Raw genomic sequence first — 144,179 nt, 5'->3', positions numbered from 1 at the left:
CCACCACTTTGGGGATTCCTTGCAACAGGCTTTCCATAATGTGCTGGAAAATGGCGCAGGGCAACTAAATGGCAATCGAGTGCACTGATATAACTCTTTGTGGGTGTTAATGCTAACCAATTTTTGGAGTCTTCATCCAGCTCCAGCTATTGATATGCAAGACCCAAATCTAGCTTGGTGTACTGAAGTCCTGCTAATTTTACGGAATGGGGTATCGATCTTTCTGCACTCCTGAGTTCACAGTTAACTTGTAGTCTTCGCAGATTCTTACAACACAATCTGGCTTCAATATAAGGTGTATGCATGCAGCCCATACAGAAAACTGTACTGGTTTCAAGACACCCAAGTTTTCCAATCTTTTGAACTCCACTTTTGCTTCATGAAGTGCATAATGCATGAGCAGGCTCGAAACAATTTAGGTATAGCCTCTGGATTCAAGTAAATTTTGGCTTTAGCCTCTTTTATTCTGCCCAGTTCCTTCTGGAAAACCTCTGAGTATCTGCACAGGAGCTCCTGAAAACCCTCATCCCGAACAGTCGAATATCTCCAGCCAGTCCGATTTTATCTAATAAAACCAGTCTCGACCCATGAGACAAGGTCTGTGACCCTCAATCATCAGAATTGGTAACTGTACTGCCTGGTTCCTATAAGATACCGGTATTGCAGCTGTCCCTACTGTCTCCAGCATCACTTCCACATGGGTTCATAAAATGGCCTCGGATTGACTTAGCATCAAGTGTCGCAGCCTTTCTGGAGGTCTCTGAATGCTTGTTCATCTATGACTGCTGCGGCTCCAATGCAACCTCCATCTTCAGGGGTCTGCTGTTGACCAACAGGACTATCTCGATGGGTGGTATCCTTTTGAGTTGGACCTGGTTTAATGTATGTAATTTGGATCCCTTATTAGGCTCATCAGCCAATTGGTTTAACAGTGTTGCCTTAATTGTCATTTTCTATTGTGCGTTCTGTCCTGCCTGATTTGCTCTGCACCAAGCCTGCAAATAACCCTTTTTCTTGCAGCGAAAACACGTAAAATGTTTGCACTGGCACGTCTCCCGGGAGTGCTCTCTCCCCACACTGAAAACATGCTTCCATCCCTGGTGCTGTACTACCCCTTTCAGACTCTGCTATGCACTCACTTGGGCTGTTCCTCGCAACAGATGTTTCCTGCCACAAACGGTTCACTTCCTTGGGCACGCCTTGTAATTCAGTCATGCCCTACTCAGCGCACTCAGTCCCTTGGGTGATTTCTATAACAAAGAACAAAGAAAATTACAGCACAGGAACAGGCCCTTCGGCCCTCCAAGCCTGCATCGACTATGCTGCCCGACTGAACTAAAACCCCATACCCTTCCGGGGACCATATCCCTCTATTCCCATCCTATTCATGTACATGTCAAGACGCCCCTTAAAAGTCACTACCGTATCCGCTTCCACTACCTCCCCCAGCAACAAGTTCCAGGCACCCACTACTCTGTGTAAAAAATCTGCCTCGTACATCTCCTTTAAACCTTGCCCCTTACACCTATGTCCCCTAGTAATTGATTCTTCCTCCCTGGGAAAAAGCTTCTGACTATTCACTCTGTCCATGCCTCTCATAATCTTGTAGACTTCTATCAGGTCTCCCCTCAACCCCCGTCGCTCCAGTGAGAACAAACCAAGTTTTTCCAACCTCTCCTCATAGCTAGTGTCCTCCACACCAGGCAACATCCTGGTAAATCTTTTCTGTACGCTCTCCAAAGCTTCCACATCCTTCTGGTACTGTGACGACCAGAATTGAACACTATCTTTCAAGTGCGGCCTCACTAAGGTTCTATAAAGCTGCAACATGACTTGCCAATTTTTAAACTCAGTACCCCGACCAATGAAGGCAAGCATGCCGTATGCCTTCTTGACTACCTTCTCCACCTGCATTGCCACTTTCAGTGACTTGTGTACCTGTACATCCAGATCCCTTTGCCTATCAATACTCTTAAAGGTTCTGCCATTTACTGTATATTTCCTACCTGTATTAGACCTTCCAAAATGCATTACCTCACATTTGTCTGGATTAAACTCCATCTGCCATCTCTCCACCCAAATCTCCAACTGATCTATATCCTGCTGTATCCTCTGTTGGTCCTCATCGCAATCCGCAAATCCACCAACCTTTGTGTCATCAGCAAACTTACTAATCAATCCAGTTACATTTTCCTCCAAATCATTTATATATATATTACAAACAGCAAAAGTCCCAGCACTGATCCCTGAGGAACACCACTTGTCACAGCCCTCCATTCAGAAATGCACCCTTCCACTGCTACCCTCTGTCTTCCTTGACCAAGCCAGTTTTGTATCCACCTTGCCAGCTCACCTCTGATCCCATACGACTTCACCTTCTGCACCAGTCTGCCATGAGGGATCTTGTCAAAGGCCTTACTGAAGACCATGTAGACAACATCCACTGCCCTACGCTCATCAATCATCTTCGTCACTTCCTCGAAAAACGTGATCAAGTTCGTGAGACACGACCTCCCCTTCACAAAACTTTTTCCAAAGCGATTTTTTTGTATTGTCTCTCAACATCTCCTCCAAAGCTAGGCCAAATTCACGGTGGTCTGCTAAACATCGCAGTCTGGCGAAGACCATCTCCCCTGGTTCCCTCACACAAACTTATACCTCAAATTCATGATTGAAGGTTGAGGGTTAAAATGGTCTTTGACCAGCCCTATTATTTGATTGAAGGATTTCGTGTCCAGAGTTTTAGGTGATGTCAGGCTCCTCACCAGGCTGTAGGTTTGGGGGCCACAGCTTGTGAGTCGTATCACCGTTTGTTTTTCCTCTATAGAGATTTCATTAGCCACAAAGAAATAACACGACTTTTCAATATAGTTCCTCCAGCATTCAACTTCTGGGTCAAATAACTCTTATCATCTTGATTCAGGGTGTCTGTACCTTCCTCTTGGCTTCGACGATCACTCTCTCCCCCCCCCCCCCCCCTCCCCTAATTGCACACTGCAATCTCTTGATGACCAATGCAGTTTTTCCTGATCATCAGTGTAATAACTGGAGGCGACTCGATGTGGCTCCAACAAGAGGGTTTATTAAACTATGATAACTATTTACACTGATATAAGGTCTGACAGAAATATCACACAGATCTGCTTTCCTCTCCTCCCTGGCTCCAACAGAACTCCCAGTCACCAGGACAAACGCCCTGGCTCCCGATTGGCCTGGCTTCCCGTGCTTCCATTCCACAGAGTGTGGCTCGATCTCGTGGCCTGTGAAGGATCGCCCCTTAAAGCAGCCACTTTACCACAAGATCAGATGATCAACAGCTTGGTCAAAGGTTTTCTAAAGGAGGAAAGTGGGATGTAGGGAGGGCAACTAGGGCCTAGATAGCTGAAGACTTGTCCACCAGAAATGAAGCACTTAAAATCAAGGATGCTCAACTAGGATAGAATTAGAGGTGTGCATATATTTTGGAGGACTATGGGCTGGAGGAGGTTACAGAGATAGGGAGAGTGAGACTGTAAAGCAGTGGTTCCCAAAGGGTGCGGCGCGCCACACTGGTGCAGCGAGAGAGGATGGCAAGTGTGGCGGGAAGATTCAAGGACAATCAAAGAAACATTTAAACATGGTTTAAACAAGCATTGTTTTATACTTTCTGCATGTCCCATGATCATATTATAAAGTAGTTGTGTTCTATGTTATGAATCAAGCACTGCTAGGAGTTGTTTTTTTTAATGTATTTCTTATCAATAAAAAATTCAGTGTGGCGCGAGCAAATTTTTATTCCAAAAGTGCGGCCCAGTGAAAAAAGTTCGGGAACCACTGCTGTAAAGGGATTTAAAAACAAGATTGCAACTTTTAAAATCAAGACATTGCTTGATTGTGAGCCAACGTATGTCAGCGAGCATCGGAATGATAGGTGAACAGGACTTGGTGTGAATTCATATAAGTGCAACCGAATTTGGGATGGCCTCAAGCTTACATTGGGTTGAGTGTGGGACAGAGCCAGGAGTGTGTTGGAAGAGTCATGTGGCTGTAGCAAAGACATGACTGAGCTGAGACATGTGAGTCAGCCAATGTTACAATAGGTAGTCTGAGCAATGGCATGATTATGCAATTGGTAGCGATCATAACTCAATCTCCTTTATGCTTGCATTCGAAAAAGAGAGGATCAGGCAAGCTAGGAAAGCGTTTATATGGAGTAAGGGGAAATATGAAGACATAAGGCAGCAAATTAGAGGAGTAAATTGGAAGGAGGTATTCTCGGGGAAATGTACTGAAGAGAGGTGGCAGTTTTTCAAGGAATGTCTGTCTAGAGTTCTACAGGACAATGTTCCGAGCAGACAGGGAGGAGTTGGTAGGTTAAAGGAACCGTGGTGCTCGAAAGCTGTGCGGGACCTAGTCAAGAAGAAAAGGAAAGCATACAAATGGTTCAGAGAGCTTGGCGAAGATAGGGATCTAGATGAGTATACGGCTTGTAGGAAGGGACTAAAGAAGGAAATTAGGAGAGCCAGAAGGGGTCACGAGAAGGCCTTGGCAAGTAGAATTAAGGAAAACCCTAAGGCGTTCTATAAATATGTGAAGAGTAAAAGGATGAGACGTGAAGGAATAGGGCCTATAAAAGGTGAAGGCGGGAAAATCAGTAAGGAACCAGTAGAAATGGCAGAGGTGCTTAATGAGTATTTTGCCTCGGTTTTCATAGAGGAGAAGGACCTGGGTGGATGTACTGCGGGCTTGCGGTGGACTGAAAAGATTGAGTATGTGGACTTTAACAAAGAGGTTGTGCTGGAATCTTTGAATGGCATCAAGATAGATAAGTCGCCGGGTCCGGATGGGATGTACCCCAGGTTACTGTGGGAGGCGAGGGAAGCGATTGCAGAGCCTCTGGCAATGATCTTTGCGTTGTCGATGGAGACGGGAGAGGTGCCGGAGGATTGGAGGATTGCGGATGTGGTTCCTATTTTCAAGAAGGGGAATAGGGATAGCCCAGGAAATTACCGACCGGTGAGTCTAACCTCAGTGGTTGGTAAGCTGATGGAGAAGATCCTGAGGGACAAGATTTATGAGCATTTAGAGAGGTTTAGTATGCTCAAGAATACTCAGCATGGCTTTGTCAAAGGCAGATCGTGCCTTACGAGCCTGGTGGAGTTCTTTCAAAATGTGATTAAACACATTGACGAAGGGAAAGCGGTAGATGTGGTTTATATGGATTTTAGCAAGGCGTTCGATAAGGTCCCCCATGCAAGGCTTCTCGAAAAAGTGAGTGGGCATGGGATCCAAGGGGCTGCTGCCCTGTGGATCCAGAACTGGCTTGCCCAAAGGAGGCAGAGAGTGGGTATAGATGGGTCTTCTTCTAAATGGAGGTCGGTCACCAGTGGTGTGCCCCAGGAATCTCTAGGACCCTTGCTGTTTGTCATTTTCATAAATGACCTGGATGAGGAAGTGGAGGGATGGGTTGGTAAGTTTGCCGACAACACGAAGGTTGGTGGGGTTGTGGATAGTCTGGAGGGATGTCAGAAGTTTCAGAGGGACATAGATAGGATGCAAGACTGGGCGGAGAAGTGGCAGATGGACTTCAACCCAGATAAATGCGTCGTGGTCCATTTTGGCAGGTCAAATGGGATGAAGGAGTACAATATAAAGGGAAAGACTCTTAGTACGGTAGAGGATCAGAAGGACATTGGGGTCCGGGTCCATAGGACTCTAAAATCAGCCCCGCAGGTGGAGGAGGTGGTTAAGAAGGCGTATGGTGTGCTGGCCTTTATCAATCGAGGGATTGAGTTTAGGAGTCCGGGGATAATGATGCAGCTATATAAGACCCTGGTCAGACCACACTTGGAGTACTGTGCTCAGTTCTGGTCGCCTCATTACAGGAAGGATGTGGAAAAGATTGAAAGGGTGCAGAGAAGATTTACAAGGATGTTGCCTGGATTGAGTGGCATGCCTTATGAGGATAGGCTGAGGGAGCTCGGTCTTTTCTCCTTGGAGAGACATAGGATGAGAGGAGACCTAATAGAGGTATATAAGATGTTGAGAGGCATAGATCAGGTGGACTCGCAGAGGCTTTTTCCCAGGGTGGAGATGGCTGCTACGAGAGGACACAGGATTTAAGGTGCTGGGAGGCAGGTACAGGGGAAATGTTAGGGGTAAGTTTTTCACACACACGGTGGAGGGCGAGTGGAATCGGCTGCCGTCAGTGGTGGTGGAGGCGAACTCAATAGGGTCTTTTAAGAGACTCCTGGATGAGTACATGGGACTTAATAGGATGGAGGGTTATAGGTAGGCCTAAAAGGTAGGGATATGTTCAGCACAACTTGTGGGGCCGAAGGGCCTGTTTTGTGCTGTAGTTTTTCTATGTTTCTACTGGAGGAATCAAGAGAGGTAGTGGTGAGGTGGAGCTGGGTGTTGTCAGTGTGCACGAAACAACTAACGCTGTGCCTTCAGTTGATGTTGCAACCAACCAGCAAAAATAAACAGTTCCCATCTGTGCAATTACACAAATTAAAGTCAAGACGTACCAGAAATAGTTGCATAACAAAGAAAAAAGTGACATACAATAGTCCGACAATTCACATCAATTCTATCAGACTATTAGGAATCAGAATAACAAACACAGGTTTGAAATAAAACCCTTGAATGCAGCCTCAAATTGTGTCAGCTTTGGTATCTTCCGTGTTTGCAGTGTTTTGGTTACATTAATGCATTTCTACTCAACATGTTGTGCCAAAGAGTAATAGGCCTGTGCCTGTGACTTCCTTAAATTTGGGATTTCAATCATGTTGGTGTAGAGGTAGGCAGTTGTCAGCTGCAGACCTGAGTGCCGACAGGAATGGTGACCTATAAGTACCTTAATATGTCCCTTTCACTTACTGTTTGAATACTGATGTGGAAACCCTACCTCCTAATATTATCCACTTGGCATTTTCATTTTGCTGGGGATTAAGAAAGTGTAATAATTCCTGTTCACCAGTTAGGGGAGAAACAACAACATGCTTATTTGCAGGTAGAAGCTATACAGCGGCTTACAGCTTGTTGCCTATAGTCAACTCTTCAGAAAGTTCTGGAACAGAAACCCAAGCTCAGCAGGGTGACGCCCGCATTGCATCCCGCCTGGTTTCCTGTGTCATGTGACCCTTACTCTGCAGATGGATCCATAAAGGGACAATCACCACATCCCTCCCCATCTAAGTCCTTTTATAAAAAAGTCAATACTCAGTTTATACAGTCCAAGATAATTAAACATTTAGTACATGAATTTAAACAATTCTAAATTAAGTCTTCCAGGGGACTTCTGAATCCTTGTGGAGCGGCGTAACTGCTCTGTCTGGGTCCCTTCCACAGGATTGCTGTAAACTGAAACCACAATGACAGATGCCTCTTCAGGCACAGGCAGTTCAATTCTATCTGTTTCCATGGAGATGACCAGGTACCTCAGGATGAGCAATTTCCTCAGTGCTTGGATAGTCGGCAACATTTCCAGCTGGCAATATAGCTCCTGATGGCTGTACTGGCTGCTGTGGCAACTCTCACTCTCTGAAACCGTCTACATGTTTCTGATTGATCCTCTAATTTCCACTTGATAAGCCTGGTCCAGTTATTTCAATCTTTAGGATTGGATATTTATCCAACTTGGCAGCCATATTACTGTTAACTTGTAGCCCCCACAAATACGGACTGTCTTGGCTGGCTTTAACACGGGGACTATGGGTGCTGCCCGTTCTGCGAACTGAACTATCCTTCGCCTGACGCTATTATTACTAGGAACTGGGCAGACTTTTGCTCATAGCTTACTATTGTCGTGCCCATTATTTTTATGGCTTCTCCTGTTTAAGTTGTTAACTTTTCTGCAGTACTTTTTAAATACAGTGGCTGGGCTCCTTCTCTCAAGTACCAAAACGTATGTTGACCTATCACAGTACCAGATGCCCCGGTATCTATTTCTAGCTTAAGAGGATTTCCATTTACCAGGAGCTTAACAGTAATGCGGGTTAACTTGCCCGCTTTTACATTAAACAAGGAGTGAACATCTAAATTGGTGATGCTTGCTTCTTCCATGTTATATACTTAAGCCATTCTATTTTAATTGGATACTCAGTAGACTTGACTTGCTTTTGCACCGATCCCTTAAATAGCCTTTCCAGTGACAGAAAAAACATTCAGACTCTTTATATCCGCAGGATTCAGGGGCATGGTTACCCCCACAACATTCTGCTTCAATCTTTGAATTGTGGGGGGTAACCATTGATTGAATCTTCTGCTTCAATCTTTATCAATTGATTTCCTCTTCTAAATTTTTTTTTGTGGCTGAATTCACTTATGCACTTTGGAACTCTTGAGCACTGTTTTCAGCGTTCTCCATTGCCAGTACTATCTCCTATACTAGTAATTTCCATTGAATAGCCTCATTATTTACCCTGCAGATTAATCTGTCCCACAGCATTTCATTCAAAGTGACTCCAAAGTCACGCTGCTCAGAAATTTGCTGCAACCTGGTGATACAAGTTGCAATAGTTTCCCCTGACACTCTCCCTCTTAAATTAAACTTAAATCTCTGCAATATGACTGATGGTTTTGGATAGAAATGTCACTTTACCAATTCAACAATCTCATTGAATGACTAGGAGTTTGGTGCAGTTGGGGCTGTGAGACTGCAAATCAAATTATAAGTCTTGTGCCACTCACTGAAGAGGATTGCCTTTTCTTCCCCTCCATCTTTATTCCGTTTGCCTGAAAGTAAATAGCCCAAACGTTTTATTGTGTCCAAGGATTCATGGAGGACAATCTATCCATCCAATTAGGGGCATTTTTGTAATTACTCTTCCTGGTCTCAGCTTTACTGAACTTCAATGGAAACTGTCTACTCACAGTTCAAGGCTTGCTTTTATCCTCGTCACTGCTGTAATAATTATTGTTCACCAGCTAGAAGAGAAAGAACACATTTATTTACAGGTAGAGATTAAGCGGAGGCTTGCAGCCACATGGCTGCAACCAGCTTCTGAGAAAGTTCTGAAATAGAAACCTGAGCTACCAGGGTGATCCCCCCGCTCCCTGATTGGTTCCCTGGTCATGTGATCATTAAAGGGACTAGCACCAGAAAAAGGCAGCATTTAACCTAACAGCACCAGCTAAGTCTGGTCAGAACTGGAACACCAGAGGTACATGTTGCAGCCTAGGGGTATAGATAAATGAGAGGTAAGGCACTAATGATCCCAGGCTGTATTTTGAGTACCTCCGGACTAACTTTTAACATTAAATTTATTTTGATTTTCTTCCATTTAGGTTTCAATTTATACTGGGAAACCCAGCCATCGAAGGGTATGGATGAAAAGGGGGACCTGGGGTTTAAATGGATAATCCTTTGAAATTATGAATCTGTAAAGAAATGCTTTTGTCTTTTTATATTAGATTTCACTTCCCAAGCCCCTTCACAGATGCTAAAGTATTTTGAAACATGGTCACTATTGTAATGTAGCAACCACTTTGTGTGCAGTAAGGTTCCACAAACAGCAATGAACTCATGAGAAACAGTAATGGTTAGGACCAAGAACCAGGGGACACAGTCTCATAATAAGTGGTAGAACGTTTAAGACTTAGCTGAGGAGGAATTTCGTCACTCAGAGGGCAATGAATCTTTGTTATTCTCGACCCCAGAGGACTCAGTTATTGAGTATGTTTACGGCAGGGATTAATAGATTTCTGGATACGAATGACATCAAGGGATATGGGGATAGTGGGGGAAATGGCATAAGAGGTAGCAGATCAGCCATGATCTGTTTGAAAGGTGAAGCAGGCTCAATGGACTGAATAGTCTACCCCTGCTCCTATTATCTATGTTCCTATAAACAGGTTTTGGCCACCAGGAGAACACCCCGTTCTTATTCAGAGAATGCCATAGGATATCTTACTGAGAAGGACAATGTTGTAGTTAAAAATACCTCAGACTTGTCGTAGGTCAAAATACAGTGGTTTATTTGCACAATTGTGGGAGAGGTCTGATGCCTAACACGGCCTCAGACCTCTCACTGAATACAGGTCAAGATTAAACATTTATACATAATTTTCCGCCCCTGGTTGCGTCCTCATCTTCCTATGATTACTGCTTTCTCAGCTATTCCATCCTTCGCATAGTTCGCGTCACGGTGGCAGTGTCAAGGCTGTGTTTTGTCTTATGTGGACTCCTGTGGGTTGTTTAGATTATAAGTTTGCACAAACAGGTTAACTAAAACACAAGAGCCTATTATAGCAATTTACATCAGTTTAAACTAGTATAGATGAATTGCATATAATGAATATATATAAATCTATTGTTATACAAAGACAGAAGGCATACATGTCAGCTTCACCGTGTTAAACAAAGGTACATGAAAATGGAGTCTGTTTAGCTGATTCTGCTAGCTCAGTTAGCCACATTCCTGAGCACAATTGGCAGAGACAGCTATGTCTCTTATCTGGTACAGACATGAAAACACCGAACTCTGACGAAAACATGAACTCTGCAGTGTTTCTGACAAAAATCACAGAGTTCGGGTCTCAATGCTTAAGTGTTACAAAGTTCATTAACCCATTCCCGTCTTCACTCCCACCTGTTTGGTCAGGCCAGGTCCAAACATGGCCCCCATGACCAATTCAGAACCATATGTTATCGGCGAATGGGCCGAGCTCCTTTGTTGGGAGGTCTGCCCCCTCTGCCTGTACACTTGCACCCGGCATAATCCGCGCTGTTACTGTTTTGCAACAGACGTTCAATAATGTCATACAAACACAGCAAGTAATTACAATTAATACAATCAATCCATGCATCAGGTATGAACCCCACGACCCGAACCATTGCCCCAGCCAGCCCGGAGGGTTATAATTGTGATATTGGTTCCCCTCAGTGTAACTGGTGTAATCAGCAAGCTTGCGGATGACACGAAGATGGCTGGACTTGCGGATAGCGAAGAGCATTGTCGGGCAATACAGCAGGATATAGATAGGCTGGAAAATTGGGCGGAGAGGTGGCAGATGGAGTTTAATCTGGTTAAATGTGAAGTGATGCATTTTGGAAGAAATAATGCAGGGAGGAGTTATACAATAAATGTCAGAGTCATCAGGAGTATAGAAACACAGAGGGACCTAGGTGTGCAAGTCCACAAATCCTTGAAGGTGGCAACACAGGTGGAGAAGGTGGTGAAGAAGGCATATGGTATGCTTGCCTTTATAGGACGGGGTATAGAGTATAAAAGCTGGAGTCTGATGATGCAGCTGTATAGAACGCTGGTTAGGCCACATTTGGAGTACTGCGTCCAGTTCTGGTCGCCGCACTACCAGAAGGACGTGGAGGCGTTAGAGAGAGTGCAGAGAAGGTTTACCAGGATGTTGCCTGGTATGGAGGGTCTTAGCTATGAGGAGAGATTGGGTAAACTGGGGTTGTTCTCCCTGGAAAGACGGAGAATGAGGGGAGATCTAATAGAGGTGTACAAGATTATGAAGGGGATAGATAGGGTGAACGGTGGGAAGCTTTTTCCCAGATCAGAAGTGACGTTCACGAGGGGTCACGGGCTCAAGGTGAGAGGGGCGAAGTATAACTCCGATATTAGAGGGATGTTTTTTACACAGGGTGGTGGGGGCCTGGAATGCGCTGCCAAGTAGGGTGGTGGAGGCAGGCACGCTGACATCGTTTAAGACTTACCTGGATAGTCACATGAGCAGCCTGGGAATGGAGGGATACAAACGATTGGTCTAGTTGGACCAAGGAGCGGCACAGGCTTGGAGGGCTGAAGGGCCTGTTTCCTGTGCTGTATTGTTCTTTGTTCATCCTGTACTGTTTTCGCCACGTGTTTAATATGATCTGCTAAGCGAGTTATATTCTCCGAAACATCGGGAATATACGTACAGCATTCGGAGCCAACTATGGCACATGTTCCTCCTTGGGAGGCTAGCACATAATCGAGTGCCAATCGGTTCTGTAACACCACAGTCCGAATAGCTACGACCTCTGCTGATATTTCAGAGACGGCCGTGCTCACCTCCTCGAACCCATTTTTAGTCTCATTTGCAATTCTCTTTAGGGTTGAGGCCATCCGTATAAGTTCCTGTGTTGCCTTTGCCGTCCCAAAAAAATGGGTAGGCTATCATAAAGAACTGTTCTGTCTCACTAATGGCTCGCTTAGCCCTCAGCAGGTGTATCTCGGGCTGGTCCCGTAAGTCAATGTAATGGTGAATATAAGGCACCACATATGCCAAATAGCACGATCCTGTCCCATTCCAAGGAAGCCACGGATAGGCATTGTTTCCACAGACAAAATAGGTAACATTATATGCAGTCATCTCGCTTTTATAAGCGGAGGAGAGACTAACCGGGACGGTGGCTATGGGGCACTGGATTGTGACCTGTATCATGGCCCCAGCGACATTAGTGATATCAATCTGCTGTATACAGTAGTTACGGCCAACAGGTATGGTTCCATTTCTTATCAGGCAGATAGATCCCCTTTGTTGATTTTTCACAATGAAGTAGGGTGGGGAATCTGATCTGTCACAGTTGGGTTGGTAATGTTTCTTAAAGGTCGATAAAGTGCACCCTCCGCTCCCTAGCCTTGAAACAACATCACTGTTGCTGATACCCTGCATAGTGGTACCCGACGGGGTTTTAAATGTCAGTTTCTTTGTCCCTTCCTGGGTTCCATTCTGATTTAAAACCCATTCCATAATTTCCGGAGCTGATAAAGGGATAGGGAATAAAGGAATTCCTCCCTTTCCTCCGTGCATGGGAATGTGTGAACAGACCCAGCACTTGCTCAGATTCGATTGTGATGCATACAGATAAGACATATACACAAAGGTGTTCATACAATAGACAGAGTCATCGTTACAAAGATGATCACTGTGCTTCATCCCTAAATCCTCATAATTCCATCTATACTTTCCCGCTATGGCTAACAGGGCCAGTGTCGTGAATATCAGCATGAGAAGCATCTATTATCAGCATGAGAAGCACTTACTATTATCCTGCGCGACTGTCATACAATGGTCCAAAGGCTATATCGCCCGCGCACAACTTCCCGCGCACCCGTTCAGCTTGCTTGGAGGTCAGTCATTGTCTGTACACACCTGCAATTGGAGTATATCACATATGTTCCCAATTAGTTTCGGCATATTCTTTCAACTGAATTTCATGCTTAATATTTTCATATACTTTTCCCTCTTATGTCTATACAGGCACAGGTATCTTCACTAATTATAACTTCATATGGCCCATTCCATTTGAGGACAAACCCTGATTTGTCAGGTAATGTTTTCACTAGGACGTCCCGCTGTTGGGACGTCAGGGAGCATTTCAAGCTCTCTCTCTCCATCTGTTATTTCCTGATTGTCTTTTACCAATTTGCGCATCCCTTTTAGTTGGGTGCTTAGTTCCAAAATATATCTCCTGATTTTATCTTTTAGTGGACCTATATCGGTCCCACCTGTTATGATGCTTTCTGGTAATTGCATCATCCGTCCTGTCATTAGTTCATAAGGGGTTAATCCGGTTGTCTGGTTTGTGGTATCCCTTAATCTCATTAGTATGGTGGGCAATACCTTTGTCCACAGTTTTCCCGATGTCTGTATGGTTTTACACAGTAAGAAGTTTAACAACAGCAGGTTAAAGTCCAACAGGTTTATTTGGTAGCAAAAGCCACACAAGCTTTCGAGGCTCTGAGCCCCTTCTTCAGGACCTTCTTCAGGCTCTGAGCCCCTTCTTCAGGACCTTCTTCAGGTCCCACGCAACTGTGGGAGTTACAAAGTAACTCCCACAGTTGCGTGGACCTGCAGAGTTTCACTGGCTGTCTTGTCTGGAGACAATACACATCTTTTTAGCCTGTCTTGATGCTCTCTCCACTCCCATTGTTTTGTTTCTTAAAGACTGGATTAGTTGTAAGTATTCGCATTCCAACCATTATTCATGTAAATTGAGTCTGTGTCTTATAAGTTCTGTTTGTGAACAGAATTCCCACTCACCTGAAGAAGGGGCTCAGAGCCTCGAAAGCTTGTGTGGCTTTTGCTACCAAATAAACCTGTTGGACTTTAACCTGGTGTTGTTAAACTTCTTACTGTGTTTACCCCAGTCCAACGCCGGCATCTCCACATCATGTATGGTTTTAGCCAGTGCAAAGACTTCATTTAAAGTATTTTTGCCCAATGTAATTAATTGTGCTGTGCTTTAAGTTAACTTAAGCTAATTTGGCCACATCAGCTTGGAATTCTGAGTCCAGCCGAGAAACTTAGCTGCATTCTCTGAAAGTACAAAAACTTTCTCATGGCCACAGAAGCAAGTTGTTGATGCAGCTGGAGACTGCTTGTATGCAACTTGTGATAATATCTAATTTAGTTATACTGTAGAAACAGATCGATGTTTAGTTAGTTCGATTTGGTAGCAAAAGCCACACAAGCTTTCGAGGCTCTAAATATCTAATTTAGTTATACTGTAGAAACAGATCGATGTTTAGTTAGTTCGATTTGGTAGCAAAAGCCACACAAGCTTTCGAGGCTCTGAGCCCCTTCTTCAGGACCTTCTTCGAGGCTCTGAGCCCCTTCTTCAGGACCTTCTTCAGGTCCCACGCAACTGTGGGAGTTACAAAGTAACTCCCACAGTTGCGTGGACCTGCAGAGTTTCACTGGCTGTCTTGTCTGGAGACAATACACATCTTTTTAGCCTGTCTTGATGCTCTCTCCACTCCCATTGTTTTGTTTCTTAAAGACTGGATTAGTTGTAAGTATTCGCATTCCAACCATTATTCATGTAAATTGAGTCTGTGTCTTATAAGTTCTGTTTGTGAACAGAATTCCCACTCACCTGAAGAAGGGGCTCAGAGCCTCGAAAGCTTGTGTGGCTTTTGCTACCAAATAAACCTGTTGGACTTTAACCTGGTGTTGTTAAACTTCTTACTGTGTTTACCCCAGTCCAACGCCGGCATCTCCACATCATGTATGGTTTTAGCCAGTGCAAAGACTTCATTTAAAGTATTTTTGCCCAATGTAATTAATTGTGCTGTGCTTTAAGTTAACTTAAGCTAATTTGGCCACATCAGCTTGGAATTCTGAGTCCAGCCGAGAAACTTAGCTGCATTCTCTGAAAGTACAAAAACTTTCTCATGGCCACAGAAGCAAGTTGTTGATGCAGCTGGAGACTGCTTGTATGCAACTTGTGATAATATCTAATTTAGTTATACTGTAGAAACAGATCGATGTTTAGTTAGTTCGATCTCAGCGCTGGTTTTTGGCTGCTCTCTCTCCTCTCTCTAAAATAACTGTTATTTCGAAAACAATGTTTAAAGAAAGGCATATTTACTTCAGATCAGTCGAGTTTATTCTGAAGAAATAAACAGACCCTTCAGTTGGCTTAGTGCGAATCAAATAACACTTTGTACTGGCTGCTGCTGGACATTCTATCAAAAGGCATCGCTTTCCCCATTAAAATCACATGCCACACAGCTCCGATCTTTATATGATGTACTCTTACATTATATTTAATTTGATCATTTGTTTGACCACATTTGAAAGTGTTAACGAAACAACACAATACAAGCCTTGAATTTCCAAATGTTATTTAGAACTAACTGGCAACACAAGTTCCAACAATTCATGATGTTCAATGGTTGGCAACAAATGCAGATTAAAAATATTTAATGACAATTATCTGTACTAACAACTGAGGTTTTAACTGATTAATCTCCTGCTGGAACTTGGAGTAATCAGAACTACGATTCATTTCACTAATTTGATATACTTTAAACTGACGCATAAACAGTATATTCACCTCATTTGTTCCTGCTTTTCTATTTTCTCACAAAATTACTTATTTTGTAACTTCTCAACTACACTCGTATAATTTCACGGCACGGTAGCACAGTGGTTAGCACTGCTGCTTCACAGCTCCAGGGACATGGGTTCGATTCCCGGCTTGGGTCACTGTCTGTGTGGAGTTTGCACATTCTCCCTGTGTCTGCGTCGGTTTCCTCCGGGTGCTCCGGTTTCCTCCCACAGTCCAAAGATGTGCGGGTTAGGTTGATTGGCTATGCTAAAATTGCCCTTAGTGTTCTGGGATGCGTAGGTTAGAGTGATTAGTGGGTAAATATGTAGGGATATGGGGATAGGGCCTGGGTGGGATTGTGGTCTGTGCAGACTCGATGGGCCGAATGGCCTCTTTCTGTGCTGTAGGGATTCTAAGATTCAACTTCAAGACATGGAAAGAGCACATGGTTCCTTCCAAGGTTTAACTCCTTTCTTGACAAAATTTGAACATAGGTTTATTCAAAATTCAAATTGCTTATTTCAAACCTCAATTTATACTTGGATTTTGGAAATTTCAATTTACCTTCCAAACTCTGTATCACACCCACTGTTGTAAAATCACAACTAGTGGAAGAACATCAAAACAGTAAAGAAAGTAAAACATTTAAAAATAATACAGAAAGTTAATTAAGACAGTCGCTTTTATTCTTCTGTCTTCCAAACTGTAATTAAACTCAAAACAGAAGTAAATTCAAGAAATCTTATCACTTTAATCTCTAACAGTTTGTAACAAACACTTCCCCAGCATTTTCTTATCTCATTTATTCCACTGAATTATTTCCCTCATCTCTAATTATATTGATTTGTCAATTTGATATTATAGGCGGGCACTCCCTTTTAGCCCGTCTGGCATTTAATATGCTTCCGTTTCATGGTTGATTCACTCCTTTGCATATCCATGTAACACATTTGAATTAGAATGCATTATGGCAGTATAATACTTCCCATCATTAAACACGCACTCCCATTCTACCTCATGTAACTCCCTTCTCTGTTAAACTTTTGACTTTGTGTCTTAAAATTACTGCAAGTCTTATAACACGAAGATCCATCCTGTCTAAGACAGGATGGGTTAATTCTCTGCTTGTTTCAGCAGAGAGGCAGAGGAGTAAGTTCACTCAGATGAACATCATCACTACAAATACGCAGGAATAATTCTTTCCATTTACCTTTTCATTGTCAGTTCTATCAAGAATACATTTTCAAATTTAACAAAAAGCCTGAACCAAATAATCCAAAATAAGATTTATTTTTATCACTTTTAAATATCCCTCCTAAAGTAAGACTTACACTTTCTTACAGACTCTCCGGTTTAAGCTCAAAATGTGCATAATTAATTATTTCTACAGCTCTGCCTTTGTAACCAACACAGGCAGATACAAGATCGAATCTACTGTGTGCTTAAATGGTTAACTCTCCTTACGACTCTTCAGATATAATGTAATGCTATTTTTCCCACATTCCCCAAATCTCTATCCGATGCACTATCGTGAAATTTCAACTGGGGAAAGTAATGTATTAAACTCACACTCAGAGCAAACAATTCACTTTGATCTGCTATACCCTGTTCTACCACGAGGCTCTCAGTCGCACACTTTCACCTCTCTCTCTCTCTCTCTCGTTCTCTGTGCCAGACACAGCCTGCTCGTTTTTAACCCTTTACTCCCTTCTTTGGTCTATCACGCGTCAAAACTAACCAAGTTATCCTGATTTGAGTCCCTCCTGTCTTTGCAGCGGCACTGGCGCTGGTGTCTGTTATATTCATTGGGGCAATGACGGCTACCTTAGATTTCTGGTGATTATCTACACTAGGTCAATTCCACCAATCCTCCTGTTCATCCGTATCGGTATTTTGGAACAACATTGGCAAGCCAAATACTTCCAGTTTTTTATCTTTTCTTTGTTCGGCTTACTGTTTTAATCGTTTTTGTCCTTCTCATACTTCTCACATTCCCACTTCAACCTTACCCAAGTCTTAGGGTTTCCCTCATTATCACATATATTGATCCCTCTTCTACGTGCATTCTTCCCTCTCTTAACAGTTTTGTTGTGGTAATTCTGCTCCAGTAAGTGGGAACATTTCCTAATACCCTCTGGATCTCCCCTCTGAATCTCTGTTTTACACTGGGTGAAGGGTTTATAATTAGCTTTTGGCTGCGCATCAGTTCCCCTCCGGGTTACTGGCGCTAAGTTGTATTCGAGCGCTTCCCACTCCTCTGGAGGAGCGGTTGGTCCCTGTTGTGTGGACTCATTAGGAGGTAGAGGAACAGTTTCCCCTCTCTGGGGGATTGGAGGATAGCTAATGTGGTCCCGTTATTTAAGAAGGGTAGGAAGGATAACCCGGGTAATCATAGGCCGGTGAGCTTGACGTCCGTGGTGGGGAAGTTGTTGGAGAAGATTCTTAGAGATAGGATGTATGCACATTTAGAAAGGAATAAACTCATTAACGATAATCAGCATGGTTTTATGAGAGGGAGGTCATGCCTCACTAACCTGGTGGAGTTTTTTGAAGAAGTGACTAGAATGGTTGACGAGGGAAGGGCCGTGGATGTCGTCTATATGGACTTTAGTAAAGCGTTTGACAAAGTCCCTCATGGTAGGCTGGTGCAAAAGGTTGGATCTCATGGGATAAAGGGGGAGGTGGCTAGATGGGTGGAGAACTGGCTTGGTCACAGAAGACAGAGGGTGATAGTGGAAGGGTCTTTTTCCGGCTGGAGGCCTGTGACTAGTGGTGTTCCGCAGGGCTCTGTTCTGGGACCTCTGCTGTTTGTGATTTATATAAACGATCTGGAAGAATGTGTAACTGGGGTGATCAGTAAGTTTGCGGATGACACAAAATTGGCAGGACTTGCAGATAGTGAGGAGCATTGTCAGAGGCTACAGAAGGATATAGATAGGCTGGAAATTTGGGCAAAGAAATGACAGATGGAGTTCAATCCTGATAAATGCGAAGTGATGCATTTTGGTAGAAATAATGTAAGGAGGAGCTATACGATAAATGGCAGAACCATAAAGGGTGTAGATACGCAGAGGGACCTGGGTGTGCAAGTCCACAGATCCTTGAAGGAGACGTCACAGGTGGAGAAGGTGGTGAAGAAGGCATATGGCATGCTTGCCTTTATAGGACGGGGCATAGAGTATAAAAGTTGGGGTCTGATGTTGCAGATGTATAGAACGTTGGTTCGGCTGCGTTTGGAATACTGCGTCCAGTTCTGGTCGCCACACTACCAGAAGGACGTGGAGGCTTTGGAGAGAGTACAGAGGAGGTTTACCAGGATGTTGCCTGGTATGAAAGGGCTTAGTTATGAGGAGAGATTGGGTAAACTGGGGTTGTTCTCCCTGGAAAGACGGAGGATGAGGGGAGACTTAATAGAGGTGTATAAAATTATGAAAGGCATAGATAGGGTGAACGGTGGGAAGCTTTTCCCCAGGTCGGTGGTGAAGTTCACGAGGGGTCATAGGTTCAAGGTGAAGGGGGGGAGGTTTAACACAGATATCAGAAGGACATATTTTACACAGAGGGTGGTGGGGGCCTGGAATGCGCTGCCAGGCAAGGTGGTGGAGGCGGACACACTGGGAACATTTAAGACTTTTCTATATAGCCACATGAACGGAGTGGGAATGGAGGGATACAAAAGAATGGTCTAGTTTTGACCAGGGAGCGGCACGGGCTTGGAGAGCCGAAGGGCCTGTTCCTGTGCTGTATTGTTCTTTGTTCTTGTTCTCCATTGTTTTTCCTACAAGACTTGGTTTTGTTTCTCCAATTCTCTTATTCTGGATTGTAACTCTATTTTTTCTTTATCTTGCTCAATTAGTCCAGCTAACTGATGTATTAACACTACTCCTATCTTCTTTGTCTTGTTTCTCTTTTCTTTATCTATCCACTTTCTCTGCTGCTCTAAGGTCTGAGACGTATCCCAGCCATCATTTTGCATCCTCTTTATTCATTATTTTTTCTTTGACATGTACACTTTAATGAGAGAACCTGCAAATTCTCTCATTACTTCATTATCTGCCATTTCGCAGACTTCACTACCCCCCTTTGGAATCCTACAATCTCGGGCGAAGTGGCCTGGTTTATGGCAATTATAACAGGTACCTTTTGATTTAGTGGCCAATTGGTGAACTAAGAGAACTCCAATTTTCTTAGTTCTGTCTTTCTTTTCTTTTTCCAACCATTTTCGTTGTTGGTCTAGTGGGTGGTCTAAATCCCACCCCCCTTTGTTCATCTGTTTAATGAGTTTGTCCCTCTTAGTCATATATTCATTTATCAGGGACCCCGGGCCCCACTGTCCTTGTCCCACCATAACATCGATAAGGTTATACTCCCCACCCTGGAGTCTTCAATCTCCTTTCTCACTCTCCCCCTCCTCGATCGCTCTTATCAGAGTCCGGTGATACCTGTCAGCGGTGATCAGATCCCTCCGTACCACCGCTTATACTATATATTTGTTTAAGCCGGCTTTTCCTCAGAAGGCTTTGCCTTCTAACTCTTTCACATGAAGGCTTTTCCTTCAAATTCCGGCGATCACTCAGACAGTCTCTATCTCACTCACGTCTGAACATCACACTTCAGGCAACCTTTTTCTAGACCCTAACACCCATTTCAAGTTCCTAACATTAGCGTGGGGGATTTCCCCTCTTAACAGTCAGTTTAAGGCTGGGTGCCAGAGTCAATTGCTTCCTTGGCCGTATGTGCTCAGTTCAGACGTCTTTCATTAGTTCAGACACTCTCTCATCACAGATGATTACCCAATGTATTTTGACCCACTTCATCAAGTTCAGTAATCGGACCCGTAAACAGATTCCCGGGTTTCGGCACAAATTGTTGTAGGTAAAAATACCTCAGACTAGTCATAGGTCAAAATACAGTGGTTTATTTGAACAATTGTGGGAGAGGTCTGAGGCCATGTTAGGCATCGGACCTCTCCCACAATTGTGCAAATAAACCACTGTATTTTGACCTACAATTAGTCTGAAGTATTTTTACCTACAACAACAAGGGGCACCTTAGTTTGAAGTCTCATCAGGAAGTCGGCAATTCTGACAGTGCAGTGCTGAAGTGAGCTGAGGTTTTGTCAAATTACTCATGAGGGACTTAAACTGACAATCTCTGACTCTGAGGCAATAGTGCCACCATTCAGCCAAATTTGAGTACCTTTACTCAATAAAGACCAGCAGCATTTTGGGCTTTCTAAATAAAAGCAGGGAGTATGGCTGGATGCTTGTGACTAGTGGTGTTCCGCAGGGCTCTGTACTGGGACCTCTGCTGTTTGTGATTTATATAAACGATCTGGAAGAAGGTGTAACTGGGGTGATCAGTAAGTTTGCGGACGACACAAAAATGGCTGGACTTGCAGATAGTGAGGAACATTGTCAGAGGCTACAGAAGGATATAGATAGGCTGGAAATTTGGGCAAAGAAATGGCAGATGGAGTTCAAACCAGATAAATGCGAAGTGATGCATTTTGGTAGAACTAACATAGAGGGGAGCTATACGATAAATGGCAGAACCATAAAGGGTGTAGATACGCAGAGAGACCTGGGTGTGCAAGTCCACAGATCCTTGAAGGTGACGTCACAGGTGGAGAAGGTAGTGAATAAGACATATGGCATGCTTGCCTTTATAGGACGGGGCATAGAGTATAAAAGTTGGGGTCTGATGTTGCAGTTATATAGAACGTTGGTTCGGCCGCATTTGGAATACTGCGCCCAGTTCTGGTCGCTACACTACCAGAAGGACGTGGAGGCTTTAGAGAGAGTGCAGAGGAGGTTTACCAGGATGTTGCCTGGTATGGAAGGGCTTAGTTATGAGGAGAAATTGGGTAAACTGGGGTTGTTATCACTGGAAAGATGGAGGATGAGGGGTGACCTAATAGAGGTGTATAAAATTATGAAAGGCATAGATAGGATGAACGGTGGGAAGCTTTTTCCCAGATCGGTGGTGACGTTCACGAGGGGTCATAGGTTCAAGGTGAGGGGAGGGCGAGGTTTAACATGGATATCAAAAGAATGTATTTTACACAGAGGGTGGTGGGGGCCTGGGATGTGCTGCTGGGCAAGGTGGTGGAGGCGGACACACTGGGAATGTTTAAGACTTATCTAGATAGCCACATGAACAGGGTGGGAATGGAGGGATACAAAAGAATGGTCGAGTTTGGACCAGGGAGCGGCGCAGGCTTGGAGGGCCGAAGGACCTGTTCCTGTGATGTATTGTTCTTTGTTCTTTGTACATGACAATAGATATATTATTATTTGGTACATTTTTTTGTCACCACAAAGCATTTTGGGGGATTTGTCATGTTAAAAGCACCATATACATGAATGTTGTTATATGACTTTAAGATATAGGAGCTGAATTAGGCCATTCGGCCCATCAAGTCCGGCATTCAATCATGATGATATGATTCTCATCCCCATTCTCCTGCCTTCTCCCCGTAACCCTTGATCCCCTTGTTGATCAAGAACCTATCTATCTCTGTCTTGACACTCAATGACCCGCCCTCCATAGCTTTCTGTGGCAATGAGTTCCACAGATTCAGCACCTTCTGGCTGAAGAAATTCCTCATCTCGGTTTTAAAGGAGCGTCCCTTCACTTTGAGGTTGTACCTTCATGTTCTAGTCTCTCCCACTCGTGGAAACATCCTCTCCATGTCCACCCTATACAGGCCTCTCAGTACTCTTTAAGTTTCAATTAGGTCCCCCCCTCATCCTTTTAAACTCCATCAAGACCCTCAACCGCTCCTCATATGGCAAACCCTCCATTCCTGGGATCACTCCTGTGAAAATCCTCTGGACTCCCGCCAAGGTCAGCACATCCTTAGGTATTGGGCACAAAACTGCTCACAATATTCCAAATGGGATCTGACAGCCTTAGCAGTACATCCCTGCTCTTGTATTCTAGCCCTCTAGAAATGAATGCTAATATGGAATTTGCCTTCCTTACTGCCAACTAATCTGCATGTTAACCTTAAGAGAGTCCTGAACTAGGACTACATAGTTGAATTCTTAGTTGATCTCAATCAGAGTTTCAATCAGAAGTGTGTACCATCTACAAGATGCACTGCAGGAACTCACTAAGACTCCTTAGATGGCACCTTCCAAACTCAGGACCACTACCACCTAGAAGGACAAGGACAGCAGATGCATGGGAACACCATCAGCTGGAAGTTCTGCTGCCAAGCCACTCACCACCCTGACTTGGAAATATATTGCTGTGCTTTCAGTCACTGGGCCAAAATCCTGGAACTCCCTCCCTAACAGCACTGCGAGTATACCAACACCACATGGACTACAGCGGTTCACTGCCTTCTCAAAGGCAATTAGGGATGGGCAATGAATACTAGCCTCGTCAATGAAGCCCACATCCCTTGAATGAATAAAAAAAATAGCTTCTCCCTTGGGTTAGGAAGGGATCCCTAGTTCTGAACACTGTCATGTTTGGGGAAGTAGAGGTTTGGATATCAATGAGAATCAGATCGGGCAGACTGAATGATTGAACAGCTTTCTGACAGTTTTCATATGAACAGGATTGTTTCTTTCATTTCAGTCCCAATCCCTCTGCAGAATGTGTATATCGAACATTACTCCTGCTCACATGCACAACATTGCTCTCGTACAAATTGAATACCATTATTCCCCCTAGCATTGCAAACATTTCAATACCAATTCATGTGAGATTGTATTGGCAACTGAATGCAAGGTAAAGACTAACAGGAGGAATTTATTGGTAAATGTAGAAGATTTTATCAGGAATTTTCACCATTAAAGGCAAACAAATGACTACTGTATTGATAAATAGATGTTAAGGTTCACTCATGCATGTTTTGCATTAATTGACAGTGTAACTCACCTAGCTCCCTGAATTATTAATGGACATAAACTACCTAGCATGACCTTCATCAGGTTTGATAACCTGTCCCTAAAAGCAAACAGTTCCTCCCCCGTCCTGGGATTTTGTTTCAATAAGGTAATATTGCCATTCGCAAAACCTAAAATATAAGGCAGACAATAAATAACCAAACAACAAGAAGAAATTGTGATTTGTTGTGTTCTTTTTCTGTTACTTTTTAAAAAATAATTTGAGTTAGAAAGTTGAGGGTTCAGGACCCATTCCAATACAGCAGCATTTAATCCAGGCTGACACTGCAGCACAATATAGAGAGAGTGCTGCAGTGGCCTAACCTGAGCCCATTCTGTCTCTATTACTGATTCCCCATTAATGTTGAAGATGCCATGGTACTCTCTGAGTAAGGAGCTCTGGTATTCTGGCCAGCGTTCTTGCTGCTTCCACCGCCTTACAAAAATAGTTTCACTAGTCAATCATCTCATTGTGGTTCATGGGGCCTTGCTGTTCAACAACACTAAAAGTGCTATAAAAATGTAAGTTGTTAATGTTTGCCAAGTGGTTTACACGTTCACCCAAATAACAATTATGAATGTACTTCATAAAGTATGGGGTGAATTTTGAAACGTTTTCTGACGTAAATGGAATATATTTGTTTACACATTAATAGCTAATAATATCAAGAGATATTGATGGGATGACTGGATGGGACAGTATTTTTATTCTCATGAGCTTGAGGTTTGCTGACAAGGTCAGCATTTGTTGACCACCTGTCACTGCATTGGTAAAGAAAAAAATGAAGTTTTGGTATTCTACAGTATTCCCTAGATTCACTGCAGACCCCTGGAAATCTTCTGACACTGTCAATAACTTGGGATGTTTCCTCGATTAGGAAATATAAAAACTGAAATTCCTGAAACTGTTTAGAAACTTAGTATGCCACCAGATCTTAGTCTGGAAACAAAATAATCACCAGCTGATCGTCCATGTTGCAACTCATATAAATCAGACCAGGACTGCTTTACAAAGCGGGACTGTTATACGATGCATGCCGAAAACCTCTGACTCTGTTAACTTTAGGATAGTAATGGACAAGGATGAGTGTTGTCCTAAGGGTAGGGTACTAAATTGGGGGAAGGCTAACTATAGCCGGATTAGGCAGGAATTGGTGGCCGTTGATTGGGAGAGGCTGTTCGGGGGTAAGTCCACATCTGGCATGTGGGAGTCTTTTAAGGAACAGTTGATAAGGCTGCAGGACAGGCTGCAGGGGCGGCACGGTAGCACAGTGGTTAGCACTGCTGCTTCACAGCTCCAGGGACCTGGGTTTGATTCCCGGCTTGGGTCACTGTCTGTGGGGAGTTTGCACATTCTCCTCGTGTCTGCGTGGGTTTCCTCCGGGTGCTTGGTTTCCTCCCACAGTCCAAAGATGTGCGGGTTAGGTTGATTGGCCATGCTAAAATTGCCCCTTAGTGTCCTGAGATGCATAGGTTAGAGGGATTAGCGGGTAATATGTGTAGGGATATGGGAGTAGGGCCTGGGTGGGATTGTGGTCGGTGCAAACTTGATGGGCCGAATGGCCTGTTTCTGCACTGTAGGGTTTCTATGATATCACTTCTATGATGTGCCTGTAAAAAGGAAGGATAGGAAAGGTAGGATTCGAGAGCCGCGGATAACCAGGGAAATTGAGGATCTGATCAAAAAGAAAAGAGAGGCGTACGTTAGGTCCAGGCAACTGAAAACAGATGCAGCTCTGGAGGAATACAGAGAGAGTAGGAAAGAACTCAAACGGGGAGTTAGAAGGGCAAAAAGAGGTCACGAAATGTTTTTGGCAGACAGGATTAAGGAGAATCCTAAGGCATTTTATTCATATGTTAGGAACAAAAGAGTTGTCAGGGAAAACGTCGGACCTCTCAGGGACAAAGGAGGGGAATTATGCTTAGAACCCAAGGGAATAGGGGAGATCCTAAATGAATACTTTGCATCGGTATTCACAAAGGAGAGGGACTTGTTGACTGGAAGTGTCTCAGAGGGAGCTGTTGACCCATTAGAGAGAATCTCCATTACAAGGGAGGAAGTGTCAGATTTTTTAGGTAACATTAAAACTGACAAATCCCCAGGGCCTGATGACATCTATCCTAGACTGCTCAGGGAGACAAGAGATGTAATTGCTGGGCCTCTGACGGAAATCTTTGTCTCTTAATTGGACACGGGTGAGGTCCCTGAGGATTGGAGAGTAGCGAATGTGGTACCGTTATTTAAGAAGGGTAGCAGGGATAACTCGGGTTATTATAGGCCAGTGAGCTTGACGTCCGTAGTAGGGAAGTTGTTGGAGAGGATTCTTAGAGATAGGATATATGCGCATTTAGAATGGAACAATCTCATTAGTGACAGACAGCATGGTTTTGTAAGAGGGAGGTGGTGCCTTACAAATTTGGTGGAGGTTTTTGAGGAAGTGACAAAAACGGTTGACGAAGGAAGGGCCGTGGATGTCGTCTATATGGATATCAGTAAGGCATTTGACAAAGTCCCTCATGGCAGGTTGGTTAAGAAGGGTAAGGCTCATGGGATACAAGGAGAGGTGGCTAGATGGGTAGAAAACTGGCTTGGCCACAGGAGACAGAGGGTAGCAGTCAAAGGGTCTTTTTCCGGCTGGAGGTCTGTGACCAGTGGTGTTCCGCAGGGCTCTGTACTGGGACCTCTGCTATTTGTGATATATATAAATGATTTGGAAGAAGGTGTAACTGGTGTTATCAGCAAGTTTGCGGATGACACGAAGATGGCTGGACTTGCGGATAGCGATGAGCATTGTCGGACAATACAGCAGGATATAGATAGGCTGGATAATTGGGCGGAGAAATGGCAGATGGAATTTAATCCAGATAAATGCAAAGTGATGCATTTTGGAAGAACTAATGTAAGGGGGAGTTATACAATAAATGGCAGAGCCATCAAGAGTATAGAAACACAGAGGGACCTAGGTGTGCAAGTCCACAAATCCTTGAAGGTGGCAGCACAGGTGGAGAAGGTGGTGAAGAAGGCATATGGTATGCTTGCCTTTATAGGACGGGGTATAGAGTATAAAAGCTGGAGTCTGATGTTGCAGCTGTATAGAATGCTGGTTAGGCCACATTTGGAGTACTGCGTCCAGTTCTGGTCGCCGCACTACCAGAAGGACGTGGAGGCTTTAGAGAGAGTGCAGAGAAGGTTTACCAGGATGTTGCCTGGTATGGAGGGTCTTAGCTATGAAGAGAGATTGGGTAAACTGGGCTTGTTCTCCCTGGAAAGACGAAGAATGAGGGGAGACCTAATAGAGGTGTACAAAATTATGAAGGGTATAGATAGGGTGAACAGTGGGAAGCTTTTTCCCAGGTCGGAGGTGACGATCACGAGGCTTCACGGGCTCAAGGTGAGAGGGACGAGGTATAACTCAGATATCAGAGGGATGTTTTTTACACAGAGAGTGGTGGGGGCCTGGAATGCGCTGCCAAGTAGGGTGGTGGAGGCAGGCACACTGACATCATTTAAGACTTACCTGGATAGTCACATGAGCAGCCTGGGAATGGAGGGATTGGTCTAGTTGGACCAATGATGAATGGTCTAGTTGGACCAATGAGCGGCACAGGCTTGGAGGGCCGAAGGGCCTGTTTCCTGTGCTGAACTGTTCTTTGTTCTTTGTTCTCATCCGCAGCTGGAATTATCCGCTGCAGTGAATGAAGTTTTGGTTGAGCGCAAAATTCTCCAATCTTGCTGACGGCAGTCGACGGGGTGAATGAGACTGAAGAATCCCACCCAATGGAACCTTCATTTCCACTTGTTTCACAATTTTAACCAAACATTTGGTTACTCTCTTTATTTCCAATTGTTTGTTAAGCTTATGAATCTTGTCAGCTCACAGCTACTCTGGTGAGTTCAGTTGTCTTTGTTTCAGAGGTTTCTGCTTTTAAACTCTGGTTTTGGCTCTTCCATACTGTGCATCACTTTTTTCATGTTCTTCTTAATTAAGAGTTATTAAGGGTTATGGGGAGCGGGCGGGTAAGTGGAACTAAACCACTATCAGATCAACCATGATCTTACTGAATGGCGGGGCAGGCTCGAGGGGCTAGATGGCCTACTGCTGCTCCTATTTCTTATGTTCTTCAAGTGTTACACTTCCTGTGAGTGACACTCCAGTGATCTCTCCTCAGGTCTTGTTTTTCATTAAAAGGATAAGGGAGGAATCTATTGAAACTTACAGGATACTGCAAGGCCTGGATAGAGTGGATGTGGAGAGGATGTTTCCACTAGCAGGGAAAACTAGAACCAGCGGGCACAACCTCAGGCTAAAGGGACGCTCCTTTAAAACAGAGATGAGGAATTTCTTCAGCCAGAGAGTGGCGAATCTGTGGAACTCTTTGCCGCAGAAGGCTATGGAGGACAGGTCATTGAGTGTCTTTAAGACAGAGATAGATAGGTTCTTGATTAATAATGGGATCAGGGATTATGAGGAAAAGGCAGGAGAATGGAGATGAGAAAAATATCAGCCATGATTGAATGGCGGAGCAGACTCGATGGGCCGAGTGGCATAATTCTGCTCCTATATCTTATGATGGTCTTATTAGCGAACACATCCTTCATCCATGAAAGTTGGTCCTCTATATTGAACAGTTTTTCCTTTGCAGAGCCTAATTCCTGTGCGCTATCCTTCAAGCTTATATTCTTTAATTTTACTGCTAATTTTTATTGAGACTCTTGTGACAAATTGTGAGAATTTCTACTTCCTCGTGCAGCTCTTTAATTCTTTCCTAACATTCCAACTTCTTGATTTTCATTTCATTCCTTTTGTTTTTGAACCACTCAGTGGTTTTTGGTATGTTTGAGACATCCAGTGCTTTTTCTAGCTCCTTCAGCTTCAGCATCAGACTTGCATTTGTTTGAGTTTTGTAATTGTGCAATTTACGGCTTAATTATTCTCTCATGGCTTAGTGAATTATATGGCTTTTCTTTTCAGTGCCTCCTCCTTCCCATTCAGCTGCTTCTTCAACTCTTCACTTTCTTTCTTATATCAGTTAGCTTCCTTCTGGAATATTAAACTTTGTTGAGTCTTTTTGGCTAACTGCTTCTAGAGTTTATTGGGAGTGATATTTAATCCATTTTGCTTCTCTTTATAATTTTCCAAAGGAACAGTTTTTGTCTTGAGGGATCCTCACAGCATGCGAAGGTCTTTCAACGGGTTTTTCTTTGCAAAGCTTAATTGCTTTGTCTTGAATTCTCTCATGCTTAAACAATCTTCTCAGCTTTGTTCTACTGTTCTTCCATTCTGCTGTTCAAGACAGCCTTCTTTTCTTCATGCTGTTGAATTGTTATTTACTCCTTTAGATTTGATCTTGAAGGACAATTAATTGGTCTTTCAATTTATTTTCTTGCTGACTTCTTGGCAATGCATGCTGCCCTACGGTGCATTGCTCTATTGCTACTGATAGTTCCAACACAGCTCTCTCTGAAGCGCAATTCAACATCTTTTTTAATTCCTCATGTTTTTCCAAAACCATGTATTGATTCTTCAAAGAATTTTTCAGCACTAGAACTTTTTGAGTACCTTTTCTGCCTCCTGTGTACCTGGCTGTACTTCTCAATGAGTTCATCCGCCCTGGCTTTTATACAAACTTTTTCCTGTGAAACAGCTTTGTTTTCATCTTGCAGGGTTTTTTTTTGAGTTACCTCTGATAGCTTTTCTTCACTTACAGTGACTTGCTCACTCCATACTGGCACCTGCTTTTGCAGTTTGGGTAATGTTAGGCATTTTCAAAAAGCTCTTTTTTAAGCCTTTTGGCTGATCCTCAATCTCTTCTTTTGCCCTGAACTCTTTGGCTTGTGCACTTCTTTTCATTGACATGATCTGGGTCTCCTGTCTCCCTCAGCCGAGGGTCTCCTGTCTCCCTCGGCCTGGGGTTTTCTGATCTCTGCCCTGAGGTCTGCTTTGGTGCCTTTGGGGAATATTCTAGATCTGTTTTTAAGATCTGCACTCTCCATAACCTGGAGTTTGAAGTATTGACAGAAGCTTTTACTATCCCACCAAATTTATTTGAATCATCTAAACCTTGTTTCTGGATTAATTCATCCACACATACACTAAACAAGTATAAACACGTATTAACTTGTGCTTCTTTTGATTTCTTATTTAATCCTTATTTACTCCTGGAATCTAAAAATGTTCTTCTCCAAGATGCCCAATTTGGGGTCTGGTTTGGCACTTGTATTAGCCTAACTGGTAATTTTAATTTACTATCCATGGCCTTTTTTTATAACAGTTGAGACCCTTTTAATTTTTTTCCTTCAAGGTAATAACACAGCTGCTGATTTTATTTCCTTCTCTTTGTTCTTCCTGTGCTTGCTGAGTTTCAGCGAGATCCCAAACGCTGATGGGGCCATTTTAAAAAAACTCTCTGCAGGAAACAAAGAAAATTACAGCACAGGAACAGGCCCTTCGGCCCTCCAAGCCTGCACCGATCATGCTGCGGGACGGAACTAAAATCCCCTTCCCTTCCGGGGACCATATCCCTCTATTCCCATCCTATTCATGTACTTGTCCAGACGCCCCTACTATCGTATCTGCTTCCACTACCTTCCCCGGCAGCGAGTTCCAGGCACCCTCTGTGTAAAAAAACTTGTCTAGTTCATCTCCTTTAAACCTTACCCCTCGCACCTTAATTCAATGCCCTCTAGTAATTGACTCTTTCACCCTGGGAAAAAGCTTCTGACTATCCATTCTGTCCATGCCTCTCATAATCCTGTAGACTTCTATCAGGTACAATTACCATTTGATTTATTCAACTACAAACGACATCCAAGCCTGGTTCAGTCCTGTCCTCGCCTCACACCAAACACACGCACCTCCAGTAGGAGTCAGTTAATAGCGATCAGAAACAGGAACCACAGGTTCCTCTCACCTATCAAAGCCCCACTGCCCTCTCTCAGGTTGGTGCATTCAGCAGAGTGAGGATCAGAATTAGGGCATTCTTTGTCTTTATGTCAGAGTAAACAATTTTTTTCATTCATGGGATGTGGGCATCACTGGCTGGGCCAGTATTTATTGCCCCTCCTTAACTACCCTCCATTTCAGAGGACAGTTGAGAGTTAACCACATTGCTGTGGGTCTGGAGTCACATGTAAGCCAGACTGGGCAAGGGCAGCAGATTTTCTTTTAGCTTTGCCCGCCATTTTAAAAACCTTTTTATCATTCAGTCGAGCTCAGACACCACGTGTTATGCTGCCAGCTGTGAATAAGTTGCTGCAGCTGTGTTATAGAGATTTACAGAATGTATACAGGCCCTTCGGCCCAACTTATCCATGCCACCCTTTTTTTTTAAACCCCTAAGCTAATCCCAATTGCCCACATTTGGCCCATAACCCTCTATATCCATCTTACCCATGTAACTGTCTAAATGCTTTTTAAAAGACAAAATTGTACCCTCCTCTACTGCTATCTCTGGCAGCTTGTTCCAGACACTCACCCACCCTCTGCGTGAAAAAATTGCCCCTCTGGACCCTTTTGTATCTCTCCCCTCTCACCTTAAACCTATGCCCTCTAGTTTTAGACTCCCCTACATTTGGGAAAAGATATTGACTATCTAGCTGATCTGTGCCCCTCATTGTTTTATAGACCTCTATAAGATCACCCCTAAGCCTCCTACGCTCCAGAGAAAAAAGTCCCAGTCTTTCCAGCCTCTCCTTATAACTCAAACCATCAACTCCTGGTCGCATCCTAGTAAATCTTTTCTGCACTCTTTCTAGTTTAACAATATCCTTTCTATAATAGGGTGACCAGAACTGTACACAGTTCTGGAATGTTACTGCTGATCCTGATTGCTGCCTAATTTAAAACATAATTTCTGCTTTTTTACTGTATTTTTTCACCCTTCTTATGATTTGAATAGGTCCCTTGATCACTCAGGTTCTTCAGAAACATAGAAACATAGAAAAACTACAGCACAAACTGGCCCTTCGGCCCACAAGTTGTGCCGAACACATCCCTACCTTCTAGACCTACCTATAACCCTCCATCCTATTAAGTCCCATGTACTCATCCAGGAGACTCTTAAAAGACCCTATTGAGTTCGCCTCCACCACCACTGATGGCAGCCGATTCCATTCGCCCACCACCCTCTGTGTGAAAAACTTACCCCTAACATCTCCCCTGTACCTACCCCCCAGCACCTTAAACCTGTGTCCTCTCGTAGCAGACATTTCCACCCTGGGAAAAAGCCTCTGAGAGTCCACCCGATCAATGCCTCTCAACATCTTATACACCTCTATTAGGTCTCCTCTCATCCTCTCACTCTCATTCAGAGTGAACTATTCTTCTACCTTTCAGCATTTTTTCTTTTTTTGAACTTTGTTCAGCCTTTCATGCTCTGGTTGGATTCTTTGACTCTGTGTTCGATCAGGTATGGCTTTTCACCTGCACAGTGCATTCCTCTGCTACCTCCTTTCTGTTTAGAATTTTGCTTAACTATGTTTGATCTATCTAAGCCCCCTTCACTCTGCATTCAATCATGTCTGGACCTACACATGCCCGAACGGAGTTCTTCGGTCTCCACGTCTGCAGTGGAGCTTCTTTTTAGGTGACCTCCAACTGTGTCATCAACTCAGGTGCACTTCACTCAGATCAGGCTTTGGTTTCTTGAGTTTGTCATACTTTGAGATTCTAGGTTCCTTCTGCAGTTTATCTGGGATTTGGGAGTCCATCCTTCATTGCCAGCACGTTGTAAGGTTGTTTGGTATCTCAGTAAGAGGTTTAGAGGCTTCCATGGTTGAACACAAACTGTTTATTGGTAACCCATAATTATACACATCTCCAAAGTACCATCCTGCATGGGTGTTGTCTCCATGCTGGCTCTTTCTAGACTTTTCTACACACAATCCACTTTCATATGACTCTCTACATCATACTACAGGCAGTACTGTTGTTCAGATCCACATTAACCCTTGCTCTGCTTAACACCCTTATACTACAGTGACCTTTGACTGTTTCCTAAATTCAGAAGGAAACAAAAGAAAAGATAGCACAGAAACGAGCATGTGTAATGCCTGAGATAGGTTAGCCAGGTCACCTTGGAGACCGATGGTTCTGTTCAATGATAATGAATATTATTCCATGTTAGGGGGCACCTTGTGTTTTCAGTGGCACTGATTTCTTTGACTGTGACATAGTAGAATTTGTACTGGAGTTTTGGGTATTGAATTGTGAGATTGACCATTTCCCCCCCGAAAAATGTAAATCAGAGTTGTTATTCTTTATTCTAATATTCATAAATGAATGTTATATTTTATATATATTTATTTCCCAATATGTAACACATTAAAAATCTTTGGTCTAATATTCTCTTCTGTTTGTCTGTTATTTTCTCCGATTATAACTTTTCCGTTTTGTTGATTGGTCCAAAGTTAAACAGCAATAAATCTGGACTGCAGAAATTAAAAATGAACAAAAGCAAAGTCATGAAAAGCAGCTGGAAAACTTATACTAGGATTTAGGAAATAACTAATCATGAATGAACATTGAGGAGAACATGTGAATGTTTTAAAAATGGGAAAGTGAGCCTGGACTCATTTTTTGCTCTGCGGCTGAAATTTCTAATGTTCAAAGCAAAATTTCAAACAGAACTCAAAAATCAAAAGGTTGCAGATATTCACAATAATCTGATTTACTAATTAAATTGTCTTTGGGTGCATTTTAAAACTATTGTAAAGATTTTATTTGAAGGTCCGTGCCTCTCTCAAAAACCAGGCCTTGATACTGTGTCCAGGGTTGTGGTAGGGGTGGCACGGTGACACTGGTTAGCACTGCTGCCTCACAGCGCCAGGGACCCAGGTTCAATTCTCGGCTTGGGTGAGTGTGTGGAATTTGTACGTTCTCCCCGTGTCTGCGTGGGTTTCCTCCCACAGTCTGAAAGACGTGCTGGTTGGGCGCATTGACCCGAACAGGCGCCGGAGTGTAGCGATTGGGGAAATTTCACAGTAACTTCATTGCAGTGTTAATGTGAGCCTTACTTGTGACTAATAAATAAACTTTACTGGTAGATTCTACAGGCTGGACATATAACACATTCACATTTTCCTTGTGTATTGGTAACATTTAGTTAGTCTAATTGACACAGCCTCTAACCATATCTGTTTTTCAAAATTATTGGAAGAAAAGAGTTTTATTCAGATTAAGTTTATATTGAGTATTTTTTTAAACAAAGTTGTATTTTTGTGAGGAAGGTACAAAATGACACAATAACATATTACAAACAGGCTAGTTAAATATTTTTAAATACATTTAAGTTTGATTTTTAATTTGATGGAAAAAAAACAGTATGAGTGTTTCAGTTTGGTTTTTGAAAATGATTTGCATGCACTCACACAGTCTGTGTGGAGTTTGCACGTTCTCCCCGTGGGTTTCCTCCGGGTGCTCTGGTTTCCTCCCATGCTCCAAAGATCTGCGGGTTAGGTTGTTTGGCCATGCTAAATTGACCCTAGTGTCAGGGGATAGATAGCGGGGTGGATATGTGGGGGTTGCGGGAGTGGGGCCTGGGTGGGATTGTGGTTCGTGCAGACTCGATGGGTCGGGTGGCCTCGTTCTGCACTGTAGGGGTTCTATGATTCAACCAGGACAATGAGCTTCAGTTGGTTTCAACTAAACCTTGAAATAAAAACTTCTGTTTTTTCTTTATTTGTTCTGCTAATCCCTTGGATTTAATTGTTTTGACACACTGGGATGGTGAGCAAGACGACAGATAGAAGAGAAGCGGACCTGTTCATTTACTCTTCTCTGAATGATTCCAAAACCAGGTTATGCGCCTAAAATCTCTAAATCTGTAAGTCCCTGAGTTGGAAGATTTTGTGTGCCGAGGTGCAGAAAAAAATGAAGTTGGTAACAAGTTCAGGAAGCAATCCTTGACAACTCTAAAATTGCAAACAAAACAAGCTGCCCAGATTGTGAGATGATTGATGTGTGACTGTGTAAATGGCTACATAAAAAACTTCACTTGTTTTCAGCACTTTTGTAACTTCCTTTCCGAATACCCTGTATTCTTTTTCTTCATCCTGTATAAAAAGATGCCTGATTGTCATCCAGTGGGTTTACATTGGCCCAACTCAAAATAGCAAGTTTATTTCATATTCCTTTTGACATTCGCAGGCAATGTTGCACATTCTGCTATTCCCTTTGTTTGTTCAAAGCAGTTTCAGAGCCTCTTGTGTGATTTATAATTAACATTTCAGTGCACGATTTAAAGGGAGTTGTCAACAAACATTACATAGTATCATAAAATGTTACACTACGTACAAGCTATTTGGCTTATCAATTGTTTTCTCCCACGAGCCACTGTGTTTAATTCCGCTGACCTTGCTTGCTCCCTCTTAGCTTTTAATATTTCCTTTACCACACAAGTACTCAGTCCCTTTTTTAGTGATTCGTGGCATCCCACAAAGATCTGTGGTGATACCTCAACCATTCACTATGTTTATTACATTCGAGAGCCGTATATCCAAGCTCGCTAATGAAACAAAGTTAGGTGACATTGTAAGTAGTGTAAACAGTAGCTAAAGTTACAGAAGGGACATTGATAGCTTAATTGAGTGGCTAAAACTCTGACAGATGGATTTCACGTGTGAAGTAATCCACTTTGGCCAAGGAAGGAAAATCTAAACAGTGAATGAAGGTCCAAAGAGATTCAATGGGCGGCACAGCGACACAGTGGTTAGTACTGCTGCCTCACAGAACCAGCTACCTGGGTTCAATTCCTGGCTTGGGTGACTGTGTGGAGTTTGCACATTCGCCCTGTGTCTGTGTGGGTTTCCTCCGAATGCTCCGGTTTCCTCCCACAGTCCAAAGATGTGTGGGTTAGGTTGATTGGCCGTGCTAAATTGCCCCTTAGTGTCCTGGGATGTGCAGATTATAAGGATTAGTGGGGCAAATATGTGGGTTTATGGGGATAGGGCCTGGGTGGGATTATGGTCGGTGCAGACTCGATGGGCCAAATGGCCTCCTTCTGCACTGTAGGGATTCTATGATGATGGTTGCACATTGGTCACTAAATGTAATAATTACATACAAAAAAAATTAAATAGGCGAATGATAGTCATTACAACTTTGGAGCTAGAATACAATATAAAGGGGAGTTAAAGAGGCTGCAGTTAAACAGAATCCTGCTTAGAAATCTTACCAAGAATAGGCAGAGTGATTTTTTCTGGTGAGAAAGCTGGTGTGTTTCTCTCCAGACTCTGCCAAAAAAAAATCAGCGGGTGTGTTTCACACCGTCATGCAGGGGTCAAGACCTCAACGTGTCGGCAAAACCCGGCTGCACTGAGATCAGGACGCCCCAATCAGAACATATATAAATTTCCCCTCTTCCCAGCCCACCGCAGAGACCTCAGGGGCTCCCCTCCCGACCCCGATCAGAACCTTAGAAACCTTAGAGTCGGCACTTCTCCCCACCCACCTCGCCCCAATCATTGGCCCCCTCTCCCCCCCCTCACAATCATTGGCCTCTTTCCCTCCTACCCCACCAATCATCAGCCACTTCCCCTTTCCAATCATTGGCCCCTTCCTCCCCCATCCCTGATCATCAGCCCCTTCCCCCCCCCCCGCCCCCTCCGATCGCTGATCCATTCGCCCTGAATTATTGGCCTCTTTCCCCCCCTCCCCTCGATTATGTGCCGCAACGGCCATTGCTGGCATCCTCTCTTTCGTCTGCCCGCAGCCACCACCCCATACAAAGGAGTCCCTCCTTCCCTCATGAGGTTCCCACAGGGGCTCGCCTCTTGGCACAGGTTGGCAATGCCAGGTTGGCTGAAGATTAACATCTGCCTGATGTTAATCTTCAGCTGTGAGATGCTCACCAGTGAGTGACCCAGAGGCCTGTCTACTTACCGAACCCGCCAAGATGTGAATATCCACGTTGGTGCCTGGTGCGAATGAAAGCTGTGACGCCTCTTCCACGGTAGAGTTGGAGAAGACCCCCACTGAGTTGCTGGAGTCCGGTGGTTCCAGGGGGCCCCAAGGATGGTCTGGCATTTGACCTGCAATGATGTGGAGATGCCGGCGTTGGACTGGGGTAAACACAGTAAGAAGTTTAACAACACCAGGTTAAAGTCCAACAGGTTTATTTGGTAGCAAAAGCCACACAAGCTTTCGAAGCTCTAAGCCCCTTCTTCAGGTGAGTTAATCACCTGAAGAAGGGGCTTAGAGCTTCTAAAGCTTGTGTGGCTTTTGCTACCAAATAAACCTGTTGGACTTTAACCTGGTGTTGTTAAACTTCTTACTGTATTTGACCTGCAAGACATGGCTTCAGTGCATTATATGCAATACGGAGGGAACATTGATTACTCACTTGAGTCGTGAGAAATGACAGCATTTGTGTTGAGGATTCTCACTTTGCTGCCCCTACGTCACCAGCAGTGCAGGCTTCCTCCTCCCCGACTCGAGGACTTCGAGGCTTAAAATGTGAGGGTTCTCAGTTCGGGCATGCCTCCAGCTGGCTGCGCCCTTTGACGCTTGTTGTGGTTGAGTTTGTCCTGCAATGACACAGAAAGGGAGAGTGTAGATGGGAGTGTTGACAATTAAGATGGTGATGAAGTGTGGCAGGTGTGGAGTTTTGGGTGGGAAGTGGAGTGTGAGAAACATAGCTACTGGGAGAAACATGGTGATTGTGGGAGGGAGGGGAGGACCTGGTGCTTGGTGTTGGCAAAGGCCAAGGTGTCTGAGTGAGGGGAAAGGATTGGGGGACTGAGGGGTGTGCGAGGGGGTCCAGTGGGAAACTGGGGGGTGATTCACTTCCCCGGTTGAGCGAAGAAGAGCATTCATCTTCTTCCGACACTATTGCCCCGTCCTCTTCTGCAGTGCGCTTGCACTGACCAGGGCTGCCTCTGCATCCCAGGCGGGGATGGTGACCCTGCTGGAAGGCTGCCTCCTGGAGCAGGGGTACAGGGTTTCCCACATCTGTGCCACTCCCTCCCTCTAGTGAGGGTCCCGCCGAAAAGCACGGTGCTGCGTTCTTGGCTGCCACCTTCTGCAGTCGTGGAACAAGTGCTGGGGAGTTGTTTACATGGCGCTCCCCAGTGCTTGCAACAATTAAGTCGTTACGCGGCGGGTGATTCAGAGGGAACACACTGCTGGAGCAGTGGGAACGGAAATTAATACTAATGAGTTGCAAGATTCGGCCCAAAAACACGCCGGAGCCACTCTGCCATTTTCTGGTAAGATTTCGCCTACAGAGTACAAAAAAGGAAATTTTGCTGAAATTTTGTAAAATACCGGTAGGATTGCAAATTTGTTTAATTCTAGGCACTGTACATTAGGGAGTGGTTAGCACGGCTGCCTCACAGCGCCAGGGACCCGGGTTCAATTCTGGCCTCGGGTCACTGCCTGTGTGGAGTTTGCACTGTGCGCCTGCGTGGGCTTCCTCCGGTTTCCTCCTACAGTCCGTAAAATGTGTGGGTTAGGTTGATTGGCTATGCTAAATTAACCCTAGTGTCGGGATTAGCAGGGTAAATAGTGGGGTTACGGGAATAGGGCCTAGGTGGGATTGCGGTCGGTGCAGACTCGATGGGCCAAATGGCCTCCTTCTGCACTGTCGGAATTCTATGAAAGATGTCAAGGCCTTAAAGAGGGTGCAAAGGAGATTTACGAGAACAGTGGGCAAAATGAGGGATTTATGTAGAGAGACAAGAGAAACTTAGATTGTCCTAATTTTGCAGAAAGGATTAAGAGCGTCTCTAATAGAAGTGTTCAAAATCATGAATAATTTTCACGGAGTTAATAAGGAGAAATGATTTCCAGTGGCAGGAGAGATGTGAAGTATATTTAAGATTGCGTTGCGGACAGGACCTCTTACTACCCATCCATTTACAGGAAAGTGTTTTGGTTTTATTTCCCTCTACATGAGCAGTGTCATCCAATTTCTATTAATAACTCCACAGCCAAATTGAGATAGGGTGAACTCAGAGGGTTATTTTATCCTCGCACACTCAAAATGCAGGAAGGGTGTTTCGAAGTAGCCTCCTGTGCATTCATACCATACTAGAATTAGAGAAAGAAAAATTTACAGGACAGAGTAAAGAATGATTGAATTGATTTATTATTGTCACATGGATTGGGACACAGTGAAAAATATTGTTTCTTGCAAGCTATACAGACAAAACATACTGTTCATAGGAGAGAAGGAAAAGGAAGGCGCACAATATAGTGTTATAATCAGAGATAGGGTGCAGAGAAAGTTAATAGGAGGTAAGCCCATTCAAAACTCTGATGGAAGCCGGGAAGAGCTAGCACAGGTGTGAAGGGCCGAGTAGCCTCCTTTGTTTTATTTATAATTAGCTGGTTTAATGCAGGGCAGGGGAGAGGGACAAGGGACAAGGGACAAGGGGCAGGCTCCCCAGGGTAGGGGAGAGAGGCAGACCAACACACGCCCAACTCCCCGGACCACATTCCTCTAAACTAACGGGACGCTCGGTGCCGCTTTATATAAGGCGGGTAGACACGCCCCTGAATGCTCATTGGCCAATTCTCACAACCCCGGCGCCGCTGATTGGGTGTACTGAGCTGTTAGTCCCGCCCCCTGCGCGGATTGGCCAACCGGCCTGTCAGTCTGAGCGGGAGCCCCGCCCCCCCGGGTGAAGGCGGCCTCGCGGCTGCTGAGAAAGCGCGAGCGGGAGCGGCGCCGGGAGAGAGCGGGAGGCCGGGGCCATGGGCAGCAGCAGCGAGCAGCAGCCGCACGGTCAGTCACTGCGCATCGGGTAGCTTAAAGCGGCAACGCCCGGCTCGTGGTCGATGCTGCGAGGGGTGGGACCCACAGGCTGAGGTGTTGCCGCCCCCCCCCCCATCCCGCCTTCCCCAGGACCCCCACCCCGCATCCAGCCTCCCCCGCCCCTTCCTCAGCACCCACACCCCCTCCCCCAGGGACCCCCCCCCCCTCGCGGATCCAGCCTGGCTGCAGTGTCTGGGGTAGATTGATTGCACAGCGTGTGGAATGTGGGGGTCATGATTTCACAGGGAGGCCATTCAGCCCACTGTGCCTCTGCTGGCTTTTTGCCAGAGCTGATCCCCCACCCCCCGGTCCCCATAGCCCAGCAAACTTTCCCCTCCTCAAAGTTACTGTGGAATCAGTTTCCTCCGCCCTTTCAGGCAGCACATTCCAGATCCCAACAGCTGACCATGTAACAAAACACAAATTTCCTATGTCTCCCCTGGTTCTTTTGGCATTTCCCTTCAGTCAATCAATGTCTACTGGCTGGCAACCCTTTTGCCACCAGTAGCTGCTCCATTGATTATGTTCAAGGATGGATTAAATAGCTTTTAGTGATCGCGTAGGTTAGGTGGAATGGCCAGGCTAAATTACCCCTTAAGTGTTCCAAACTGTATTGGTTACGGAGATTAGCGAGTTCAATATGTGGGGTTATAGGGATAAGGTCTCGGTAAGATCCTCTTTCAGAGAGTCAGTGCAGACTCGATGGACCGAATGGCCTCTTCTGCACTGTAGGGATTCTATGATTCTAATTATGGGGGATGGGCAGGAAAGTGGAATTGAGATCACCATCAGATCAGTTGTAACCTTATCAACAATGGAGCAAGTTTGCGGGGCTGAATGGCCTTACTCATGCACCCAAAACTTGTGTTTTGTGTGAAAACAGTTTCTCCTCATTTACTCCATCAAAACAATTAATGATTTATTTTTAACGAATTAGTTTTGATAAAGGGTCCAGTTCCCAATTCAACCCAGCCCCTCTGAGTGAAAATTGAGAACATGTCAATGGTGCTAAATTTTCACAACCGTGCCAGCTCATTTTGTAAATAGGAAAAGCATGATGGAAACAGTCATGACATTTTAATTTTCCTTACAAATCCAAAAATATCTACAAAACCAAATGTCCACTTGAACATTCCCTTGTTTACATTGCTATCTGAATGATCCTAAATCAGTGAGTTGCCCTCTTGGGGCACAAACAGATGTAAATTGTCATCTTATTTTCCACCGAGCCCTTTTTGTTTTTTTAAAGAGTTGCCCAATTCCTCTTATCCGAACAATTGGCAGATCGTCAGCATAATTCCTGTTGTGCTGGCTGATGATTCATAAGAACATAAGACCATAAGAAATAGGAGCAGGAGTAGGCCATCTAGCCCCTCGAGCTTGCCCCGCCATTCAACAAGATCATGGCTGACCTGAAGCGAATCAGTTCCACTTACCCGCCTGCTCCCCATATCCCTTAATTCCCTTATCGATCAGAAATCTATCTACCCGTGATTCTCTTCCCACTTTTAGATTAGCTTAAGTTTTTCTTTCCATCAATTCTGGAAACGTTTAGCAGATTTCTCATTCCGGTGGTTAATATCCCAGGTTCTGACTCGGCAATTGGACAGAAACGCTTAACTGTTTTTCTCTGTTTCCATTTGATTTTAAAACTTTGTTTTTCTCATAACTGGAGCCTGTTCGAAAAGTGCCAGAAATCTTTGAGTGTTTAAGCTTCACAAATGCGACGAATTGAAATGATTAATCCAAGGGTTATAATTGGTCTCATCTAACTTTTAAACACTGAACACATAGTAAACCATGTGTCTGTTCTACTTGGTCACGAATGAATGTTAATGTTTGGAGAAAGAGTTGCTTTACATCAGGAAAATTAAATGTGTGAGGAGCTGAAATTTACTTGTGATGTGGTTCGCATCCTGGGAGTCTGGGTTATTAAGCAGAGGTTTCAGAGCTCATAGTTCTGTTGTTTGATTTATACAGATGAGCTTTCCGAGTCACAAATTATTGATGAAGGAGCAGCGCTCCGAAAGCTCGTGATTCCAAATAAACCCTGTTGGACTTTAACCTGGTGTTGTGAGGCTTCTTACTGTGCCCACCCCAGTCCAACCTGGCATTTCCATATCAGATTTTATTGAAGTGTTTCTGAATCAGGAAGGCAGCACTTGGGGTCTCTTCCTTCCCCTAATTGAACTTTGACATGAGATGACAACACCAGATAAATTAGCTGCAGCTGTCCTGATGGAGAAATGTTTTTCTCCACTCCGGAGACAACTATTCTGTATTCGTGTCCAGACTCGCTCCTCAGAATTTCATTGACATGCCTGAATACCTGGTAACGGTATTCAGTGATATCTGCTGGCTACGTCATGTAGCTGTTGAGATTCAAATAAGTTTGTTTTGCCAATTTTCTTTCTCCTACCCTTAAGGCACAGACTCCAGCTGGTGTTCAATTCCGTTTGTGCCAACCTCTCTACCATACCACACCCAGATCACCAAGTCTCGGGTGTCGGTGCAGGAGTCGAGTGAAGGGAGGCAGTTGGCCCAATCTTGTTTCTCCAGATGTTTATGCGTTCACACTTCCAGTAAATGGCAGCTGGATAGTGACTGGGAACTTCAATACCCAGCCTGGTTTTCAGCAAGGTCCTTCTCAGATTAGAAACAGTAATGGATAGTGTTCTTCATGAAGGACAGGCGTGTTTCCAGAGCTGCAGTTCGGTGCTGTGAGCAGATCTTTCACAGAGCAGAGTGTCAGAAGCTTCACTGATTTCAAGAAGGCTTTTGACAACATCCATCATCAGTAACGCTGGTACATTGCAACACAGCACAGCATCCCGGAGTGACTGTGACACGGCGCAGCGTCCCGGAGTGACTGTGACACAGCGCAGCGTCCCGGAGTGACTGTGACACAGCGCAGCATCCCGGAGTGACTGTGACCCCGGGCGGCGTCCCGGAGTGACTGTGACACGGCGCAGCGTCCCGGAGTGACTGTGACACGGCGCAGCGTCCCGGAGTGACTGTGACACGGCGCAGCGTCCCGGAGTGACTGTGACACGGCGCAGCGTCCCGGAGTGACTGTGACACGGCGCAGCGTCCCGGAGTGACTGTGACACGGCGCAGCGTCCCGGAGTGACTGTGACACGGCGCAGCGTCCCGGAGTGACTGTGACACGGCGCAGCGTCCCGGAGTGACTGTGACACGGCGCAGCGTCCCGGAGTGACTGTGACACGGCGCAGCGTCCCGGAGATCCTGGAGTGGCTGGGGCACAGCCCACCATCCTGGAGTGATCCCGGAATGGCAGCATGCGGAGTGATATATTAACATCTCAGTCTTACACCATGAATCCAGCTGTTGTGTGGGGACTGCTTGGGCACCGTGCTCTTCAACATCAGCACAGGAATGTGACAAGGCTGCATCCTCCCCCATTCCTTTTCCTCTTGGTTATTGATTTCACCGTGTGGACGGTGATGGTGGGTGCTGATTCTGGCATTCTGCCACAGCACCACCAGTGAGGGACCTGCAGACGGTATCACCTCGCTGGCTGAAGCATTGTACACAACCCAAGACGTGATCACAGGTTTAAGAGCAGCGACGCCAAGGTGCGCATCAGCTGTACGAAGACCCAAGGCAGTGATGGCTGGATGGCAACAATCCCATCTCCATTGGGCAATATCGAGGCTGTCGACCACTTCCCTGGCCAAGGGAACACTTTCTTCAGGGAGAGTGATTTCGAGATCAATGTCCACTCGGGAATCATCAAAGCAACATCCAACATTCCGGCGGCTCCGCGCGGTCCCTCCCCCCGGCGGCTCCGCGCGGTCCCTCCCCCCGGCGGCTCCGCGCGGTCCCTCCCCCCCGGCGGCTCCGCGCGGTCCCTCCCCCCCGGCGGCTCCGCGCGGTCCCTCCCCCCGGCGGCTCCGCGCGGTCCCTCCCCCCGGCGGCTCCGCGCGGTCCCTCCCCCAGGCGGCTCCGCGCGGTCCCTCCCCCCGGCGGCTCCGCGCGGTCCCTCCCCCCGGCGGCTCCGCGCGGTCCCTCCCCCCGGCGGCTCCGCGCGGTCCCTCCCCCCGGCGGCTCCGCGCGGTCCCTCCCCCCGGCGGCTCCGCGCGGTCCCTCCCCCCGGCGGCTCCGCGCGGTCCCTCCCCCCGGCGGCTCCGCGCGGTCCCTCCCCCCGGCGGCTCCGCGCGGTCCCTCCCCCCGGCGGCTCCGGGCGGTCCCTTCCCCCGGCGGTCCCCCACGGCCAGAAAGCTGCCATTCCACCTGCCTGTATTAGTAGCAACTGCAATGTGCCAGTCTGACTTGGAAGAGAGCAACAAAGGTGTCATGTTAGTTGAGTCTTTCACCTTTGTTGCCTATGTAAGATCCTGGAGAGCCAGTTAGATACAAACTTCTGAGGTCATGTACCAACTGACTCGAGAACAGCTTCTTTCCTGCTTTTGACTTTTGAATGGACCTACCTGATAGTAAGTTGATCTTTCTCTGCACCCTAGCTGTGACTATAACACTATATTCTGCACCCTCTCCTTTCCTTCTCCCCTGTGTACTCTATGAATGGTATGCTTTGTCTATATAGCACACAAGAAACAATACTTTTCATTGTATACTAATACACGTGACAATAATACATAAAAGCATTAACAACAAGTGCTACAGGAGACTAGTGCTGGGTACCTGCCAACATTGTAATAGAGACACAACTGAGGCTACAGGGCACATACTTCACCTCCTTATCGTACACACCACCAGAATGGCAAAGGAATGGGCACCACTCGATGGAAGGAGAGGAGGCCAATGAAGACCTAGTGAAGTACATTCAAGGAGGACACGAAAGAGACACCTCCTTGGCTGGAGGGAAGCGATTGTGATGGACTGGTGCCTGTGGTGGAGTTTTTGCTGCTTATTGTCTCGAGTGGGACCAGAGGAACCAAGTCTAAAATAGCCTTCCCTGGCTGAGATTTACACAAAATACAGAGCAGGGATCAAACATTTGGCAAAAGCTTTAACTGAAAGATATCTGTGCTGGATAGCTGAGTATGGCTCAGGTTAAGGGCATTATGTGTAATCATAAGATTATTACAGTCAGTGGTAGCAATCTGAAAAGTATCTTAATGCGAGTTATAAAGAATTAATTGGAGCTAGTGATGTTAATTTATTGTATATTGCCTTGAAGTGTAATCTGAGCTGCACTTTCTCTCTGACGAGTTTACTGTTTTTGTGCTTTTAGACATATGTGGTTAGATTTAAATTTGTACTTTCAGCTAATTTTAGCTGAACATATGTGGACGGTGCTGTGACCCACGTAACATTTTCAGTACTCACTAATGACATTGGGCCTGTTGTGGTTTGTGTACAAAGACATTTTCAAGCAGGCTTTGTCAATCTCACCAGCAACAAGCAATTAAATCAAGGCTGGTCTGTAACTCGACTCCATTTACCTGCCTTTGCTTCACTTCACTTGTTGTCCCAGCGTAACAAAGGTCTCTTCAGCATGTTTACCCCAGTCCAACGCCGGCATCTCCACATCATTGGCTCTTCAGCATCCACAGCCTTTTTTGGGAGTCGAAAATTGCAGATTCCTACGACCTTTCTGCTTGAAGACTTGCTTCCTGATTTCACTCCTAATTTTACAATTGTTCCCCTTGTCCACCCCTGGGGCGGCACGGTAGCACAGTGGTTAGCACTGCTGCTTCACAGCGCCAGGGACCTGGGTTCGATTCCCGGCTTGGGTCACTGTCTGTGTGGAGTTTGCACATTCTCCTCGTGTCTGCGTGGGTTTCCTCCGGGTGCTCCGGTTTCCTCCCACAGTCCAAAGATGTGTGGGTTAGGTTGATTGGCCATGCTAAAAATTGCCCTTAATGTCCTGAGATGCGTAGGTTGGAGGGATTAGTGGGTAAAATATGTAGGGATATGGGGGTAGGGCCTGGGTGGGATTGTGGTCGGTGCAGACTCAATGGGCCGAATGGCCTCTTTCTGCACTGTAGGGTTTCTATGATTTCTACGATTGTTCTGGGTCCCTCACCGGAGGAAATTGTTCCTCTCCATTCTTACTGCATTACTTTATCATTTTAGTACTCCACATTGGAAACCCCTCGACCGTCTAAACTCCAGGGAACACAAACCAAGTTCCCAGTTGATTGGCAGACAGATACTCACCGGAGAGGGGAATTACTTGGATGAATCCCATCAAATTGTGTATTATGGAATTGTTTAGGTGTAATGAGTAGAACTACTGATGCACACTGATCAGGTACTGGTCTCCGATGTGAAACAATCTGCAACCTGACCAATTAATTTCTAATTTTCTTTGCAATTTCGGAAAAATATATCGGCAGGCAAAATATTTAATGTAAAGACAGACATTTATATAATGCCTGACCGTGCCTTTCAGGAATATGTTTGTTTTGGGTACGGTGGGTTATATACAGTGAGTGTCGGCAGCCACTTCTATCATTTGAAAAGCAGCATCTGTCGGAATGGATGACTTCCTCAGTTCTGCTTTCGAATATTAGCCTACATTATGATCAACTGTGGGAGAGGAAGAGGCAAGATGATGCCAAAGTGAGGCTTATTAAATAGTCTGTTTAACATAACGTGTGTTTGCAGCTAGCCTGGTTTATAATGTAGCAATTGGAGTTTTTTTACTTGGGTAAAGAAAGTTGTGTGTCGCTTCACCTGAAGTAACAGCTGAGTGGGCCTGTCAAACATTACAGCAAACAAATGCCCAGATCATCTGGAAAGTTAACTGTGTCAGTATTACTCTTTTCCCTTCCGCGTGTTGCATGGCAGGCGTCTCCTCTGGAGCAATTCCAGATAAAAGCGCTGGAAGCTATGAGGAGCTGTCTGTACCTGGGCCTTTGATTGCTGTCTTTACGTCCAGGAATGTATGAGTAATAACGAGGAGAAGTTTCTTACCTGCCTGCTTTTATTCCAGCTGAACAGAGACGGGTCTGGCTGCCAGTCCCCATTTTCCTGATCAGTCACACCGTCAGTCACTGGGCCGCTCCTGGATTGAATCTCCAAGTCGCACTGACTGTGTCTGCAGCCTGGGGCGCTGCAGCCTGGGGCGCTGCAGCCTGGGGCGCTGCAGCCTGGGGCGCTGCAGCCTGGGGCGCTGCAGCCTGGGGCGCTGCAGCCTGGGGCGCTGCAGCCTGGAGCGCTGCAGCCTGGGGCGCTGCAGCCTGGAGCGCTGCAGCCTGGGGCGCTGCAGCCTGGGGCGTTGCAGCCTGGGGCGCTGCAGCCTGGGGCGCTGCAGCCTGGGGCGCTGCAGCCTGGGGCGCTGCAGCCTGGGGCGCTGCAGCCTGGGGCGCTGCAGCCTGGGGCGCTGCAGCCTGGAGCGCTGCAGCCTGGGGCGTTGCAGCCTGGGGCGCTGCAGCCTGGGGCGCTGCAGCCTGGGGCGCTGCAGCCTGGGGCGCTGCAGCCTGGGGCGCTGCAGCCTGGGGCGCTGCAGCCTGGGGCGCTGCAGCCTGGAGCGCTGCAGCCAAAGAAGAAGGAGGAATTGTTTTCATGAAGCATCTCACACTTTAGACCTGGTGCATCCCAAAGGACTTCATTAATGACTTTAGTTACCTGCTGTATATAGGACAACAAAAGAAATCAGGAAATGCAGGGGGATGTTTTAAATTACAGCAGCTTGTAAAACAGATTACTGACATGGGCGGTGTAGCAAGACACTTTAACCAGTTTCTAGACGGAATTCAGCAAGTTCTTTTCAAATGGAACCCGGGGGTAATTAGTAACATTCCAAAGGAATACTGTGGATAGCATAGCTAGATGGGCTGAAGATCTTCCATTTAAAGCATTTGTGCACAGCAAGACCCCACTGATAACAGTGAGTTAATTGGTCAGTCTAACTGAAGTGTGATCAGGGTAACCTGACCTCCCTGCTTGTCTCTGTAATCCCAGTCCAACGCCGGCATCTCCACATCATGTCTCTGTAATGTCATTTAACATCAGCTGAGTAAAGCAGATGGACTCTGCCTTAACATCACAGGAAGACAAGTTAAACCACCATTTCTTCCATGAAGATCGGTGGCACAGTGGTTAGCACTGCTGCCTCACAGCACCAGGGACCTTGGTTCGATCCCCCCGGCTTGGGTCGCTGTCTGTGCAGAGTCTGCAACATTCTCCCTGTGCGACTCGGGAGATTCAATCCAGGAGCGGCTCAATGACTGACGGTGACAGGAAAATGGAGACTGGCAGCCAGACCTGTCGCTGTGCGGCTGGAACAAAAGCAGGCAGGTAGAACCACTCTGCTTGGGTTTCCTCCAGGTGCTCCGGTTTCCTCCCACAGTCCGAAAGATGTGCTGGTTAGATGCATTGGCCGTGCTAAATTCTCCCTCAGTGTAACCCGAACAGGTGCCGGAGTGTGGCGACTAGGGGATTTTCACAGTAACTTCATTGCAGTGTTAATGTAAGCCTATTTGTGACACTAATAAATAAACTTCATCTCTGTTAGGCTCATTTATTCATGTCATCCGTAATCTATTCTCAATCATCTGATGTTCAAAGAGAATAAAAGACCAGAACCTTAGTGCTGGCCGTAAACAGTGCGACACTGCCCTGGCGCAGCCCCTTGGATAGTGGGGCACTTCCTCGGTACGGCAGCACCGAGGCTGTAGTTCCACATCGGTACTTGAGTGTTAGCCTAAATTGTGTGCTTAATTGCTGGATTAATCTTGTGATTCAGGCACGAGGTGCTACCACTGAGCCAAGCTGACACCCAAACCAGCTCTTGATTCCGGTTTTCATCCATTTGAATCTTCTTAAAAGGGGAGTGGAGTGGGGGGTTCCTTGATGTGTATGTTGTGAGCTGTCAGTCACTGATGTGAACTGTTCCAGTTCAGTCTTTGACTTGTGCTGTTAGTTGATCTTAGTCAGAACGGCATTCGGGGCTATTATTGGCTCCAGTGCCCTTGGATTAGGGAGGAAGGGAATCCAGCTCGAGTCATGCTCCACATTACAGTCAAACGACCAGTTTGGACAGTTGGTGAAGTCTGGCTGTAATGTCCGATTGGTCAAATACGCTGCTGACATTCACTGTTATTGTCGAACAGTGTACATTATAAAGAACATTTAAAAGAATGTATCTGACTGTGTGGAATTGGGAAATAGGTTAATGTGAGTCTAAAATTGCACATTAATGTAGAAATTAAATATTAATCTTTGAGAATTATCTCATCAGTAAAAGCTCCAGCTTTAGTTGCGGTGTTCATAAGTATTTTGGCACAGACTTTGTCTTGTCTAGTTTGGTTTGAAAGGACTAATTATTGATGGGAAATCCATGAGATGAAATGTGAGAAAAGAGCGTGTCAGCTTCCTCAATGTTCGTGTCTCATTTTTAATGTTTTCACTTTTAGTGTTGTATATTCAACTTTTTTCTTTATCTGTCTGTATCTATTCTCGGGCATTGGGAAATTTTGACCAAAGCCGGAAGTAATGGTTTTAAGAACCGTGACTTGTGGAAGAACTCTGCAAGAGTTCCTAAGGCTTTATTTCCAGTCAAGTGAAAAGTTTTGCAGAGTGGAAACTGCTTGCAGCAACGTAACCAGGCTGAGAGTTTAAAGAGTTAAACCATCTTCAGGCGTTGCAGTTGGAACTGGTTTCAGTTCAGCCTGAAAGCTTTGCAGACCAGGGTTCGCCTCATTTGTTCTCAGCGTTTGGGTGATGCTGACTGACTGAAAGCCACTACTGATTACTATTTCTGAGGAAATAGTGAGTCATCTCCCCAAACTCCAGCAGTCCATGGGTTGAGGCCAGTACTGAAGGGGAAGCCCCAGATCTCTGACTCTGCGATGGTTATGGTACCACAGCACATGTCCAAATCAGGATTTGATGTTTCTACGACATTGCTGCTCTTGTCCTTCTCGAACATCGAGGTTATTGTTGGTAACTTTGGTTAAGTCCTTCATGAAACAAGGGTAAAGGGAGGAAATATGGATAGGGTAGTTGTCCTTTAACATCAGTGGTCAATACTGACTGGCTATTCAGATTATTGACTATTTATGGTACATGTCCAGTGCGCAGGTTGGATTTTTAGATCCTGCCAGGTTGCCAGCTCCAACCCACCTTCGGGCCATTTTGGCAGAGGCAGGATCGACCAACACACCCACTCAGAGCAAGGAGCCCATCAGGCTCCTCAAGGGACTCAAGTTCAACTAAAGGAGGCTGACTGGGTGGTCTCCAGTTTTCCACACCGACAGCTGCCTGGAGGTGGGCACCCAGCTGTAGGCCAAGGTGGGAGACCAGTCCAGAGGCCTTCCCCTGTCTGTTTGGGTGCCCATATGTAAAGGATAAGATAACCCTAACCTCAACACCCACCAATCACCCCACCACAGCGATGATCTGGATTTATAAATTAATGATGTTAAAAAATGTTGGAGATGTCTCCATTGCAAAGTGCTCTCCCTGCTGTTCCTCTCAAACTGCAAGGTCTGAACCATCAAGCTTCAAGAGCCTGCTCCTTGCTCTTAAAGAAGCATAGAAAAGTTACAGCACAGAATGAGGCCATTCAGCGCATCTTGTCCATGCCATTTCTACAAATATATAAAACGAAAAAGAGTGGCAAAAGTAAACATTGGTCCTTTAGAGGACGAGAAGGGGGATGTAATAACTGGAAATGAGAAAATAGCTGAGGCATTGAACAGGTATTTTGTGTCGGTCTTCACAGTGGAAGACACAAATAACATGCCAAAAATTGATGACAGGAAGTCTATGGCAGGTGAGAACCTAGAAACGATCATTATCACGAAAGAGGTAGTGTTGGGCAAGTTAATGGGGCTAAAGGTAGACAAGTCTCCTAGTCCTGATGGAATGGATCCCAGGGTACTAAAAGAGATGGTGGGAGAAATAGCAAATGCACTAGTGGTAATTTACCAAAATTCGCTGGTCTCTGGGGTGGTTCCCGCAGATTGGAAAACAGCAAATGTGACGCCACTGTTTAAAAAAGGAGGTAGACAAAAGGCGGGTAACTATAGGCCGGTTAGCTTAACTTCTGCAGTCGGGAAAATGCTTGAATCTATCATCAAGGAAGAAATAGCGAGACATCTGGATATAAATTGTCCCATTGGTAAGACGCAGCATGGGTTCATGAAGGGCAGGTCATGTTTGACTAATTTGGTGGAATTCTTTGAGAACATTACATGTGCAGTGATCAATGGGGAACCTGTGGATGTGGTGTATCTGGATTTCCAGAAGGCATTTGACATGGTGCCGCACCAAAGACTGCTACATCAGATAAAGGTGCACGGTGTTACGGGTAATGTACTAGCATGGATAGAGGATTGGTTAACTAACAAAGCAAAGAGTGGGGGTAAATGTTTTTCTGGTTGGCAAACGGTGACTAGTGGTGTGCCTCAGGGATCAGTGTTGGGACTGCAATTGTTTACAATTTACATAGATGATTTGGAGTTGGGGACCAAGTGTAGTGTGTCAAAATTCGCAGGTGACACTAAGATGGGTGGAAGAGCAAAGTGTGCAGAGGACACTGAAGGTCTGCAAAGGGATATAGATAGTCTAAGTGAGTGGGTGAGGGTCTGGCAGATGGAGTACAATGTTGGTAAATGTGAGGTCATCCATTTTGGTAGGAATAACAGCAAAATGGACTATTATTTAAATGGTAAAAAATTGCAGCATGCTGCTGTGCAGAGGGACCTGGGTGTCCATGTGCAGGAATCTCAAGGAGTTGGTTTGCAGGTGCAGCAGGTAATTAAGAAGGCAAATGGAATTTTGTCCTTCATTGCTAGAGGGATGGAGTTTAAAAACAGCGAGATTATGTTGCAGCTGTATAAGGTGCTGGTGAGGCCACACCTGGAGTACTGTGTACAGTTTTGGTCTCCTTACTTGAGAAAGAATATACTGGCACTGGAGGGGGTGCAGAGAAGATTTACTAGGTTGATTCCGGAGTTGAGAGGGTTGGCTTATGAGGAGAGACTGAGTAGACTGGGGCTATACTCATTGGAATTCAGAAGAATGAGGGGAGCTCTTATAGAAAGATATAAGATTATGAAGGGAATAGATAAGATAGAAGCAGGGAAATTATTTCCACTGGTGGGTGAAACTAGAACTAGGGGGCATAGCCTCAAAATAAGGGGAAGCAGATTTAGGACTGAGTTGAGGAGGAACTTCTTCACACAAAAGCTTGTGAAACTGTGGAATTCCCTGCCCAGTGAAGCAGTTGAGGCTACCTCATTGAATGTTTTTAAGGCAAGGATAGATAAATTTTTGAACAGTAAAGGAATTAAGGGTTATGGTGAGCGGGTGGGTAAGTGGAGCTGAGTCCACGAAATGATCAGCTGTGATCTTATTGAATGGCGGAGCAGGCTCGAGGGGCCAGATGGCCTACTCCTGCTCCTAGTTCTTATGTTCTTAAACCAAGGGCATCCAGGTGATCTCTTTAATCCCACCTTCCTACGCCCAGCCCAAAGTCCTGTAGCTTACAGCACTGAAAGTGTAGATCCAGGTAATGGGGCAGGAAACCTATCTTCATGCCAATTAACCGAGTGCCCCCACGGCTGGGGTTTGAGATCCGGAAACCGTTCTGTTTTCTGACTTCTGTTCCGACCCCTCAGAAGGAAAATCCAGCTTCCAGAAGCCCCCTGCCCACTGGTTACCAGGTGGCAGAGTGTGTGCTGTGGATTGGTGATGTCCTAGTTGTTCTGTTTGGCTATGTACTCATTATGTATGACCAGTCCCAGCTTGCCGATCTAATCAATTAAAATGAGAGAATGTATCTTATAATTAGGCTTAAAATGTTCTCGACAAATTTAGTACGTGTGCTGCAACTATCTTGCCTCATTCCTTCATTCAGCTCCTGATCTCAGTGCTGGGGTCTGAATTGATTCATAATTTATTACATTTATTGATTTTAAAAATATCCAAGTTTTTTTACACAGTCAAAGCAATCTATCAGCGACCACTATAGTGGTGCTTAAAACTCCGCTTCCTATTGCATTGAGATCATCTCCAGTCTGAAGTGCTCACTAAAGTCGAACTTGGTGTTATTGAGCTCTGCTGTCTACCTGATTCTGACACTGTTGTTTTGCCAGAGGCTGCTGACTCCATGTATAAAGGAGATATGATTCCACAAGTAACGGTTATTCTTATCCCCTTCCCCTATTGGCTATGGTTTACATGTGCGTGCGTGCATGCACGCACTGTGGTCTGAATATTTGGCAAGTATGGCAAGTCTGGACTGATCTCACTTGAATCTACATCGCTGAGCTATGCAGCAGTTGTTTCTGGAGGGTCATCAGTAATAGCAATATCATAGAATCATACAGCGCAGAAGAGGCCCTTCAGCCCATCGAGTCCACACCGACACTTGAGAAACACCTGAACTCCCACCTAATCCCATCTGCCAGCACTTGGCCCTTTGCCCTGAATGTTATGAGGTGCCAAGTGTTCATCCAGGTACTTTTTAAAGGATGTGAGGCAACCCACCTCCACCACCCTCCCAGGCAGTGCATTCCAGACCATCACCACCCTCTGGGTAAAAAAAAGTTTTTCCTCACATCTTCCGCCCCCCCCCCCCCCCCCCCCCCCCCCCCCCAAACCTCCTGCCTCTCACCTTGAATCTATATACTCTCATAATGACCCTTCAACTAAGGGGAACAGCTGCTCCTTATCTATTCTGTCCATGTCCCTCATAATCTTGTACACTTCTAACGGGTCATCCCTCAGTCTTCTCTGCTCCAATGAAAACAGCCCAAGCCCTTATCCAGCCTCTCTTCAAAACTTAAATGTTCCATCCCAGGCAGCATCCTGGTGAATCTCCTCTGCACCTCCTCCAGTGCAATCACATCCTTCCTACAATGTGGCGACCAAAACTGCACACAGTCCTCCAGCTGTGGCCTCACCAAAGTTCTATACAACTCCAACATGGCTTCCCTGCTTTTGTAATCTATGCATCGATTGATAAAGGCAAGTGTCCCATGTGCCTTTTTCACCACCCTACTAACATGCCCTTCCGCTTTCAGAGATCTGTGGACAAAAATGCCAAGGTCCCTTTGTTCCACGGAACTTCCTAGTGTCCTACCATTCATTGAGTATTCCTTGTCAAATTACTCCTTCCAAGTGTGTCACCCTACACTTTTTATGGTTAAATTCCATCTGCCACTTATCTGCCCATTTGACCATTCTGTCTATATCTTCTTGTAGCCCAAGACACTCCGCCTCACTGTTAACCAGCCATCCAATCTTAGTGTCATCCGCAAACTTACAAATCCTACCCTATCTGCTGTTTCCTTTTCTTGAGATGATGCAAGTGGGAGAGGGTGTAGGTTGTGACATATTGAAAAGGTTAGATCATTAACAAATCACTCTTGCCTTTGGCAGGCTGGGTTTCTAGTATAGATGGGGTGGCACAGTGGTCAGCACTGCTGCCTCACAGCGCCAGGGACCCGGGTTCATTTCTGGCCTTGGGTGACAGTCTGCGGGGAGTTTGTACATTCTCCCCGTGTCTGCGTGGGTTTCCTCTGGGTGCTCCAGTTTCCTCCCACAGTCCAAAGATGTGCGGGTTAGCTGGATTGACAGTGCTAAGTTGCCCCTTACTGTAAGGGGGATTGTAATTGGTGCAGGCTCGATTGGCCGAATGGCCTCCTTCTGTACTGTAGGGATTCTGTGATTCTATGAGATGGGCTCAAAGTTATTCAGGTAGAATTGAGAACATTTCAGGAATACCCAGAATATCTTTGGAGTGTGTCAGAGAATTGAGACTCGAAATAACCTTACAGTCAGCGTAGAGTTTCTTTAAACTGCCAACCCAGCCTTCCTTACAGATCCAGACTGCAAATTCACACACTTTTTCTGTTTTAATTTCAATCACTGTTAGCCGACATGTGTTGAAATTAAAATAGAAAATGTCAGAATTGGCAGGTCTATCTGTGTTTGATGATGACTTGTTTCTGAGGGAAGTGAGTTTTGAGCTGGTGAGGTAATTTGATGGAGTTAAGGAATGTGGTGTAAAAATAACTGTATCTTGTTACAGCAAGGAAATTCAGATTGACTATTTTCCCCATCCCTGTATTAGGATTTTCCGATTCTGTTTTTCCTATTCCGTTCTGCTTTCTTTAATAAACTGTTCATCTCTCCAATAGCTGCTTTTGTTTTCATCGTTTAGAGACAAAATTCTGTCAGGTTTTGGGAACTGCATTGATGCTCTTTGGGGAAGTGGGATAACTCCAGAACGGCTCAGCATGTAGGGGGAGGCAGTAGCCTAGTGGTACTGTCACTGGACTTGTAATCCAGAGACCCAGGGTAATACTCCGAGACCTGGGTTCAAATCCCACCACGGCAGATGGTGAAATTTGAATTCAATAAAAATATCTGGAATTAAAAGTCTACTGATGACCATGAATCCACTGTCGATTGTCATTAAAAACCCATCTGGTTCATTAAAGTAGGGAAGGAAATCTGCTGCCCTTGCCCGGTCTGGCTTACATGTGACTCCAGACCCACAGCAATGTGGTTAACTCTCAACTGTCCTCTGAAATGGAGGGTAGTTAAGGATGGGCAATAAATGCTGGCCCAGCCAGTGATGCCCACATCCCATGAATGAAAAAAATTGTTTACTCTGACAAAAAGACAAAGAATGCCCTAATTCTGATCCTCACTCTGCTGAATGAACCAACCTGAGAGAGGGCAGTGAGGCTTTGATAGATGAGAGGAAGCTTTCACCTGTGGTTCCTGTTACTGATCGCTATTAACTGACTCCTGCTGGAGGTGCGTGTGTTTGGTATGAGGCGAGGACAGGACTGAAGCAGGCTTGGATGTCGCTTGTAGTTGAATAAATCAAATGTGACTGTTGGAATCTGCACATGCGCAGTTAAATATAGACATCCAAAAGTTGTTGTCCGAGGTGTCCTTCTCTGAAGCATGCTTTGCTCCACTCTCTCACTGAGATAGACTTGGCATTGAAGATCATAAATTTACTCACCCAACATGCCAGGAAAGGTTAGGGTTGGTTTATTCGGGTGAAGTTCTAATGGTGTGGGATGTCTAATGATGTCCAGTTGATATAACTGGACGGGATAAACCTAGAATTGAACCCTGGCTCAAAAGACTGTAACTTACATTTTTTTAATAAAAAGTGGAAAAATAGAGTCATGGGATCGTTAATTAGTTTTGACAACAAGAAAAAAATATTAATCATGAAAAAGTTGGATTTTAATACAACACTCCTTCAGTCCCCACTTAGCTTAGCAAATACACAGGGGTTTTAAGATTAACACAATGACACAGTACATTTGAAGCTATAATAGTCTCATTAGCACACGGTCCATTTGACACCCCAAGGCGACTGTGGTCAAGTAAGCACTCCACTCTGAACTCAAGTTACTGCCCGTGATTTTCTCTTCAGAATCGCAAGATGATTCACAGAATCCCTACAGCTCAGAAGGAGGCTATTTGGCCCATTGAGTCTGCACTGACCACAATCCCACCCAGCCCTCATTCCCGTAACCCCACATATTTACCCTGCTAATTCCCCTGACATTAAGGGGCAATTTACCATGGCCAATCAACCTAACCCGCACATCTTTGGACTGTGGGAGGACACCAGAGCACCCGGAGGAAACACACACACACACAGACAGGGAGAACGTGCAGACTCCACACAGACAATGACCCAAGCCACGTCCCTGGCGCTGTGTGGCAGCAGTGCTAACCACCGTGCCACATGTCAGCGTGTCACATGAAAGTTTTCAAACTCCACTCCCAAAATCCCACTTTAAAATCTCTCTCAATAATGCTTTCACTCAGCGGTTTACATTCCAATTCCAGTCCCGGACGTTCAAATTACAGTTTTAAGCAAATCTTTTGCCAGTGAATCCAGTCCAGGATTTTACACCAACCCCGTTACAATTTCTTTGTCTTGACTGCTGTCCAAACTGCTCACATTGCTGAAACTCTCAATTCCCAGACTCTTATTAAAATGACATCAAACATTTTCATCTAGCTCTGAGGGTCTGCTCCCCGCTTTAAATCAAGTTCATGCAATTGTCTCTTTAATTCAGAGCACTTTGTTCACTCTTCCTTGAATTCTTCTGAACAATACCTTAGTCTTAGCCTGGTGAATCTCCTTTGGACTGCCTCCAATGTTACTATCTCCTTTTTAAGGGAAGGGGACCAAGACTGTATGCGGTATTCCAGGTGTGGCCTCACTAACACCCTGTATGATCAGAACAAAACCTCTCTATTTTTAAACTCCAACCTCTTTGTAATAAAAGCCAAAATTCCATTTGCCGCCTTAACTATTCGTTGGACCTGCTTGCTCACTTTTTGTAATTCATCACGAGAACACCTAGATCCCTCTGTACTTACCTGCAGAGTCTCCCCATTTTGATAATTATCTGCCTTTTGATTCCTCCTACCAAAGTGCATGACCTCACCCTTGCCCACATTAAACTCCATTCGCCAGGTTTTTGCCCAGTCACCCAATCTATCTCATTGCAGAATCACAGTATCCTCATCACAATCTGCCCTTCCACCTATCTTCATATCATCGGCAAATTTGGAAAGCTTACATTCTGTTCTTTCCTCCAGGTCATTAATATAAACAGTGAACAATTATGGGCCAAGAACTGATCCCTGCGGTACTCCTCTCGTTATATCTTTCCACTCTGAAAATAACCTATTTATTCCAACTCTCTGCTTTCTATGTGACAGCCAGTTTTCAATCCATGCTAACACACTTCTCCAATTCCATGGGCTTTTACTTTATGCTGGTGCCTCCTATGTAGCACCTTGTCTAATGTATTTTGGAAATCTAAATATCCGACATCTACAGGTTCCCCTCTAACTATTCTCCCTGTTACATCCTCAAAGAATTTGAATTTGTCAAATGTGACTTACCTTTCATAAAACCATGCTGACGAGGTTTGATTATATTCAGCTTTCCGAAATGATTAGCTATTTCCTCTTTGATTAGAGGAAGTGCTGCTTCACTTGTAAAGTGTGTTTGGACCCTGGGATGGTGAGCTGGGAGGAGGGAATGGGGCAGGTGTTGCATCTTCTGCAATTGCATAAGATGGTGCTGCGGGCAGAGGGTGAGAATCATAGAATCCTACAGTGCAGAAGGAGGCCATTCAGCCCATCGAGCCTGCACTGTCTGTCCAACAGTGCATCTCCACCCAGGCCCTATCTCCGTAACCCCACGTATTCATCCTGCTAATCCTCCTAATCTACACATCTTGGGACTGTGGGAGGAAACCGGAGCACCTGGCGGAAACCCACGCAGACACGGGGACAACGTGCAGACTCCGCACAGACAATGACCCCAGGCTCAAATAGAATCTGGGTCCCTGGTGCTGTGAGGCAGCAATGCTAATTACTGTGCCACCGTGCCAACCACAAAATGTAGTATCCCTACCTAAGATACTGTAATGAGGTGTTGGGAGTGATGAAGAAGTGGGCAAGGTATCCTGGAGGGAATAGTCCCTGTGGAATGCTGACAGGCGGAATGAGGGGAAGGCATCATGGTGGAGTTGTTGGAAATGGTGGAGGATGTTCCTTTGAATGTGGAAGCTGATGGAGTGACAAGGGGGACCCTCTCTTGGTTCTAGGAGGTAGGGGAGGGGGTGAAAACAGTGGTGCAGGAGATGGGCCGGACACAGTTGAGAGCCCTCTCTACCACAATGGGTGGAAAACCATGGTTAAGGAAGATATGCCAGCAGTGTCATTTTGGTAAGTGGCATCATCAGGACAGATGCGACGGAGGCAAAGGAACTGGTATGAACGATTGCTCTTGGCATCAAGGCAGCATTTGACTGAGTCAAGGAGTCCTAGCAAAACTGGAGTCAGTGCGAATAGGGGGAAACACTCCAGGAGTTGGAGTCATACCTAGAACAAAGGAAGATGGTTGTCATCTCAGTCCTGGGACATCACTGCAGGAGTTCTTCAGAGTAGTGTCCAAGTCCCAACCAGCTTCAGCTGCTTCACCAATGACCTTCCCTCCATCATAAGGTCAGAAGTGGGGATGTTCACACAATGTTTAGCACCATCCGCGACTCCCCAGATACTGAAGCAGTCTTGCCTATATGCAGCCAGATCTACTCAATATTCAGCTTAGGCTGATGAGTGCCAAGTAACATTTAAGTCACTTTTTGAAAGACAGGATCTACAGGCATTTAGAGAGGCAAGGACTGATTAGGGACAGTCAGCATGGCTTTGTGAGTGGAAAATTATGTCTCACAAATTTGATTGAGTTTTTTGAAGGGGTTACCAAGAAGGTACCTGAGGGCAGTGCAGTTGATGTTGTCTACATGGACTTTAGCAAGGCCTTTGACAAGGTCGCATGGTAGGTTGTTGCATAAGGTTAAATCTCACGGGATTCAGGGTGAGGTAGCAAATGGATACAAAATTGGCTTGATAACAGAAACCAGAGTGTGGTTGTAGAGGGTTGTTTTTCAAACTGGAAGCCTGTGACCAGCGGTGTGCCTCAGGGATTGGTGCTGGGTCTACTGTTATTTGTCATTTATATTCATGATTTGGATGAAAATATAGGAGGCATGTGTAGTAAGTTTGCAGATGACACCAAGATTGGTGGCATAGTGGACAGTGAAGAAAGTTATTTCCAATTGCAACGGGATCTTGATCAATTGGGCCAGTGGGCTGACGAATGGCAGATGGAGTTTAATTTAGATAAACGTGAGGTGATGCATTTTGGTAGATCGAATTGGGGCAGGATCTACTCAGTTAATGGTAGGGCATTAGGGAGAGTTATAGAGCAGAGAGATCTAGGAGTACATGTTCATAGCTCCTTGAAAGTGGAGTCACAGGTGGACAGAGTGGTGAAGAAGGCATTCGGCATGCTTGGTTTCATTGGTCAGAACATTGAATACAGGAGTTGGGGCATCTTGTTGAAGTTGTACAAGACATTGGTAAGGCCACACTTGGAATACTGTGTGCAGTTCTGGTCACCCTATTACAGAAAGGATATTATTAAACTAGAAAGAGTGCAGAAAAGATTTACTAGGATGCCACAGGGACTTGATGATTTGAGTTATAAGGAGAGGCTGGGTAGACTGGGACTTTTTTCTCTGGAGTGTAGGAGGCTTAGGGGTGATCTTATGGAGGTCTATAAAATAATGAGGGGCATAGATCAACTAGATAGTCAATATCTTTTCCCAAAGGTAGGGGAGTCTAAAACTAGAGGGCATAGGTTTAAGGGGAGAGGTGCAAAAGGGCCCAGAGGGGCAATTTTTTCACAGAGGGTGGTGAGTGTCTGGAACAAGCTGCCAGAGGTAGTAGTAGAGGTGGGTACAATTTTGTCTTTTAAAAAGCATTTAGACAGTTGCATGGATAAGATGGGTATAGAAGGATATGGGCTAAATGCGGGCAATTGGGACTAGCTTTGGTGTTTTTTTAAAAAAAAGGACGGCATGGACAAGTTGGGCTGAAGGGCTTGTTTCCATGCTGTAAACCTCTATGACTCTATGACACTCAAACTCCAGGCAATGATCATACCCAGCAAGAAACAATCCAAGCATTTCCCCTTGACGTTCACTGATATTACCATCGCTGAATCCAGCCCACTTTCAACATCCTGTGGGGTTACCATTAACCTGAAACTGAACTGTACCAGCCATCTATAAATACTACAAGAGTGGGTTAGAGGCTGGGAATTCTGTGGAGCGGAACTCACCTCCTGACTCCCCAAAATCTGTCGTCCACTTACAAGCCACAAGTCACTTGCCTGTAGGGTCCACCTTCCAAACACATGGCAGCTGCCATATAGAAGGACAAGGGCAGCAGCCAATGGGAGTTCACCTGGAAGTTCCCCTCCAAGCCACTCACCACCCTGACTGTGAAATATATTGCTGTTCCTTCACTGTTGCTGGGTCAAAATCCTGAGCTCCCTCCCTAACAGCACAGTGAGTGCACCTACACCATGTGGACTGCAGCGGTTAAGGAAGTAACAGTTTTAACAACACCAGGTTAAAGTCCAACAGGTTTATTTGGTAGCAAATACCATTAGCTTTCGGAGCCCTGCTCTTTCGTCAGATGGAGTGAAAATCCGTAAAGATGGTTTGGTTGAACTGCAGGTCCGATTCTCTGAGTCCCTCTGGTCCGTCGTCACGAAGGTGAGTCTCGATGGCCGCTTCTTCCTTCCTTCCTTCTCTGGTCAGTCTTCCGAATGGTCATGGCCGTCTCCCCTGTCGAGTCTTCGCTCCTGTGTGACTCGAAGTGTGTCCCTTTATCCACTCCATCTGATGAAGGAGCAGCGCTCCGAAAGCTAATGGTATTTGCTACCAAATAAACCTGTTGAACTTTAACCTGGTGTTGTTAAAACTGTTATTGTGTTCACCCCAGTCCAACGCCGGCATCTCCACATCGCGGTTAAGGAAGGCCAGAATTGGAGGAACTTAGAGACTTGGAGTGTTGTTGGGCCAGAGCAAGTGAGGGGTTATTCCTCTATTGTGAAGACATTTGGGTTGCAAAATAAATTGCATCTCTGGGCAGCAGTTTTTGCGATCGCTATTTATAACTGTACAGCTGCAGTTCTGGCCCAGTGCTGTTAAAGGAACTTGAAAAGGTGCACAGCAGGATTAGACTGCATGGCAACTCGACTGCAACGGATAGTGAAGATACAATTCCCCGATTTAATTTCCCTTCCCCTCTTCGCTCTTCTACCAATCTGACAGATTGCTTTATTTTATCCAAGATTTGACTTTTAGGTGGCTGTTTATTTTCCTGTTTGTACTGAGGGCAGAAACTTTTGGAGGAGATGTATTACTTGCTGTGATCATCAGGAACCAGAAGTAGGAGAACATTTCAGACAGATACAAGACATAGGAGCAGATTTAGGCCATTCGGCCCATCGAGTCTGCTCCGTCATTCAATCATAGCAGACATTTTTCTCATCCCCATTTTCCTGTCTTTTCCCCCTTAATCAGGAACCTATCTATCTCTGTCTTAATTGCCACCATCGAGAAAGCCAGAGCACTGACACTCCGAGCAGACAAGTGTTGTCTTGGATCATTCTGTTCGATCCATCCCAGTTTACTAAAGGACCGCTCTTTCTCATCAAGCACCCATTGCACCATGACCAAAGAGGTCAGATAAAGGTGAGGAAGAGTATTTGGTAGTGCGGTGGGTAAAGGCTGGTTGGGTTCAATTTTGTGATGGCTAGAATTCTCCAACCTCGCCCGCTGCTGGGATTTTCCGGTCCTACTGCAATGACTGGAGTTTTGGCTGAGCGCCAAATTTTCCGTTCTTGCTGGCAGCAGCGGTGGTAGGGCGTGAGAGACCAGAGAATCCTGGCCTGTATTTCCGAATATAAATAGAGGACAATGGTAGCAGTGAGTATCATTGACAAGATGCACTGCAGGAGCTCACTCAGGTACCTTTCCAGCACCACATAAAGTGGTGGAGGAGGAGGAGGAAAGCAAGCATGTTGTGAAGGGGACACAGAATGTCTGCAAAGGGATAATAACAGGTTAAATAAGTGGAAAAATGTTTGATGGAGCATAATATGAAGGCAGTCCACTTTGGCTGGAAAAAGAGAAAAACAGAATATTATTTAAATTGAAGGATACTGCTCAGGTGGATCTGGGTGTCCTTGCACATGAATCACAGAAAGTTAGCTTGTAGCTACAGCAAGTAATGAGGAAAGCAGATGGAATGTTGGCCTTCATCGCAAGGGGCTGGAGTATAAAAGTAGAGAAGTCTTGTTACAACTGTACAGGACATTGGTGAAACCGCAGCTAGTGTGTTGTGTAATGTGTTATGACCCAGGCCAGAAATCCCATGGTGTTTTGTCAAGTTTTGATTTTGGCATCAGGGTGAGCATAAGATGTTTCACTCCGGGTATGATTCAAGCAACCCACTAGGAAGCTTTTGGGGCGGCACAGTGGCATAGTACCAGGGAGCCGGGTTCAATTCCGGCCTCGGGTGACTGTGTGGAGTTTGCATGTTCTCACCATGTCTGCATGGATTTCCTCTGGGTTCTCCGGTTTCCTCCCACACTCCACAGATGTGTGGGTTAGGTTGATTGGCCATGCTAAAATTGCCCCTTAGTATCAGGGGGATTAGCAGAGGAAATATGTGGGGATAGAGGGATAGGGCTTGGGTGGGATTGTTCAATCTCTCCAGCCTTGGTCGTTGTGTTTCAGTTTGCAGACGATGCTTGTGTGCATGCTGAACTCCACGTCATTGTTGACTTCTCTGAAACCTCTGAGAAAGTGGTCCTTTCACCCTAAGGTTCTCTTCCAACCAGATCAGATGGACAGCGCCTTCCCCCATCGATTAAGGTCCTGGGAAGTGTGGGCCAGTTTCCATATCTTGGGGAGCCTCCTCTTGACGAAGGCCGACAAAGAGGATAAAATTCACTGTCGCCTCGGATGAATCATCTCAGTGTCTGGCTGACTGAGGAAAAGAGTATTTGAGGCCCAGGATCTCAGACCGGGGTGAAGGCCGTGGTTTACAGGACAGCAGTGATTCCCATGCTTCTATATGTTCAGAGACTTGGACAACCTACATCTCAAAGCACTGAGGAAAATCCACCAGAGGTGCCTTCTCAAGATACTCCAAATCCAATGGCAAGAAAGGTAGTTGACAGCAATGTCCTCTCCCAAGCTAACCTCCCCACATTAAAGTGCTAATCGGCACGGTAGCACAGTGGTTAGCACTGCTGCTTCACAGCTTCAGGGATCTGAGTTCGATTCCTGGCTTGGGTCACTGTCTGTGTGGAGTTTGCACATTCTCCTTGTGTCTGCGTGGGTTTCCTCCGGGTACTCTGGTTTCCTCCCACAGTCCAAAGATGTGCGGGTTAGGTTGATTGGCCATGCTAAAATTGCCCCTTAGTGTCCTGAGATGCGTAGGTTAGAGGGATTAGCGGGTGGATGTGGGGGTAGGGCCTGGGTGGGATTGTGGTCGGTGCAGACTCGATGGGCCAAATGGCCTCTTTCTGCACTGTAGGGTTTCTATGATTCTATAATCATCCAAAACCAGCTCCGCTGGGCAGGAGATGCGTAGTTAGTATGCCTGACACCAAACCCTCATGGTCATGTTCTACTTGGGACTTGGCACAGTGGTTAGCACTGTTGCCTCATAACACCAGGGACCGGGTTCAATTGCGGCCATCGGGTGACAGTCTGTGTGGAGTTTGCACGTTTTCCCTGTGTCTGCCTGGGTTTCCTCCCACAGTCCAAAGATGTGCGGGTTAGGTTGATTGGCCATGCTAAAATTGCTCATTAGTGTCAGGGAGAGTAGCTAGGGTAAATACATGGGGTTATGGGGATAGGGCCTGAGTGGGAATTTGGTTGGTGCAGACTTGATGAGCTGAATGGCCGCCTCCTGCACTGTCGGGATTCTATGGTTGCAGCAGGAGATGCCCAAGAAGACAGTGGGAACACTTCAGGGATGTCCTCAAAGCATCACTGAAGAGATCAGGCGTAGCTGCTGATACATGGAAGCCCCTGGCCTGGACTGACCAAGATGGAGTAGACACGCCTGTGAAGGCACCAAACACATCGGGAGACCTGTACAAAAGCAAAGTGCTGCGGATGCTGGAAATCTGAAATCAAAACACAACTGCCGAAAGATCATCTCGACCTGAAACTTTAACTCTCTGCACAGATGCTGCCTGACCAGCTGAATTCGCCCCATCTTTTTTTATTTTTGCAAAGAGAGACTTTGTTGGGAACAGGCAAAGTCGAGGCATTGGAGAGAGCGCACAAGTCTTCAAATAACCCATCTGCCCAACCATTCCAGCACGTGTGGCAGGATCTGCACATTCCGTGTGGGACTTAGCTGCCACATTGAAACCCATCGAACTGGAATGGAAGCAAATGATTCTCGTTCTGGAGAGATGCCGGAGAAGAAGCACCTCTGTACCTCTCCCTTTTGTTAAGCTTATTAAGGGCAGATAGGAGCAGTGTACAATAATAAATCTAAATCTTTAATAAACTGAACAATGCTCCTCATTTGCTGCATTGCTAAGTTTGCAAATTAGGACAAGTTGTCATTTTTTGCTTTCTACTGGCATTATATTCCCTCTTTTTATTAACCTGTCCCTGAGATCATAGAATCCCCACGGTGCAGAAGGAGGCCATTCAGCCCATCAAGCCTGCACCGACAGCAATCCCACTCTCTAACCCGACACCTTTACCCTGCTAGTCCCCCTGACATTAAGGAGCAATTTAGTATTGCCAATCAATCTAACCCACTTTGGGGTGAGGGAGGCAGACACGGGGAGAATGTGCAAACTCCACACAGACAGTGACCCAAGCCGGGAATCGAACCCGGGTCCCTGGTGCTGTGAGGCAGCAGTGCTAACCACTGTGCTACCGTGCCATATGTCACCGTGTCACAAGAGAGTTTTCAAACTCCACTCTCAAAATCACACGTTTAAAAACCTTAATCTCTCTCTGTATTATTCAAATGTTAATGGTACAATCTGTGCACCTCAATTTAAGTTGTTTTTAAGTCCTGTTCAAATAGAAGGAAAGAGGGGAGGTCCTTGCACAAACCTCAGTCACCACCCAATCAATAATAGACGGAAACAGCCTTGGGCTTGTATCTCCTTTATTGTAACTGCGCCTTTAATTTGCTGAGTTTCCAGCTAAACCGGTTTGAATGGGGCTGAGCAGAACAGCATGTTGTATAGCAGGCTACAGGGGCGGGCGTTGCACCGATAGCTGCAGGATATAACACAGCCCATCGTGTGAAGAACCTGCAGTGTTGGCGACCATGAGCACGGAGGATAATTTCTATGGGAAATATGGTAATTGTTCATGAACCTTGTGCCAGTTGTGTCTGAAAGCTCGTGTTTCTTGATGCTTTACGCCTGCTGTTTGCCATCGGTGTGGCTCTGAAGAGTAGGTGGTGTGTGTGAGGAATGCAGTTAAGCAGACAGGCCCAAAATAGTATTTACTGTCATGGAGTATTCCCAGGATCTTGTCTCTATTTCGTGCTCAGAATGTTAATGAGTGTGGGACAGAGAGGCTGGGCCTGAAATTATAAAGCTCTGAAATTGTAATCAGCCGGAGTGAAACTAAATGTGACTTTATTTAAGTGACAGGTGTATGCCGCAGACTAATTACCATGTTTTTTAGCTTTTTAAAATTCAAACTTGTAGTTTGCCAAAGCCTGACTCTAACTTGTTTGTTTTTGGAATCTCCTGTTTTAAGTACAATTGCTGGAAGTGTGTGGGTGGTGTGCATGTAGTTTTAAAGTTTATTTATTAGTGTCACAAGTAGGCTTGTATTAACACTGCAGTAAGTTACTGTGAAGATCCCCTAGTCGCTGCGCTCTGTCGCCTGTTCGGGTACACTGAGGGAGAATTTAGAATCATACAATCATAGAATCGGCCCATCAAGCCTGCACCGACTACAATGCCACCCAGGTCCTATCCCCATAACCCCATGCATTTACCCTAGCGAGTTACCCTGACGCTAAGGGGCAATTTAGCACGGCTAATGCACCTAACCCGCACATCTTTGGACTGAGAGGGGAAACCGGAGCACCAGGAGGACATGGGGAGAAAGTGCAGACTCTGCACAGACGGTGTACATCTCCTTTGCCCCAGGGTTCACCACTAGCTGTGATGTAAATGCTGACAGAGGGAAGAGTACATGCTTGCAGATCATTTTAATTGCATGTTTCATTTGCTGAAAGTGTATGAGGTGTAACACTAACTTTGCCAAAACATGAACTCCTCTGAAATTGTGTTGGTGACTGAAGCTTCGGAGCTTTTTTGGTTTGTGGATTTGGGTGTCATTGAATTTGGGTGCCAGTGTTATGCAAGTGTTGCAAACAGTATTTATCTGGTACCTTGAGTCCCTTGCAAACACCCTGAAGCTCTTGATGCCCAATGGATTACTTTGTGTTGCAGTAACTGCTGTGTGTGAATTTATTAGTTTTCTCGTAAGGAGGGGAAACATCAGCTCTTGATAATCTGCTGCGACAAGATGAGCTGCTGTAGCGTGGGGACAGACATGGTGGACTGAATTTCATTGGACCTCTGGTCGGAGCATTGCTGGCACATGGCACCGTGCTCTCAGTGACACTGGCGGTGCACCGCTCTCTCAGTAACGGCTGGGGTATCGGATGGACGGTGAGGGGCCAGGCTGGGGTATTGGATGGACGGTGAGTGGCCAGGCTGGGGTATTGGATGGACGGTGAGGGGCCAGGCTGGGGTATCGGATGGACGGTGAGTGGCCAGGCTGGGGTATTGGATGGACGGTGAGTGGCCAGGCTGGGGTATTGGATGGACGGTGAGGGGCCAGGCTGGGGTATCGGATGGACGGTGAGTGGCCAGGCTGGGGTATTGGATGGACGGTGAGTGGCCAGGCTGGGGTATTGGATGGACGGTGAGGGGCCAGGCTGGGGTATCGGATGCCAGGCTGGGGTATCGGATGGACGGTGAGGGGCCAGGCTGGGGTATCGGATGGACGGTGATAGTGAAGTCCAGCTGGATAGTGGTGCTTTTTGACTCTAACTCTCAGAATGGTCTGGATTGAAAGGCTTGATGTGGAGATGCCAGCGTTGGAAAGTCTGGGGTACTGTTGATGCGTGTGGATCAGGAAGTTTGGTGTTGCGTTCAGAGAGAGCAGCAGGATGCCCAGAGTTTTGTATTATACATTGGTAAAATATTGTGAGAAATCTGAGTTTGAAATGAAAATAGCCACTGCTCTCCCTCTGTTTCTCAATAATATCCAAAATGTTGAATTGGAATTGTTTCCCGAGGTTGTCTGTAAAATGCTGACAGAGTAATGAGAGAGTGCGGCAAGTTCATCCGGTGAGCTGGGTGGGCAGATCTTTATCTGGCAGCTGAGATTTCTCCCACAGCTGATGCTAACAGCCAGGTTTCCCTCGGAATGTGAAATAAAATACTTTCTCTTAGAAGGACCAAAGAAGGAAAATATTTCTTCTTGCAATAATAATGCTCTGTTGAGTTGTCTAAGCCAGTTGAACCTGCTGTGATGTTTCAGTCTGGGGTATTGTTGATGCGTGTGGATCAGGAAGTTTGGTGTTGCGTTCAGAGAGAGCAGCAGGATGCGCGCTGCTGGATTTTCTGATGCACATGGGCTTGGGATATGAGTTCTTGCTTCTCCTCTGTCTTTGTGACTCCACTGGAAAATGCACTTTGCCTAAAAGAAACAAATTGTGATGCCCTCTAGGCTGAATAGCCTGACAGCAGTTGCTGTTTAGGCTCAAACCTGGACACCATGCTGTGTTAGGATGAGGGAGAATGGATTTGCCATGATGGATAGTTTGGGTGAATTAAAGTCATGATGTGGAGATGCCGGCGTTGGACTGTTCAGAAGGGACAGCCTGATCCGAAAGCTCGTGGCTTTTGCTACCAAATAAACCTGTTGGACTTTAACCTGGTGTTGTGTGAGACTTCTTACTGAATTAAAGTCCACAGGTCATGTATCAAAAGCAGTTACAGTGCTCAGAGATGGTTATCATGAGGGAACGCGTTATTAACGCTTTATTCCCCTCAGGTGTGACCCAGCAAGTCATTGAGTTACTAACTTCAATGATGGGTAGTAAATGCTATCCTTGCCATCTACAAGTCAGGAATGTGATGGAATGCTCTCCGCTTGCCTGGATGAGTGCAGCTCCAACAACACTCACAACTTTGACACCATCCAAATGGGCTATTTGATCAGCACCCAATCGGTACCACTTTAAACAAACACTCCCTCCATTGCCGATGACACAGCCGTGTGTGCTCTATACGCAATGTGCTGCAGCGACTCACCAAGACTCTTTCAACAACACTTTCCAAACCTGTGATCTCTACCCCTTAAGTGGATGAGGACAGCAGGCACGGGAACGCCACCACCAGAGGTTTCCCCTCCAAGCTACTTAGCATCCTGACTTGGAAATATGTCGCCATTCCTTCACTCTTTCAATATCACTGGGTCAAAATCCTGGAACTCTCTGGGTTCACCGACATCTCAGGGACTGCAGCTGTTGAAGAAGGTGTCACACACCATCTTCCAGAGAGCAGTTGGTGATGGGGAATAAATGCTGGCTTAGCCAGTGATGTCCACAATGGGCAAAAACAACATCCTGGAAACAGATGAAAACTCAAGTGGAATGAGAAGAGGCCATTCACCCATCGATAGACTTGCTGTTACAAGCTCAGTGAATCAAACACTGCCTGCTATATAGGAATCCTGGGGAGGCAGTGACGCAGTGATCTTGTCACTGGGCGAGTAACCCAGAGACCCAGAACAAGATCTGGGGACCTGGGTTCAAATCCCGCCAAGACAGATGGTGAAATTTGAATTCACTATAAATCTGGAATTAAAAGTCCAGATAGCCATGAAGCCATTGCCATTTTAAAAAAAACTCCATCTGGTTCACTAATGTCCTTTAGGGAAGGAAATCTGCCGTCCTCACCCAGTCTGACAGGCATGTGATTCATGATCCACAGCAATGTGGTTGACTCTTAATGCCCTCTGAAATGGAGGGAGTTAGGGACGAGCAATAAATGCTGGCCAGCCAGCGACACTCACGCCCCGTAACATGAATAAAGAATAAAATCCCAGGTCAGTGCGGTTCAAACCCTGATCTCTTAATGCCACCACCCCCCCCCCCCCTGCTCACCGTAACAGTATAAATCTTGTCCTATTTTCTATTGTCTTCAGACTCCAAACGTTGGCTCTATTCTCTCTCCACAGATGCTGTCAGACCTGCAGAGATTTTCCAGCATTTGCTTTTATCTGATTCAAATCCAGTTCTCTGTTGAGTAGCCAGGCACTGATGGAAATGTGACAACTCCTCTCCAGCAGCAGCAGGGATTCTTGCTTGTTATCTCCATTCTTGATCTCTCCTCTTCTGGGGTTGAACACTGCAGTTTGGATAAGATCAGACTTGGCTGAACGCCTTCACAGTTGAAGAGTTTGTCAGCAGTCACCATCTCGGCTCCCTGCAGGAGCTGACTTTGATGATTTTGATTTGATTATTGTCACATGTATTAATATACAGTGAAAAGTATTGTTTCTTGCGCGCTACACAGACAAGGCATACCGTTCATAGAGAAAGAAATGAGAAAGTGCAGAATGTGGTGTTACAGTCATAGCTAGGGTGTAGAGAAAGATCAACTTAGTGCAAGGTAGGTCCATTCAAAAGTCTGACAGCACCAGAGAAGAAGCTGTTCCTGAGTCGGTTGGTACGTGACCTCAGACTTTGTATCTTTTTCCCGAAGGAAGAAGGTGGAAGAGAGAATGTCTGGGGTGGATGGGATCCTTAATTATGCCGGCTGCTTTTCCGAGGCAGCGGGAAATGTAGCCAGTCAATGGATGGGAGACTGGTTGATGAGGCTGTGTCGGGCAGCTGGCTTGAGGTGAATTTTATCCCTGCCATGATAAAACACTTTCCAGTGAAGAGATGGTGGGGCAGCACAGTGACACAGTGGTTAGCACTGCTGCCTCACAGCACCAGGGACCTGAGTTCAATTCTGGCCTCGGGTCACTGTCTGTCTGTGTGGCGTTTGCACGTTTTCCCTGTGTCTGCGTGGGTTTCCTCCGGGTGCTCCGGTTTCCTCCCGCAGTCCAAAGATGTGCAAGTTAGGTTCATTGGCCATGGTAAATTGCTCCTTAATGTCAGGGGGACTAGCTAGGGTGAATACGTAGGGTTACGGGAATAGGGCCTGGGTGGGATTGTGGTTGGTGCAGACTCGATGGGCTGAACAGCCTCCTTCTGCACTGTAGGGATTCTATGAGAAGGAAGTGAAAATTGAGGGAAGCAAAGAGCTGAGAGTGAAGCTTTTCAGAATAAACCTGGATAATTTCCTCTAACTCTGTGACTGGCCAAACAGCAGAGGAAAGGACAGGAGATTGTGCAGAATTTATAACTTGCCTTCCTTTGGGCGTATGGTCAGGAAATTCCAATCATTTTCCATAGAAACCTGACTAAATTCCCAGAGTAAAGGAAGTTTAGCTACAGGGTATACAACTCTTGGACTGCTGCAATCGGGTTCAAATGACAGATCAGGAGTTTGGACAAAGCCGCTTGCAACAGAGCAGGAAGCCGTCAGATTCAGCCCTTGCAATTCCCCAATCAAGGCAGCTTTAGGGGGCTGTAGCTGATCTCACTGTCCCTACAACCAGAAAGGCAAAATCATGTTTATAATTCTACATGGATATCTCTGAATACTCCGAAAGGATGTGGAGATGCCGGCGTTGGACTGGGGTGAACACAGTAAGAAGTCTCACAACACCAGGTTAAAGTCCAACAGGTTTATTTGGTAGCAAATACCATAAGCTTTCGGAGCACTGCTCCTTCGTCAGATGGAAACTCCGAAGGAGACAGAGGAACACACTGCTACAAGATGCACCATCCAATTCATCCGTCACATTCTATTCCTTTTGTCCACACATGTTTCTACTCCAGTTCATTGCTCAGAGACTGCACATACACACTCCAAGTATTCTTAGTAATGACTGAGTGTCCATATGAAATAATACAAAGTCAACAAATTTTGTACATGGATCAGGCTTTCTGTATGATGTGAGGCAGCAACAACGATGAAGATTTTGGTAAAATGATGTTGAAAGTCAGAGTTGAGACCAGGATAATATCCGCCGTGATCATGTTAAATGGTGGAGTGGGCTCAAAGGGCTAAATTGCCTATTCCCACTCCAAATTCTGACATTCTTGTGTAAATGTGTTTGGATGTTCTGCACCAATAGTTATTTGAGGTGCTTGCTGGCACCGTCTCACTGGACACATTACAGAGAGGGATTTACTGGAGCACACATTTTACAGTCGGGGCCAGCGGGTTTAGCAGAATGTTCCTCTGGTCGTTGTGCTGGTTTACCTTACTGAAGTGTGGGGACCTGCTGGTTGTCCAGTATGGTCTTGCTGTCCAACTAGGAATATGTGTGAGCACTCCCACTGGAACAGTCTGCCATTTGCCCAACTTCCTAAGGAGAAACTAAGCGCCTCATTTAAATCACTTACACCGCTCTGCTGTACCATTCTGGGTATCACTCATGTCTTTAAGTCAGACATTTGTGGGTAGGAGCCCCACTCCAGAGATGTAGGATTTAACTGGACTGAGACTCTACTGAGGGAGTACTGGGTTGTGAGGAGTACATCAGGTCGGTTATGTCAGTTGAGATGCATATTAAGATCATGTGGCAAGTCAGCCATACAGAGGGAAATCATAGAATCCTTACAGTGGAGAAGGAGGCCATTCAGCCCATCGAGCCTGCACCGACAACAATCCCACTCAGGCCCTATGCCCGTAACCCCACATATTTACCCTGCTAGTTCCCCCTGACACAAAGGGACAATTTAGCATGGCCAATCAACCTAACCCGCACATCTTTGGACTGTGGGAGGAAACCAGAGCACCTGGAGGAAACCCCCACAGACACAGGGAGAACGTGCAGACTCCACACAGACAGTGACCCGAGGCCGGAATTGAACCCGGATCCCTGGCGCTTTGAGGCAGCAGTGCTAACCACTGTGTCACCCAATGTTTTATTTCATCTGAGTTTATTTCTCAGTAAATACCCAATCAAATGAATTAATTCCTGGCTTATTCCAGTGCTTGAGCGTGAGGTTATGGTGCGCAATAGTCTGCCTACAATATGTCACCCACTGTCCTTCCTGAGTAGCCATGATGTGGAGATGCCGGTGTTGGACTGGGGTAAGCACAGTGAGAAGTCTCATAACACCAGGTTAAAGTCCAACAGGTTTATTTGGTAACACAAGCCGCAAGCTTTCGAAGCGCTGCCCCTTCATCAGGTGAGTGGGAGTTCTGTTCACAAACAGGGCATATAAAGACACAGACTCAATTTACAAAATAATGGTTGGAATGCGAGTCTTTACAGGTAATCAAGTCTTAAAGGTACAGACAATGTGAGTGGAGAGAGCATTAAGCACAGGTTAAAGAGATGTGTATTGTCTCCAGACAGGACAGTTAGTGAGATTTTGCAAGCCCAGGCAAGTCGTGGGGGTTACAGATAGTGTGACATGAACCCAAGATCCCGGTTGAGGCCGTCCTCATGTGCGGAACTTGGCTATCAGTTTTTGCTCAGCGATTCTGCGTTGTCGTGTGTCGTGAAGGCCGCCTTGGAGAACACTTGCTCGAAGATCAGAGGCTGAATGCCTGTGACTGCTGAAGTGTTCCCCAACAGGAAGAGAACACTCCAGCCTGGTGATTGTTGAGCAGTGTTCATTCATCCGTTGTCGTAGCGTCTGAATGGTCTCTCCAATGTACCATGCCTCGGGACATCCTTTCCTGCAGCGTATCAGGTAGACAATGTTGGCCGTATCAGGTAGACCACGTTGGCAACTCGGCCAACGTTGTCTACCTGATACATTGCAGTAAAGAATGTCAGTAAAGAATGTCCCGAGGCATGGTACATTGGGGAGACCATGCAGACGCTATGACAACGGATGAATGAACAACGCTCGACAATCACCAGGCTGGAGTGTTCTCTTCCTGTGGGGGAGCACTTCAGCAGTCACAGGCATTCAGCCTCTGATCTTCGGGTAAGCGTTCTCCAAGGCGGCTTTCACGACACACGACAACGCAGAGTCGCTGAGCAGAGACTGATAGCCAAGTTCCGCACACATGGGGACGGCCTAAACCGGGATCTTGGGTTCATGTCACACTATCTGTAACCCCCACGACTTGCCTGGGCTTGCAAAATCTGACTAACTGTCCTGGCCGGAGACAATACACATCTCTTTAACCTGTGCTTGACGCTCTCTCCACTCACATTGTCTGTACCGTTAAGACTTGATTACCTGTAAAGACTCGCATTCCAATCATTATTTTGTAAATTGAGTTTGTGTCTTTATATGCCCTGTTTGTGAACAGAACTCCCACTCACCTGATGAGGGGACAGCGCTCCGAAAGCTTGTGGCTTGTGTTACCAAATAAACCTGTTGGACTTTAACCTGGTGTTGAGACCTCTCACAGTGCTTCCTGAGTCGCCCATAATCTGATTAACTCAGATAATTTATGAGAAGCCAGTGCAGAAACTGTTTCCTCTTGTCTGTTAATTTCATGTCAGCAGCAGGATGTTGAGGCAGCCACAACTTCCCACTTTTGCTGTTTTTATATTTCTCTGTCCGGAACAGCCCCTCTCCAACCCGATTCGAGGGCATTTAATTTTGTGATGGATTTTGCATCCTTTTGTTTGGCTTTGCCATGTTGTCCGATGTTTGGAGTAATATTGCCCACCACACGCAAACTGGTGAGAGCAGAGCTCAGAGAGCAGCGAGTTTCCCGTGGTGACGTTGAACACTTAACCACAAAAACAGTGAAGGCTGCGTGTCTGTAATAAAAACATATTTGCAGACTGTCCGTGGAGATGAACTAACCCTTTCCCATTTACTAAAAGAAAGCGGCTGTAAAGAACAAAGCTGGGTTCATGTTTTGTGCAGAGAACCTTGAGCAAAGTTGACGTTAGCACTAGTTGATGGGCGTTCAGGGTATTTAATTTATGGTTTAATTTCTAGGATCTAATGTTGTTGAACACCAGGTCACAAGTGGAGGATGCACATTCTAAACATTGCAGTGATGATTGCTTTGTGCTGAAAATTGGGACCATGGTTATTCTTGGCTTGTCTCAAACCAGAGGGCACTGTAGAGTTCAATAGTACCAAAGGAGCAATTGGAACTCCATTTAAACACACCACAGTATAGAAACAAGAAGCAGAAATAGGCCAGTTGGCCCTTTGGACCTGCTCTGCCATTCATTTTGATCATGGCTAATCATCAAATTCAATATCCTGATTTCTCCCTTTCCCCCATATCCCTTGATCCCTTTAGCCCCAAGAGCTATATCTAATTTCTTCTTGAAACCAGACAACATTTTGTCCTCAACTAAAGGTAAAGTTAAAGTTTATTTATTAGTCACAAGTAGGTTTACATTAACATTGCAATGAAGCCACTGTGAAAATCCCCCAGTCGTCATACTCCGGCGCCTGTTTAGTGAATTCCACACATTCACCACCCTCTGGGAGAAGTGGTACCCCTTATCCACAAACAATGACTCCTAGTTCTGGACTCCCCCACCATCGGGAACATTCTTTCTGAATCGACCCTGCCTAACCCTGAATTTTATAAGTTTCTATGAGATCCCCTCTCGCTCTTCTAAACTCCAGTGAATATAATCCTAACCGACTTAGCCTCTCCTCATATGGCAGACCTGCCATCCCAGGAATCAGCCTGGTAAACCTGTGCTGTACTCCCGCTATAGCAAGGACATCCTTCCTCAGATAAGGACACCAAAGCTGCACACAATACTCCAGGTGCGGCCTCACCAATGCCCTGTACAATTGCAGCAAAACATCCCTATCCCTGTACTCAAACCCTCACGCTCTGAAGTCCAACATACCATTTGCTTTCTTTGCTGCCTGCTGTACCTGCACACTTATTTTCAGCGACTGATGCGCGAGGACTCCAAGGTCTTGCTGAGTATCCACCCCCATATTGAGTCTCTATGTGAAAGAAGGTTGTGTGTTTAAGCCCGACTCCAGAAGCACGTTCACCCAATTCAAGCTAACATTCCAGTGCAGTACCAAAGGAGTGTTGCACTGCCAGAGATGCTGGCTTTAAGTTGAAATGATAAACCTAGTCATCTTTGGGAGTTTGTATGGTGACACAGTGGTTAGACTTGCTATCTCACAGCACCAGGGATCTGGGTTCAATTCCAGCCTTGAGTATCTGTGTGGAGTCCGCACGTTCTCCCCGTGTCTGCGTGGGTTTCCTCCCACAGTCCAAAGAGGTGCAGGTTAAGTGGATTGGCCATGCTAAATTGCCCGTTAGTATCCCAAGATGTGTAGGTTAGGGGGATTAGTGAGGTAAATGTGTGGGGTTATAGGGATAGGTCCTGGGTAAGATACTCTTTTGGAGAGTTGGTGCAGACTTGATGGGCCAAATGGCCGCCTCCTGCATGGTAGAGATTGATGTGGAGATGCCGGCGATGAACTGGAGTGGTTAATATGTTTGCAGGTTGGTCATAGTGGACATTGAAGATTCAATCTAGGATTGCATCGGGATCTTGATCAATTGGGCCAGTGGGCTAATGAATGGCAGATGGAGTTTAATTTAGATAAACGTGAGGTGATGCATGTTGGTGGATCGAATCAAGGCAGGATCTACTCAGTTAATGGTAGGGCTTTGGGGAGAGTTATAGAACAAAGAGATCTAGGGATACAGGTTCATAGCTCCTTGAAAGTGGAGTCATAGGTGGACAGAGTGGTGAAGAAGGCATTCGGCATGCTTGGTTTCATTGGTTATAACATTGAATACAAGAGTTGGGGCGCCTTGTTGAAATTGTACAAGACATTGGTAAGGCCACAATTGGAATACTGTGTACAGTTCTGGTCACCCTATTATAGAAAGGATATTATTAAACTAGAAAGAGTGCAGAAAAGATTTACTAGGATGCTACCGGGACATCTTTTCCCAAAGATAGTGAAGTCTAAAACTAGAGGGCATAGGTTTAAGGTGAGAGGGGAGAGATACAAAAGGGTCCAGAGGGGCAATTTGTTCACTCAGAGGGTGGTGAGTGTCTGGAACAAGCTGCCAGAGGTAGTAGTAGAGACGGGTACAATTTTGTCTCTTAAAAAGCATTTAGACTGTTACATAGGTAAGATTGGTCTAGAGGGATATGGGCCAAATGTGGGCAGTTGGGACTAGTTTAGTAGTAAAAACTGGGTGACATGGACAAGTTGGGCCGAAGGGCCTGTTTCCATGCTGTAAACCTCTATTACTCTCTAACTGAATTGACCAGATTGACAGCCCCTCAACCCCATTGATAAGAGATCCTCGTGCAAAAAGAGGCCATTTGGCCCATCGAGGCTGCACCGACCACAATCCCACCCAGGCCTTATCCCTGTAACCCCACATATTTACCCTGCTACCCCTCCCAACACTATGGCCATGCTAAATTGCTCCTATCAACGTAACCTGGACATCTTTGGAGTGTGGGAGGAAACGGGAGGAAACCGGAGCACCCAGCGGAATCCCACGCAGACATGAGAACGTGCAAACTCCACACAGACAGTGATGCAAGACCGGAATCGAACCCGGATCCCTGGCGTTGTAAGATAGCAGAGCTAACCACTGTGCCACCATGCCGTCCATAAATATCATTCATCTGGAATGATAAGGAATTGGCTGCAAGCAGCTTTCAGAATAAAATCTACTTCATTTTCGGAGTTAGCAAACAGGTTTGTGGGGCCCAATCTGCCTCCTCCTTTTGTGTGCTGTTATTTCTCTGGTTTTGATTATTGTGCAGTGTGTAGATTTTTTCCAGCTGATTCATTCCTCTTGGGGATGTGGCAAAGACATGGTCACATCTTCCAAAAACTTTTCTTAAGATGAAAACAGATTGTATCATTATTCAGGGGTAGTTCAGAGCAAGGAAGGGCTGTTTGCAGTGAAAGTCAGTGCCCAGAGGGGTGTGGGTGAGGGCCAGTGTCCTGTATGGGCGTGGGTGTGTGAGGGCCAGTACAGTATCGTAATCAGCTGCTTTTATTCTTTCATGGGACGTGTGCGTCGCTGGCTGGCCAGCATTTATTGCCCATCCCTTGATGCCCGAGGGCAGTTGAGTCAACCACATTGCTATGGCTCTGGAGTCACGTAGGTCAGACCAGGTAAGGATGGCAGATTTCCTTCCGTAAAGGGCATTAGTGAATCAGATGGGTTTTTCCAACAGTCGACAATGGTTTCATGGTCATCAGTAGATTCTTAATTCCAGGTATCTTTTATTGAATTCAAATTCCGCCATTTGCTGTGATGGGATTCGAACCCGGCTCCCCAGAACATTAGCTGAGTTTCTGGATTAATAGTCTATATACATTAATAATACCACTAGGACATCGCCTCCCCCTGGTTATCACACTGGGTTTTTCTGCTGGTATCTGCCATCATTGACACTGACCCTCACAGTACATCGCTGGAATGAACAGTCTTCGCGTGAATCCAGTCTATAAATATCTGCACATTGGTCAGTTGTGGAAAGGGTTACACCCAAACCCAATTCTGTTTTCACCAGCCATTCACACAAACTCATTCTGCAGCAGAGAACAGGAGATCGAAAACAGAAAGAGTGGATGTTTTTAATCGTCGTTCCCCTTGTTTATCTGCAATCAGCAGACTCTCTCTCTGTGACAGTGTCAATACTCAGTAAACAGATACATACTGCCCTTCTCAGGAATTAAACTGTCCACAGTTAAAAATAACTGTTATAATTGTTAGCATAAGACAGTGACCGCACTCTGGTAAACCACTTGGACAGGTGGGTCAAACCAGGCGGGGATAGTTGTCGCGTCTCCTATCCTCGGCGGTTTAAGGATTTGATTGCTGTGGCCGATTCTGAAGGCCGATTCTGGCGGCCTGGATGGATGAGACCAATCAGATGTCCAGTGCTCTTGATGGTGGGTCCCCACCGTGATGTAGGACATGTAGAGCTTGATCCTGGTCTCCCACTGCATCTCAATCCATGAGTGAGGCCGATGATGTACCGTCCTCCCTCACCATAGTGCAAATGGCGTGCAGGTCAGGTTCATTGTCATTCTACCAAACCACCAAGTTTTTGCGATGAAACCGTTATGTCAGCAAGCAAGGTGCCAGTTATATCTGGCAATGTTTGTCTATATCTGTATCCTGCTACAGCATGAAGTTGTTTATTGTAGTGGAGATAACATGCTATGCACATTATTTCACATAAATCTTCTTGCGTATACATATTTAATGTATTTTTTTGTGTTTTAGGTGAACCAAAGAAATTTGATCCGTCATTCAGAGGGCCGATTTCAAACAGGTCAGATGAACTATAGCTTTCAATTTCTCCATCAGCAATTTTAAGATTTTCAACTATTTCAAATTCCAGTTGGTTTATTCAGTGGGAGTTTCAAAATGAATCTCCCGCACTCCGTGCACTGCAGAGTGCCCTAACGTAATTCATGTGAAAAATCAGTGGGTAAGGCTATTCCCACTTGGGAGGCTGGCAGCTTAGCCACTGCGAATGTGCCAATCTGTCAGCGCCGAGATTGGCCCTGCACTGCCGGCCTCCCGATTGCTGGCCGGCTCGATGCCCCCCACCCCCCCAAACCCCCACCCCGCCCCCGGCACCTGACCCTTGGGGGGCGAGGGGGGGGGCCTCGATAGCCCACATTTGTTCCAGCAGGGTCGGGCCACTAGCTTCCTGCAAGTGGGGAGCTTTTGTAAATTCCGCTGGAGTGAAATACTCCTCTGGAGCAGGGGAGTGAGGGTTGGTGCAGGCTAGTGGGCCCGGAGACTTCAGCCCCAGGCCCGTTAATGAGATTCAAAATAGATTTTAAAAATTCACTCTGCTCCACGCCAGTTTCCGGTGCGGAGCTGACGGTGCCGGAGACACGGGGAGGCCGTGGTGCCCAGCGGGGGGGGGGCCCGTGAACCAGCCTTTGCTCAAGTCTCCTGGCCCGCCATGCTACAAAGCAACGCAGCGAGGTGGGAGAATCACCCCATGGATTTAGCAGTCCCAAGTTTGACACACGCTGTCCAATATCTTCCACTGTGTGGTAATGAAGGGCAGGAACCTCTACAGGTTTTTCTCCTTAGCTGCTGAATTCCGTTAACTCTGCTTAGAACATAAGAACTAGGAGCAGGAGTAGGCCATCTGGCCCCTTGAGCCTGCTCCACCATTCAATAAGATCATGGCTGACCTTTTTGTGGACTCGATTCCACTTACCCGCCCACTCACCATAACCCTTAATTCCTTTACTGTTCAAAACTTTATCTATCCTTGCCTTAAAAACATTCACTGGGCAGGGAATTCCACAGATTCACAACCCTTTGTGTGAAGAAATTCCTCCTCAACTCAGTCCTAAATCTGCTCCCCCTTATTTTGAGGCCATGCCCCCTAGTTCTAGTTTCACCCGCCAGTGGAAACAACTTTCCTGCTTCTATCTTATCTATTCCCTTCATAGTCTTATATGTTTCTATAAGATTTCCCCCCCTCATTCTTCTGAATTCCAATGAGTATCGTCCCAGTCTGCTCAGTCTCTCCTCATAAGCCAACCCTCTCAACTCTGGAATCAACCTGGTGAATCTCCTCTGCACCCCCTCCAGTGCCAGTATATCCTTTCTCAAGTAAGGAGACCAAAAGAGGCTGACTGGCAAGTGGCAATAGGCCAACAGCTGAGCCCTGGCCGTTTAGCGCTCTTACCTGTTGCCTTTACAACTGAGAACCTGGAAAACCCAACTCTGCTTTGATCATCAGCAAAGCGAAACTCAAACCTGTTCTCGTCCTGACCCCAGATCAGTTTGGGACTGGCTGAAGGTCGCAGTCCTATCGACCTGGGAGACGATATGGAGACTGATCGGGGGGGGCTGTGTGAAAATATGTGTTCGTTTTCTCTCCAAACATGGTATCAGTTTGTGATCAGGGAGCGCAGCAGGACAGTGATGTGATGTAAAGCTGCAGTATCCAGTGTGTGTCTGAGTTTGTTACTAACGTTGTCCTGTCCCTGTCCCTGCAGGAGCTGCACTGACATCATCTGCTGCTTAATCTTCTTCCTGGCCATCATAGGATATTTCATCGTGGGCGTCGTGGGTAAGGAAACACTTGCTGCTGATGGTGTAAATGTGAAAGTCACCTGTCCCATTCTCGAACCAGTCTCTGTGAACTGCATGCTGCAACATTTTGACTCATTCTTGCCCTCCCTAGATGTGGTGAAAGATGTGAAGGGTGAACTACCTGCAATGTGGAAATAGGATCTTCCCCGTCCTTGCTATTGCCACCTCACCAAAATGTTTATTTGCTCTTCAGGAGCCTCCACAATGATTAATGATTTAGGGACAGGGAACTCTGTCCCATCGGCGATCTCGGTGATGGACGTCCAATTCCATTGAGATCAATTTTTGGCCTTTTTTGCCAAGAAGATGAAGTATAATAATAGGGAGGTCTTCCCTGTATATCGGTGAGACCACACCTGGAGCTTTGGTTTAAGCAGGAACAAATTTGCATTGGAGACAGTTCAGAGAAGGTTCACTTGGCTGATACAAGAGCAAAATATTGTAAATGCTGGAAATACTCATCAGGTCAGGCAGCGTCGATGAACAGAGACAAAGTTAATGTTTCAGGTCTATGCTCTTTACAGCTGAATGGTCATCAACCTAAAAGGTTAACTCCGTATTCTGTGGGATGAGGGCATTGCTTTATGAGGAAATGTTGGTCTATCCTGATTGGAGTTTAGCAGAATGAGAGGTGTTCTTATTGAAACGTATAAGATTCTGAGGGGGCTTGATAGGGTAGATACTGAGAAGATGTTTCCTGGGGAAATCTCAAACAAATAGGCATGGTTTCTAAAATAAGAGATCTTCCATTTAAGATGGCGATGAGGAAGAGTTTATTCATAGAAATCATAGAACCCTACAGTGCAGAAACAGGCCATTCGGCCCATCAAGTCTGCACCGACCACAATCCCACCCAGGCCCTACCCCCATATCCCTACACATTTACCCACTAATCCCTCTAACCTACACATCTCAGGACACTAAGGGGCAATTTTTTAGCATGGCCAATCAACCTAACCCTATTCTCAGAGGGTTGTTAGTCTTTGGAATTCTATATCCCAGAGAGCGGTGGAGCCTGGGCCGTTGGAAATATTCAAGGCTGAGTTAGATTTTTGATCAACAAGGGAGTGATGGGTTCAGGAAAGGAAGAAGAAAGGGAGGGATGGTGACATTGATGAAGGAGGACATTGCAGTGTTGGAGAAAGAGGTTGATCCAGAGCGGTTAAGGACAGAATCTGTCTGGCTGAAACTAAGGGGAAAAAATGTTGCTCGGTGTAGTTTATGGACCACCAACCAGCAAGAAGGATGTGGGGGAACAAAGTTGCAAGAAAATTAGAGTAGTTATGGATAGGGGACTTTAATTATTAGCTAGGGTGTAGAGAAAGATCAATTTAGTGCAAGGTGGGTCCAGTCGGACCTACCTCGTAGGTTAAATTTCAGAGAGGAGATGAAACAAAATGCATTGTCGGCCTGCTCACAGCTGTCTGGGCTTGGCTAAGTAGGAATGTTATCCCACATGAAGAAAGTGGGTTGGGATTATTTTTCATTCCCGGGTTATGGGCTGGAATTAATTGCCTGTCCCGAGTTGTCCTTGTGTAGGGTGTGGTGGTGAGTCATTGAACTGTTGCAGTCTGTGCGGTGACGTTGTTCTCTCAGCTCTGCAGGGATGAGGCTTTTGTTCTGAGGTTTTAACTGATGAAACAGGGAAGCTGGCTGCTTTCATGTGTTTGCTGTTGCTACGGAGGGGCTGAGGTTTCTTATCATCGCCTGTACTTGTCATTTGATGACACAGGAAGTGAATTTCCCATAAGTACGCAAATTAACGCAATTCAAAGAAATGTTGACTTTTTATTGTGCCAGTAATAGGGCACCCACTCTAACCCCATTTCACTGCTCATTTCAAGTAACATGATCATTTGATATTCTTAAGTATGTTTGATAAACATCACGACTGACCCAGATTCTATAGCTACTGCTGATGTATTCCACACTCAGGTAGCCCTTTGTGTGAGTACATTACTCCACATTAAGTTTCTAATACAAACCCCTTTCATAATGACACAGGCGGCACCGTGGCACAGTGGTGAGCACTGCTGCCTCACAGCGCCAGGGACCCGGATTCAATTCCGGCCTCGGGTGACTTTCTGTGTGGATTTTGCACGTTCTCCCCATGTCTGCGTGGGTTTCCTCCGGGTGCTCCGGTTTCCTCCCACAGTCCAAAGATGTGCAGGTTAGGTTGATAGGCCATGATAAATTGCCCCTTAGTGTCAGGGAGACTAGGAGGGTAAATATGTGGGGTACAGGAATAGGACAGGACCTGGGTGGGATTGTTGTCAGTGCAGACTCGATGGGCCAAATGGCCTCCTTCTGCACTGTTGATTCTATAATGCATTTATCCTTCATCCCAGTTTAAAGCAGTGTTATACCTTCAATTTATCAAGGGAAGGGTGAATATACCAGAGGAAAAGCTATTCCCTATTTATTAGAGGATGTTTTACACAGCCACACTATAGGGGTACTCACCCCTTTGAGTACTTGATGCACCAAACATAGGATGTGATTGAGGGTGGTGTTAATTCCATGGCGGGGGGTACTTTCGGCTGGTTCCTGAGGCATTTGCCTGCTTACCATGGGGTCAGTTGGTTACATGAAAAGGTAGAGTTATTGCATTGACTGTTTTCTGTGGTTCTGCTCAGTGTATGATGGCTATTTGATGATGGTCTGTTTTTAGCATGGACACATGGAGACCCTCGGAAAGTGATCTATCCAACTGACAGCCGTGGCGAATTCTGTGGTCAAGTTGGAAGCCGGAATGAGTGAGTTCTCTTCCTTTCATCAGGCACCAACCCAGTGACTTAAAAAGTGGTGGGGGTTGCGGAATGATCTTCTCAATATGGCGACTACAATCCCTAAAACCAATATCATCAAACGGTCTCCAGTCACCATAAAACATTGAGCCGCCTGTGAGTTAGTTCACCATTCACATTCCAGGTTAAAACACTGCCTGGCCGAGTCAGTAACATTTAAAACAATAAGGTCCCACTCTCCGCTCAGTGTGGTATTCAAGCTCAAGAGTAAGCATTTAGTGCCCAAGTGTTTGAGAAAGACAAAGAGAGAGAAAGAGGGGTGGTACAGTGATTAACATTGATGCCTCACAGCGCCAGGGACCAGGGTTCAATTCCGGCCTTGGGTCACTAACACTGCGGAGTTTGCACGTTCTCCCCCTGTCCTCTGGGTGCTTCAGTTTCTCCCACATTCAGAAAGACGTGCTGGTTAGGTGCATTGGCCGTGCTAAATTCTCTGTCTTACCCGAACAGGCGCCGGAGTGTGGCGATGAGGGGATTTTCACATTAACTTCATTGCAATGTTAATGTAAGCCAACTTGTGACTAATAAATAAGTATGTGACTGGGCAGAGGAAATGAAGAGATTGAAACATTGGTTTGTAAACATTTCGTGACATTTTCCTTTTTTGTCATTTTTTTGCCAGACATAAACCATTTCTTTTTTATTTCAACATCCTCAAGTGTGCCAACCCTCTGGTGCTGCTGGAATTTCAGTGCCCAACCCCACAGGTAAGAACATTAATGTTGTTGTCCCTTGTTTAAGGGATTGAAATTCCTGCTGTATACAAATCGTTGTTTGGGAGCACACAACGTGAGTATCGCTGAAAAAATCAGACATTTCTTGTGGAAGCTTTTTGTCTTGAACGCATCAGGACATTCACAAGAATGCAAATCCAAGGGAAGTCGACGAATTTATACCAAGAAGAAAATACTGATTGGTGGGCAAATGGACTCTGATTGTTAGAGGTGTTGTGATGGGGAATGCATCAGTTGATGGTGAATGACCGTTAACTGCCAAGCATTGTTGAAATTTAAATCGGGCAGCTTGACTCTGGGGCCAAGCAGTTCCCTGAGGAATGAACTAGCGAATGGCTGTCACCTATTTTGTTTAGCTGAAACGGGCACAATCTGTGTACATGTTCTTTGTAAAGAGCAGGGCCCTGTGTATTAATATGCAGTTTACAGTGCACACACATGCGCCACACTGCGAACCTGACCTTAAATTGATTGTCAGAGTAATTCTCAGCACACTGAGGATCACTTAGCAAATGTTGTCCAATCATGGAATCACCGTGCAGCGGCACGGTGGCACAGTGGTTAGCACTGCTGCCTCACAGTGCCAGGGTCCCAGGTTCAATTCGGGCCTCTGGTCACTGCATGTGTGGAGTTTGCACATTCTTCCCGTGTCTGCGTGGATTTCCTTCTACAGTCCAAAGATGTGTGGGTTGGGTTGATTGGCCATGGTAAATTGACCCTAGTGTCGGGGATTAGCAGCATAAATGTGTAGGGTTATGGGAATGGGGCCTGGATGGGATTGTGGTCGGTACAGACTTGATGAGCCTCCTTTGGCAACAAAACTGAAATGCTTCCTGTTGATAATTTTAGCAGAATTTCTTGTGAGCAGAAATAGTAATGTTATTTTCCAAACATGAAACAGTTACCGGACAGGATGATGTGAAAGTGTTGGGTTGTATTTCTGGACTGAATTTAGGGGTAGATGTTACAAGACTGGGTTTTACGGGCTGCAAGGGTGATGCCGGTTTTGGGTTTTTCCCCATCTACACTGTCCGTATTTCTTATGATTCTGAACACCTCAATGAAATCTTCCTCTCGGTCTTCCTAAAGGAGGACAATACTCCAGCCCCTTCAATCTATCCAAATAACTGAAGCCCCGAATCATTCTCATTCTTTCTGTACTCTCCCTGAATCCTTCCCATCCTTCCTAAAGTGTGATCCCCACAGCTGGACGTAATACTTGAACCAACAGATCATAATAACTCCCTTGGTTTTTGTAATCTATGCCTCTCTCCATTAAAGCCCGGAATCCCATCTGCTTTCTCAATCTACCCTACTGTCTTCAGCAATTTGGCTATGAGGAGAGGTTGAATAAACTAGGATTGTTTTCACTGGAAAGATGGAGTCTGAGGGGGAGACCTGATAGAGGTCTACAAAATTATGAGAGGCATAGACAGGGTGGATAGTCAGAGGCTTTTTTCCCCAGGGTGGAAGTGTCAATTACAAAGGGGGGCACAGGTTCAAAGTGAGAGGGGGAAAGTTTAAGGGAGATGTGCAGGATAGGTTTTTCACGCAGAGAGTGGTGGGTGCCTGGAATGCACGGCCAGAGGAGGTGGTGGAAGCAGGCACATTAGCAACATCTAAGAGGCATCTGGATGGATGCATGAAAAAGGACGGAATAGAGGGATACGGACCGGATAAGGGCAGAAGGTTTTTTTTTCAGGCTTGGAGGGCCGAAGGGCCCGTCCTGTGCTGGGCTGTTCTTTGTTCACATTCACAGCCAGGGCCCTCTCGCTGTTCCTGAGCGCCGTTTAGAATTGTACCCTTTATATTTTATTAAATTGTGGTGGGAAGAATGAAGTAAAGCATCACGTTGCTCACACCTACATTCAATCTGGCTGCTGTGTGACCACCCATTCCGTCAGCTCTCCTGCGTCCTCTTGAAGTCGAACAGGATCCTCCTCACAGTTCATTATGCTTCCAAGTTTGGAGTTAGTTATCTGAAAACTTTGAATTTGTGCCTTGGCACCCAGGTAGAGGTATATAAGATGTTGAGAGGCATAGATCGGGTGGACTCTCGGAGGCTTTTTCCCAGGGTGGAAATGGCTGCCACGAGAGGACACAGGTTTAAGGTGCTGGGGGGTAGGTACAGGGGAGATGTTAGGGGGAAGTTTTTCACACAGAGGGTGGTGGGCGAGTGGAATCGGCTGCCGTCAGTGGTGGTGGAAGCAAACTCAATAGGGTCTTTTAAGCGACTCCTGGATGAGTACACGGGTCTTAATAGGATGGAGGGTTACTGGTAGGCCTAGAAGGTAGGGATATGTTCGGCACAACTTGTGGGGCCGAAGGGCCTGTTTTGTGCTGTAGTTTTCTATGTCATTATCTTGGTTATTAATATAGATTCATGATGGCAGTGGATCCAGATATTGATTCCTGTGGAATCCCAGTATATACATTACTCCAGTCAGAACTACTGTCTCATAATTAAATTGATTCTGCCTGTTTCCAATTACTCAGCTAACTTTGTAGCCATGCTGCCACTGTCGGTTTTATTCCATTAACTCAATGTTTAACCCTGTGCTATCCCTGTCCTGGGAGTGTTTGAGGGGGACAGTGTAGCGGGAGCTTTAGTCTGTATCTAATCCCGTGCTGTAGCTGTCCTGGGAGTATTTGATGAGTAAGAAGTTTAACAACAGGTTAAAGTCCAACAGGTTTATTTGGTAGCAAATGCCACTAGCTTTCGGAGCGCTGCCCCTTCGTCAGGTGGAGTGGAGAAATGCTCACAAACATTTGATGAGTATTTGATGAGGACAGTGTAGAGGAAGCTTTACTCTGTATCTAATCCTGTGCTGTACCTGTCCTGGGAGTGTTTGATGCTGACAGTGTAGAGGAAGCTTTACTCTGTATCTAACCCCGTGCTGTCCCTGTCCTGGGAGTGTTTGATGGGGACAGTGTAGAGGAAGCTTTACTCTGTATCTAACCCCGTGCTGTACCTGTCCTGGGAGTATTTGATGGGGACAGTGTAGAGGAAGCTTTACTCTGTATCTAACCCTGTGCTGTACCTGTCCTGGGAGTGTTTGATGCTGACAGTGTAGAGGAAGCTTTACTCTGTATCTAACCCCGTGCTGTACCTGTCCTGGGAGTATTTGATAGGGACAGTGTAGAGGAAGCTTTACTTTTTACCTAACCTGATGCTGATATTAGATCCACTTCCAAACTAATTCACCTTACTTTGATGAACAGAATAAAGTTATTGGAAGAAATCTTGATAGTTATCCTACCTTTTGATAAGCCATTGACTTTGTTTTCCAGATCTGTGTTAGTAAATGTCCAGACAAATTTGAAAGCTTCATATCTTCATATGCCTTGCTCAGGGCGAAGAAACCAGAGAGCTGGAAATATTACATACAGTTCTGTAATCCAGGCTTTAATGATTCCACTAAGGTGAGTTACAGTAATGTTGCTTTCACTCGTGACTTTTTCCAGATTTTTCCTGTTCCCTTCTGAAACCACTGACTCCTGAGGGTACAGTTTCCCCTCTCCTGACTCTCTCTGGGGTACAGTTCCCCTCTCCTGACTCTCCCTGGGGTGCAGTTCCCCCTCTCCTGACTCTTTCTGGGGTACAGATTCCCCTCTCCTGACTCTCTGCGGTACAGTTCCCCCTCTCCTGACTCTCTCTGGGGTACAGATTCCCCTCTCCTGACTCTTCCTGGGGTGCAGTTCCCCCTCTCCTGACTCTTTCTGGGGTACAGATTCCCCTCTCCTGACTCTCTGGAGTACAGTTCCCCCTCTCTTGACTCTCTCTGGGGTACTGATTCCCCTCTCCTGACGCTCTGGGGTACAGTTCCCCCTCTCTTGACTCTCTCTGGGGTACTGATTCCCCTCTCTTGACTCTCCCTGGGGTACAGTTCCCCCTCTCTTGACTCTCCCTGGGGTACAGTTCCCCCTCTCCTGAAGGTGCTGACTCTCCCTAGGACCCTCCCTAGGGGCGGCACGGTAGCACAGTGGTTAGCACTGCTGCTTCACAGCTCCAAGGACCCAACCTCCGGTCACTGTCTGTGTGGAGTTTGCACATTCTCCCCGTGTCTGCGTGGGTTTCCTCCGGGTGCTCCGGTTTCCTCCCACAGTCCAAAGATGTGCGGGTTAGGTTGATTGGCCATGCAAAAATGGTCCCTTCGTGTCCTGAGATGCGTAGGTGAGAGGGATTAGCGGGTAAATGTGTCGGGATATGGGGGTAGGGCCTGGGTGGGGTTGTGGTCGGTGCAGACTCGATGGGCCACCTGGCCTCTTTCTGCACTGTAGGGTTTCTATGATTCTATGGATAGTATCTGTCTCCTGTGGCTTTCCAAATTGTTATCCCTCATGCGTGTCTAAGCGGCATCAGGTATTAAAACATGGAACAGTGCCCCAACTCTCCTCACTCACTGGGGAGGTGATGGCCCAGTAGTATTATCGCTAGACTGTTGATCCAAAAGCTCAGCTAATGTTGCAGGCATCTGGATTCGAATCCTGCCACGGCAGACAGTGAAATTTTAATTCAATTAAAATAAAATCTGAAATTCAGAATCTGTTGATGACCCTGAAACCATTGTTGATTGTCGGACAGACCCATCTGGTTCCTTTAGGGAAGGAAATCTGCTTCCTTACCCTGTCTGGCCTACATGTAACTCCAGAGCCACGGCAATGTGGTTGACTCTCAACTGCCCAATTAGGGATGGACAATAAATGCTGATGTGGAGATGCCGGCGTTGGACTGGGGTAAACACAGTAAGAAGTTTAACAACACCAGGTTAAAGTCCAACAGGTTTATTTAAACCTGTTTAAACCAAATAAACCTGTTGGACTTTAACCTGGTGTTGTTAAACTTCTTACAATAAATGCTGGCCAGCCAGCGATGCCCATGTCTCACGAATGAATTATGAACAATCTACACTGTTCAGATCAGGAGGTGCTGCTGATTTCCATCTCCTGCAGCTACTTGGCACAGTCTGGGGATGTCGTTTACCATCTTCCAACCTCTATGGATCAATACCATACTGGGCAGTGTTTTACTTAACAGAGCCAATGAAAATTCTCACAAAGACAGCTTTATGAACACTGCTGGATGACCCGACCATTTCCAAACCTGTCAAAGTTCCAATTTGTCCTGTGGATCAAAATACTTTTCCTGGACACAACGTCCAAAGTGTTTTGTGAAATAATTTTCAGGTAAGTGACCCCATGTTTATAATTGGTAGTAAACGGTTATAAATCCATTATTGCAGAGTATGAAGGAGGCCCTCCATATTGTTCCATTGCCCTGGAAAGTGGTAATAGTAAAACCAAAACTTACAGGTTAAGATTCAGGGTCAGATTTATTTATAGATGACAGATAATAACAACCCAGGATGATACTGGAGTACAACGACTAAACTTGCACATCTTCTTAAGTGTGAAATGTTTTTTGTTGTCATCTGTAAGTTCTCAGTATCAATCTCTGATTGGTGATCACAAAAAATTATTGCCAGGGTTTCCGTTTTCACTCCACATGAAGGATAGCGGAGGTAGAATCACTGGTGTCTGGATGGTCCTGGATTATTCCGGTGTCCTTCGATGTAAATTAAAAACTTTCAGGATCCAACTTCAGCAACAGTCGCGGTCCAAGAGCCTGATGTGCCCGTTGTCCCATTACACAAACCCAGCTCGCGTTGTGACATTGCACAAACCCAGCTCGCGTTGTGACATTGCACAAACCCAGCTCGTGTTTTCACATTACACCAACCTAGCTTGCGTTTTCACATTACGCCAACCCAGCTCACGTTTTCACAAAATGCGAACCCAGCTTGCGTTTTCACATTACGCAAACCCAGCTTGCGTTTTCACATTACGCAAACCCAGCTTGCGTTTTCACATTACGCAAACCCAGCTTGCGTTTTCACATTACGCAAACCCAGCTTGCGTTTTCACATTACGCAAACCCAGCTTGCGTTTTCACATTACGCAAACCCAGCTTGCGTTTTCACATTACGCAAACCCAGCTTGCGTTTTCACATTACGCAAACCCAGCTTGCGTTTTCACATTACGCAAACCCAGCTTGCGTTTTCACATTACGCAAACCCAGCTTGCGTTTTCACATTACGCAAACCCAGCTTGCGTTTTCACATTACGCAAACCGAGCTTGCATTTCACATTACGCAAGCCCAGTGCGCGTTTTCACATTACGCAAGCCCAGTGCGCGTTTTCACATTACGCAAACCCAGCTCGTGTTTTCGCATTACGCAAACCCAGTTCGCGTTTTTCGCATTACGCAAACCCAGTTCGCGTTTTTCGCATTACGCAAACCCAGCTCACGTTTTCGCATTACGCAAACCCAGCTCGTGTTTTCGCATTACGCAAACCCAGCTCGCATTTTCGCATTACGCAAGCCCAGCTCGCGTTTTCACATTACGCAAACCTAGCTTGCGTTTTCACATTACGCAAGCCCATCTCGCGTTTTCACATTACGCAAGCCCAGTGCGCGTTTTCGCATTATGCAAACCCATCTCACATTTTCGCATTACACAAACCCAGCTCGTGTTTTCGCATTACACAAACCGAGCTCGCGTTTTCACATTACGCAAGCCCAGCTCGCGTTTTCACATGGTGCAACCGAGCTCGAGTTTTCACATTACGCGAGCCCAGCTTGCATTTTCACATTACGCGAGCCCAGCTCGAATTTTCACATTACGTGAGCCCAGCTCACGTTGTGACATTACGCGAGCCCAGCTAGCATTGTGACATAACGATAATCGGGAATGCTCCTTGACCATCAAAGATTCAATCTGATAAAACCTTTACTGGGATTTTGACCAATAATCCAACTGAGGGATTCATACAGACCCGCAACTGTCTGAACTCCAGATTGCGGGTACCCCCATTTTAATTTAATATAAAAGTCGAATAGAGCAGAAATACTATTCTGACCATCGATGGATATTAACCGTCTGTACGTTGACTCTTTGTCTTTCAGACGCCTGTTGAAGTGTTTAAGGATCGCGACTGTCCGGCCTTCTTAACTCCTAGCAAACCTTGTAAGTGTTTATGGCTCTTAGATTCTTTTGCTGGGAGAGTTCTCCCACTTCTCAAGTTCCTCCTGATCTAACAGCAAGGTCTGAACGAGGCAGCAAAAAGTAGAACTCGGAAAAGGCAGCATCCACGGACAGTTCAGATTTAATTAGCACACTGAGTGTGTATATGGAATAATATCTCAGAAAGACTAGGAGAAAACTCAAAAAGGAGCTGGGAGATTTACTGCTGAAAGAAATGATTAAAAGTATAAAAGACAAAAGTGTGTAGGGTGGGAGCGATGTCTATAGGGGACGGTGTGTAGGGTGGGAGCGGTGTCTATAGGGGACGGTGTGTAGGGTGGGAGCGGTGTCTATAGGGGACAGTGTGTAGGGTGGGAGCAGTGTCTGTAGGGGACGGTGTGTAGGGTGGGAGCGGTGTCTATAGGGGACAGTGTGTAGGGTGGGAGCGGTGTCTGTAGGGGACGGTGTGTAGGGTGGGAGCGGTGTCTATAGGGGACAGTGTGCAGGGTGGGAGCGGTGTCTATAGGAGACAGTGTGTAGGGTGGGAGCGGTGTCTATAGGGGACAGTGTGTAGGGTGGGAGCGGTGTCTGTAGGGGACGGTGTGTAGGGTGGGAGCGGTGTCTATAGGGGACAGTGTGCAGGGTGGGAGCGGTGTCTATAGGAGACAGTGTGTAGGGTGGGAGCGGTGTCTATAGGGGACAGTGTGTAGGGTGGGAGCGGTGTCTATAGGGGACAGTGTGTAGGGTGGGAGCGGTGTCTATAGGGGACAGTGTGTAGGGTGGGAGCAGTGTCTATAGGGGACAGTGTGTAGGGTGGGAGCGGTGTCCATAGGGGATGGTGTGTAGGGTGGGAGCGGTGTCTATAGGGGACAGTGTGTAGGGTGGGAGTGGTGTCTATAGGGGACAGTGTGTAGGGTGGGAGCGGTGTCTATAGGGGACAGTGTGTAGGGTGGGAGCGGTATCTATAGGGGACAGTGTGTAGTGTGGGAGCGGTGTCCATAGGGGACGGTGTGTAGGGTGTGAGCGGTGTCTATAGGGGACAGTGTGTAGGGTGGGAGCGGTGTCTATAGGGGACAGTGTGTAGGGTGGGAGTGGTGTCTATAGGGGACAGTGTGTAGGGTGGGAGCGGTGTCTATAGGGGACAGTGTGTAGGGTGGCAGCGGTGGGTAATGACGAGGATCTGTGTGAACAGTTTACTATTGAACCAGATTCTTGTCTGCTGCTATTAGGGTTTCTCATATTCCAATGCTTACCTTCCAGTTACCCGAAGGTGCTTCCCTGACTTAGCAATCGCTAAGGGTGTGGTTACTGTTGGCAACAAGACTTCTTTCAGTGACGAGAATGGTGGATCTGTAAATGCTACACGTCTGCTGGATGCAGCCAAGTTTGTAATTTTCTTTTCATTTTGTGGTGTGAGTTTTGGGCAGTGTTTGGGCGAGAGGGAGGAATAATCTTCCACCGTGAGTTCTTACGCAATGCCAGTATTGATCACTCCCAGGTTAGGTACAGCTTGGTTTTGGTGCAGAGGAAAGCTCGCTGTTTGCTCTTGGACCAGGCAGGTGTCAGCTCACTGGCTGCACTCTTCACACTCGATCCGAAAATTGTAGATTTAAACTCTTTTCCATAATGTAGGCTGACTACTCAGTGCAAAACTGAAGTGCCATCTTTCAACATTCCGAAGACAGTGTCTGTCAGCCCTGATGGACAGAGAAGATCCCAAAGCACTATTCAAAGAAAAGTAAGGCGATCTCCTCCATCCATGTCGACAATCATAGAATCCCTACAGTGCAGAAGGCCATTCAGCCCATCGAGTCTGCACCGACCACAATCCCACCCAGGCCCTATCCCCACAACTCCACTTATTTGCCCGAGCTAGTCCCCCTGACACTAAGGGGCAATTGACCACGGCCAATCTACCTAACCAGCACATCTTTCAGATTGTGGGAGGAAACCGGAGCACCCGGAGGAAACCCAGGCAGACACGGGGTGAACTTGCAGACTTCGCACAGACAGTGACCCAAGTTGGGAATCGAACTCGGGGTCCCTGGCGCTGTGAGGCAGCGGTGCTAACCACCGTGCCAACGTGCTGCCCTCTCAACCAACCCAGCGCAAACCCATTACCCGGTCATTGACCACATTGCTGTTCTTGCAGCTTTGCTGCCACCTTTGCCCAAAAAAACAATCCTGATTGTGTGAAAGACAATTTTTGTTCCACGGCACATGTTAATTCCGAGCACACTTCTCTCAGCATCAGTGTTTCTCAGTGGAAAAACTCCCGAGAAGCGTCTCGGTGTGAGGTATTTCCACTTTGTACACTGGCTGCCCTGTGAGCTGCCTCAGTGACACTGCCAAGTGAACAGAGAATAAGGTGGGATCTATTGACCCGGCCCGGCAGGGTGTGGGACTGGAAAATGTGAGAAGCCATTCAAATGTCCGTTCACTTGGGCAGACCCTGCTGGGCAGGAGGGGCAGGAAAATCCCGGACCAGGAAACGTGACAGGGAAACCGGGGAGTCATAGACCAGTTAACCAAACATCTGTCAGGAAAATCGCTGGAGTCTGTAATTAAAGATAGGGTGACTGGAACAGGGCACTTTTGAACTAGGGGAAAGCTCGTATCACTCGAGATTCAGAGAAAGGTGGGTCCAGGCATATCGATCATAAATATGTCATGAACAGATATAGAATTTAGAAGCATTTCTACTGACAAGTTTGGAACACTCTTCTGCAAATGGCATTTGTGCAAGATCACTTGATTTTAAAACTCAGATTTTTGCCAACCAAAAGTATTAAATATATATATCAACCATAACCGGATTGGAAAACGGCTAATGTTACGCCGCTGTTTAAAAAGGGAAATAGACAAAAGGTGGGTAATTACAGGCCGCTTAGCTTAACGTCTGTAGTTGGGAAAATGCTGGAATCCATCATTAAAGAAGAAATAGCAGGCCATCTGGATAAGAATGGTTCGATTAAGCAGACGCAGCATGGATTCAGGAGGGGAAAGTCGTGCTTGACGAACTTGTTGGATTTTTATGAAGATGTGACTAGTGCGGTTGACGGAGGGGAACCGGTGGATGCGGTGTTTTTGGATTTCCAAAAGGCGTTTGATAAGGTGCCTCACAAAAGGTTGCTGAAGAAGATTGGGTCACACGGAGTTGGGGGTAGGGTGTTAGCGTGGATTGGGGATTGGCTATCCGACAGGAAGCAGAGAGTCGGAATAAATGGGTGCTTTTCTGGTTGGCAGATGGTAACTAGTGGCGTGCCGCAGGGATCGGTACTGGGGCCTCAACTATTTATCATTTATATAGACTATCTGGAGGAGGGGACTGAGTGTAGGGTAACAAAGTTTGTAGACGACACAAAGATAAGTGGAAAAGTGAATCGTGTGGAGGGCGTAGAAGGTCTGCAGAGAGATTTGGACAGGCTGAGTGCTTGGGTGAGGATCTGGCAGATGGAGTATAACGTTAACAAATGCGAGGTTATTCACTTTGGAGGAAATAATAGCAAATTGGATTATTATCTAAATGGAAAAAAATTACAACATGCTGCTGTGCAAAGAGACCTGGGGGTCCTTGTGCATGAGACGCAAAAACCCAGTCTGCAGGTGCAACAGGTGATCAAGAAGGCAAATGGGATGTTGGCCTATATCGCAAGGGGGATAGAATATAAAAGCAGAGATGTCTTGCTGCATCTGTACAGGGCATTGGTGAGGCCGCAGCTGGAATACTGTGTGCAGTATTGGTCCCCTTATTTGCGGAAGGATATATTGGCCTTGGAGGGAGTGCAGAGAAGGTTCACCAGGTTGATACCAGAGATGAGGGGTGTTGATTATGAGGAGAGACTGAGCAGATTGGGTTTGTACTCGTTGGAGTTTAGAAGGCTGAGGGGGGATCTTATAGAGACCTATAAGATAATGAAGGGACTGGATAGGGTCGAGGTGGAGAGATTCTTTCCACTTAGAAAGGAAACTAGAACTAGAGGGCACAGCCTCAAAATTAAAGGGGGGTCAGTTTAGGACAGAGTTGAGGAGGAACTTCTTCTCTCAGAGGGTGGTGAATCTCTGGAATTCTCTGCCCACTGAAGTGGTGGAGGCTACCTCGTTGAATATGTTTAAATCACGAACAGATGGATTCCTGATCGGTAAGGGAATTAGGGGTTATGGGGATCAGGCGGGTAAGTGGAACTGATCCACTTCAGATCAGCCATGATCTTATTGAATGGCGGCGCAGGCTTGAGGGGCTAGATGGTCTACTCCTGCTCCTATTTCTTATGTTCTTATAATCTCATAGAATCCCTACAGTCAGAAGAGGCCATTCGGTCCATCTTTCGAGTCTGCACTGTCTCTCTGACAGTATCTTACCCAGGCCCTCTCCTCCTGCTAATCTATCTAACTTATACATGTTCGTATACTACGGGGCAACTTGACATGGCCAATACACTGAATCTGTCTTTGGACTGAGAGAGAAAACTGGAGAATTTCTCTCAGAACCTGGGTGCTGGGCGCAGTGAGGCAGCGGTGCTGGGCGCAGTGAGGCAGCGGTGCTGGGCGCAGTGCCACTGTGCCGGCCCATCTCATTGAATGGAATAGGCTGGAGGGGCTAAATGGTGTCATCCTACTATTCACTATTTGGGCCCACGCCCGTTAATCATGGGATTGGAACTGTGCCTGTGTTTACAGCCAGCAGAGAGAAAGGACGCTTCTGAGCCATAAGTCTTGCTTGGATCTGAACCTGGTCCAATCTATTGTGCTCTCCAGCCCTCCTCCTGACCAGAACCCAACCAAGGGTTGTACAGTAATGACAACATTGACCTGTTTAAAGTTCCAATCTTTGAAACCAGTTTTAGCTTTCTGGCCATGTGACGTTTGTTAAATCACTGAGTACCTGATCCAACAAACCTGGTATGTTCTGTACTCCCATCTGTACTCTGACCGGATAAGAGACATCAATAGATAGAAGTCCGGATGCTACAAATGGTCTTGGTGATGCTGGAATCCATTCCACTTCAGTTGATCTCCTGTTCTCTGGATATCTTCCCTGCCTCCCCACCTCTGATTCTGCATTTCCACCGCCTCCCATATGTCCTGTCAAAGTCTCCAAGCATACAACAACACACTTCTCTCTCCTTCCTGTGATCCTCTAACTCCAATTATAAATGATCTATTTTTGTTCTGCAGGGGAGCGAATATAGTCCATGAAGCCAGAGAAATGGCAATGAAGATATTTGAAGATTACACCAAATCTTGGTACTGGATTTTGATGTAAGTGTTTTTATTAATTTAAGTGCCTATAAGATGGGATGAAGTTTTACTCCTAGTTTTACTGCACCATTATCTCTGGATCCCCCCACCTCCCCAAGGACTCCCTCTTATTTCTCACCTGAGTGCATGTCTGAACACGTAACATCACTTTCCATGTGACGATGCCCAGCACTACCTCACTGCCGCATCTCACGGCTCCTCCACTGCCTCTGTTTTCTTATGCTGTTGGTTCACATTCACAGAATAGAAGTTTCCTTCAGTTAAATATTGGGAAGAGTTGTTTTTGATTCCATCACAATATCTTGTCCCTGGCCTCCGATGTGTGTCTGTTCTTGCTGACCTACGGACACCTGACCTGCCAATTCCTCGATGTTAAGATTCTCAGTTTAGTTGTCAAATCCCTTTATGGCCTGGCCTCTTCCTATCTCCATAATCACCTCTAGCCCCAGAACTGCCTGTGATATCCGTATTCCAATTCTGTCGCTCTTTTTGGCACCTCTGATTTCCATGGCTTCTTCATTGGTGGCCGAGCCTTCAGCTGCCAAGGGCTAAACTTTTGCCAATTCCCTTTCTAAACCTCTCCTCCCTCCTTAATGGATGTTTCTTAAAATCTACCTTCAAAAATATTTCCTTAGGATGGTTCTGTGTCAATTTTGTCTGATAACATTTCTGCCAAATGCCCTGGGATGTTTTGCTACATTGTAAGGTGCTAGATTAATGCAAGCTGTTGTTGATTGAGTTTTGTCTGTTTGCATTGCAGAGGTATGAGTGTCGCTCTGGTGGTTAGTCTGGTCTTTGTCATCTTGCTGCGTTTCATCGCTGCGTTTATGGTGTGGCTAAGTGTCCTGTTGGTTGTTGCTGTCCTCGGCTACGGTATGTTAACAGATTGTGATGAAGTCATCACTGCTGCCATTCTTCATAGATACGGCGTATTCAAACCTTTCCTCAACTACCACACTCCCAGACTAGTCAAAGCATCAACATGCGTTTGGCTCAGACTATGGGAGCACTGCTGAGTGTACAGACCAGGAGAGCGCTACCCAGTGCAGTACCGAGTGTACAGACCAGGAGAGCGCTACCCAGTGCAGTACCGAGTGTGCAGACCAGCAGAGCGCTACCCAGTGCAGTACCGAGTGTACAGACCAGCAGAGCGTTACCCAGTGTAGTACTGAGTGTACAGACCAGCAGAGCGCTACCCAGTGCAGTACCGAGTGTACAGACCAGCAGAGCGTTACCCAGTGCAGTACCAAGTGTACAGACCAGGAGAGCATTACGCAGTGTAGTACTGAGTGTACAGACCAGCAGGGCGTTACCCAGTGCAGTACCGAGTGTACAGACCAGCAGAGCGCTACCCAGTGTAGTACTGAGTGTACAGACCAGGAGAGCGCTACCCAGTGCAGTACCGAGTGTACAGACCAGCAGAGCGTTACCCAGTGTAGTACCGAGTGTACAGACCAGCAGAGCGCTACCCAGTGTAGTACTGAGTGTACAGACCAGCAGAGTGTTACCCAGTGTAGTACTGAGTGTACAGACCAGGAGAGCGCTACCCAGTGCAGTACCGAGTGTACAGGCCAGCAGAGCGCTACCCAGTGTAGTACTGAGTGTACAGACCAGGAGAGCGTTACCCAGTGTAGTACCGAGTGTACAGACCAGCAGAGCGTTACCCAGTGTAGTACCGAGTGTACAGACCAGCAGAGCGTTACCCAGTGTAGTACCGAGTGTACAGACCAGCAGAGCGTTACCCAGTGTAGTACCGAGTGTACAGACCAGGAGAGCGCTACCCAGTGTAGTACTGAGTGTACAGACCAGGAGAGCGCTACCCAGTGTAGTACCGAGTGTACAGACCAGGAGAGCGTTACCCAGTACAGCAGCGAGTGTACAGATCGGGAGAGCATTATCCAGTGCAGTGCCGAGTGTGCAGACCAGCAGAGCGTTACCCAGTGCAGTACCGAGTGTACAGACCAGGAGAGCGTCACCCAGTGTAGTACTGAGTGTACAGACCAGCAGAGCGTTACCCAGTGTAGTACTGAGTGTACAGACCAGCAGAGCGTTACCCAGTGTAGTACCGAGTGTACAGACCAGGAGAGCGTTACCCAGTACAGCAGCGAGTGTACAGACCAGGAGAGCATTACCCAGTGCAGTGCCGAGTGTGCAGACCAGCAGAGTGTTACCCAGTGCAGTACCAAGTGTACAGACCAGGAGAGCATTACCCAGTGTAGTACTGAGTGTGCAGACCAGGAGAGCGTTACCCAGTGTAGTACTGAGTGTACAGACCAGCAGAGCGTTACCCAGTGTAGTACTGAGTGTGCAGACCAGCAGAGTGTTACCCAGTGCAGTACCAAGTGTACAGACCAGAAGAGCGTTACCCAGTGTAGTACTGAGTGTGCAGACCAGGAGAGCGTTACCCAGTGTGGTACCGAGTGTGCAGACCAGCAGAGTGTTACCCAGTGCAGTACCAAGTGTACAGACCAGCAGAGCGTTACCCAGTGTAGTACTGAGTGTGCAGACCAGGAGAGCGTTACCCAGTGTAGTACTGAGTGTGCAGACCAGCAGAGTGTTACCCAGTGCAGTACCATGTGTACAGACCAGAAGAGCGTTACCCAGTGTAGTACTGAGTGTGCAGACCAGGAGAGCGTTACCCAGTGTAGTACTGAGTGTGCAGACCAGCAGAGTGTTACCCAGTGCAGTACCAAGTGTACAGACCAGAAGAGCGTTACCCAGTGTAGTACTGAGTGTGCAGACCAGGAGAGCGTTACCCAGTGTAGTACTGAGTGTGCAGACCAGCAGAGTGTTACCCAGTGCAGTACCAAGTGTACAGACCAGAAGAGCGTTACCCAGTGTAGTACCGAGTGTGCAGACCAGCAGAGCGTTACCCAGTGTAGTACCGAGTGTACAGACCAGCAGAGCGTTACCCAGTACAGCAGCGAGTGTACAGACCAGGAGAGCGTTACCCAGTGTAGTACCGAGTGTGCAGACCAGCAGAGCGTTACCCAGTGTAGTACCGAGTGTGCAGACCAGGAGAGCGTCACCCAGCACAGCACCGAGTGTACAGACCAGGAGAGCGTCACCCAGTGCAGTACTGAGTGTACAGACCAGGAGAACATTGTTTAGAATGGAAACCATGATGTGGAGATGCCGGCGTTGGACTGGGGTAAACACAGTAAGAAGTTTAACAACACCAGGTTAAAGTCCAACAGGTTTATTTGGTTGCAAAAGCCACACAAGCTTTCGGAGCTCCGAAAGCTTGTGTGGCTTTTGCTACCAAATAAACCTGTTGGACTTTAACCTGGTGTTGTTAAACTTATTAGAATGGAAATCACAGACCAGGGTAGATACCTAATTTGGACTGATCTAATCTCAGCATAAGCGGACGTCAAGGAAGGGAAACCCTGTCAGCTCGATATCCAGCTACCATGGTGTGTGGGAGGGCTGTATTTACCTGATGAAATGAAGATAATACTTGGCTGCCTCTGCTCAGATAGCCTGTGGCAGTCACTGTCTAGACTCTGAGTACATTGAGAAGTTTTACACCCTCCTGTAGGAAAATTCTCTGTCTTCCAACGGGGAGGGAGAAAGGAAAAGAAAACATTTCTGTAGAACGTTTGTGAGGCCTGAACTATTGGCACTTAGCCCATATCACATTGAGAATTTGCTTTGTTGTTGCAGGTATCTATCACTGTTTCATGGAGTATAGGGAATTAAAAGGAGTGCCAGGGTCAGAGGTGACAATTCATGACCTCGGCTTCCAGACTGACCTCCGAGTATACCTGCACCTACAACAAACCTGGCTGGCATTCTGTAAGTAGCAATCATTTTCACAGCCCTGGGTTAGAGTTCTAAACCGTGGGGCAAATTTTCCTGTTCCGCCTGCCACTGGAATGGTAGCGGGCGGGGGGGGCCGACTATGGAAAGGTCTGTTGACCTTGGGTGGGATTTTCCAGTTCCGGGGCGAGCGGGGCTGAAACGTTCCGTCCTGTGTGGAGTTAGAGAGAATGGAGTTCTTAGCATTTAAAGTAGCAATGAAGACAACGTCACTAAAGAATAACAGATCCTCAGGCCCAGATGGTTCCATCCCAAGGTTTTAATGGAAGTAGGTCAGAATCTTTCAGATTCCCTAACCTTTATGTTCCAAAGTTTTCTCCGTTTGGGAGCTGTGCTTTTAGAGTGACTGTCCTTAATTAATCCGTGCCTTTCTTAGTGACCGTTTATATTGGTCAGATTGACTGGCCTGTAATTATTCGCTCGATTCCTCTCTCCCTTTTAAACAAAGATACGTCAGCAGTTCTCCAATCCTCCGGCACCTCACCTGTCTTCATTGAGGATTAATGGTCAAACCTGCAATTTCCTTCCTGGTTTCTGGGGTACATTTCTTTCGATTCCAGTGACATTCCCTTTCAAGGATGCTAATCCCATTCATACTTCCTTTCCCCCGATGTTTATCACATCCAATGCTTCACACTCCCTCCTGAACTACAATCTCTGCATTAACCATCTCCTTTGTGAAGACAGATGCAAAGTATTCATTAAGAATCCTGTCCGTACCCGGCACAGTGACACAGTGGTTAGCACTGCTGCCTCACAGCGCCAGGGACCCGGGTTCAATTCCCGGCTTGGGTCACTGTCTGTGTGGAGTTTGCACATTCTCCCCGTATCTGCGTGGGTTTCCTCCAGGTGCTCTGGTTTTCTCACACAGTCTGAAAGACGTGTTGGTTAGGTGCATTGACCCGAACAGGCACTGGAGTGTGGTGACTAGGGGACTTTCACAGTAACTTCATTGCAATGTTAATGTAAGCCTTACTTGTGCATAATAAATAAACTTGAGTGTCGGGAGCGGGCAGTGGAGTGAGTGGGAAGCAGAGCGAGAGCTGTCAGGGCTTTGGCTCACAGGGCTTAGGTGGTAAGGGCGAGGCAGGGTAAGTTATTTTTATCCAAATCTATATAGGAAAAGGGTAACTATGAGTGATAGGCCAGTTCGGTGCTTCTGGTGTGGGATGTGGGAGTTCCTGGAAACACCTAGCCTCCTGGAGGTTCACATTTGTGCCAGGTGCGTGGAACTGCAGCTCCTGAGGGACCGCGTCACGGAACTGGAGCTGCAGATTGCTGACCTTAGTCTAGTCAGGGAGAATGAGAGAATAATTGACACGAGTTATAGGGAACTAGTTACACCGGGGCATCGGGAGGAAGACACGTGGGTCACAGTTAGGAGGAGTAAAGGTCAGAAGGGTAACGTACCAGAGAGTATTCCAGTGGCTGTCTCTCATAATACGACGGGCTCGGCAACAGGTGTGAGAGGGGAGGGGAGTGAGCAATTAGTAGAGGGGTCACCTGTGGTTGTCCCCCTCCAAAACAAGTATATTGTTTTGGATAGTGTGGAGGAGGATGACTCTCCAGGGGTAAGCCACAGTGACCAGGTCACTGGCACAGAGTCAGGCTCTGTGGCGCGGAAAGGAAAGAGAGGGGTTAGGAGAGCAATAGTGGTGGGGGATGCGTCGGTTAGAGGCACGGACAGGCGATTCTGTGGGTGCAAACGGGACTCCAGGATGGTAGTCTGCCTACCTGGTGCTGGGGTAATGGATGTCTCCAAGCGGATAGGAGGCATCTTAAAAGGGGAAGATAAGGAAACGGATGTCATTGTACACATTGGTGCAAATGACGTAGATAGGAAGAGCAGGGGGATCCTACGAGAGCAATTCAGGGAGTTGGGAAATAGACTAAAAAGTAGGGCCTCCAGGGTGGCCATCTCTGGGCTGCTCCCAATGCCTCGTGCCAGTGAGGCTAAGAATAGGGAGTTAGTACAATTGAATGCTTGGCTAAAGGACTGGTCCAGGAGGGAGGGCTTCATTTTCCTAGATCAATGGGAAGTTTTCACGAGAGGATGGCACCTGTACAAGAAGTATGGGTCACAACTAAGTTGGAAGGGCACGAATACCCTGGCTGGAAGTTTTGCTAGTGCAGATCGGGGGGGTTTAAACTAGTATGGCAGGGGGGTGGGGATCAAAATATTAGGTCTACAAGTGTAGAGGCTGGGGACGAGCTTGGGGCTGGGACAAGGCTGGCAAAGAAGAAGAGCACTCTGGGGGAGGATGACCTCACTGGGCCTGGAGGTCTGGAGTGCTTATACTTCAATGCAAGGAGCGTAGCAGGTAAGACAGATGAACTTAGGGCCTTAATGCTCACGAGGAATTTGGATGTGGTTGCGGTGACAGAGACTTGGTTGAAAGAGGGACAGCACTGGCAGCTGAATATTCCGGGGTACAAGTGTTTTAGGCGAGACAGAGGAGGGGCTAAAAGAGGTGGGGGAGTAGCAGTATTAGTTGGAGAGCATATTACAGCGGTGCAGAGGGAGGACAGTTCAGAGGGGTTGTGTAACGAGTCACTCTGGGTGGAGCTTAGAAACAGGAAGGGCGCAGTCACTATGTTGGGGGTATACTACAGGCCCCCCAACAGCCCAAGGGAAGTGGAAGAACGGATATGTCAGGAGATACTGGATAGGTGCAGGAAAAATAGGGTTGTTGTAGTGGGAGACTTCAATTTCCCTGGTATAGACTGGAAATCGCTGAGAGCTGGGACTCTGAAGGGGGAGGAATTTGTAAAATGCGTACAGGAGGGTTCTTTGGAACAATATGTCGATAGCCCGACGAGAGAGGGGGCTATATTGGACCTAGTACTGGGGAATGAGCCCGGTCAGGTCTTCAACATTTCGGTAGGGGAACATGTGGCAAATAGTGACCACAATTCTGTTAGCTTTAGGATAGTGATGGAAAAGGATGAGTGGCGTCCCAAGGGTAAGGTGTTGGATTGGGGGAAGGCTAACTTTAGTGGGATTAGGCAGAAATTGGCAGCTCTTGATTGGGAGAGGCTGTTTGAGGGTAAATCCACATCTGGCATGTGGGAGTCTTTTAAGGAACAGTTGTTAGGGCTGCAAGACAGGCATGTGCCTGTAAAAAAGAAGGAAAGGAAGGGTAGGATTCGAGAACCATGGATAACCAGGGAAATTGAGGGACTGGTCAAAAAGAAAAGAGAGGCGTATGTTAGGTCCAGGCAGCTAAAAACGGAGGGAGCTCTGGAGGTGTACAAAGAAAGTAGGAAAGAACTCAAACAGGGAATTAGAAGGGCAAAAAGGGGTCACGAAATGTCCTTGGCAGACAGGATTAAGGAGAATCCCAAGGCATTTCATTCATACGTTAGGAACAAAAGGGTTGTCAGGGAAAAAATCGGACCTCTCAGGGACAAAAGTGGAGAATTATGCTTGGAGCCCAAAGAAGGCGGCACGGTAGCACAGTGGTTAGCACTGCTGCTTCACAGCTCCAGGGTCCCGGGTTCGATTCCCGGCTCGGGTCACTGTCTGTGTGGAGTTTGCACATTCTCCTCGTGTCTGCGTGGGTTTCCTCCGGGTGCTCCGGTTTCCTCCCACATCCAAAGATGTGCAGGTTACGTTGATTGGCCAGGTTAAAAATTGCCCCTTAGAATCCTGGGATGCGTAGATTAGTGGGTAAATATGTGGGGGTAGGGCCTGGGTGGGATTGTGGTCGGTGCAGACTCGATGGGCCGAATGGCCTCCTTCTGCACTGTAGGGTTTCTATGATTCTAAGTAGGGGAGATCCTAAATGAATACTTTGCGTCGATATTCACAAAGGAGAGGGATGTGTTGACTGGGAGTGTCTCGGAGGGGAGTGTTGAACCGTTGGAGAAAATCTCCATTACAAGGGAGGAAGTGTTAGATTTGTTAGAGAATATAAAGACTGACAAATCCCCAGGGCTTGATGGAATCTATCCAAGGCTGCTCAGGGAGACGAGAGATGAAATAGCTGGGCCTCTGACGCAAATCTTTGTCTCGTCACTGGACACAGGTGAGGTCCCAGAGGATTGGAGGATAGCTAATGTGGTCCCGTTATTTAAGAAGGGTAGGAAGGATAACCCGGGTAATTATAGGCCGGTGAGCTTGACATCCGTGGTGGGGAAGTTGTTGGAGAAGATTCTTAGAGATAGGATGTATGCGCATTTAGAAAGGAATAAACTCATTAACGATAGTCAGCATGGTTTTGAGAGGGAGGTCATGCCTCACTAACCTGGTGGAGTTTTTTGAAGAAGTGACTAGAATGGTTGACGAGGGAAGGGCTGTGGATGTCGTCTATATGGACTTTAGTAAAGCGTTTGACAAAGTCCCTCATGGTAGGCTGGTGCAAAAGGTTGGATCTCATGGGATAAAGGGGGAGGTGGCTAGATGGGTGGAGAACTGGCTTGGTCACAGAAGACAGAGGGTGGTAGTGGAAGGGACTTTTTCCGGCTGGATGCCTGTGACTAGTGGTGTTCCGCAGGGCTCTGTATTGGGACCTCTGCTGTTTGTGATTTATATAAACGATCTTGAAGAAGGTGTAACTGGGGTGATCAGTAAGTTTGCGGACGACACAAAATTGGCAGGACTTGCAGATAGTGAGGAGCATTGTCAGAGGCTACAGAAGGATATAGATAGGCTGGAAATTTGGGCAAAGAAATGGCAGATAGAGTTCAATCCTGATAAATGCGAAGTGATGCATTTTGGTAGAAATAATGTAGGGAGGAGCTATACATACGATAAATGGCAGAACCATAAAGGGTGTAGATACGCAGAGGGACCTGGGTGTGCAAGTCCACAGATCCTTGAAGGTGATGTCACAGGTGGAGAAGGTGGTGAAGAAGGCATATGGCATGCTTGCCTTTATAGGACGGGGCATAGAGTATAAAAGTTGGGGTCTGATGTTGCAGATGTATAGAACGTTGGTTCGGCCACATTTGGAATACTGCATCCAGTTCTGGTCGCCACACTACCAGAAGGACGTGGAGGCTTTGGAGAGAGTACAGAGGAGGTTTACCAGGATGTTGCCTGGTATGGAGGGGCTTAGTTATGAGGAGAGATTGGGTAAACTGGGGTTGTTCTCCCTGGAAAGACGGAGGATGAGGGGAGACTTAATAGAGGTGTATAAAATTATGAAAGGCATGGATAGGGTGAACGGTGGGAAGCTTTTCCCCAGGTCGGTGGTGACGTTCACGAGGGGTCATTGGTTCAAGATGAAGGGGTGAGGTTTAACACAGATATCAGAAGGACATATTTTACACAGAGGGTGGTGGGGGCCTGGAATGCGCTGCCAGGCAAGGTGGTGGAGGCGGACACACTGGGAACGTTTAAGACTTATCTAGACAGCCATATGAACAGAGTGGGAATGGAGGGATACAAAAGAATGGTCTAGTTTGGACCAGGGAGTGGCACGGGCTTGGAGGGCCAAAGGGCCTGGTCCTGTGCTGTATTGTTCTTTGTTCTTAACTTTACTTTTTACCCACATCCTCCATCCCTACACAAATGTTACCTTTTTGGGCTTTTATGGACCCTACTCTTTCCTTAATTATCCTCTTATTCTTAATGTATTGATTAAACATCTTTGGGTTTCTCCTTGATTCTTCTGGCCAATATTTTTTCATGCCCTCTCTTTGCTTTCATCCCTGCTCTTTCTATTCTCCTCTTGGCTTTCTGTAGTTTCCAGTTCTTGGTGTTTGACATAAGCTTTCCTTTTCTGCCTTCGCTTTCTCTGTGAACTCTCTGACATTCAGGGCTCTAGATGTGGCCATCCCACCCTGTTTCCTGTTTACTCTGAACCCCTTGAATCTCCCCTTTGAATGCCTCCCACTGCTCTGATACTGATTTACCTTCAAGTAGCTGTTTCTGTTCATTTTTGCTAAATCACTCCTCTGTTTAGTAAAATTAGTCTTTCCCCAATTCCCCAGCTTTAACCCCTGTTCCCTCAGTCCTTTTCCACAATAATGTTAAAACTAACTGTACTGGGATACAGTGAAAAGGATTGTTTCTTGCGTGCTACACAGGCACAACGTACCGTTTGTGAAATACAGAGAGATTTGATCTGCTTTCACCAAAAGAGAAAACACTGGAAAATCTCAGCAGGTTTGGCAACATCTGTAAGAACAAAGAACAATACAGCACAGGAACAGGCCCTTCGGCCCTCCAAGCCCGTGCCGCTCCCTGGTCCAAACTAGACCATTCTTTTGTATCCCTCCATTCCCACTCCGTTCATATGGCTGTCTAGATAAGTCTTAAACGTTCCCAGTGTGTCCGCCTCCACCACCTTGCCTGGCAGCGCATTCCAGGCCCCCACCACCCTCTGTGTGAAATATGTCCTTCTGATATCTGTGTTAAACCTCCCCCCCCCCCTTCACCTTGAACCTATGACCCCTCATGAACGTCACCACCGACCTGGGGAAAAGCTCCCCACCGTTCACCCTATCTATGCCTTTCATAATTTTATACACCTCTATTAAGTCTCCCCTCATCCTCCGTCTTTCCAGGGAGAACAACCCCAGTTTCCCCAATCTCTCCTCATAACTAAGCCCTTCCATACCAGGCAACATCCTGGTAAACCTCCTCTGTACCCTCGCCAAAGAGTAAGGAGAGAAAAGAGCTGACGTTTCTAGTCTAGATGACCCTTTGTTAAAGCTAAACGGCATAGAAAGTGGGAGAGTTGGTTAGTGCAGTTTTCTGTTGTCTGTGACACTGTCCCAAGAGGTTCAGCAACATAACTCAGTTGTGGCACCAAGTCTGATGGCCACTGATAGTTTTAATTCCCATCTCCTCGATAGATTTCAAATTCCAGCCTCGTTTTCTGTGCACAATTTATGGGGATGTTTCAGTTTTAAATCTTGGAGTGATTGCAATAAAATACTTAGTTCCGCCTTCCATTATTTTCGTTGTTGTGTTTTCAAGAATTTCAAAATTTACCTTTGAGTGACTGTCTTTATTGGTGGTTCAGTTCTCACAGGAAATGTTGAGAATATTAAATGAAGTTGAATGAAAAGTGTAATTTCATTAGGCTAGTTTATATTATGGTTCAAAAGTAATGGGTTGCTCTGCCCAGTGTTTTATTCATCGCATTGATTTGATTTTTAGTCTCATCAATCCTTTGAGGTTTACATAAGGGCGGTGCGGTGGTTCGCAGCGAACTGGGTTCAATTCCTGGCTTGGGTCAGTGTCTGTGTGGAGTCTGCACGTTCTCCCCGTGTCTGCGTGGGTTTCCTCCGAGTGCTCCGGTTTCCACCCACAGTCCAAAGATGTGCAGGTTAGGTGGATTACCCCCTAGTGTCAGGGGGATGAGCGGGGATAGGGCCTGGGTAGGATTGTTGTCCGTGCAGGCTTGATGGCTGAATGGCCTCCTTCTGCATTGTAGGGTTTCTATGATTCTAATTCAAATGATTTGGCAGGATTTTTTCTACTCTTGTTCTCTATTGGCGATAAGTCTAAATGAGAGTTAAAGCCGCTGTCAATCGGTAAGGGCTGACCAGGAGGGTGGATGTTGCAGTCACTGCCTCTGGAAAGCAGGTAATGACGATACCTTACAATGGGAGATGGATTGCTTGTTTATCATGGAGATGTTTAGTGACTTTTACCTTCCTATTAACATAGAAACATAGAAAACTACAGCACAAAACAGGCCCTTCGGCCCCACAAGTTGTGCCGAACATATCCCTACCTTTTAGGCCTACCTATAACCCTCCATCCTATTAAGTCCCATGAACTCATCCAGGAGTCTCTTAAAAGACCCTGTTGAGTTCGCCTCCACCACCACTGACGGCAGCCGATTCCACTCGCCCACCACCCTCTATTCTCCTCTTCTCAGTCACAGTCAACCTTGCTGGACACTGGAGGCATCCATAAAATCAGTAACATGTTCACTGGACAGATCTTGAAATTGGCATCCTGGGGGTGGGGGTTATAGCCGGTGTGTGGAGTTCTGATTCACGTTCTCAGAGCCAGGGATTGACTGCTTTTTTGTCTTTAATTGCAGTGATCATCCTGGCAATCTTGGAGGTTATCATCATTCTGATGTTAATATTCCTACGCAAAAGGATTCTGATTGCGATTGCCCTGATAAAGGAAGCAAGCAGGTGAGTTCAGCATGTACAGAGGAATGGGTTAGGGTTGAAGCAGAGACGGGGTGGGGCTGAGTGCTGGGGAAGGGGGTGGGTTTGAGCAGGGTTCGGGCAGGAAGCAAGTGAGGCGAGGGGGTCGAGGCACTAAGTTTGGAGGTGTGGCTGGAGGTCTGAGGTGGTGTGGTCTGGGTATTGGAGACGGGGATGTTCGTCTGAGGCAAAGACAAGGAGAGGTTTGAGGCAGGGGGTTTGAGGAAGGGGGAGGTGGGGTAATGGGCCTTGAAGTGATTGGGATTTGGAGCTGGCGTTGTTGGAGGTGTGGATTTCAGAGAGATTAAGGCAGGGCGTGGGGAGTTTTGGGAGCGGGTGGGTGGAGTTGTGGGGGGAGCAGTTGTGGGAGGGGGTGGGGAGGTGCATTGGTTTGAAGGTGGGGAGGCTGGGATGGGGGTTGAGGCACAGTTGGTTGTTTTAAAACAGGTTGGGGTGGGGGGAGAACAGGTTCAGTTGGGGAAGGGGCTGAAACTTGGGTGACGAGGGTTTTTGGATGTTCAGGTGGGGGTAGGGGTACAGAATTTGGAGGGCAGTGGGAGTAGAGTGGAGTTCCTCACTGATATTGGTTCACATTCACAACAGGGAAGTTGTGCGTGGAGCCATAGGAAATGGGTGAAATCCTTAATGAGTATTTTGTAACAGTATTCACCAAGGAGAAGGACACGACAGATGTTGAGGTCAGGGATGGGTGTGTGAACGCTCTAAAGAATGTCAATATATCGAAGGAGGAAGTGTTGAGTATCCTAAATTGCATTAAGATAGACAAGTCCCCAGGGCTGGATGGGATCTATCTCAGGTTACTGAGGGAGCCAAGGGAAGAAATAGCTGGGACCTTAACAGATATCTTCACATCCTCTTTGACCACAGGCGAAGTTCCAGAGGACTGGAGAATAGTCAATGTTGTTCCCTGTTTAAGAAAGGAAGCAGGGATAATCCAACAAATTATAGGCCGGTGAGCCTGACGTAAATGGTGGTGAAGCTTTTGGAGAAGATACTGAGGGACAGGATATATGCACATTTGAAGGAAAATGGATTAGTTAGTGACAGGCAGCATGGTTTTGTACGGGGAAGGTCATGTCTCACCAACTTGATTGAGTTTTTGAAGAGATGACAGAGATAATTGATGAGGGAAGGGCTGTGGATGTAGTTTATATGGACTTTAGTCAGGCGTTTGACAAGATCCCACATGGCAGACTGGTACAAAAACTAAAATCACATGGGATTCGGGGTGGGCTGGCTAGATGGATACAGAACTGGCTTGGTTATAGAACAGTAAGAAGTCTCACAACACCAGGTTAAAGTCCAACACCGGCATCTCCACATCTTGGTTATAGAATACAGAGAGTAGCGGTGGAAGACTGTTCTCAGAATGGAGATCTGTAGCTAGTGGTGTTCCGCAGGGATCAGTGTTGGGACTCCTGTTGTTAGTAGTATATATAAATGATCTGGAGGAAAATGTGGGTGGTCTGATTATTAAGTTTGTGGGTGTCACAAAGATTGACGAAGTTGCTGACAGCGCCGGGGATTGTCAGAGGATACAACAGGATATAGATAGATTGGAGACTTGGGCACAGACATGGCAGATGGAGTTTACTCCGGACAAATGCGAGGTGATGCATTTTGGAGGATCAAATTTAGGTGTGAATTATACTGTAAATGGCAGAACCCTTTGGAACATTAACATACCGAGGGATCTGGCCGTGCAGGTCCACAGTTCCCTAATAGTGGTAACACAGGTGGCCAAGGTGATTAAGAAGGCATAGGGCATGCTTCCTTCATCAGCCGGGGCATTGAGTACAGGAGTTGGGAAATCATGTTGCAGCTATATAAAACCTTGGTTAGGCTGCATTTGGAGTATTGTGTGCAGTTCTGGTCACCACACTGCTAGAAGGATGTAGAAGCTTTGGTTGTAGAAGCTTTGGAGAGAGTGCAAAGAAGTTTCACCAGGATGTTGCCTGGTCTCGAGGGCGTTGGATAGGAGGAGAGGTTGAATAAACTAGGATTTTTTTCACTGGAAAGACGGAGACTGAGGGGAGACCTGATAGAGGTCTACAAAATTATGAGAGGCACAGACAGGGTGGAGAGTCAGAGGCTTTTTCCCCAGGGTGGAAGTGTCAATTACCAGGGGGCACAGGTTCAAGGTGAGAGGGGGAAAGTTTAAGGGAGATGTGCGGGGGATGTTTTTCACGCAGAGAGTGGCGGGTGCCTGGAATGCACGGCCAGAGGAGGTGGTGGAAGCAGACACATTAGCAACATCTAAGAGGCATCTGGATGGGTACATGAAAAAGGACGGAATAGAGGGATACGGACCGGATAAGGGCAGAAGGTTTTTTTTTCAGGCTTGGAGGGCCGAAGGGCCCGTCCTGTGCTGTACTGTTCTTTATATTTGGCTTTATGAGAGAAAGTGAAAAAATTATTGGGTTGAGTCTTTTCAGACCAAAATCAGTTACTTGTTGTCAATGTTCCTGTTCCCACAGAGCCGTCGGATGCATTATGTCAACTCTGCTCTACCCGATCATCACATTCCTCCTGCTGTTACTCTGTGTTGCTTACTGGGGTGTTACAGCTGTGTATCCTGACATTAACTAGCTGATTATCACTGGAATTTAATTTAACCACGTAGTGTTGACCATTTCCAATCTAAGTCATTAATGTGGATGTGAGTACTGAGGGGGCGCCCCACTGTCGGGAGGTGAGGCGAGCGCTGAGGGAGCGCCCCACTGTCGGGGGGGGGGGGATGGGGCGAGTGCTGAGGGAGCACCCCACTGTCGGGGGGTGAGGCGAGCGCTGAGGGAGTGCCACGCTGTTGGGGGGGATGGGGCGAGTGCTGAGGGAGCGCCCCGCTGTCGGGGGGTGAGGCGAGTGCTGAGGGAGCGCCGCGCTGTCGAGAGGGATGGGGCGAGTGCTGAGGGAGCGCCCCGCTGTCGGGGGGTGAGGCGAGCGCTGAGGGAGCGCCGCGCTGTCGGGGGGATGGGGCGAGTGCTGAGGGAGCGCCACGCTGTCGGGAGGGATGGGGCAAGTGCTGAGGGAGCGCCCCACTGTCGGGAGGGATGGGGCGAGTGCTGAGGGAGCGCCCCGCTGTCGGGGGGTGAGGCGAGCGCTGAGGGAGCGCCCCGCTGTCGGAGGGTGGGCGCTGAGGGAGCGCCACGCTGTTGGGGGGGATGGGGCGAGTGCTGAGGGAGCGCCCCGCTGTCGGGAGGGATGGGGCAAGTGCTGAGGGAGCACCCCGCTGTCGGGAGGGATGGGGCGAGTGCTGAGGGAGCGCCCCGCTGTCGGGGGGTGAGGCGAGCGCTGAGGGAGCGCCCCGCTGTCGGAGGGTGGGCGCTGAGGGAGCGCCACGCTGTCGGGAGGGATGGGGCGAGTGCTGAGGGAGCGCCCCACTGTCGGGAGGGATGGGGCGAGTACAGAGGGAGCGCCCCACTGTCGGGAGGGATGGGGCGAGTGCTGAGGGAGCGCCCCGCTGTCGGGAGGTGAGGCGAGTGCTGAGGGAGCGCCCCACTGTCGGGAGGGATGGGGCGAGTACAGAGGGAGCGCCCCACTGTCGGGAGGGATGGGGCGAGTGCTGAGGGAGCGCCACGCTGTCGGAGGGTGGGCGCTGAGGGAGCGCCGCGCTGTCGGAGGTTGGGCGCTGAGGGAGCGCCACGCTGGGGGGGGGGGGATGGGGCGAGTGCTGAGGGAGCGCCACGCTGTCGGGGGGGATGGGGCGAGTGCTGAGGGAGCGCCACGCTGTGGGGGGGAGAGGGGGGACGAGTGCTGAGGTAGTATCAGGGGGTCAGTGCTGTTGGGGGGTCAGTGCTGAGGGAGCCCTGCACTGTCGGGGGCCGAGAGCGCGGCGCTCCCTCAGCGCTCACCTCCCGACAGTGCGGCACTCCCTCAGTGCTCGCCCCCTGACAGCGCGGCGCTCCCTCAGCGGTCGGGAGGGTGAGCGCTGAGGTAGTATCAGGGGGTCAGTGCTGTCGGGGGCTCAGTGCTGAGGGAGCCCTGCACTGTCGGGGGGCGAGCGCTAAGGGAGCGCCGCGCTGTCGGGGGGACGAGTGCTGAGGGAGCACTGCGCTGTCGGGGGGGGCGAGCGCTGAGGGAGCGCTGCGCTGTCGGAGGGCGAGCGCTGAGGGAGCGCTGCGCTGTCGGAGGGCGAGCGCTGAGGGAGCACTGCGCTGTCGGAGGGCGAGCGCTGAGGGAGCGCTGCGCTGTCGGAGGGCGAGCGCTGAGGGAGCACTGCGCTGTCGGGGGGGGCGAGCGCTGTCAGAGACCCAAAGCTTGTATTAAGGTTCTTGTGACACCATAGAACTATTTCCAGCACAGAAGGTGGCCATATGGTCCATTGAAGTGATGCTGGCTCCCTGTAGGGTAATTCCCCGCTTATTCCTTGTTGCCCTGCACACATTCAAGGAGTTGTCTGTTATTCTGACCAATATTTCTCTGAAACATCTGCATATGAAGAAACTGTTTATTCACCTATTGCTTTCTTTCAGACTGTAGTTGATGTATTCATTACCCTAACACCTCAGAGTCACTCATTGTATATTTTTTATATTTGTTCATGGGATGTGGGAGTCACTAGCTGGCCAGTGCTTATCCTAATTACCCACGTGAAGTTCATGGTGGGAACCATGATGAGGTTCTGTATAAATCCTTGGAGCAAGTTCCTGCTTTTTAATCTTCAAACTTTACATCTAAAGAAATTCTCCAATTTCCTTGACTGTTTTTCTGAAGCTTCTTGTCGACCTCTGGTGAAGCAGTTTATAAAGTGTTTGCCAATGAGACGACCTGTGATTACAACATGAAGACCTGTGATCCCAACGTGAGTCCTGTTTCTGTGTCGTAAATGCCGGGAGATTGGGGGGTGTGTGTGTGGGGTGGGGGGGGGGGGGTGTGTTGGACAGCTGCATTACTGTCCTACGAGGTCTGGATATTTGGTTACGGTTTATGCAGCTATTATTTCTGCAAGCCAAGATACTAACTGTTGTCTCCCCGCCCTTGTAGAACTTCAATGTTTCCAACATCACAAAGCAGTGCCCAGAAGCGCAGTGTCTGTTTGCGTTCTATGGGGGCGAGTCTTACTATCATAAATACCTCATCTTGTTCCAATTCTACAACGTCTTCCTCTTCTTCTGGCTGACCAACTTTGTCATCGCCCTGGGACAGGTCACACTCGCGGGAGCTTTCGCTTCCTATTATTGGGCCTTTAATAAACCAGCTGATGTACCAGCTTTCCCCGTCTTTTCTTCAATGGGACGAGCCCTCAGGTAAGAATTTCAGCAGAAGGAAACCATTCAAACCCTGGCGTCTGCTTTGCTTTTTTAAAAAAAGTTTATTTGTCACAAGTAAGGCTTACATTAACACTGCAAAGAAATTACTGTGAAAATCCCCTAGTCACCACACTCTAGCGCCTGTTCGGATACACTAAGGGAGAATTTAGCATGGCCAATGCACCCCTAACCTGCACGTCTTTCGGACTGTGGGAGGAAACCCACGCAGACATAGGGAGAACGTGCAGACTCCGCACAGACAGTGACCCAAGTCGGGAATCGGACCCTGGCGTTGTGAGGCAGCAGTGCTAACCACCGTGTTACTCAGTCGGATGATGGGCTGTTCTGTACTCCAACCTTCTGCCTTTGCTCCGTATCCCTGAATACCCAAGAACAAGCTATGGATTTCGGATTGGAATTGTGCCTTCTGATTGGGGGTGTGATGGTCATGGGGATAAACAGGACAGCTGGTCAGTGCTCAGAAAGATCCTTCACAAACACATCGTACTAGCTGTGGAAGTGATATGTTTGTAACACTAATGTCCTCAATCTCTCACAGTGTGTCTTTAATTAAGGGGTGTTATTCTCAGCTGATGTCTATAGAAGGGGAAGTGTGAATTTGAGAACAGGTTCACACAACAAACACAAGTGGGAATTGCCACTGCAGTGCAGTGCAGTGTTGATGCAGCGGGGACCTGTGTCAGCTAATGTCCTACTGAATCTGTAGGCCCTACTTCAGATAGTAAGTCAGCACCTTCAGGAGAGAGGGAACTGTACCCCAGGGAGAGTCGGGAGAGGGGGAACTGTACCCCAGGAAGAGTCAGGAGAGGGGGAACTGTACCCCAGGGAGAGTCGGGAGAGGGGGAACTGTACCCCAGGAAGAGTCAGGAGAGGGGGAACTGTACCCCAGGAAGAGTCAGGAGAGAGGGAACTGTACCCCAGGAAGAGTCAGGAGAGGGGGAACTGTACCCCAGGAAGAGTTGGGTGAGAGGGAACTGTACCCCAGGAAGAGTTGGGTGAGAGGGAACTGTACCCCAGGGGGAGTCAGCACCTTGAGGAAAGGATTTTACAATTGAACTGAAATTGAAGAAAGCTGTACGTTGAATCACTTTGTAAACTTTCTCTTTAAGAGTAATCAGCTGTTAGTGTTGCTGTCCCTGACACAGTTGCTGCACCAGTAATTTCTAACCTGCTGACATGCTGCTTCCTGTAACACCTACCACACTTTCCAATTCCTGTTCCATTGGCCTCAGCTACAAAACTCCCTGTCCCCAGTGGAATTCACATGACAGGAATGAGAGAGTGCATTGGTCTGGCAGTGCTGATATATGAAGGTACATTAGTGGTATGGCACAAAGCTTAATTGGCGAGATAATAATGGCTTCCTGGAAGTATAATTCCGGTCAAAAACTAGTGGTTGTGGCTACATTGTGGCTTTACCCGGATGTTAATAACTACCCAGAGATTGTGGCTTTACCCGGGTGTTAGGGGTTTACCCGGGTGTTAGGGGTTTACCCGGGTGTTAGGGGTTTACCCGGGTGTTAGGGGCTTACCCGGGTGTTAGGGGTTTACCCGGGTGTTAGGGGCTTACCCGGGTGTTAGGGGCTTACCCGGGTGTTAGGGGCTTACCCGGGTGTTACTTTAACTCCACGTACTTTTTCCTAGTTTAATAATAGTTTAATAACCAGAAAAGCTTGAAATTGTATCACTGCAGACCAGGAATCCACTGACTAAGCATTCTACAGCAACACCTGCTTGTATTTATGTAAACCTTCCAATGTGCTGAGGCAAGTTGGTTGAAGAGATGCGTTGTAAGGAGAGGCGTTTATGAAGGGAACTCCAGGGTGTGGCGACTTTAGCTGATCTTTTAGGCAACGGGAACTAAAACTAGAGAGGGGATTGTCGAGGTCAAAGGAGGAAATGGTGGTGGGGAGGACGAGGAGACGCAGGAGCACCTAGTGAGAGGTGTTCTGATTGTGGGCCATTCCTACAGGAATGCAGGGGTGCGGATGGTGAATGCCGCATTTTGACCCAGTCCGAATGTGGCCCTGAGCCGCTCCCAGTTTGGTTTGTTTGGTCTGGGTGACACCCAGTGGTTGTGTGGGGAAGTGCAGGAAGGAGCGGGTTTCAACTTCCTGGGGGAAACACGAGCAGCATTTTAACAGGAGGTGGGGCGGGGGGGGGGGGGGGGGGGGAGTAGCAGACACCCCATGAGGGAGAAATCGAGAAATAATAGACATTTTCCAGACAACAGCATGAAATATGATCTGTTAAATTTCCACGGATACTATTTTACTTGCTGAGTATTTGGGACATTTCTGTTTTATTAGTCGGTAAGGTATCTTGTCTTTTGTACCATTTGTGTTCCCATCTCCGAGTCTCCAACAAAAGAAATGGAATCAGAATCCACAAAATGGCGATCGGGATTTCAATCCCTCACTGGAGGGATGGTTGGAATTATTCCCCAGACGGAAAACAGCGACAGTTTCTCTATTCCTCTGTCTCTCCTCCCAGCCCTGCCCTGCTGCAGACTGCTCCCCCCACCCCCCGGCTCTCCAAGCCTGCACCGACCATGCTGCCCTTGTGAACTAAAACCCCCTACCCTTCCAGGGACCGTATCCCCCCATTCTCATCCTATCCAAGTATTTGTCAAGACGCCCCTTAAAAGTCACTATCGTATCTGTTTCCACAACCCCCCCAACCCCCGGCAGTGAGTTCCAGGCACCCACCAACCGTCTGCGTAAAAAACTTGCCTTGTACATCAAGGCGCACATTAAGATAAAGGCAAAATACAGCGGATGCTGCGATCTGAAGCAAAAACAGGAAATGCTGGAAAACTCAGCAGGTCTGACAGCGTCTGTGGAGAGAGAATAGAGCCAACGTTTTGAGTCTGGATGACCCTTCGCCAGAGCTCTGACTCGAAACATTGGCTCTATTCTCTCTCCGCAGACGCTGTCAGACCTGCTGAGTTTCTCCAGTATTTCCTGTTTTTGTGACACAAGTGCGCGTTACCAGTTTCCCGGGTCAGTGATGCCCCTATCCTGCTTGTTGTGCTATTGATATTGTCTTGACAATTCCTTTTCCGACCACCTTTTCTGTCTTTGCAGATACCACACTGGCTCCTTAGCGTTTGGATCTCTCCTCTTGGCCATTGTCCAAGTTATCAGAGTTGTTTTGGAATATGTAGATCAGAAAGTGAAAGGTAAGAGCCATCGCAACCTCTAAACTCTAACCTTCCTTTAGCTTTACATCCTTGAGTTCCTCAGCGTGTCTGTTTATGTGAAGCTTTGTTGGATGGTGTGTATGTGTGCTGACGCGCTGTATTCAGTCTGAGCATTTTATGAAAGTTTCCATCTCTGGTTTACAGGTGCAAAGAATAAAGCAGCACAATTTATACTATCCTGCCTGAAATGTTGCTTCTGGTGTTTGGAGAAATTCCTGAAGTTTTTGAACAGGAATGCTTATATAATGGTAAGCGTTCTCTTTCTGTCAACACTCTGGTTCTACATGTGGGAATTATTTATTTGCAGCTTCCTGTGGCTCAGTGGTAGACTTATTGGGTTAGCACTGCTGCCTCTCAGCACCAGGGACCCGGGTTCGATTCTGGCCTTGGGTCACTGTCTGTGTGGACTCTGCACATTCTCCCTGTGCGGGTTTCCTCCGGGTGCTCCGGTTTCCTCCCACACTCTAAAGCAGCGGTCTCCAAACTTTTCAGTACGAGGGCCACATCGTATATTTTGCACATTTTCGCGGGCCAAAGAAAAAAATTAGTTTTATAAATGAATGAATAAAATTTATTTTATCCGGGCCGGCTGTGACCCGCTGCGGGCCGGATGTGACCCGCTGGCCGTAGTTTGGAGACCCCTGCTCTAAAGATGTGCAGGTTAGGTGGAATGGCCATGGTAAATTGCCCTTTAGTGTCCCAGGATATGTAGGTTAGATGGATTTGTCATGGTAAATGTGTGGGGTTACAGCAATGGTTCCCAAACTTTTTTCACTGGGCCGCATTTTTGGAATAAGAATTTGCTCGCGCCACACCGAATCTTTTATTGATAAATACATTCAAAAACAAAAAAAAAACTCCTAGCAGTGCTTGACTCATAACATAGAACACAACTACTTTATGATATGACCATGGGACATCCAGAAAGTATAAAACAATGCTTGTTTAAACCATGCTTAAATGTTTCTTTGATTGTCCTTGAATCTTCCTGCCACACTTGCCATCCTCTCTTGCCGCACCAGTGTGGCGCGCCGCTCCCTTTGGGAACCACTGGGTTACAGGGATAGGGTGGGGTGGAGAGCCTGGGTAAGAGAGTTGGTGCAGACTCGATGGGCCGAACGGCCTCTTCTGCACTGTTGGGATTCTATGATACTATCATACAGTGCAGAAGGAGGCCATTCTGCCCATCAAGTCGGCACCGACCACAATCCCACCCAGGCCCCATCCCCATAACCCTATTTATTTACCCTACTAACCCCCTGACACCTAAGGGGCAATTTAGCACGGCCAATCAACCGAACCCGCACATCTTTGGAGCGATGGGCCGAATGGCCTCTTCTGTGCTGTTGGGATTCTATGATACTATCTGGTCATTTACCTCTAGGCCCTTTCTGAGATCGTGCTGCGTGAAATAGTAGCAGTGACATTCCCTCTGAACTTTTCTCTCTCCCTGAATTATTCTCTTTCTCCCGCTCCCCCTCTCCTTTCCTCCCCTCTATTCCTCCCTCCCTCTCAAAACAATCTCAAAAAAAATCACCTGGTCATTTTCACATTGCTATGTGTGGTAGCTTTGTGTGTGTAAACTGGCTGCAGTGATTCCTGCAATAGTGACTACACTTCAGAAGTACTTTCTGAGTCATAAAATGCTTTGGGACTTCTCGTGGTTGTGAAAGACACGATTAAAATGCCAGTCTTTCTTATTACGGTTGATTTCAATGCCTCTGGCCTCAGGAAAGTTCAGTAAGAAGTTTAACAACACCAGGTTAAAGTCCCCTGGTGTTGTTAAACTTCTTACTGTGTTTACCCCAGTCCAACGCCGGCATCTCCACCTCAGGAAAGTTGGTCAGGCTTATAGCTGCTGGTCTCCGTGCTCTCGTCATGAGCCCCTCATAGGTTTGCAGGGTGGGTGAAGGCAGGATTGAACTTAATCGCCTCCACATTGAAAAAACTTTCTGACTCTCTGCTCAAAATGTACCTGTGTGAGGCAGTCACAAGGTGAACATGTCCCTGTCTATATCAACGAGGACAAAGTAGAAATGCTTGAGAGCTTCAAGTTTCTAAGTGTCAAAATCACCAACAACCTGTCCTGGTCCCCAGGTGAGTTAAGAAAGCTCACCAATGCCTCTACTTTCTCAGGAGACTAAGGAAATTTGGCATGTCCGCTACAACTCTCACCAACTTTTACAGATGCACCATAGAAAGCATTCTTTCTGGTTGTATCACAGCTTGGTATGGGGCTCCTGCTCTGCCCAAGACCACAAGGATCTACAAAAGGTCATGAATGTAGCCCAGTCCATCACGCAAACCAGCCTCTCGCCCATTGACTCTGTCTACACTTCCTGCTGTCTCGGAAAAGCAGTCAGCATAATTTAGGACTCCATGCACCCCGGACATTCTCTCTTCCATCTTCTTCCGTCGGGACAAAGATACAAAAGTCTGAGGTCACGTACCAACCGACTCAAGAACAGCTTCTTCCTGCTGCTGTCAGACTTTTGAATGGACTTACTTTTCATTAAGTTGATCTTTCTCTACACCCTCGCTATGACTGTAACACTTCATTCTGCACTCTTCCTTTCTCTATGAACGGTATGCTTTGTATAGCGCGCAAGAAACAGTAATTTTCACTATGTTAACACATGTGACAAAAGTAAATCAAATCAAAAGCTGGAAAACCACAAGAGTCTACATGGTGAGGAGGGGCTTTAAGTGAGATTAAATGACCAGTGTTTACCAACATTCTAACTGTTCTGTTTCTTCAGGTTGCAATTTATGGGAAAAACTTCTGCACCTCAGCAAAGAACGCGTTCTTCTTACTAATGAGGAATATTGTTCGGTGAGTGTGAATTACTGAGACCTGGGAGGGAGGGGGAGGGGGAGGGAGTGCGTGGTCAGAGTGAGGGGGAGGAGGAGGGAGCGCGTGGTCAGGGTGAGGGGGAGGGAGCGCACGGTTGGGGGGGGGGGGGGAGGGAGCACGCGGTCAGGGTGAGGGGGAGGGAGCACATGCGCGGAGTGGGGGAGGGGAGGCTTGGCTGTGTGATTGGTTACTGAGTCACTGTGTTCTCTGACAGGGTGTTTGGTTCTGGATAAGGTCACGGATTTCCTTCTGTTCCTGAGCAAACTGCTCATTGTTGGAGGAGTGGGTCAGTATCTGTTTTTGTTCCGTAATCTGCTCTCTGTACATTGGAGATGGTTTTAGAAACATCAAAAATTAGAAGCAGGAGGAGGCCCTTCGAGCCTGCTCCGCCATTCATCTTGATCATGGCTGATCATCGAATTCATTTATCCTGATTCCCCCCTTCCTCCCCTTCCTCCCCTTCCTCCCCTTCCTCCCCTTCCTCCCCCTCCCTCCCCCTCCTCCCCCTTCCTCCCCTTCCTCCCCTTCCCTCCCCTTCCTCCCCCTTCCCCCTTCCTCCCCTTCCTCCCCTTCCTCCCCTTCCTCCCCCTCCCCTCCCTCCCCCTCCTCCCCTCCTCCCCCTCCTCCCCTCCTCCCCCTCCTCCCCCTCCTCCCCCTCCTCCCCCTCCCTCCTCCCCCTCCCTCCCCCTCCTCCCCCTCCCTCCCCTCCTCCCCCTCCTCCCCCCTCCTCCCCCCTCCTCCCCCCTCCTCCCCCTCCCTCCCCCCTCCTCCCCCCTCCTCCCCCCTCCTCCCCCCTCCTCCCCCCCTCCTCCCCCCTCCCTCCCCCCTCCTCCCCCCTCCTCCCCCCTCCTCCCCCCTCCTCCCCCCTCCTCCCCCCTCCTCCCCCTTCCTCCCCCTTCCTCCCCCTTCCTCCCCCTTCCCTCCCCCTTCCTCCCCCTTCCTCCCCCCTTCCTCCCCCTTCCTCCCCTTGATCCCCAAGAGCTACTGCTTTCTGTGATCGTGAATTCCACACATTCACCACCCTTTGGGTGAAGAAATTTCTCCTCACCTCCGTTCTAAAAGGTTTATCCCTTATCCTTGGGTGGCGCAGTGGTTAGCACTGCTGCCTCACAGTGCCAAAGGCCCGGGTTCAATTCTGGCCTCAGGTTGCTGTCTGTGTGGAGTTTGCACATTGTCCCTGTGTCTGTGTGGGTTTCCTCCGGGTGCTCCGGTTTCCTCCCACACTCCAAAGATGTGCTGGTTAGGTTGATTGGCCATGCTAAATTGCTCTTAGTGTCAGGGGGACTAGCTAGGGTAAATATGTGTGTCACAGGGATGGGCCTGGGTGGGAATGTTGTTGGTACAGGCTCGATGGGCCGAATGGCCTCCTTATGCACTGTAGGGATTCTATGATTCTATCCTCAAATTATGACCCCTCGTTCTAGACTCCCCCACTATCAGGAACATTCTTTGTGAATCTACCCTCTCTAACCCTGTTAGAATTTTATAAGTTTCTATGAGATCCCCTCTCGCTCTTCTAAACTCCAGTGAATATAATCCTAACCGACTTACCCTCTCCTCATATGACAGACCTGCCATAGCAGGAATCAGCCTGGTAAACCTTCGCTGTACTCCCTCTGTAGCAAGAACATCCTTCCTCAGATAAGGACACCAAAACTGCACACAATACGCCAGGTGTGGCCTCACCTGTGTTTTTAAATGAATCTCCTACCAAATGGCAGTCTGTACTGTATGAGCCAGTGTTAGGTGGGATGGTGGTGGTGATTTCGGAAATGGCTCTTTCATTTGGGATCTGGCTTCCCTGTTCAACAGCCCCTCGCCCACCCTCATCCAGCGTTCCTGCAAAGCCCCTCTCTCTCCACCCAGCTCCCAGCAAGATTTAGCGGCTTCAGATGAGGGGAGAACAATACTGAATAAATGACTGAAATTTTTTAATTTTCAGTATCTTAATTGCAGTGTTAATGTTAATGTGACACATAAATAAATTTGCTTAAAATACCAACCGTTCTGAAATTCATGAACTCAGTTTTGCACTGGTTCCCATTGTGTACTTGGTACCTGGTTACTGGGGTGTACTTGGTACCTGGTTACTGGGGTGTACTTGGTACCTGGTTACTCGGGTGCGTTTGGTACCTGGTTACTGGGGTGCGTTTGGTACCTGGTTACTCGGGTGCGTTTGGTACCTGGTTACTGGAGTGTACTTGGTACCTGGTTACTGGGGTGCGTTTGGTACCTGGTTACTCGGGTGCGTTTGGTACCTGGTTACTGGGGTGTACTTGGTACCTGGTTACTGGGGTGCATTTGGTACCTGGTTACTGGGGTGCGTTTGGTACCTGGTTACTGGGGTGCGTTTGGTACCTGGTTACTGGGGTGCGTTTGGTACCTGGTTACTGGGGTGCGTTTGGTACCTGGTTACTGGGGTGCGTTTGGTACCTGGTTACTGGGGTGCGTTTGGTACCTGGTTACTGGGGTGCGTTTGGTACCTGGTTACTGGGGTGCGTTTGGTACCTGGTTACTGGGGTGCGTTTGGTACCTGGTTACTGGGGTGCGTTTGGTACCTGGTTACTGGGGTGCGTTTGGTACCTGGTTACTGGGGTGCGTTTGGTACCTGGTTACTGGGGTGCGTTTGGTACCTGGTTACTCGGGTGTGCTTTGGGCAGTGAGATGAACTTTTCAGATTGTGAACTGTGTTGGAGTGGGGCCCGCGAGTTGTCAAGGGCATGTTTTTTGTGATACTTTGGTCAGACACATCCATGTTGTCCTGTGGTGAATGGTGTGTAGCTACTGCCCAATCATTATAGGCTGTGTCGCTTTGAGTAATGATGCAGTAGTTGTTACATAGAATCATAGAATCCCTACAGTACAGAAGGAGGCCATTCAGCCCATTGAGTCTGCACCGACCACAATCCCACCCAGGCCTTATTCCGGTAACCCCACATATTTACCCTGCTAGTCCCCCTGACACTAGGGTCAATTTAGCATGGCAAATCCACCTAACCCGCACATTTTTGGACTGTGGGGGGAGACCGGAGCACCCGGAGGAAACCCACACAGACATGGGGGGAACGTGCAAACTCCACGCAGTGACCCAAGGCCGGAATTGAACCCGGGTCCCTGGTACTCTGAAGCAGCAGTGTTAACCACTGTGCCACCGTGCCGCATATGGCAACCCTTTCTGCAGAGCTGCAGTAGCCCATTGTAGTTCGATGCTTGACACTCCACCTGAGTGAAGTGAGTGGGAGTAAGCAGGCTACCTTGTCCATTTGTTACACAGAGGCAAATGCCTCCTTGTCCTCTCGCTATCAGGGGCTGTTGAGCTTGGATGATTATGGAAATTGTTTGACTGTTTAGTGAGAGCAAGGCAAGCGTGATATTGGCCCATACAAATCCAGCAAATCTCTTGCTCTGAGTCTAGTCTGTGCTGAGTTTGCTGATCTAACTAAGGCATCGCTTGGTTCTGCAATTGCACTCTGCACCCCTGGGCTGAGGAAGAGAAGTATCGTGAGGCTATGTGTGTCGTGAGAGCTAGTTCAGGATCTAGTGTGTAATAAGCTGCTGACACTCCTGTATGAAATACAAATTAGGAGTAGGCCACTCAGCCTCTAGAACCTGCTCCACCATTCAGTAAGATCTGATTGTAACCTCAACCCCACATTCCTGCTGACCCCCCCGATAATCTTTGACCCCCCCTCGTTAATCAAGAATCCACACCGCCTTAAAAATATTCTGCCCCCACTTCATTTTGAGGAAGAGAGTTCCTCAGATTTGTGACCCTTAGGGGAAAAATTCTTCTCTTAGATGAGTGTCCCCTTTTTAAATAGTGACCCCCCAGTTCTAGAATCTTCCGCAAGAAGAAGCATCCTGTCCACACCCACCCTATCAATACTCCTCTCAAAATGTGCAGGTTCGGTGGATTGGCCATGCTAAATTGCCCTTTAGTGTCAGGGGGATTATCAGGGTAAATGCCATGGGGTTATGGGGATAGGGCCTGGGTGGGATTGTTGTTGGTACAGGCTCAATGGGCAGAATGGCCTCTTGCACCTTGGAGATTTTATGATTCTAGGATCTTAAAAGTTTCAATCAAGTCGCCTCTCACTCTTCTGGACTCCAGTAGATACAAACCTAACCTCTCCAACCTTTCCTCATAAGACAACCTGCCCATTCCACACATTAATTTGAGCTGCCCCTAACACATTTACATCTTTCCTTAGATAAAGAGACCAATACTGTACACACTACTCCAGATGAGGCCTCCCAATGCCCCGTATAACTGAAACATAATCTCCCTACTTTTGTAATCAATTTCCCTTCACAATAAATGATAACATTCTATTTGTTTTCCTAATTACTTACTGCGCCTGTGCATTAGCAGTGAGGGGAAATGAAACTGCAGTGAGATTCTGTTGCTTCAGGAGAGTCTGGCAGTAAACGTTGATAACAATTCTGCTGCTTGCTGCAGAATCCATAATTGGAGGAGCAGCATGAAGAAAGAAAATTCCAGCACAGGAACAGGCCCTTCGGCCCTCCAAGCCTGCACCGACCTTGCTGCCTGACTGAACTAAAACCCCCTATCTTTCCGGGGACCATATCCCTCTATTCCCATCCTATTCATGTATTTGTCCAGACGCCCCTTAAAAGTCACTATCGTAACTGCTTCCACTACCTCCCCCAGCAGCGAGTTCCAGGCACCCACCACCCTTTGTGTAAAAAAACTTGCCTCGTGCATCTCCTTTAAACCTTGCCCCTCGCACCTTAAACCTATGCCCCCTTGTAATTGACTCTTCCACCCTGGGAAAAAGGCATGGTGGAACACTGGTCACTTGTCCCATTCAGGTTGGAGTTAAGTGAGACTTTCTTCCTTTTCTTCCCCAGGCGTCCTTGGATTCTTCTTCTTCACCAATCGAATAAGGATGTTTGAGGACAAGGCACCGACTCTGAATTATTACTGGGTTCCACTGCTGGTAAGAGAGATCGATCAGTGTTTGCGTTAAGTACAGCTTGCTACACATGCACACCTTTCCATCGGGTCCAACAAGAACAAGGCTTTGACAACACTTGCTCCTATTGGTCCTGCTGTGTTGTAGATATTTGATTGTAAATAAAGATTGTGATTGGTGTGTTTGTAGTGAGTAGCTGAGCCACAGAAGCCAGCAAGATCCCATAATTTTCCTACCTCACTCTACTAGTTAACCGACCACCACTTTTGGGTTTGGTATATTGGGTAAGAGAGTAAGTTCTTTCTCCTAATGACCAGTGACACCCTGCTGGAAAATGTATGTGTGAATACATCAGGCAAGGACAGAATCTCTCAGGATTGAAGCCCACCACAGTCCAACAGCAGCGTTCCCTGTCAGGAAAAACTCCCTCTGCTGGTCAAACACAACTTGGCCCTTTAAGTTACAGTGTACATGGCTACAAAAAATAAACTTAAAGGGGCCACACACTTTAAATGAATGGCCTGTGCACACCCCATAACATTAGAGGGAATGTTGTCCAACAGACTGCCAACTCTCACTGTCACACAACTTGAATAGTTACTTGTATAGCTGAGATTCCAGAAGGAGCCAAGCAGCACAGTGGTTAGCACCACTGCCTCAATCAGCACCAGGGACTTGGGTTCAATTCTGGCCTTGGGTCACTGTCTGTGTGGAGTTTGCATGTTCTCCCCGTGTCCGCATGGGTTTCCTCCGGGTGCTCCTGTTTCCTCCCACAGTCCAAAGATGTGCGGGTTAGGTGGATTGGCCATGCTAAATTGCCTCTTAGTGTCAGAGGGATTAACAGGGTAAATACTGGGGTTAGGGGGATAGGGCCTGGGTGGGACTGTTGTCAGTGCAGGCTTGATGTGCCGAATGGCCTCCTTCTGCATTGTAGGGATTCTATGACCCATGAAACTGTAGACCCAGGACACAGCCTTATCAGGACATGAGAGAGGAACATAGCTTGAGGGGAAGTTTTCTGAGGAGTTGCCAGTATTTTGCATTATTTGTGGATTTCAGTGTGTGTGTGAGATGTGGATCAGTAGCAGCAGTGTGGAGAATCCGGCCTCCCAGTGAGATATCGTGCACTCTGTGCTGTATATTCTTATTGCTGGATCAGGCAGAACATTCCTTAACTGTGCAGCAATGTGAATGGGGCAGCAGCTCGGGGACTCCATCTGTAGGACTGCTGGCTGATTGAAGCAGTGATATTTCTGCTCTTCCTGTGTTACAGACTCTGATCGTGGGCTCCTACCTTGTTGCACATGGCTTCTTCAGTGTGTACGCGATGTGTGTGGACACTTTGTTCCTCTGCTTCTGTGAGTATATATACCCCTTGGGTACTTCAAATCTGCATCCATGTTTGAACAGTTGTAACGAAAGGAGGGCCCAGAAAATCCTGATAATGAAAGTTTTAATAGTTAATTCTTGCAGAAGAATGAACTGGAAAATGGTATTTTTAAGATCTGGCTTTCACTTGGTCATTTCTGGGTGACTTTGTGAATTGTTATTTGAAGAACAGCAGAGCTGAACAAACAGGAAGGTATAGCTTCGATCCCTCATCTCTGGCCTCAGGGAAGGATGAGAATTAATGGATCTCCTTCTCCTGATATCCAGCAATTCTTGTTGGGCAATGCCTTTTGTATGTGGATGTTGACTGAACACAGTAAGAAGTCTCACAACAAACACAAACAGGGCATATAAAGACACAAACTCAATTTACAAAATAATGGTTGGGATGCGAGTCTTTACAGGTATTCAAGTCTTAAAGGCACAGACAATGTGAGTGGAGAGAGGGTTAAGCACAGGTTAAAGAGATGTGCATTGTCTCCAGGCAGGACAGTTAGTGAGATTTTGCAAGCCCAGGCAAGTCGTGGGGGTTACAAATAGTGTGACATGAACCCAGGCCGTCCTCATGTGTGCGGAACTTGGCTATCAGTTTCTGCTCAGTGACTCTGCGTTGTCGTGTGTCGTGAAGGCCACCTTGCAGAACGCTTACCCGAAGATCAGAGGCCGAATGCCCGTGACCGCTGAAGTGTTCCCCAACAGGAAGAAAACACTCTTGCCTGGTGATTGTCGAGCGGTGTTCATTCATCCGTTGTCGTAGCGTCTGCATGGTCTCCCCAATGTACGGATGGATGAACACCGCTCGACAATCACCAGGCAAGAGTGTTCTCTTCCTGTTGGGGAACACTTAAGCGGTCATGGGTATTCAGCCTCTGATCTTCGGGTAAGCGTTCTCCAAGGCGGCCTTCACGACACACCACAACGCAGAGTCGCTGAGCAGAGACTGATAGCCAAGTTCTGCACACGTGAGGACGGCCTCAACCGGGATCTTGGGTTCATGTCACACTATCTGTAACCCCCACGACTTGCCTGGGCTTGCAAAATCTCACTAACTGTCCTGGCTGGAGACAATACACATCTCTTTAACCTGTGCATAACCCTCTTTCCACTCACATTGTCTGTACCTTTAAGACTTGATTACTGTAAAGACTCGCATTCCAACCATTATTTTGTAAATTGAGTGTGTCTTTATGTGCCCTGTTTGATGTTGACTGAAGGCAGGGTCAGTGTTGGTTTTGATACTCCTCCAGCAGCTTGTCGACACTCACAGCCTCAGCTGTACCTGCAGATCAGTTCTGATCTCCATGAACAGCGGAATAGGTTTGAGGGGTTAGTGACCTCTTCCTGTCCCTGTGTTCCTAGAATGGCCGCTTGACTGAGGTACTGAACTGTACCCAATGAGAGTCAGCACGTCCAGGTGTATAAAATCATGAGGGGCATCGATAGGATGAACGCACACAGTCCTTTTCCCAGGGGAAGGGAATTGAAACACAGTAAGAAGTCTCACAACACCAGGTTAAAGTCCAACAGGTTTATTTGGTAATAAAAGCCACTAGCTTTCGGAGCGCTGCTCCTTCATCGGGTAAGTGCTTGAAAACCAGAGGGAATAGGTTTAACATGGAGAGGGGAAAGATTTAAAAGAGACCTGAGGGGCAACTTCTTCACGCAGAGGGTGGTGCGTGTGTGGAATGAGCTGTCAGAGAAAGTGGTTGAGGCGGGTTCAATAGCAACATTTAAACAACATTTGGATAAGTACATGGATGGGAAAGGATTAGAGGGATATGGGCCAAACGCGGGCAATTGGAACTAGCTGGGAGAGCACCATGGTCAGCATGGACTCATTGGGCCGAAGGGCCTGTTTCCATGCTGTGTTGCTCTATGACATGGAACCATAGAAACCCCAACAATGCAGAAGGTGGCCATTCAGCCCATCGAGTCGGCACCAACAGAGGAGAAAACTGGCAAAATAAATACTGAATTTAGAATAGGTGCCAGTGAGAGGATTAAAAAAACCCAGGAAATCCAGAGTTGAAACTTCAGGTGTAATTGGTGGGATTTCTTTATCATAGAATCATAGAAACCCTACAGTACAGAAAGAGGCCATTCGGCCCATCGAGTCTGCACCGACCACAATCCCACCCAGGCCCTACCTCCATATCCCTACATATTTTACCCGCTAATCCCTCTAATCTACACATCCCAGGACACTAAGGGGCAATTTTAGCATGGCCAATCAACCTAACCCGCACATCTTTGGACTGTGGGAGGAAACAGGAGCACCCGGAGGAAACCCATGCACGCATGAGGAGAATGTGCAAACTCCACACAGACAGTGACCCAAGCCGGGAATCGAACCCAGGTCCCTGGAGCTGTGAAGCAGCAGTGCTAACCACTGTGCTACCGTGCCGCCCAATTTACACCTGACGTAATTTTAAAAAACGGCACCTAATTAATCCCTGGCACAATATTAAGAAATTCTAGACCCACTCTTTCTTAATTTAGTAACCTGTGCCTCGGAAAACTCTATTTAAATAAATATGGGATATGAACATGGTGTGGATAGATTAATGATTATATTATTAATACGATTAGAGATTTAATTTTTCTGTTAGACTTCGTCTGAAGGCATCCAGGGCCAAGGTGAAGAATAAAAGAAAAGGCAACGCAACAATTAAATACATATGTGATGTACTGCATTGGTTTGAGGGGGTCTCCTAGTTCAGGTCCTATCGAGTTGGTTGGAACACGCTGGTCTCCTGAAACAAATCAAAAAGATGTGCTTTACTAACTATACAATTAATTACACTCAATCGAATCCGGAATTACAAACGCAAGATGCCTTACAGCAAGCAATCAATTTAACTTGGATGTAAACCTATCCCGCTCTGCGCCTGCACGAGCCGGCAGCAGATTATCGAGTGACGCACGTGTTGCTGACGCCTGACGGCAGCCACATTCTTCCCTCACCGTGCTGAGATGGACAGTGGGGGTGGGCCTCCCTCCGAGGGCAGCCCGGTCCACGTAGTCACGTAGAGACTCCCCCTGCGCTGCCAACGCGCCTGCCACCCGCTCGGAGCCAGTGCAGCTGTTGGCTGCCGGCAGACGCAATGCCACCGAGGCCAATCCCAGGCACGGCGAGCAACCACCCTAAGGTGCCCCACGGACCAAGCCCACGCCAGGATCCCACCCGTGGGCACGGAGCCAGCAGGGTTCGGGCACTCCCGGCCAGGGAGCGGCGAACAAGCGATCGGAAAAGGTCATGTTGATGGCCTGGATTCCATTCAGCAGAGACAGGACGTTATGCTCAAATATCTTTCCAGGATCACTAATGTTTCTGATTTCCGAATCTTATCTGTATCTAACTCCTCCAGTCAGGGTCAGTCTACTCCTCAGCGGGTTATCGATTCTTTCTTACTTTTCCCCATCGTTATCTTACCTCGTCTCCTCTCTGCTCTTGTGTTTTCTCTCCGACACCGTTGTTCTGTCGGTCAGAAATTACCAATCAGCAGGGCTGGTTAGTCTGGGTCGAGGCAACAATCTGTGATCATTCCTCAGTGGGGTAAGCTGGCCTTGGTTAGATCTCTAACTCCAATGCATCCCCAGCGCAGCTGAAGCAAGTCAGCTGCAGCTCAGAGAGTTGTAAATATTGGGTCGGGCACCAGTACAGATAGCCCTCACTCCACAGCACTTGATACTGAATCTCACCAGGGGCGGCATGGTGGCACAGTGGTTAGCTCTGCGGCCTCACAGCACCAGGGACCCGGTTCGATTCCCGGCTTGGGTCACTGTCCGTGTGGTGTCTGCACGTTCTCCCCATGTCTGCATGGGTTTCCTCCGGGTGCTCCGGTTTCCTCCCACAGTCCAAAGATGTGCGGGTTAGGTGGATTGGCCATGGTAAATTGCCCCTTAGTATCAGGGAGACTATCTAGGGTAAACACATGGGGTTATGGGGATAGGGCCTAGGTGGGATTGTGGTCGGTGGAGACTCGATGGGCTGAATGGCCTCCTTCTGCACTGTCGGATTCTCTGGTACCAAACCCAACTTTTGGGGTTTATTTGGAGGTGGACAGCTGGATAGTCCTGTCAGCACATTCAGGGGATTTCCATATGTAAAATCTATCAGCGGTTGTTTCGTTGTGAGGTTGGCCGGACATGGGTGAGGTTCTGGATCTCCAATAAGAGAGAGGAATACTGAACAAATGAAAAAAAAAAACAAAGACAGAAAATGCTGGAAAATCTCAGCAGGTCTGACGGCATCTGTGGAGAAGGAATAGAGCCAATGTTTTGAGGCAGAGCCCTGACGAAGGGTCATCCAGATTCGAAACGTTGGCTCTATTTTTCTCCACAGAGGTTGTCAGACCTGCTGAGATTTTCCAGCATTTCCTGTTTCAGATTCCAGCATCCGCAGTAATTAACCTTAATTTAAATGAAAAAAATGGATGGGTTAGTAGTCTGTGTAGATCCTTCTCTAGCCTCTCAGCAGATTATGGCGGATTTGTATTTCCATCTGCCTTTCTCCTCTCTGATTCACTGAGAACCCGAACGCTGTCTGTATTCTTGTGTGATGCCGTTTCCTTTTACTGACTCTGACCATTACCCTCTTCTTTCTCTTTTTTTTTCCTCTTCCTCTTCTTCGTTCCTCTCTTTGCTCTTGCGCTGTCTGCCTCCGTTCATCACTTCTGCTCGGGGATGTGCTTGGATTCTTCTGCCTTTCCTCCGGGCCTGCTGGTTAAACAGGTGAAGATCTGGAGCGGAATGACGGTTCTCCAGAGAGACCGTATTACATGTCACTGGAGCTGCGTGACATCCTGTACAAAAAGGAATACGACCCTCCTCAGACTCCGCAGATACAGGAGGAGTGATAAAGAGCTTCTGGAATGAAGCACAGTCACTATTATTAGACCAACAATGAGCGCCATGGGCGAGACACCTTGTCATTAAGCTACCGACCCTTGCTTTATCTCTGAAAAATTCTCCTTGTTAGTAATATTAACTAACGGTGCAAAGGTGGGAATGTTTCTGTTGGTACTGGGACTGCGTTGGAAACCTTTACCCTTTAGGACAGAAAATCAGATTATGGAATAGCTGATAGGGTTGGAGAGTGAAATGAAACAGATCTAATGGGTACAAGAATTAACTAGCTGTGTGTCTGCAGAAAGAAGCAATTGAGGGATAGGGTGAGGGGTCGATCAGCAGAGACTGATTTATGGAAAAGGGAGAAACCAGTTGGTCCTAATTGCCAACACCTGAAAATTCTGACAGGAGTTCAGAGCATTCATCTCGCGTCACTCTAGATTAGTTTAATAAAGACTTTAACTTCTACACATAATGTGATGGTAGCCACTCAGTTATTAATATAATTCAGTCATTTCTACACCTTAATCTCCTTTGCAGTCAGACACTTCCACTGGAAACAAATTTGTCTTTATTCAATCAACCTTCAGCTGCTGAAGATTTGCTTCTCTGAGTAGCACCCTCAGTAAGTTGCTGCTGTTTTGGCAGCGACAGGTTTGACTGTAGTAAGTGTTTGTGGACTGATATTACACCCAGTTTCTGGACTGGGGTTTGCTGGATTCTTGTTGCTAAATGTGGTTGTAATGTTGCTGTCCATGCAGTGGAAGACCTGGAGAGGAACGATGGCTCAAATGAGAAACCCTATTTCATGTCCAAGGAGCTCCTGAAGATCTTGAAAAAAAAAAACGAATGAGGACTGTTTGAGTGCAGCCTGCAGCTCAGGACGCGCCTGTAGCGAAAGGACATGGAGTCTCACTGGACCCAACCTGTCTCCTAAACAGTGCATGGAGCAAAGCTATCCAAACATAGTGAGCATGTTAAAGCTCCGGCCTTGATGTGTACTCAACCAGAGCTGGGATCCACTTGTGAGAGTCGTGTCTACATTACAGCAGTCTCCAGCTGCACCCTATTGTGCCAAAAATGGTTTGAGATGAAATTGGATTGTTATTGTCAGAGAGGTTGTGTTTTATTAAAAAAAAAAGAAAATGTTCAAATGTCTGTGGTTGTACTTGGCAGACATTTGCTTCACACTTCCTGCTCTGATTATCTCCGTGTCGTGGACAGGTTCAAATGGCGTTAATAAACTCCAATGCAGTATTTTTAGCTAAGTGTGGGTGCACTATAGCCTGGCTTTAGTGCTCTGCTTAGCCTGTTTAATTCCTATAATTGGCAATAAGTTTGATGCGATCTCGGCAGTGACGCAGGTGGCATACAGTCTGTCAACTTTTAAATGTACACAAGCTGAATCCCCCCCCCACACCACCACCACCACCTCCTGACAGTGCTGACTGCTGCCTGTGGTACAGGTTCCAGAAGTGCTCCATGACCTCCCATACTCGTCTTTCACACGTGAGGCTAGATAGTGAGGAATCTTTAAAACTGCTTAGAAATGTCCCCTAGTCTCGGGCCTGAAGTTAGTGCAGTGGATGTCCCTGTGCAGAAAGATGGTGAGAGTAACTCGTGTGTTAAATGTCTGAAGTCTTTGAAACAAGAAGTTAAAGTTAAAACCAAAAGAGAAAACGCTGGAAAATCTCAGCAGGTCTGACAGCATCTGTAAGGAGGGAAAAGAGCTGACGTTTCGAGTCCAGATGACCCTTTGTCAAGCTAAAGTTAGATGTCAGCGAGCCACGTAACGTAGTATTACTGCAGCTCTTGGAGGCTTGCTCTGAGTTTGTTCGCTGGCTTTAGATGATGAGTGAGTGACTTGTTTGGGGATGTTAAATCATGTGCTCTTCCTGCTGTCACAGACAGCACATTTATCTGAAGAAAAATATTACCATCTTGCCTACAAAATTTGATACTGAGTTCATTTCTTTAGGCCCTCGGAGTTAGATGATGGAACCGCCTATATGTCTGTTAAAGATAAGAATGAAGCTTTATTTTAAATGACTTTTTTTTCCCGAGGAACTTATTAAATCCGAGCAGTAATTAAAAACCTCGCTCAATCGGAGAAGGCGCAGCCTAAGAAGCAGCTTGTTTGTTTTATTGGGTTTTAAGAAGTCTGTTACTTTGACAGTAATAAAGATGTCACTTTGTATGAATGAGATTGAAATGTTGACTGACTTTAAATAAGTTTGTCTCTAGATATTGCTTGTACATGTACAACATTTGGGTGTGCAGCCAATCACTCTTTTGCATGCCACCGTTATCAGCCAATCAAATAAATTGTTCATGTTAATTTTGTAAAGTAAGGAGGCTGTTTTGGATGTATTAATGCCAGGAATTGTTGGAATTTAAACCTGTCCTGGAGCAGATTGATTCCACAGGATTGGTTCTTGTCATTAGAGAACATTCCGTATACAATTAAAAGTGCCTGATAATATCATTTATTTTATAACCATTTCTGCCTCCACTTTCATTCATTCGGTAAATCCAATAAATTATAACCACAGTAACGTGGACTGGTTAAGATTTGTCAAGTCCAAAAATAGACAGGAGGTGGGAGTTGGATGGGATGATGGTGAGATAAGGGAATGGTGGGGGAGAGGGGAGGGGCAGGAGGGCGTTGAGAGGAGATGGGGTGGGACGGGAGGGAGGAGGGCACTGGGAGGGGGGAGGGGTGGGAGGCAGGAGGGTGCTGAGATAAGGAGGGGTGGGGGGGACAGGAAGGTGCTGAGATCGGGGTGTAGGGCCTGTGTATGGAGTGAGAATATGACAGGTGCTATATAAATGTAAGTATTTCTTTATTCTGGTTGTTATAGTTTAAATTCTAAACTCTGATATTTTGAAATCTGCCTGTGAGAATCTGGTTTTGAATCTGTGGTTCGCGCTGCTGCCTCACAGCGTAAGGGACCCGGGTTCGATTCTGGCCTTGGGACATTGTCTGTGTGGAGTCTGCACGTTTGTCAATGGCAGAGTTCATCCTATAGGCTGAGATTGAGCTGGTCCAAAATCACAGCCCCCCCAGCAGGGAGCTAGATTCACTCTAAACAAGCCATTGCCTGGGGAATCCTGTTTGAACCGCCAGTTGTTGCTATTCTAAACCCCAGCAATTCCCCAAAGAATATAGTGTGTGGTAACTATTGCTGGATTTTTCTTATAGTGCTAAAACTTATGGGATGTTATTTAGGGAGGTTTAACCTTTGAGTTTACGAAAGTAGAGGGGTTTGGAACTGGGTCAATTTAGTGATATTGTGTGCAGCCATTATTGTAATTCTTTTTTTTTGCCTTGTGTTTTACTGTTTAAGAAACATTTATTTTGCGTAATTATTAAAACAAGACTGTAACCTTTCTCACTGGTCTTCAACTCTTTCCTCACATTAACCGGCATTCTAAAATCTCTTCTGGGATTTGGAATACTCTAGTATTTAACATCAGCTGGGTTCTGGTGGAATATTAAAAACATAATTCCTTGATTGTATTGGATTAGTGATTTTAAAAGTAACAGAGTGAGGAGAGTATTGAACCAGGAGGTTTATTGTGTGATTTTAAAATAAGGCGACTGCAAAATGGCTTTGGTAAATGCTAAGACTTGGGAATAGAGAGTATAGCCTTGGAGGGTTTGAAAAGTGTAACTAAAGCTAAATTGATGGAATTAGCAGTTAAATTGCAATTGGGATTACCTGTAGGGGTAATAATCAAAAGTGTAGCGAAACATTTGAAGTTGCAAGGGATAACTTCTCCAAAAGGAAAGGCAATTGAATTGGCCAAAATCCAGTTGCAAATTTAGTGACTTGAATATGGAGGAAGAAGAAAGAGGGAGAGAGAGAGCATTCCAAAGAGAACAAGCAGAAGGCAGGAGAGAGAAAGAAAACACAGAAGGGAATTGGAAATGGAGAAGTTAGCAAAGGAAGAGAGATTGAGAATTCCAGCTTAAAAAGTTGGTGGTTAAAAAGAAGACACCGGAGGAAGGACTTGGACAAGAACCAGATGGGGAGATGTTTAAATTTGCACAGCTTCTTCCAAAATTTAATGAAAAGGGCAGGGAGGCATTTTTCAATTTGAAGAAAAATAGCTAAATAAATCATAGAAAATCATAGAAACCCTACAGTGCAGAAGGAGGCCATTCGGCCCATCGAGTCTGCACCGACCACAATCCCACCCAGGCCCTACCCTCACATATTTACCCGCTAATCCCTCTAACCTACGCATCTCAGGACTCTAAGGGGCAATTTTTAACCTGGCCAATCAACCTAACCCGCACATCTTTGGACATTACTTTTACAGGTAAAGCTGGTGAAGTGCACCTGTCTCAATCCATGGCGATGTCTGGGGAGTATGATGTAGTGAAGAAAGCTGTACTTCATACTTCTGAGTTTTACCAGAGACACATAGAAAGAAATTTCAAAATATAACAATCTGTTTAACCCTTTCAAATTTGATACAGGTTTGTCCAGAGTAATTTTGATAAGTAGATAAGAGCATTAAAGATGGAAGGAATTTGAGACTCATAAAGAAGTAATTATTTTAGAAGAATTTAAAGATGTATTGTCATCTTTGATTTATTTATTATTGTCACATGTATATGGATACAGTTGTTGTAGGGAAATATCCCTTTACCAGTGCAGAATAGAAGCTGAGTCGCAAATCAAGGTTCAAAGCGTGTTTTTATTGTACAATTGCTAGGATCCTAGGGAGATCCAACATAACCCGCTCCCTAACAGTGGGCTGGGCAGCTCGATCTCAATTAAATCACATCAGCGGTGTATCTTTATAGAGTTTCAAATTCGAGCGGGAACATTGGCTATATGTGTGTTATCTTATGTATTAAAATGGTCTATCAGTTTAAAAAGTCCCTAGGAAGTTTCATCGATTAGCATTTGTATGGTGTGTGTTCGTGTTAATGGGATTACTTGGTCCTGCCCCGGTGTCTAAATGCGTTTCCCATTATCTTCTCTATGTGTCCTCTTATCTGAATTGATCTTATTGTTTCGTGTCTGTGTTTCCTGCTTGTGAGATTGAGTGTTAATGTCATCCTGTCCTGTTGGATGTCTGGAGTATTTCATTCTAATCCTTTATTTCTATATCTTAGTTTATCAGATTTTTATGTCTGCCTTGGCCGAATTTGTAATATTTCAGTGATAGCTTGGTTTTGATAACCCACTCTATGTCTCGTTTCGTAGAGATCTTGATCGTCCTTGACCAGTTTAAAATGCAGCTGCGCGCTGTTGCTAGGCAGATTAGGGATCTTCCGTAGTCTTTGAAATTCGCGAGTCTCTCAGCTGTGCAGGGGGGGACCCGATCGAATATCCATCCGGGGGTGCCCCTCTGCATTGTTGGCCCGTTATGAGTGGTGCCAATTAGTCCAATAAGTAAATATGTTTGATGATACAAATATGGTTTTCTGGAAAATTTCCTCCTTCACAGTAAAAAAAGTATTGTTTCTTGCGCACTGTACAGACAAAATGTACTGTATATAGGGTACAAAGGGGAGAAGGAAAGGGTGCAGCCTGTCCAAGCATCCTTTAATCCTCCTCATGGTTTACAATACTTCCCAAGTCATAAAAGCAAAATACTACAGATGGCGGATATGCACCAAGTGGTCACCTGATGATGCAGCTACTTAAAGGGTCGGGTGATGGAAATGCGGGGAGTTCTCCCCAGCGCGCAGGCAGAGTGTAAGCTGCTCAGTGTATTGTTTGTTACAAGCCATTGGTCGCCAGTCGTTAGAACCCAGCACTTCTACACTGGAAATCTGAAATAAACACACAATGCTGGGAATAGTCAGCTGATCAGGCACCATTAGTGGAGGGAGAAACAGCTTTAAGGTTTTGGGTTGATCACTCTCGTTGATCTGAAGCAATAACTTTCTCTTTTAGCTTTTAATTCCTAATAAGTACCATTGTTCCCAATTCATCACTAATCTTTCACTACTAACCTCTTGAAAGTTGATAATTCTCTACACCCTAGCTACGACTAACAATATATTCTGCATCCTCTCCTTTCCTTCTCCCCTATGTACTCTATGAACAGTATGCTTTTGATTTGATTTATTGTCACGTATTAGTGTAGAGTGAAAAGTATTGTTACTTGCGTGCTATACAAACAAAGCATACCGTACACACGAGATGGAAAGGAGTGCAGAATGTGGTGTTACAGTCATAGCTGGGACGTAGAGAAAGATCAGTTTAAGGGTAGGATCATTCAAAAGTCTGATGGCAGTAGGGAAGAAGCTGTTCTTGGGTCGGTTGGTACGTGACCGCAGACTTTAGTATCTTTTTCCTGGAGGAAGAGAATATGTCCAGGGTGCATGGGGGTCATTAATTATGCTGACTGAGGCAGTGGGAACTGTAGACAGAGTCAAGGGATGGGAGGCTGTTTAACGCAAGAAACAATACTTTTCACTGCATCTCAGTAATTGTGACAATAATGAATCAAATCTCAAATTTTAATTCTGAAAACGCTTTGAGGTTATTTTGTTTGTAAGCTGGGTGATTTATTTGCAGCTGGAACTGTCCAGCTGGATCCAGGGTCGCTGCAACATCTTCATTGTTTCAATTGTTACAGCTGAAGAACTACACTACCCAGCGGCCACCGGGCGACGATGCCGGACGTACTGGTGGGCGTGGCGTCAGGCACAAAACGTCATCGGTTTGTCGCGATCGGATTGGTCAGTTTGAAGGAGAGGCGGGGTCAGTGAGCCGTAGCTGCGCCTGCGCACTCGACTCAATAAAGGAGCCGTTAACGGCGCGCGGGTCACGTGAGCCTTTTTGTCCTTTTTCCCATCGAGTGAGCGGCCGGGAGCCGGGCGACGGTGAGTGAGAGAGAGAGAGAGAGCCCGGCGTAGGCCACCGAGGGCTGAGCTTGGTACTGAGGCCTGGTCACGGCAGTCCTGGCGCTTGGCTCCCCTAACCGCCGGCAGCGGGAGCCCGGCGCTGTCTGCTGACCCGCACCGGCGGCCTGAAGTGCGTCATTCGCGGCCCGAGTGCCGGGGTTTGGGCGTTGTGCGGGAGGGGAAGGATGGGCTCGGAGTTTGAGGGGGGGGCGGGGAGGGAAACGGTGAATAAGAGGGACGGAAGCGGCCCGGTCTGAGGATTGAAGCCGGCGTCCTGGTTTGAATCTGATGGGTTTCCCCTCCCCCTCCCGCACCATGAGGCGGTCAGCGGCCGTGCACAAAATGGCGGCGGGGGAGGGGACCGCGCGCCAGTGTCTCCCCAAAATGGATTGCAATGGCTGGCTGTCTGCCGCTGTGATTGGTTCACGGTCTAGCTCTCTGATTGGCCATGATGGAGGAATTCTCTGATTGGTTCACGGTCTAGCTGTCTGATTGGCCATGCCGGAGGGAGGCTCTGGTTGGTTTACCTTCCGGCCGTCTGATTGGCTAGTCGGAGGTGCGCTTTTGTGAAGGCAGTGCGCATGCGCGCAGGTGGTTGCTGTTTGGGAAGATTTGCATGAATGAAGCTGTATTGGAGTCACTGAGTTCTCGCCCTATTGGCGGCTTGATTTAAACTAGACATGTTTCACAGATGATCTTGGGTGGGTTTTGTTTGCAGCTTATTGGTTAATTTTTTGGTATGTGGTGATGAAAGTTATACGTACAGGGGTGAGTGAGGGAGAGTCAGGAAGGGTAGTGAATTCCATGATGTTCTCCCTTGAGATCAGTAATTTCTCCTCATCTCCGCTTTAGGGTAAGCGAAAATCAATGACCTCTTGTTCTCCATTGCCCTACAGGAACACCCATGTCTACTTTGTCAATCCCCCTCATCATCTTGTACTCCTCAATTAGCTGTCGTTCTTCTAAACATCAAGGATTATGAGACTCGACAAATCTCCTTGCAAGTCAAACCCCCCCCCCATCTCTGGAATCATTCTAGTGAGTCATAGAATCCCTACAGTGCAGAAGGAGGCCATTTTGGTCCATATTGTCAGCACCAACACTGACAGAATATCTTACCCAGGCCCTCTCCCTATCTTGTATCCGCACACATTTAGCAGAGCCAATCCATCTTTGGAGTGTAGGAGGAAACCCACATGGACAAAGCGCAGACTCCACAAAGACAGTAACCTGGGTGCCTGGCACTGTGAGGCAGCATTGGCAAGTCATGTTGCAGCTTTATAGAACCTTAGTTATGCCGCACTTGGAATTATAGTGTTCAATTCTGGTCGCCACACTATCAGAAGGATGTGGAGGCTTTGGAGAGGGTACAGAAAAGATTTACCAGGATGTTGCCTGGTATGGAGGGCATTAGCTATGAGGAGAGGTTGGAGAAACTTGGTTTGTTCTCACTGGAGCGACGGAGGTTGAGGGGAGACCTGATAGAAGTCTACAAGATTATGAGAGGCATGGACAGGCAGAAGCTTTTTCCCAGGATGGAAGAGTCAATTACTAGGGGGCATAGGTTTAAAGGAGATGTACGAGACAGATTTTTTACACAGAGAGTGGTGGGTGCCTGGAATTTGTTGCTGGGGGAGGTAGTGGAAGCAGATACGGTCGTGACTTTTAAAGGGCAAGTACTTGACAAGTACATGAATGGGATGGGAATAGAGGGATATAGTCCCCGGAAGGGTTGGGGGTTTTAGTTAAATCGGGCAGCATGGTCGGTGCAGGCTTGGAGGGCCGAAGGGCCTGTTCCTGTGCTGTAATTTTCTTTGTTCAGTGCTAACCATTGTGCCATCATGCGGCCCACTTCACTACTTTTATATTCTATTCCTTTAACAATACGTGCCAAGATTCTATTCGCCTTCCTTGGTACCTGCTGTACATGCACGCTAGTTTTATGCCACTCATGCAGTAGGGCAGTGATTCCCAAACTTTTTTCACTGGGCCGCACTTTCGGAATAAAAATTTGCTCGTGCCACACCGAATTTGTTGTTGTTAAGAAATACATTCAAAAACAAAAAAAAACAACTCCGAGCAGTTTTTGATTCATAACATAGAACACAACTACTTTATAATATGATCATGGGACATCCAGAAAGTATAAAACAATGCTTGTTTAAACCATGTTTAAATGTTTCTTTGATTGTCCTTGAATCTTCCCGCCACACTTGCCATCCTCTCTCGCCGCACCAGTGTGGCGCGCCACACCCTTTGGGAACCACTGCAGTAGGGCATCCAGATCCCTCTGCATCGAAACACTCCAAAGGGGGTGGAGAGGAGTGTGTGTGGGTGGGAAGAGTAAATTATCTCGCACACCAAAAAATTGCCACATGTGCCATAGCCCCCAAGTATTTAACATATTGTTCATGTTGAAGTTGTTTTTTTGTCAGGACGATTTCTGTTTGGCCATACAAATTCCTCAAGATAGTTGCAATGCACCCAGCTTGCATGGAATCTCTGATTGGCCATTCTGTCAGAATGCACATTTGGGGCAACAAAAGGCAGTCCTGTTGCAACTGTTTTAGGATGGAAACACTTGGTGCTTGGGGCTAGTCAGTGGGGAGGGGTGGTGGTGGAGTTGCTATGGCTGACTCTGGCTCTACCCCTCCCAGTCTCTGCATTGATGTCAGCAACAGCTGGTTCATGTGAGCTCTGCACTGACCCTGGTCAATTTAATCCTGGCGTTGACAAGGCAACAGAACAGATCTGAGTGCCCGTTTCTGACTCAAATGTTGTGCAACACAGACTGGAGGCCATTCAGCCCCTTGTGCCTATGCCAGAGCTATTCACCTGGACCCAATTTTCCCAATAGTCCTGCAAATGTTTCATTTTCAGGTGTTTAACCAATTTTATTTTGTAAGTTGCTATTTCATCAGTTTTCACCATTTTATAAAGTGCATTGCTGATCGTAACTCACTATATATAAGACCATTAGACATAGGAGCAGAATTAGGCCAGTTGGCCCATCAAGTCTGCTTTGCCATTTAATCATGGCTGATATTTTTCTCATCCCCATTCTCCTGTCTTTTCCCCATAACTCCTGACCCCCTTATTAATCAAGAGCCTATCTGTCTCTGTCATAACGACACTCAATGACCTGGCCTTCACAGCCTTTTGTGGCAAAAAGTTGCAGAGATTCACCACCCTCTGGCTGATGAAATTCCTCCTCATCTCTGTTTTAAAGGATCGTCCCTTTAGCCTGAAGTTGTGCCCTCTGGTTCTAGTTTTTCCTACTATTAGAGATATCCTCTCCATGTCCACTCTATCCAGGCCTCGCAGTATCCTGTAAGTTTCAATAAGATCCCCCCATATACTTCTAAACTCCAACGAGTACAGACCCAGGGTCCTCAACCATTCCTCATACGACAAGCTCTTCATCCCAAGGATCATTCTTGTGAACCTCCTTGTCTCCTTTCTGGTCCTTTTGCCATCTATTTTTTTATCTGTGTCCTCAGTGGAAGCTGTTTCTCCCTGGCTACTCTATCTAAACCCTTTGTAATTCTGAGCGCCTAAAGGTACTGTTATTGGGCATACAATCCCAGCTTCTCCAGTCTCTATGCATAACAGAAGTCTGGCATCTCTGATAATCTAATAAATCTTTCATGGCCTGAACATCCTTTCTAAAGTGTGTTTCCAGATTGGACACACCATCCCAGTTAAATAGCCCAGTGATTTATAAGCATTTAGGGTGGTATTTTTGTTTTTCCTCATTTATGAAGCCACAGATCCAATATGCTTTTAAACAACTTCTTTACTTGTCATGTTGCCTTCAAAGATAGTGTGCTGTGCCCCTTTAGTCCTTCATAGGCTCAGCCGTTTGCAGGTGCTTTTCATGATTCTTTTGGAACCCAGCTTAGATCTGATGATTGGAAACAGTAAAGATATCAGCCACATGGAGCGGAAGCAGGAGGAAGGAGTTGAGAAATAGAACTAACCTCTGACCTAATGACTGGTGGACCAGAAAATGGGGGGGGACGGACGCTGAATGTATTGTTTTCAGTTTTACGTGCTTGATCTTGGGCCCATCTGGGGCTCCACATTCACTTCCACTGGGTAAGATGCTCTGTTAGAAAGTTGGTGCAGACTTGATGGGCTGAATGGTTTCCTGCCTTCGAGCGATTCTTTGATTCACTCTTTCCAGGGATGTTGTTTGTATGTGCTTTCTCTTTGTTTATATAAAAATTGGCAGCTGCTGTGTGTGTGAGCGCGTGCGCTACTTCAGGGACGTCCTTTAGGGACGAAATCTGCCATCCTTACCTGGTCTGGCCTTACCTGGACTCCAGAGCCACAGCAATGTGATTGACTCTCAACTGCCCTCCTAGGGCAACTAAGGATGGGCAATAGCTGGCCAGCCAACGATACTCATGTCCTAACAATGAACAAAAATTTACTGCTTGAACTTTTTCTTAGTGTTTCACACCACCTTTTCTCCTTAATGCCTTAGCTCTGACTTTACCCTAGGCTCTCCTACCCGATTTCTCTGAATCCTTAAAATCCTCACTTAAATTGCCCTGTAACCTTTTGCATCTTTCATATTCATTTGAACACAAGTTTACTTTATGTAATCTCTCCTTGTGATGTAACTTTCGGATCTTACAACATTCTGGTGAATCTGCACACTTTCCAAGATCAGTATAACCTTTCTAAGATGATGTGCCCAAAACTAGCACAGCATACAAGGCTGTGGGCCAAGTGCTGGTAAATCTAATCTTAGAATAGATAGAGGTTTGGACAGTACAGACACCGTGGACTGAAGGGCCACTTTCCATGCTGTAAAACTCTATAACTACTCTACTCCACATGTGGCCTAATTAACCATTGGTTAAGCATTGGATCTACTGCATTTTAATGATCTTTACCTGTGGACTCCTGAATCTCTCTGGACCAAGCTTTTCACTATTCCTTTAATTCCCATTGGATACAGGAGTAATGCTGGGAGGTGGTTAGTATTATTTATCCTTCCATGTGAAAGAGGAGACATACAAACCTGGAAACTACAAACTAATATTGGGGTTGGGGAAGTTATTGGGGATCATTTTAGAGCAAATAAACTTTAATTTGAGAAGACGTGGATTAATCAAGGAATGACCACGTGAATTTAAGGTATATCGTACTTGAATAACTTTATTAAATTATTTAAGGGTATTGAAGGTTGATCAGAGTATAGCAGCAGCTGTTCGGTGTATGTCTAGCAGAAGTTCATTGATCTCAAATTTAAAATTATTGGTTAAGCTTTTTGTTGGAGTGTTATGGAGTGGACATGGATGTACATGAATACGTACCTTTTGAAGGCATTTGACAGCACCACACAGGTTTATCAGGAACTGGATGACTAATGAGGTAAGAGGCAACACAAATCTAAAGGAGAAGGCATGGAAAAATAGATTAAACAGATACTGGCAAATGGAAAAGGTATAAAGAAGAGTAAAGGATCACAAACTATAGAAAGGAGGTATGGAAAGAAACTTGTAAGAGATGTCAAAATTAAGGCAATGATTTTAAAATTGTATTAGGAAAAAGAGGATGATCAGGAGTAATGTGTACCCTGAACACTTAATATCAATAAAAAGAAAATAGCTGACGTTGAATACTTTGGGTTAGTATTTACAGTAGAGGAAAGAGTTGCCATGCTGGAAACCCCCACAAGGGCTTAATATTGCACTAAGGACTCAGAAAAATTAACATTAGCAAAATAACAGTCATGAAGAGATCGATGGCTGGTTGGGTTGGCCGTGCTTCCCCTTAGTTTCCAGAGGTGTATGTAGGTTAGTGGATTAGCCATGGTAAATGCACAGGGGTTCCAGGGATAGAGCAGGTGGGTGAGCCTGGATAAGCTGCTCTTTTGGAGAGTGGCTGCAGACTGGATGGGCCGAATGGCCTCCTGCTGCACTGATATGGTTTCCATTTCCATTCCTTTAAAAAAGTACTTCTTCTTGCTGTTTAGAAAGTTCCCTGTTCCCTTTCAGTCAAAGTGAGTGACCTCTTCTGTAATTTGTCTTCAATTTCATAAGCTTCAGCTTTATCAGCAGTTTATAAATGCCTTCTGGAAGTCCACGCTAACATCATAGACATTCTTCTGTCCACTGCTTTAATCAGCTTTCTCCAACATGACCTCTTTACAAATCCATGCTGGCACTCTCTGATTAGCTGAACATTTTAAAGGTGTTTAGGCAGTCTTTAATTATAAACTTAATTAGTGTAATTTCCCAGCAAAAGACGTTGGGTGAACTGGCCGATAATTCCATGAATTGTGGAGATGCGTGTATAATTTTCCAATCTACAGGAACCGTTCCCTAATTGAGAGACTTTCAGAGGTCTCCAATTAAAAATCTTTGTTTTTGCTACAAACCTCTTTAAAATCTGATAATTCTCACAGGCAGATCAGACGCAAATCTTGACAGTTGTGAAGAACTATGGCTTCGATGGAAAAGATGCCCATCGCAGCCGGATCTACATCTTCAAATGCTCTGAGGGACTTTGAACCCTGGGACCATGTTCATTTTTTGAGCTACATGACAATTAAGCACATAGTCGTAATGGAGGGCTGGAATGTTGTAGCTGTAGATGATTAGAGGTCCTAGATTTAGGAAACTTCTGCTTATATAATTACTGAATGGATGCTGATTTAATCTGTTCTCAAAACTTTCTACATATAAACTTAGATATATTTCTTGACGTCTAGTGTTTGTTCTTCAACTTGTGTCTTTCATCTCAAAGTCTTGCTGAGTTTTGAACATGCGTATCGTTTAAGTTAGCCTGTGGTTCCTGCATGGTATGTGGGTGGGAGAAGCACAGCTTTAACAGAAAGCAAACCATCTCCATGACCTATTCCTGTCAATGAGTAAAAGGTCTGCTCTTTGAGCATGGAGTAAAATACAGTACGTGGAGGCGCAGTAAAGCTGAACTTGAATTGACTACAAGATAACTCAATCATTGCTTCGAAAACTTCATACTCGAGATTGCAAAAACAGTGCTGTGATGGTGCAGGCTCCTGTTAAAAG

General features: G+C 46.6%; 2 protein-coding genes across 10 annotated transcripts in view; both read left to right on the top strand.

The window, feature by feature from the left end:
• Window positions 1–39,261: 39,261 nt before the first annotated feature.
• LOC144507720 (choline transporter-like protein 2) lies at window positions 39,262–132,759 on the top strand. 3 transcript variants are annotated; one of them, XM_078234952.1, is made up of 23 exons: window positions 39,277–39,393; window positions 78,119–78,167; window positions 79,867–79,940; window positions 82,635–82,719; window positions 83,393–83,477; window positions 86,796–86,927; window positions 90,473–90,533; window positions 91,791–91,914; window positions 95,709–95,792; window positions 96,553–96,665; window positions 99,459–99,590; window positions 107,621–107,720; window positions 110,234–110,326; window positions 112,470–112,557; window positions 112,740–113,002; window positions 116,113–116,207; window positions 116,373–116,476; window positions 118,988–119,061; window positions 119,297–119,368; window positions 123,955–124,043; window positions 125,293–125,377; window positions 130,143–130,412; window positions 131,021–131,417. In XM_078234952.1, the coding sequence occupies exons 1-19, from the start codon at window positions 39,363–39,365 to the stop codon at window positions 119,313–119,315; spliced, it is 1,806 nt and encodes a 601-aa protein (XP_078091078.1). In that variant the 5' UTR covers window positions 39,277–39,362; the 3' UTR covers window positions 119,316–119,368; window positions 123,955–124,043; window positions 125,293–125,377; window positions 130,143–130,412; window positions 131,021–131,417. The 3 variants fall into 3 exon arrangements, with proteins under 3 accessions (XP_078091077.1, XP_078091078.1, XP_078091075.1); XM_078234951.1 differs by lacking the exon at window positions 130,143–130,412 and having other exon boundaries at window positions 39,262–39,393; window positions 131,021–132,759; XM_078234949.1 differs by lacking the exons at window positions 39,277–39,393; window positions 130,143–130,412 and adding an exon at window positions 64,983–65,137 and having other exon boundaries at window positions 131,021–132,759.
• Window positions 132,760–136,979: 4,220 nt separating this feature from the next.
• LOC144507718 (interleukin enhancer-binding factor 3-like) overlaps window positions 136,980–144,179 on the top strand; it is a 67,084-nt gene continuing 59,884 nt past the window's right edge. For 4 of the 7 annotated variants that reach the window (XM_078234942.1, XM_078234941.1, XM_078234946.1 and 1 more), the window contains exon 1: window positions 137,027–137,112. The gene's annotated coding sequence lies outside the window, so the exon portion shown is untranslated. Of the gene's footprint in view, window positions 137,113–144,179 lie in introns of all 7 variants that reach the window. The other 3 variants (XM_078234944.1, XM_078234943.1, XM_078234947.1) reach the window with 1 other exon arrangement.

The sequence above is a fragment of the Mustelus asterias genome, chromosome 19, assembly GCF_964213995.1.
Source record: "Mustelus asterias chromosome 19, sMusAst1.hap1.1, whole genome shotgun sequence".
Classification (NCBI taxonomy): domain Eukaryota; kingdom Metazoa; phylum Chordata; class Chondrichthyes; order Carcharhiniformes; family Triakidae; genus Mustelus; species Mustelus asterias.
Note: the sequence above shows the minus strand (reverse complement) of the source record. Positions and strands in the feature narration are given on the sequence as shown.

Bases quoted from the DNA above. Each gene is read 5' to 3' on its own strand.
- LOC144507720 (XM_078234949.1), top strand. From the start codon at position 65,104: ATGAGCACGGAGGATAATTTCTATGGGAAATATG. The intron at 65,138-78,118 runs GTAATTGTTCAT...TTTGTGTTTTAG, and splicing joins TAATTTCTATGGGAAATATG to GTGAACCAAAGAAATTTGAT. The intron at 95,793-96,552 runs GTAAGTGTTTTT...TTTGCATTGCAG, and splicing joins TCTTGGTACTGGATTTTGAT to AGGTATGAGTGTCGCTCTGG.